General features: G+C 44.2%; 1 protein-coding gene across 5 annotated transcripts; it reads right to left on the bottom strand.

The window, feature by feature from the left end:
* Nucleotides 1-8543: 8543 nt before the first annotated feature.
* VRK2 (VRK serine/threonine kinase 2) lies at nt 8544-90461 on the bottom strand. 5 transcript variants are annotated; one of them, XM_044291821.1, is made up of 11 exons: nt 90288-90461; nt 83964-84117; nt 81708-81763; nt 80340-80409; nt 77523-77607; nt 72641-72749; nt 71849-71941; nt 60799-60931; nt 25061-25181; nt 16674-16732; nt 8544-9031 (listed from the first exon to the last, which is right to left on the bottom strand). In XM_044291821.1, exons 2-11 carry the CDS (start codon nt 84088-84090, stop codon nt 8844-8846), a joined length of 1041 nt encoding a protein of 346 aa, XP_044147756.1. In that variant the 5' UTR covers nt 84091-84117; nt 90288-90461; the 3' UTR covers nt 8544-8843. The 5 variants fall into 5 exon arrangements, with proteins under 5 accessions (XP_044147756.1, XP_044147754.1, XP_044147755.1 ...); XM_044291819.1 differs by having other exon boundaries at nt 8545-9031; nt 72641-72752; nt 83964-84107; nt 90288-90460; XM_044291820.1 differs by having other exon boundaries at nt 8545-9031; nt 72641-72752; nt 83964-84107; nt 90293-90460.
* Nucleotides 90462-128269: the final 37808 nt, after the last annotated feature.

The following is a 128269-nucleotide window of genomic DNA, read 5'->3' as shown; positions in this document are numbered from 1 at the left end:
CCCTAGAATGACTCCAGGCTGTTTTAATGCTACACTATACAATGCATTTATCCATACTGATATACAAAAAAAAAAAAAGACCAAAAACAAAATTGTGCTTCTACATATTGGATATAGTAAAGAAGTACTCCAACAAAAAAAATATTCTCTGACCTGTTAGAAAGGTACATGATGTGAACTGTAGTAAATGTAATTCTCTTACTAGTGACTGCATTAGAGAGTTATAACTTCCCTTCTGATCCTCAGCTGTGTCATGTGACTCTCTTCTAGTCACAAAGGACAGAAAGTCAAATACTTCTCTATTCACTCCTAGGAGACTGACATTGAGGCTCCCGTAGGAATACATAGAGAAACTGGCTTCCTGTCCACACACAAGATGCTGTATTATTTGGAGTGCTGGTCAAATGACACAGCTGAGGATCAGAAGTTATAACTCACAAATACAGTCACTGGTAAGAAAATTACCTTCACTACAGTTTACATCATATACCTTGTTAACAGGTCACAGAAAAAAACTTTTTGTGGAAGTGCTTCTTTAACCCTTTAAGGACTCAGCCCTATTTCACCTTAAGGACTTGGCCATTTTTTACAAATCTGACCAGTGTCACTTTAAGTGCTGATAACTTTAAACGCTTTGACTTATCCAGGCCATTCAGAGATTGTTTTTTCGTCACATATTGTACTTCATGACACTGGTAAAAAAAAAAAAACATTTTTATTTATAAAAAAAATGTTTTTACCAAAAATGTGTAAAAAAATTTAAATTTCCAAGTTTCAATTTCTCAACTTCTATAATACATAGTAATACCTCCAAAAATAGTTATTACTTTACATTCCCCATACAGTTGCAAGAAAAAGTATGTGAACCCTTTGGATTTATATGGATTTCTGCACAAATTGGTCGAAAAATGTGATCTGATCTTCATCTAAGTCGCAACAATAGACAATAACAGTCTGCTTAAACTAATAACACACAAATAATTAAATGTTACCATGTTTTTATTGAACACACCATGTAATCATTCACAGTGCAGGTGGAAAAAGTATGTGAACCCTAAGATTTAATAACTGGTTGAACCTCCTTTGGCAGCAATAACTTCAACCAAACGTTTCCTGTAGTTGCAGATTAGACTTGCACAACGGTCAGGAGTAATTCTTGACCATTCCTCTTTACAGAACTGTTTCAGTTCAGCAATATTCTTGGGATGTCTGGTGTGAATGGCTTTCATGAGGTCATGCCACAGCATCCAGAAGTCGTATTTTCTTCTGTTTAAGCCATTCTGTTGTTGATTTACTTCTATGCTTTGGGTCGTTGTCCTGTTTCAACACCCATCTTCTGTCGAGCTTCAGCTGGTGGACAGATGGCCTTAAGTTCTCCTGCAAAATGTCTTGATAAACTTGGGAATTTATTTTTCCTTCGATGATAGCAATCCATCCAGGCCCTGACACAGCAAAGCAGCCCCAAACCATGATGCCACCACCATCATACATCACAGTTGGGATGAGGTTTTGATGTTGGTGTGCTGTGCCTCTTTCTCCACACATAGTGTTGTGTGTTTCTTCCAAAAACTCAACTTTGGTTTCATCTGTCCACAGAATATTTTGCCAGTACTGCTGTGGAACATCCAGGTGCTCTTGTGCAAACTGTAAACGTGCAGCAATGTTTTTTTGGGACAGCAGTGGCTTCCTCTGTTGTATCCTCCCATGAAACCCATTCTTGTTTAGTGTTTTACGTATCATAGATTCACTAACAGGGATGTTAGCATATGCCAAAGACTTTTGTAAGTCTTTAGCTGACACTCTAGCATTCTTCTTCACCTCATTGAGCAGTCTGCGCTGTGCTCTTGCAGTCATCTTTACAGGACGGCCACTCCTAGGGAGAGTAGCAGCAGTGCTGAACTTTCTCCATTTATAGACAATTTGTCTTACCGTGGACTGATGAACAGCAAGGCTTTTGGAGATACTTTTATAACCCTTTCCATCTTTCTGCAAGTCAACAATTCTTAATTGTAGGTTTTCTGAGAGCTCTTTTGTGCGAGGCATCATTCACATCAGGCAATGCTTCTTGTGAAAAGCAAATCCAGAACTTGTGTCTGTTTTTTATAGGGCAGGCCAGCTGTAACCAACACCTCCAATCTCATCTCATTAAATAGACTGCAGTTGGCTGACACCTCACTCCAATTAGCTCTTGGAGATGTCATTAGTCTAGGGGTTCACATACTTTTTTCACCTGCACTGTGAATGTTTACATGGTGTGTTCGATAAAAATATGGTAACATTTAATACTTTGTGTGTTATTACCGTATTTTTCGCCCTATTGGACGCACCGGCCCATAAGACGCACCTAGGTTTTTGGGGAGGAAAATAAGAAAAAAATTATTTTTAACCAAAAGGTGTGCTTTTGGTGGGTTTGGAACTAATGGTGGTCTGTGGGGGACACTGTTATGGGGGGATCTGTGGCTGACGGACACTGTTATGGGGGGATCTGTGGATGACGGACACTGTTATGGGGGGATCTGTGGATGACGGACACTGTTATGGGGGGATCTGTGGATGACGGACACTGTTATGGGGGGATCTGTGGATGACGGACACTGTTATGGGGGGATCTGTGGATGACGGACACTGTTATGGGGGGATCTGTGGATGACGGACACTGTTATGGGGGGGATCTGTGGATGACGGACACTGTTATGGGGGGATCTGTGGATGACGGACACTGTTATGGGGGGATCTGTGGATGACGGACACTGTTATGGGGGGATCTGTGGATGACGGACACTGTTATGGGGGGATCTGTGGATGACGGACACTGTTATGGGGGGATCTGTGGATGACGGACACTGTTATGGGGGGGATCTGTGGATGACGGACACTGTTACAGGGGGGGATCTGTGGATGGCACTGTTACAGGGGGGGGGGGATCTGTGGATAGCACTGTTACAGGGGGGATCTGTGGATGGCACTGTTACAGGGGGGGATCTGTGGATGGCACTGTTACAGGGGGGATCTGTGGATGGCACTGTTACAGGGGGGATCTGTGGGTGGCACTGTTACATATGTGCCATCCACAGACCCCCCCACCCCATAACAGTGCCATCCACAGCCCCCCAGCCCATAACAGTGGCGACCCCCCCCCCCTTAACTGTGCCATCAGCTCGATCATCCAATAGATCCCACCACCCCCCCCCCCCGCCGCCGCCGCCGCATGTATACTTATATTAATTGTCTTATTCAATTAAATTGCATTATATATGCCCCCTCACTCCTATATTGCTAATCGAACCTTAAATCCTCATCCTAGGTGCTGTAATGCAGGCCGGGCGGCCGGCGCGTCACTCGCTGACGTCACTTGCCTGCGCCGCCTGCTTCATTCATAAAGTAGGCGGCGCAGGCACGTGACATCAGAGTTACGCTGCCGCCCGCCCAGCCTGCATTACAGCACCTAGGATGAGGATTTAAGGTTCGATTATCAATATAGGAGTGAGGGGGCATATCTAATATATTTTAATCGACTAAGACATTTAATATTAGTATACTGGAGCGGCGGGGCGGTGCTATACTACACTGATTGCACCGCCCCGCCGCTATTCCCGGCCCCCAGCTCCTCCTCCCAGTCCCTCCCCCGGCCCCAGCTCACGCTACATCGCATCCAGCGATGTTAAATTGTCAGCATTCGCCCCATAAGACGCAGGGCCATTTCCCCCCGATTTTTTTGGGGGGAAAAGTGCGTCTTATGGGGCGAAAAATACGGTAGGTTAAGCAGGCTGTGATTGTCTATTGTTGTGACTTAGGTGAAGATCAGATCACATTTTATGACCAATTTATGCAGAAATCCATATAATTCCAAAGGGTTCACATACTTTTCATTGCAACTGTATGTCTACTTCATGTTTGGATCATTTTGGAAATTATATTTTAGTTTTTGGGGATGTTACAAGGCTTAGAAGTTTTTCTGAAATTTTCAAAAACCCAATTTTTAGGGACCAGTTCAGGTCTGAAGTCACTTTGCAAAGCTTACATAATAGAAACCACCCACAAATAACCCCATTCTATAAACTACACCCCTCAACGTATTCAAAACTTATTTTACAAACTTTGTTAACCCTTTAGGTGTTACACAAGAATTAATGTCTGTGAAACGTTTTCAAGAAACGAAATGAAATGACCTGCGCTTTGCGCAGGGGGGGGGGGGGGGAGAGAAAATCACATGACAGGCGTTGTGACAGGATGCCCACTGAATGATTTAACTCCCGCCGCAATGTATTTTTAAAGTTAGTCCTTAAGGACTCTGCAAACATGGCGTACAGGTACATCCTAAGTCCTTAAGGGGTTAAGCACCATATACCTCATATGTGTCCACAGGTCTCTATTTACCCAGTGTATGCAAAAAGAGTGTCTTTTTAACACACAATGGGTGGGTATGTCAGCATATCCTTTATTTTTTATTTTTTTATGTATAGGAAAGCATAGCCTACTACGCTTTCCTGCGCTGAGGGACACATTACAAAATCCATACCACACTGTGTACTGTATGTATGCTTTTCATAATGCATGCCTGTGGGCAACCTATACCACCCTGTAAGTCCATACAGTGGGATCAGGAAATTGTCCCCAAATAAACTGCCGATGTGAACAGAGCCTAAAAGTGACTAAACACATTAAAGAGGGTTGATGGTTGAACAGCAGTTAGGGTGCTTTCACGCGAACATGTGACGGCCATGCCCTTTTTGTGGACGGCAAGCTGTGGATACGCAAAACACGGGCAGCAGCCGCCTGCCTTCCACATCGCAGTATGGACTTATTGATTTCAAAGGGTCCACAATCCGCTCTTTCATCGGTCGGCTAAAACGATGGCTCATTGTTAAATTTCAACCCATTTTGATTGACATCGTCCAGTTTAAATCAACTTTAAAGTGTATGGCCAACTTTCATAATGACTTACACTACCAACTTCCGTGTAACCTGGCTGGCTTACAAAAATACCCTTGCTTTGACATGCTTGTTCTAATTGAGGTGCACTTTTACAACCCACTGTAAAAACACAATATGCTATAATACCATGGACAATGGAGAAAAAAAAATTGATCAGATCCCAAAATAAAAAAAATTGGCAAACAAAAAATGTTTAATGATACTGGCTGGGTTCAATTTTCTACTGTCCAAGTATTGGACTTGAAGTCCTTCGCTACAGTAAGATGTAATTGTATCATAAGAGAAAGGTGACAATCGGGAGATCATGCAAAAATTACATATTCTCAATAGTAGCTAATTAGCCATGCAAAACCTCCTCAAACAGATATTCATTTCTATTAGGAATGATTACTATGCAAGCCTACAGATGTCAATACCACAGTCATTGAAATTCTTCTTCCCCTACTAATTGAAGGTTGTAAAGCTCCAGTGCCAAGGTTTCCTTCCAAAGAGCTAATTTATGACTAGAAGGATATTTTATGTCTTCAGTCGAAGCAGCTTAAAACACAGCAAATCAGAACCATCTGTGTACTGATGCTTGAATCACCGTTTATCTATCAGACCATCATTCTTGTTCGTTTGCACCCTGCATTCTTGGCTGCTGTGCACGTCCCCGTGGCCAAATTTCATAAGATATATTAAAAATTTAAAGCATCTTGACCCTTCCACATTGCAAGTGCACTGGATGGAAATCGTCTTCTTTCCACACATGATATGTCTGAAAAAGGTCACTGGCTGATGCTTTTAATTATGCTAAGCAGGAAGGACGAAAAAGACAAGACTTTGCCGTCTTCACTTGAGATGCTGAATGTAATCGCGTAGTAATTTACATTAAATAGCAAATGTTTGCATTCACTTATCACTCGGGTATATTGTTTCATGATTTTGTATAAAATGTATTTACAAGTATAATTTGTGGACAAGAAAATTGTGAACGTATTGAAGCTTATAGTGAGTCCACTTTACATAACAGATCTATTATCACATATATAATATTCCATCATTAGTTTTAGACTCTTGTCTGGTAAGAGTTTGTAATAATCAGCTGGTTGCAGCAGGGGGGTCCAAGAGTCTGTAGCACCCCCATAACATCACTGATCCACCTTTCGCTTGTAGGATGCACTGACTTATTTAGTGATTGTTTTATGATTCTTGTACAGCATATATCCAGTGTGGCGACTTCCTTGTTGAATGATGTTATTAACCTTTCCCCTTCACAGCCTTCTTTAATTCGGTGACGTGCATAGCTGACCAAGCGCCTCCTGCTCATGAATGGTTTGCTGGCACAGATTGACACAACAGGTCATTGCCTGCTAATCCTAAGGCTACATTCACACGACCGTAAAAATGGGTCCACATCCGTTCCGCAATTCATTCCAATGGGGCCGCAACAGATGCAGACCGCACAACGTGTGCTATCCACACCCGTAGTTCCATTTTTAAGCCCTGCCAAAAATATAGAACATGTCCGATTGTGGACAAGAATAGGCATTTTCTACATAGCGCCGGCCCTGTGCGTTCTGCACGGTCGTGTGAATATACCTTAGGAGGTAATAATGGTAGCAGTCAGTTTTTGATCGGTTAGGCTCTCCTTGAAAGTAGATGCCCGTGAATGGCATAGAAATAGGTTTAGAGTTAGGTACCCATCCATATTGCGGTCACTTTGCCGCTGATGGATGGGCCCGGATACTTTTTGATCTAACCACCTCTTTTTTATTTCTATCATGTCCACCATTTTAACTGGTAGACAGTGCTAGTAATAGTGGCCTATAGAGCTCTATGTATCTTGTCTCACAACTGTACTCCTGGTATACTATTCATACTCCACCCCTTGTAGCCTGTGAGCCAAGAAATCCTGTTCATGATTACTCTACACTTTAGACCCCATGCACACGACTGTATCCGTATAATGGATCTGCAAAATACAGATGTGGTCTGTGTGCCATCTGCATTTTATTTGTGGACCCAGTGTTTTGTGGAACCGACACACGGATGCAGAAAGCACATGGATGATCCGTGCTCTTTCCACATCTGTATGTCCGTTCTAAAAAAAGATGGAACATGTCCTATACTTGTCAGCAAAACGCAGACCCATAGAAAATGAAGATGCAACACAGACTGCATCTGTGTTTTGCGGATCCGCGATTTACGGACCATAAAAACAGACACCGTTAGGTGCATGGGGCCTTACACAGTGGTAGAACAAGCAGGTAAGACCGCTGACCCCCCCCCCCCCCCCCTTCCCCACTCTGAAGAAAGCATCTGCAGTTAGAGAACACAGACCCCAAATGAAGCATACACTGCTCTAATCAGATCTGTACATGATTACAGGAATCAAGAAAGATGAGGCCTTAATATGAGTGCTCCAGTTGAATTTACAACTATGGATACCTTTTAAATTGATTTAGATACAGTTAAAGTTAGAGTATTAAAAATGTTAAACTGTTTGGTTCCTCCAGCTTCTGTGTTTCATAGTACATAGCTTCTGAAGAATGCCATTCTGTGATAAATCCATCAGACTGGCCGTGTGGTGGCTCTCCCTAAAGCACTTCTCTCTCCTCCATAATCTTCTAGGATGGTTAATGACGGAATTAAAGTTCTGGAATGAAAGGGCCACTGTGCTTGAATTTTTGCTAAAACACAGTTCTGTTTCAATGATGTGTGTATGTTCACTGGAACGGAGCTGTGCTGTGGTGCTCTGTACAGTACCTGGTTGCAAGTGGCGATTTGCAGATAAAATGCCAAAGGGTCTGCTCAACTGCTCTGTTCTGATAATCAGTGGGATCCCCAAGGGTTAGACTTCCACCAATTGCAAGTGATGATATATACTAGTGATATACCATTTCTTGCAGAGATGGAGGGAAAAAAAAAAATGTGGTAAACTCATCAATACAAAAGGCAGTGCCATGAAGTATACTTTCAGTATATACAGTAATTGACAAATGCCATATTACACAAAGAGTGGTACAGAAAGGCCCATAAACGTCTATAGGCTTTGTACAACTCCATACAGTCATGCGCATGAAACCATAGAGGGACCCAGATTAATACACTATGGGGGAGATTTATGAAACCTGGTGTAAAGGAAAACTGGCTTAGTCGCCTACAGCATCAGATTCCATCTTTCATTTTCCAAAGGAAAATTCAGTTTTTCTTTACACCAGTTTTGACAAATCCCCCTTGATATCTATTCATTCACTGGAGTAAGCAATAAGATGTAAGGTCGGTCAACAGTTTTGACCACCCTCAACTGCTGACAGCGTTAGGCTATTTTCATACTTGCGCTAACGGGGTCCGGCAGGGGAACAGCCTGCCAGATCCGTACTAACGCTAGCTCATGTGTGCCGCCGGATGTCCACTCCAGCCCCATTCACTATAATGGGGACGGGCCGGCGGTCCAGCCACAGCATGGCAAACATGCCGAGAGGCAGCCGGACAAAGACTGCAGTATGCCTCTCTGCATGCCTCATTATAGTGAATGGGGCCGGAGCGGACTTCCGGCGGAACATATGGTCTAGTGTTAGTACGGATCTGGCAGGCTGTTCCTCTGGCGGAACAGCCTGCCGGACCCTGTTAGCGCAAGTGTGAATGTAGCTTTAGGTAGGACTGGGGGGCAGGATAAACATACCTGCTCTTGAGCAGGAGTAGTGTGAATATGAATTTTTATTCTCCTAGATTCTGAAAGTGACTAGAGATGGAGCTGCACTGTTACGTACTCTCACAAACCCTCCCCGCATTTAGAGCGACAGCTATAGCATCCAACCAGGAGACCACTACAGCTGTCACTCAGAGCAGTGAGGGCTGTAAAGCAGCTTGTATTAAAGTTGCCCCTTTCATCATGCAGTAATACAGCAAACATGAGGATATTACTATACCTTTTTTGTATTTCCTGTGGACACTTTCCGAAAGGTTCCTGCATCTGAAATAATCAGTGGAGAACTAAGACTTGTCCCCATAGAATCAAGAGCCTTCAGCAAGATTCTCTTCAGGGCTGGATAATTTGGCTTTTCACTGTACTTCAATAACGAGACATCATCCATGAACTTGGCCAGTTCTTCTGCAGATGAATAAAACAGATTTGAGATTTAGTAGGTGTACCGAAATATAGGCCATGAAAAGAAACAGTTGTAAATTATAAACTGGGTCACTGCCCTTTAGCCTTTCCAAAGAAGAGAATAGCTTAAGAAAAATAGCAAAACAATTTTTTTGACTGAAAAATTGGTTTCTTTAATATAGCTTAAGAATTTTATAACTTAGAGCTATGAACAGCAATTTTGAAATAAAACACAACCAGTTGTCTACTGCCGCACAACTATATACGTTACATTACGGTCTGCCACCGCCCAGTAGCGCTGAAAATCACCTTGACCGCATTGTCACTAGACAGCTGCAGTCATAGTCAAGAGACCAGCCCAAGTGGTCATGCTGAAACAACAGTCCTCTGTGAAGAAAAGTATATAAGGTCAGCCGGGACGCTTTCAGCTATGTGAGAGTGACCCCGGCTGGCTGTAAAGTGAACTGTGATCCTGCTGCCTGTGAATGAACCCCTTCCTACCCTGACTGTGGCAGGAAGGAGTTAATTCAGTTTTTTCCATTCAAATTTTTTTGCAAAAAATACATTTAGAAAATAAATAAAAATGAAGTAAAATAAAGTTATAGCTAATAAAAAAGATAGTTATTAGTTTTAGCAATAGTGTATATAGCCAACTTTGTCTGTGTAAAATATACAAATGTACACTTTTTTCCTTTTTGTTTCATAAAAATGTTTATGATAAAAGAGTTTTTATTAATTTTTACCATTAATACATACAGCTACATTTAGTATAAGGTTTTTAGGGGTAGGGGGCGTAAAATATATAAAAATTACACAAAGCCAAAATGTTAAAATTTCCCTAAGATGAATACCGTACCTTAGTGGGTCAACATAAAAAAATAGCCACTTTGTAGGAGGTTCTAACATTTTGGCACTGTACAATATGTTGTAATATACGGTGCCATAGAACCAGCAATAAGAAAATAGGCCTCCACAATCCTAAATCGTTTTCAAAAAAGGGGGAGGGGACCTAACCTGGGTAAAGGTATTTGTATACACATATATATATTAATGCCAAGAATGGCCTATCTTGACCCAGGTATAAAGTGTGTATTAAAACTTCACTTTTAATTTGACATAGTGATAAAACGGCTGTGAGCCATAACAAGCAATTACAACACTTTGTTGCCACCCCAAAGAGTTGACGACATAGTGCACATCTCCCTCACCTTGGCAGCAACTATCTCCTATTCACCACAACTATATCCGCAGAGCTTGAACATAGGGGGGCAATGTGTAGATAGCCTGATGTAAGAGAACTACCTGTAGTTGCCTGCAAAAACGGATTAAATTGAATAGGTGACTGTGCTCCTACACACAGACGTTCCCAGCACTGCACACTTGTCTGACACTACGTCAGTAGCTGTCAGGACGCATTCACACACTGCACACATGCTGCTAAGCCCTGGACCTAGCTTAAAAACCTTGCTATATTGAATGAAATGTCCTACACAAGGACTTCTAAGCTAATAAGCAACATTGGAGTGGACAACAATTGTTTAAAACAATCAACTGCCCCCCAGCATGTTTCACCAGATCACTGGCTTCTTCAGGGGTTTGGGCAGAAATCCTAAATGCGCTCCAGTCCTCTGAGGTCTTGTGCTGAGCTCAGCCAGTAATAAATTACACAAGTAGCATCCATTTTCACAGTACAAACATAAGGTAATGTTTTTTTTTAAATATATATTTTTTACTTATTTTTTTTCCTGCTACAAAAGGTTTTCAAATATATATATATATATATATATATATATATATTATAATTTTCAGTTTTTTCTTGGCCTGTCACCCTGGTAATGAAGTGGTTAAATACATTTTTTCAGATTGGTGTTTGATTTCCGTATTAAAAAAAATCTGTAATTGGAACAGCCTAAAAAAGTGCCACTGTCTATATGTGACTGAGGCATCATGTGATCTACAGGTTCCCGCCGATATGGCAGACTCAACTCAGCATCGGATATATATATAATGTGTGTGTAAAGAAACACCCCCACCAACCCATCCATCACAATAGCTGATCACCAAAGATTATACCTATTTGGGGGAATTAATGAATTAACCTCATGTGTGCTTTCAAAAAGTTAACTTTTTTTTTTTGCAATGCAAGTTTTAAGGTTTTACACCGCACTCACTTTTCTGAAAAGTGGACATGACAACAGATGGGGTGTAACCTCCCCCATGCCTGACATATTTACCTTATTTACCACACTATAAGGCTACATGCACACGACCGTTGTGTGTTTTGCGGTCCGCAAATTGGGGATCCGCAAAACACGGATGGCGTCCGTTTGCGCTCCGCAATTTGTGGAACGGCACGGACAGCCATTGATGTAACTGCCTATTCTTGTCTGCCTATTCTGTGGGGCCACCGAACGGAGCAACGGATGCGGACAGCACACAGAGTGATATCCACATCTTTTGCGGCGCTGATGAAGTGAATGGGTCCGCATCCGAACCGCAAAAAACTGCGGCTCGGATGCGGACCAAAACAACGGCCGTGTGCATGAGGCCTAAGATGCACTTTTTCCCCCGAAAAATGGGAGCAAAATGGAAGTGCGTATTATAAAGTGAATGCAAAGGAGCGCTTTCATAATCGTATAGTACAGTGATGGGCAAACTCTGGCTCTCCAGCTGTTGTAAAACTACAAATCCCATCATGCCCTGCTGTAGGCTGATCGCTGTAGGCATACTGGGAGTTGTAGTTTTACAACAGCTGGAGAGCCGCAGTTTGCCCATCACTGGTATAGTAGGACGGAAGAATGTAGCAGGTGCTGGTCCCTGGTCTTCTCTGGGCATCGCACTGTGCCGTGTCCTGACAGCGTACAGCATCAGGACATAATGTGCATAAGAGCGCACTATGACTTGACACTGGTGACGTCAGATCACAGTGCAGTGCTGCTGAAAAAGAGTGCTGGATCTCCTAAGTGGTGGCATTCAGAGCAGGAGAGAAAAGTTTATTTATTTATTTTTTTGTCTGACCTGAGATTTGATAAAGATTGTGGGTCTGATCTGAGGTTTGACGAAGATTGAGGGTCTGATGAAGATTGGGGTTGTGATCTGAGGTCTGATGAAGATTGAGGATATTCCCCCCATTGTGTATTGACGAAACAGAAGAAAAAATGGAAAAAAACATAGAACCCATTCTAACACGTTATTTAGTGAGAATTTGCAAAAGTTAAAATAAAAAATAGATTTAAAACATTTTTTGCACTTTTTGTACAAAAAATGTAAAACAGATTATTTTGGTAGCCAGAAAATGTAGGGTCAGGCCTGGTTAATAGGAGCAAAGTCAAGTAAGGCTACATTTACACTGCTGTTTGCCTTATGCAGCAGGAAAGTTCACAGCACATATGTTAAAACTTATCCATAGGCTTCCATTTTCCTGACGGAGGCCACAAGGGGTCCTTTTGACTAGGATATGTTAGTATACCTTTATTTCTGCTGTATGTAATAGCTCCGTCTGTTGCGCTATTTCATACAAGGGAATTCTTGCCCAAGTAGGGTGCAGGGGGTAACCGAAGTTCCATTTCCGGTGCCGAGCTCACTTCTCCATTTTCACGTCAATTAATGGCCTCAAATGTGTTAGGCCCCTTTCACATGGGCGAGTATTCCGCGCGGGTGCAATGCACGAGTTAAAAGCATTGCACCCGCACTGAATCCTGACCCATTCTTTCTATGGGGCTGTGCACACGAGCGGTGATTTTCACGCATCACTTATGCGTTGCATGAAAATTGCAGCATGCTCCTCTTTGTGCATTTTTCAAGTAACGCAGGCCCCATAGAAATGAATGGGGTTGCGTGAAAATCGCAAGCATCCGCAAGCAAGTGCGGATTCGGTGCGATTTTCACGCACGGTTGCTAGGTGACGATCGGGATGGGGACCCAATCATTATTATTTTTCCTTATAACATGGTTATAAGGGATAATAATAGCATTCTGAATACAGAATGCATATTACAATAGCGCTGGAGGTGTTAAAAAATAAAAAAAAATTTACTCACCTTAATCCACTTGCTCGAGCAGCCCGACTTCTCTTCTGTCTTCTTTTTTGCTGTGTGCAGGAAAAGGACCTGTGGTGACGTCACTCTGGTCATCACATGCAGATTTTTCTCACACGCGTGCAAAACACATTACAATGTTTTGCACTCGTGCAGAAAAATTGCGCATGTTCCCGCAACACACCCGCACCTTTTCCCGCAACGCCCGTGTGAAAGAGGCCAGGTTACTGTGGCTTCTATAGATATTGGGGCATTGTTGCTGCTGCTTTATGGATCCGTCTTTTTCGCACGGCTATGGAGGTACTAGCTGGAAGTGTGACTGGCCTTAGACCGAATATGAAAAATCTGAATATGGCTCTAGTGCATAATATGTACTCTGTCGATTTTTTTCTTGCGTCTAAACCTGAAAGCATGGTTATGTCACATTCTTGTAGAGACAGGGAGGGTTGTATTGTTCTCATTATAGAATTCAGCTCTGTCCTCTGAGAACTACAATATCTTGGATCGTAGGGAGTCAACTAAAAGCAGTCAAGTAATAGAAAAATGATTGCATACATATATATGATTTTGCATAAATTATTCCTCTAACGCTTATCCTTCATCACATACCACGGATGTAAGTTATGTGCACCTAAAACACAAAGGTGATGTGTGATGCTGCAAATGTGTATTCCTATACTATCAAAAACACAAAGGATATATTAGATGCCGGTCTTAATAAGCCCTTTAGCTAGCGGTGGATACGCCGACCTCTACATAACTTCGGCATATCCACCGCCGGTCTAAATATAAGCCAGCTTTCCTATGCCTGTTTTCTTCTTAGTGTGAGTGGGGAACAGTCGCAGATTGCGGCGCAAATAACCTTTGCACTGCAATCTGCGCCAGAAATCGCCTAATATGGCATCTGTGTTGGTCTTATGTTCACACGTGTCTGCATTGCTGAGAATAATGATGTTCAAATATTTGAAAATAAGCCTTTAGGAGCAATGAGGGCGTTGCCATTACTCCTAGAGGCTCTGCTCTCTTTGCAACTTTGATTGAAAGAGCCAGGGAAAGTAACTATGAACGTTTAGCATGTATATTGGCAGCTTTCTCGATCCTAATTGGCCCCATTTCCTTTTGCAATAGGTATAACACTGTGTATCCATTTTGCCACACTGTTCCTGGAGTTACACTGCAATCTTGGTCATGACACCCGTCGCATGACCAAAGATGTCTGTAGCACTGCAACACTTCACAGCAAACCTTGGTAATGCAACGGGCATCATGACCAAGATCCCCATGTAACCCCAAGCTTAAAAGCTGGACATGGATGCACAGATTTAGTCATATTGTTTCTTGAAATTATTATTTAGAACAATATATGGACAGATTCTTTTTCCATGACTTTAACCCTTGAATATGGGGTCATAGGCTCTATCACTACATAACTAAATAGATGTGTCATTAAAGGAGTTGTCCGGGCTTTTAATATTGATGAAAGGTCATCAATATCAGATCGGCGGGGGTCTGACGTCCGGCACATACAGCTGTAAGAGAAGACAGCGCGCGCAGTGCCCACGTGCCGTCTCCCTTCTCTCTTCCTGTTTGCTGCTGATTTTCCATAGACATAGCAGAAGTGAGCAGGAAGAGAGAAGAGAGACGGCACGTGGGCACTGCGCGCACCGTCAACTCATACAGCGGATCGGCAGGAGCTCTGCGTGTTGGACCCCCACCTATCTGATATTGATGACCTATCCTGAGGATATTATATTCAGTCCTCTTAAACAGCTTTTTCTGAGATTGCTTCTGGTTAAAACTTTATAAAAACATTTCGCTAACATTGCACACTAGAAGCCAGAATTTTTATGATTAAGGTTCAGGGGATAACGTCTTTAAGAGACCCGTATAGACCGGATGACAGGCACTTACTGGTCTCTCACCCAGCTCTCCCAGTGAGAGACAGCTAAATCACTAAATTGAGGATTACTATGAGGAGAAAAACAAAAAAAGAGACCCATATTCACTATTTTAAAAAGAAATTTGTCAGCATGATCTTGGACTATTATCTGCTGTAATACATGAGTAGTACTGCAGATAAGGAGTCCAGATCACTATTTTTTTTTAAAGTTTTCCTAATGCCCTCCATTCTCCCCACTGTCCGCATTTAAAGCTCCTCTAAAACAAAATTGTCAGGACTGCTGTGCATGCGCACAATAGTCCTCTCCATTCTGTTAGCACAGCAGTATTTCAGTACAGCTTTCAGTGTGTGTGTAGGGGGGCATCTGGAATCCTTGCTGTACTACTCGTGTATTACCAGAGATAACAGTCCAGGATCATGGTGACAGATTCCCTTTAAAACAGTGGTCTCATTAAGATGAGCCAAAGCAGTTGAAGCCGGCCCACCGATCAACTGATTAGTGTTGTTCCGGGCTTCAAAAGCTGCTGCTGGCCATACATGTAGCATTACAGGCCAGCCTGACCATGTAGTACATGAATGTACCAGGTCCTGCCAGGTGGCACTGTAATGACTGATTGTTGGTGACCAGCCCTCCATCCCACTTTTGCAGAAAAATAAATAAAATGAGTAAAACTGAATGACCTATATACAATATGCTCAACATTTTCTAGAAAACAAATTCTCTTGGTAGTGATATTATAGTGAATCAGCTTCTACATGTTATTTAAGTATCTTACGAATCTGCACTCACTTACCATTAATGTCCATTCACACATCCGTGGATCCGCAAAACACGTACACCGGCAATGTGCGTTCAGCATTTTGGAGACCGCACATCGCCGGCACTTAATAGAAAATGCCTATTCTTGTCCGGGATCAGAATTGAAGACCCGGAAGTGCGGGTCTGCATTTCTGGATCCAGGCTGCACATCGTGCGGCCCCATAGAAATGAATGGGTCCGCAATTCAGTTCCACAAAATGCGGAACGGAATTGAGGACGTGTGAATGGAGCCTTAGAAGGAGACTTTTACAACTGTGTATAATATCCATATATACAGTATTCTACAATAACTAAATCTTTTTTACTTGTCCTTAATTGTTCAGGATGATAGGCTTGTTTTACTCTTGGTTATACAAGAGATTTTTTAAGGTATCCCTATGTGACAAACGAGCAGCCCCTTTGGCAACAAAGATGTTAAATGACTTTGGCCCCAGAGGGCACTGTAATGTTTATTACATTACCATATGGCGGTACAATTTTCTATTTGCATATGAGTTTTTGGCACTCTCTGAGATTGGAAAACACAAATTAATTTAATACCGCATGTTTATTGTGCGTATACACATTAGAATTGAAGAGATGAGCAATGGGATGTGGTTCGTTTTTAACATTTCGACACTGTGAGACTTGTTTTGTAGCAGAAACTCCTTAGTGTTTTCTTTCCCACTGAACAAACCTACCATGCTTCATGTATCACCTCTGACCATTGCTGTTAGACTGCGGCAGTATTAATAGGCCATTGTTACAGTTCATTACGTATACTCCTTAGAGCACAGGCAGATTCTTTGCATTTATGCGGCTTTCTATTGAGGTGAAACATTGGGGCTTAAACAATCTGCATCACATCTTGGAAAAAAAAAAAATGATTAGCATTTACTCTATACTTACGGCATCCGTCTTCTCGGCCAGACCATTCGATGACAGAATGTGGAAGATCATCCCATAGCCTATAAAATGACAATGACGCACATTAATATTGTTATCATATTTCAATCATGTAAGGTCTAAATCAGGGATCAGCAACCTCCGGCACTTCAGCTGTTCTGAAGCTACAACTCCCAGAATCCTCCCTTCATTTCTGTGGGAGCTACAAGAACAGGCAACTACGTGTGCATGCTGGGAGTTGTAGTTTCACAAAGGTTGCTGACCCCTGGTCTAAATATTCCCCATCCCTAAATGACTGGAAGGATTTCATGTTATAAAGGTTAGAAGAGATAATACATTCTACAAACACTGGGAAAGGATTGCTATGTACTAATTTGTGGAAATCAAGGTTGCATTCCTCAAAGCGGTATTCTCATCACGACATTTATGGCATAGCTACAGGATTTCAATTAAATGTGTGATACGCGTTTCACCTCTGGGACACATATCTGTCTCTAGAATGGGACCGCCTTGACACCCCCGCCCCCCACCATCCCACTACACCCACTGCAATTGGCTGCCAGACGTGGTCGAATTTACGGAAATAGCCAAGCTCACTACACTACGCTGTTTCCGCAACTTCTATAGCAAATGATGTAGCATCGTGGGATACACTGTTTTCAAAAACCTGCCCACATCCGGCAGTTGGATGTGGTGGCCAGTCACAAAGGGCAAGGCTGGACTAGGGACTCCCATTCTAGAGATGGCCTATGTCAGTAATGGCAAACCTTTTAGGGACCGAGTGCCCAAACTGTAACCCAAAACCCACTTATTTATTGCAAAGTGCCAACACAGCAATGAATACTACAGTCCAATATAGTATATCTTCCATGTACTTTATCATTTCTCTATATAAGCCTGCCTACATTCAGTGCACTGCCCTGCGCTGGTGAATGGCAGAGAAAGTCTAAGGCATAGTGGTACACCTTAGACTTTTTCCAGGGTGCAGGTGCTCACAGAGAGAGGTGTGAGTGGCACCTCTGGCACCCGTGCCATAGGTTCGCCACCACTGGATTAGGTGATTTAAAATAATCAGTCTCTAATAACTATAACTTTGTGAATATACTGATGAGAAAATAAAAGTAAAAAAAAAAAGGAAATTAAAAGGGGTTGTCCAACATAAAAGTGATGGCCTATCCTCTGGGGATAGGCCATTAGTAGCTGATGAGTGGGGGGTCCAGCAACTCACACCCCTGCCAATCAGCTGTTCTGTATAGCTAAGTCACCAGAGGTAGGTGCCGTAAATACACCTATGGGAGCAGTGCTGCAGTGACGAGCGTTGTCCACTACAATGTTGACGGTGCAGAGTAGTTCTGGCACCAACTTCTAGTGAGCGAGCAACACAGACCAGCTGATGGGAGAAGGTGGGGTGTGCTGGACACCATTGATCAGCTATCGATGGCCTATCTAGAGTACAGGCCACCACTTTAAAAAGGCTGGTCAACCACTTTAACACAAACTATAATAGACAGCAGTTGTTTTTTTTTTTTTTGGGGGGGGGGGGGGGGTGTCTCTGCACATTGAGTGTGACTGTGACAGAACACAACACTAACACTTTAACAAAATACCAAATACCCCACTAAAGTGCGCACATGGGGTAAATACAAAGGGGATTTTGCCGTAACAGGAGAAAGATTGCAGCTTGTTTTAAAAGGTACTTAGGCCAATTTATCGAAAGCCCGAATGTTCACAAACTTTCAGTGAATTATTTATATCGGCTCCATTGCTATACAAACAAGTGGTATTTAAAAGGACATGTATATACGGTTCCTGTTATGGACATAGACCTACAGAGGCTTGATATTAGTGTGGAAGCATTGTTGCAATAATCGCATGTTGTAAGAGATACAAGATTACGACTATAACAATTCGAATATATTAGGATTTGCTTATTGTTGCGAATATTTTATTCTTCTGTTTTATCTAGGTGTGTAAACAATTTTACCAACTACTTGTTTATTAGGTATTTACTGTTATAGTGGGATTGACTCCATTTCAAGTACAAAAGTTTTTGTTGTGAATCCAGAGAGAGTGCCAATCATCATTTGTACTATTTTTTAACTGTGTGAGCGGGTGAACCATACTGATTTGAGCACCTGCATCCTGCTGGTGAACAGGTGAGCCACCCTTTTCATTCCATTACACATCAAAGCGGATTGCACCCGCAATCGCAGACAAAACTGACTGACCTTGCTTGCGAAATGGTGCAAATTTCACTGAACGCACCCGGAGCCAATCCGTCACGCTCGTGTGAAAGAGGCCCAAGATAAAAAAATAAAATAAATGACATTTGCATTAGTGGCACCATATTCCGAAAAAACTACGATCTTATTTCAGCAACAGAGCTGTGTGGCACCTTGCTGATATTTTCATTGGTAACATTTTGGGGTTACATATGACTTTTTAATCATTTTATTTTTAATTTCTTGGCTACAGACTCTCTATAAGCATTCATAAGCTTAATCACTTAGTCTAGACAGTAACACTTCTGTAATGCAGTGCATTATGCCTTTCAGCATAACAACCTATTAGTCCTACCTCTAGAACGATGGGGGGACAGAAGTTGGATTCGACGAAGTCCCTCCGTCTGACCATTTTGATGCCGCAGTCACTATTGACCATGGCATCCAAGTGGTGAATTGGCCAGAATCAGTTAGCTCCAATTCTGGTTGTTGCAGCAGGAGCCTAACTGTAAATCACAAAACGTACATGAATGAAAGGTGTGGAATATCGTTCATTCATCACACGCCTCTCGGGCACTTGAATAGGACAGAATTGCAGTACAAAACACAGGAAGTTTGTTATTTTGGCAAAGTTGCTTAATTTTTTAGAATTTTACATCAGGTGAGACAAAAGTGCTCAAGGTTAAAATGTTGTATATACTATACATTCTCTTTAGATTCCCCAAATTAAACTATTTCGGTATTGACTGAATTCTATAAAAGTCCACCCAATAACTTTGCTGAAAATTGGGAAAGTAAAACTGTCACAGGCTCCTACTTTCCATGCACTGTGAAAGAAACAAGTCCACGGCCATGTGACACAGCGCAATATGACAGCAATTAAAAAGTAAGAAATACAGAAAATACTACAACTATGCTTGAGAATTTCAAAATATTGGCATCTTGTGACGGTTAGTCAGAGCCTATTAGCTGCCTGCAGTCACACCCATGTTAAAGTCATTTGTAACTGATATAAGAACAGCATTTTTGTCGATTACTCTGTATTAGAAAATTGCTGAATCCCTCCATACATAGATTTGCACTGGCGTTATAAAAAAAAAAAAAAAAAGCATCCGTTGCTCCGTTCCGTGGCCCCGCAAAAAAAAAAAAATATAGCATATCCTATTCTTGTCAGTTTTGCGGACAAGAATAGGCATTTCTACAATGGGCCGCCCATTCTGCAAATTGCGGAAGGCACACAGACGGCTTGCGTTTTTTGCGGACCGCAAAAAAAACGGAACGGTCGTGTGCATGAGGCCCAAGTGTGATGTCTCCTTCTTTATCAGCTTTCTGAGCTCCCTAGAAAAAAAAATAAAAAATAGTGGGAAGTAAGGTCACTAAGGTACAGTGCACATTACAGAGACACCCCTGCTTCTGAGAGAAATGAATATGGCTGTGCCATTCTGATAGCCCCATATTTCTGCTCTCTCCCTCCATCTCAAATAATGCTGCAGCTACATCCCCCTTCTCCATGTCTTCAACTCACTGCTTAGACAGCCTGAAAATAGATACTCTTATGTTTTGTCTCCTAACATCATTGTGACCCACCTCCGCTAAAGTTGTGATTTTACAAAAAGGGGAACACCTGGAAGTAAAAGAGATGGGCCCTGCAACACATACAGTAGCTCTGATGGGTTTTTTTTTATGTTGTAGCCCGTGATTGTGACTTCTGCTTATATTCTGCCTCTTGTGATTATAATTGAACAGGAATAGTTCCCTCATTTGTACCCCCCCCCCCCCCAGGACCAGATGTCAGCCATTTTTGTGAACTGTACAGTATCCACTGTATATATATATATATATATATATATATATTTTTTTTTTTTTACAGAGGTGTAATCAAAAAATGCAACAATGCATTGTACAAAGAGCAGATAAATGGGATGAGCCGAACAGAAACGGTAGCTTATGTGAGGATGTAACAATTGTGAGGATATATATATATATATATATTTCCTTCATAAATAGATTTGGCAGTGGAATGCGGTCAAGAGGTCTCCTATTAGTCTTTGCCAATATTCTTCCATCTTCCACAGTTCTAGTATCTTCCTTGTACAAGAGATTACGGTAATATTGTGATTACAAAGCAAATGGAGGGTTTCTAAAACTGTCAGCCTTGGCACTGAACTGGGATATAAAATGGTGCGCTGTTTAAAGGGAATTGTTCAGTGTGTTCCGTTTTTGTGCGTTCTTTATCCTTTTCCAATGATATTCACTTTTATATTCATATATGTATTATTCATGGTAAGAGGCTTAAATTCATAAATAATAAGAGCAAAGAAGAAGGAGTCATTCTGATTCTTCTAACTCAGTGCATTTAATGTTGAGATTACCATTTTTTAAAGTCATATAAACAACAAAAGGGGGGGAAAAAAGGTTAACCTTTCGATTTTGGTTCCGTATATTAATTTTAGACATTTTCTGGATGAAGTCTGTCCAAAATTTAAACTTCAAATTAACAGCGAGAATATGATCAATATTTAAACAGCATATCCGTCCTTACCCCAACGTACTATATGAGGGGCCGATTTCACCATGAGTTAACCACTTAGAGGACAGCAACTACATAGATGTGGATGCCAACCATAAGAAATTAATCTACACTATAAATGTTATCTGTCTTTCACTCCTATCTCTCCATCTACTATCCATCTCTTCATCTACTATCTATTATTATTATTATTAAAGTACTAAGCATGAACAAGACGGGTTACAAACTGATAGAGAAGGAGAGAGGGCCCTGCCCGTGAGGGCTTACAATCTACAAGATCTACCTCTCCATCTATCTCTCATAGCTATCCATCTACTGTTTATCTTTCTCTCCAATCTCTATCTAGCTCTCCTACCTCTCCATCTACCCAACTCTTCATCTACTATCAACGTACTATCTATCACTTCATCTATCTCTGTCTCTCCTTCTACTATCCATCAATCAAGCTTTACTGGCATGTCTAAAATTATACATTAGTATTGCCAAAGCATGTGGGAAATAGGGGGTTGAGACATGGGGACACACCCGGGGTCGATGTACAGGAGTCCTTGGCATATCAACATGGGGGGGGGGGGGACACACCCCGGGTCAGGGTATCGGAGTCCATGGCATATCACATTCCTCTCAGTCTGTGGCAGTATTGTGCTGCTATGTCCACAGTGTTCTCTTCCTCTCCCCATAGGATGGGCAGTTTCTCTAATTCCTCCATGGAGCTGAAGTCTGGGAGTAGATCAGAGAGTCTCCTGGATTATTTGGGACAGTATTTGGGACAGTATATCAGAAAGTGGGCCCCACCGTGCGGGGAAAGTGGCATGACCGTTTTATAGATCAGGTCGTTACGGACGCGGCGATACCAAACACGTGTAGGGAATTTTTTTTTTTTTCATTTTTAATCAGTGATAAATGTGTTTTTTGATTTTTTTTTTTACCCAGACCCACTTGGTTCTTGAAGATCCAGTGGGTCTGATGTCTGTATAATACAGTACAGTACAATATATATTGTACTGTACTTTATTTACACTTTGAACAGATCTATGCCTTTAGCATAGATCTGTTCAGCACCATGGACAGCAGGACGCCTGTGAAGGCGTCCTGTTGCCATGGGAACCTTCCCCGTCTGCGAAGTTGTGGCCACAACTTCGCAGACGGGGAAGGGTAAGGACTGGGGCTCCCTCCCTCTGTCACCCCATCCTGTCGGGGGGCTGCAAAGGCACAGCAGCCCCCTGATGGGAGAGGGAGGGAGCCGCATCTTACTGTTAACTCTATCCATACAGCGGTCTGTATGGACCGCTGTATGGAAAGGGTTAAACGGCTGACATCCATTCACAGATGTCAGCCGTTTATACCAGGGAGTCAGCAATGTGCTGACACTCTGGTATAACCACTGTACACCAATGCGATCACCAGTGTTGTGACAGGATGCCGGCTGAATGATTTCAGCCGGCATCCTGTGCGGATTAACCCCTGGGACGCCACAATCTCACTTTAAACTCATGACGTACCGGTACGTCATGGGTCCTTAAGGACTCAGGATCCATGCCGTACCGGTACGTCATGGATCCCTACGGGGTTAAAGTTCTTCCTTGAATTGAATGAAGTCTCTTTCTAATTGAGATAAAAAAGTATCTGAGAATGCCGTGTGTTGGGTGGGAAGCATTTTCACCTAAAGCCTCAGGGGGGGTCTTTGGGGGGTTGTCTCTGGTTTTTCTTCTGACTTGTATTTTTGGGCCAGGTTTTTGATAGGAGGAAAGGTTCTTTCAAACTGTGTTAAGTTGTCCTCATTGCCTTCTATCATGATGGTGCCAGTGTTGTATAGATTTATGGTGAAAAAAAGAAGTGGACTCTTTATTCACCCTTACTGCGATCTATATCTCCATCCATCTATCTCTTCATCTCTCTCTTTCTATGTCTCTATCATATATTGTACACACACAGGATGTAGGCACAGGACCTGCATGTATATAGGGCGGTTTTGCAAGGCTATAATCTGGTATTGCCATTAGGAATAAACAATTGATAATAAAAGCTCATTTATATGATGTATTTATGTAATATATATATATATATATATATATATATATATAAAAAATTGAGCACATGGTAAAGACTATCTGATTTTTTTACATGTATGTGTTTATCTTTAATCCATCATCACCATCAGAATTTGGCAAACAAAAATCATGTTGCTTGGATATCCTGTAATTCAGGCGACAAGTTAGTTTTTGTCAGTACTGCCAATAAGGCAACATTCACACAGTGCGTATTTGTAAGCAAATACCAGGAGTAGGTCCGGGACACTGAAGAGACACAAATCCTTCCTTTCTCTCTGCAGGTTCCACTCCCAGTTGTGGCTTGCAAACACTGAGGCAGAACACTGACCAAAACTGTACAGTGTGAAAGTGGACTTAGATTGCTTTGGTCTTAAAATGCAGTAATCACAGCCGCTGATTAAGCTTTGATAATAATGTACCACCCTGTGACATGAAGACCTGTGACTAGTTTAATGAGATGAAATATGCTAGGACAGGCCAGTGTAGGGTTAATTTAAAAAGCATGATGTAAGAAATCTCTGCCTGTGAAAACCGAATGACCAAACAATCACGTTAATCTACATTATCCCATACTCGTACCTCCTAATGAGCCTTCCACTGCCTAGAATATTCTCGGAATGAAGAATGAATAGAATGCAAGGAAAAGTTATAGAAATAATACTGCTTTAGACAGCAATGCACAACGGTATATCTTAAGGGGGCTTATCAGTATATGATACCTTAAGGACTTTACAACTGGTGCAGTAACCGATTCCAATGAGTGTTCTTAAAGAACAGTCATTTCCATTAAATTCCAATCATCTGAACCTTTTTGCTTTTTTATTGTATAAAATCACATATTAAGCTTACTTTTTTTCTAGCCATTCATGTGCAAATATTTTGGTCTGATGAAATCTGCCGTTATACAAACCAATATTTGAGGATTATACTGTAGAACAGTGATGGCGAACCTATGGCACGGGAGCCCTCTCTGTGGGCACCCACACTGTGAAAAAAGTTTATGATGTATCAATATGCCTTAGACTTTTCCTGCCATTCATCAGCGCAGGGCGCACTATGAACAGCACAAGCAGCGTATGGAATGTAGGCAGGCTTTAATAGCTAAATGATAAAGTACTTGGAATATATACTATATTGAACTATAGTATTCAGGTTAAATTGCCGTGTTGGCACTTTACAATAAATAAGTGGGTTTTGGGTTGCAGTTTGGGCACTCGGCCTCTAAAAGGTTCGACATCACTGCTGTAGAAGCCCACCCTAACGACGTACCTGAATAAAGCATTAGTGCAGTGTAAGGCTATGTTCACACATAGTTTTTTCTCAGTATTTTTTTTTTTTTGCTATTGTACAAAGTACACAAAATTATTTCCTGCCAAAAAAACTATGAAAAAGAGAGGCAAAATCTGCCAAAAACAATAAAAGGCAAAATCTGCAGTGAAAACACCACATCTGAACATACCGTGAAGAAGGGGGAAAACCAAATTTAACAGAAGTTTTTTAACAAATTATGTTATTCTCATGGCTACACTATTGCGATAATATTTACACCCAACACTATATTTTGGCATTTTATTTTTTAAACCATACTTTGTTTTGGAAGCCTGGACAGTAGAAGGATCTCGTAAGCTCTGCTCCCAGGGTAGTTTCCCACATATCCAGTGGAGCATACAGTATGCGAGGATCTCCAGGTCCCCTCGTCTGGATGGGGCTAGAAGAGAGAGGAAAAAAATAATAATAATAAGAGGGGATGTTAGAAACTGATGGAGTATCAGAATACATTTTTGGAGGAATGTACGATTAGTGATGAAATATGAAAAAGTAAAATGGGCAAAGTGTTTTGTTTGTTCAGCTGTATTAAAAGTAAAAACGCCCAGTCGTTCTGGCTTTACACCACAGACGACCGAGTGACTTGTTGCTGCAGAAAGGCAGGGTCAGTTTTCTTACCTCCTCTAACTTCATCCTTCCTCAGTCTAGCCTGTCACATGAACTTGATCCCCATGGCCTCTGACATGATCCAGACAGCCCATAACCCAGCACCAACACTTTCTCAAAGAGCCAGGCAGTAAAAACAAAGAAAGAAATGTCTGCAGCTAAATTGCTAACACATGTTCCAGGAAGTCCATGGGGTCTACACTGGTCATACAGAGACCATTTGAGTGCAGACTAAACATTGATGGCCTTTCCTGTTCCATCATGTTCAAAATGTTCAACCTGAAAGATAAGACAAAACTGCCATCTAGTGTAGAAGAGCTGAAGTCCTCGAGCTCCGTCTCCGGCGTACTGTGCACTGCAGCCAAACAATACACTTACTTTTCCTGCCTTAATATTACCTGGCAGACATCAGAAAATAAACGGCGCCGGCTGACCCAAATTTTTCACCCTTAATAGAACCGTAAGAAATTATTTGTTTAAGGTTGCATTTTTCACTTACGTAAAAGACAATAATTGCTTAAAACAAAGAGAACATGGGTAGGAAATAGTTAAACCCCTGAAAAAGGTAAATAAAAAAACAAAATAAAAAAATTGGCAGTGTGCAGATCTTCATTATTCCATGTTTAGGAAGTTCTGCTTTATATGCGAGATACAAACTGGCTGATATACGCACCTATGAAAGTTACTCACAAAATATTTCCAGCCGTAATTTAAAATTTGTTTTATTGTGTTATGAATATTTGGAGTGCGGCTTCTCGGGAGAAGGAGGCGAGCTATGTATCAATCACTAAGGCGAGATGTATATTTTATCTGCCGTTGCGATCGGAGAGAAAGATGTAATCTCTTCCTCTGCTGCTTGTGGTTGTTAAACTTGCAGCATAGTTTATGGGCTTTCGTTAAGTGAATTCGAGAAAAGTCACTCAGCAAACTTATCTTTTCATTTAAAAAGTCACCTATTAAAAGCGGTAGTGCCGACACATCATAACTGCTCTGTGTTACTGTGCATACGTTATTATGGAATCAGGGGACGAGATTAGCTTTTACACACACACACACATACTCCATCTAAACTCCTATTAGGCTATGCGATTATTAAAGGCCCTTCAGCCTAACAGAATGCTCCTCGGTCCCATGGGTGCCGTTTATTTTCTGCACTGGCTTCAACAACGTCCTAATGCAAGACTTGGCTCTCATATTAAAATAAAAACACAATCTCCACCACTTGCTGTTCTGTAGCGATTTTATCAGTCGTAAATCTCCCATTAACTGTGGAATAACTCCATTCATACACATGTGTTCACAAGTTCTTTTTCCATCACGGCAATACCAGATTACAGCCTTGTAAAACCGGCCATTTGCTCGCAGATCCTGTGCATACATCCTGTGAGTGTGTGTGTGTCTGGGTGTATATGTATGCTAATAGGATAGATATATATGAGATAGATAGATAGATAGATATATATAAGATAGATAGATATGAGATATATATAAGATAGATAGATATGAGATATATATAAGATAGATAGATATGAGATAGATAGATATATATAAGATAGACAGATATAAGATAGATAGATAGATAGATAGATAGATAGATATGAGATAGATAGATAGATAGATATGAGATAGATAGATATATATAAGATAGATAGATATGAGATATATATAAGATAGATAGAGAGATAGATATAAGATAGATAGATTGATATGAGATAGATAGATTGATATGAGATAGATAGATTGATAGATTAGATTGATATGAGATAGATAGATAGATAGATAGATAGATATCAGATAGATAGATAGATAGATATATGAGATGGATAGATAGATAGATAGATAGGAGATAGATAGATAGATAGATATGAGATAGATAGCTAGATAGATTGATATGAGATAGATAGATTGATATGAGATAGATAGATAGATAGATAGATATCAGATAGATGATATAGATAGATATCAGATAGATGATAGATAGATAGATAGATAGATAGATAGATAGATAGATAGATGCAAATCCTCAAGAGGTCTTTAGCCCCAATGCCATTATATTAAAATCACAAAAAATGAGGCAATACTCAAAAGTAAGTGAAAAAATGAAGCTTGTTAAATACCTCATTATCCTGGGTTGAAACATCGCAGTAGGGATGAATAAAGAGAGTCCACTTCTTTTTTCACTTACTTTTGAGTGCTGCCTCACAGATTAGATAGGTAGATAGATAATCAAAAAAAGGAACATCACCTCCAGGAGATACTTGATTTAAAAGCAGGTGCAAGCTACCATAGCAACTATGTAGAAAAACAAATAAGTAGCAGCACACCACTAAATGCACTAAGGGTGGATAAACAGGTGAATGTGTGAACAGGGTCAAATACAGGACTACCATACTTACTATTAAGTGGAGTAGAAGCTCTTAGTGCATATAATTGATCAAAAATATGTCGGGCCCATCTACCAAACGTCAAGGTGGCTTCTCATCAGATGGGACCTACTCTAACACGGAGTGTCCAGCTCCATTGTAACTCTGATTAAAAGCACCAGGCAGGTGGGCGGGAGTGCTAAGTTCCACAGAGGATGCCTACTCCTCTACTATATATACATAATAAAAAAAAAAGGAACAAGTCCTCCAGAGATAATTGATTTAAAAGCAGGTGCAAGCTACCATAGCAACTATGTAAAAAAAAATGTAGATAGGCCCGACATATTTTTGATCAATTATTATGCGCTAAGAGCTTCTACTCCACTTAATAGTAAGTATGGTAGTCATGTATTTGACCCTGTTCACACATTCACCTGTTTATCCACCCTTAGTGCATTTAGTGGTGTGCTGCTACTCATTTGTTTTTCTAGATAGATAGGAAATTGATGATAGTAAAATATATATGAAAATATAGAAATACATAGCACCATATGTACATAAATAAGTACTATAAATTATCTGTAATTATCGTTGCTTATGGTTTTGTACCACATTCCAATACTTTTACAATACCATGGAAAGGAACAATTGTGGTTATAGCAACCATATGAATAAATAAAAGCTAGTATGACATACTGTACCAGCCATTCAGATCATAAAATAAAACTAAAGGGTATATAGAGTAAGATTATAGGCAAAGTATAAACATACATCTATCACCGCAAGGCCTCATTCACACTTATCTCTTCAGAACCCATATTGTTTACATATGTAAGATACCCTAATTATGAAACCAAGTTATTCTATGTAGATGTCCACACTTCCATGTTTCTATATGACTGTTCCTTTGATTGAGCCAACCTGTCATCTCGAGAAGCTCTTGCCTCCAACCTTAAGTTTAGTCCTCATTTCTTCCACCTGCTGCTTGAGAGCACACAGACTTCTCCGGCTCATAGACGTTCTTCCCGACGTCATCCTTTGAGCTTATGAGATCTTCCATCTCTGCTCTGAGTTGCCTGTTCAGCCTCTCAAATTCATATCGCTCCTCAAGCGTTTCTTCAAGGGCTGTAGCAAAGGAGAGGGCCTTGGGCTCCTTCTCCCGAGCATCAGTCTCCGCTCGGTCACATTCCTCGGCATACCGGGTCGAGGAGTTTTCTCTTCAGCTAGGAGCTGGTCAAACTTCTTCTGTTTCTTCTCCAATTAGACACAATTGGTCTCTGGTGGTCCAGGTCCACCATTCGATCACACAACTCTTGATCAAGTTGAGCAATCCTGGCTTCTAACTGTCTTTTCTCCTCCAAGAGAGCAGATTTTCCTAAGATGCTGTTTGAGACCTCATCAGCCAGCTCATCTCTTTCATAGTCCACATGACGTCTGGATCGCTCAGAAGCTGCAAGTTCTTGAAGTTGGAGAATTTCCGCTTCTATTTGTGACTCTAGATCTTTTAGTTAATTCACCTCTTTCTGAGTCTCCTCCTTTGACTCTTCTGGAGCTTTTTCCAGTTGCTCTGCGAGAACAGCTAGTCCATTTCTTTAGTGTATCTAGGGACTGTGAGGAGCAGGCAAAAACATCTTCAAATTTGCATCCGTACTGACCTGTCAGGTCATCTATCACTGCCTGGGCATGGGTCTCAGACTCTAGACTGACGTCTTCCCACTTAACTCTCATCAGGTATATCTGTCGTCTGGTCGCTACTAGTTACCACCTTAGTTTCGCAGTACCTTGACATGGCAGCCTCACTCTCTGAGTTGCTATTAGTCACAGCACATATCTCACATATACTACTAATGTCATTATCAATTCTGACCTCTGGGTCCACACATGAGCTAATCCCCACCTTGGACATTTCTTTATTAACCATAGAACACCGTGGAGACTGCATATCCACCTCTGGTACATGCGGTATACCCTCTGGCCCTGCCACATTTTCCTGCACATTTTTCACAGTGGGTTCCCCCAGCTGTGTTCTCTCCACATTTATCAGCACTTCTGCATCATTTACATTTTACCCCCAGTGGGCTCTTCTCCCCTGACTACAACCTGCAAGGGAAGAGGCATGTCATCATAATCACATATTTCACATGACATCACATTTTCATTATGCATTTTCACAAACTTGGCACAACCGCTTTGCACCTTATCAACACCATTGTTTTCAATGCTTTTTTCCCTTACACTCACATTTAAAGGGATACGTACAGGTTCTGCAGGAGTTACGTCACTTTCTGCAGAAGTGTTTCCATTTCGTAACAAGTCCCAAAACAAGGGGAGATCCCGGCCAAACATTCCCTCATGCATGAGCCCTTTTCCAATATCAAGTTCACAAGTCTCAGTTCTTACTTGAGTCTCTCAGTGAACACTTGAACTCTGGAGAGCCGCACTGCCCTTCATCTCACTCTCTTCCCGTCGGTTGCCTTTGACAACAGCATTCCCCACCTTCTCTGGAACTCCAGGTACATCACCGACACCTTGAACTTTTACAAAGTGTCCCCTCAGTGTTGAAGACTTAGTCTCCAGGGCCAACTGCAGTTGCACCCTCAAAGCTTCCCTCTCTGCCTCCAAGCGCATCCTGAGAACCTGCAGTTCTTGGTTCCTGGTCACGAGGTCACTGGCCAGTTCCTCAGCACAGTGGTTACCATGGGAAACGCCTTGGGTTAGAACGTCTCTTTGTCTTTCTAACCCGCCCATGAGCTTTTCCTGCTCCTGTTACCACATTACTTGCCTTTGGCTAGCCTTCAGATTGGCCCGCATCAGCTGCTTGGTGAACTCCTCCATCCACCCCATAGCAACAGACAGTACTCTAGCAACACAGGAAAAAAATAAAATAAAATTTCCACAGGTCAGTCTCTTACTTGGGCTTCCGGCCCTTTAATCCCTTCCCGCATTATCACGTATATGTATGTGAGCGAATGCGACTCCTTGCCGCATCCTCACGTGCATGTACGTGAAGTGATCTGCACTAGCCTGATCCGCAGCATGAGCCCGAATGTTACCGATAGCCGGGCCCCTGCTGCATACACACGTGCTGTATTCACTGTGTGAGACGCTGACAGTTCAATTCAGTACAATACAGAATGTATTGTACTCCTCAGAGACTACTCAGGTGAACGCTGTTAAAGAAGTAAAATAAAAACTGTGACAAACATTTTTTGTCACCTTACATCACTAAAAGTGCCACACCAAGCGATCTAAAAGGCGTATGCCCCCCAAAATAGTACCAATCTAACAGTCACCTCATCCCGCAAAAAATGAGCCTCTACCTAAAACAATCGCCAAAAAAAAAAAAAAAAAAAACAATGGAGACACTAAAACATGATTTTTTTTTTTGTTTAAAAAATTGTGTATAAAACTTTGTTTAAAAAATATATTTAAAAAATTCAAACATATTAGGATTTGCCACGTCCATAGCGACCTGCTCTATAAAAATATCACATGATTTAACCCCTCCGGTGAACACCGTAAAAAAATAATAATAATAATTTCATTTTTTCGTCACCTTACATCACAAAAAGTGTAATACCAAGCGATCAAAAAGTCATACACACAATAAAATCATACCAATCAGTCATCTCATCCCGCAAAAAATTAGACCCTACCTAAGACAATCGCCCAAAAAATAAATAAATATGGCTCTCAGAATATAGAAACACTAAAACATGATTTGTTTTTGTTTAAAAAATGCTGTTATTGTGTAAAACTTTAATTTAAATAAAGTACATATTAGTTATCGCCGCGCCCGTTATAACCTGCTGTATAAAAATGTCACATCAGCTAACCCCTCAGGTGAACTCCGTAAAAAACTAAAAATTAAAACGGCGTCAAAAGCCATTTTTTGTCACCTTAAATCACAAAAAGTGTAATACCAAACGATCAAAAAGTCATACACACTCCAAAATTGTACCAATAAGTATCCCGCAAAAAATTAGACCCTACATAAGTCGACCAAAAATAAAAAATAAACTATGGCTTTCCGAATATGGATACACTAAAAACTATTTTTTTTCAAAAATGTTTTATTATGTAAAACTGAAACAACCAAAAAAAGTAATATTTGGTATTGTCGTGTCCGTAACAACCTGCTCTATAAAAATACCACATGATCTAACCAGTCAGATGAACACTGTAAATAACAAAAAAAATGGTGCCAAAACAGCTATTTTTGTTACCTTGCCTCACAAAAAGTGTAATATAGAGCAACCAAAATCATATGTACCCTAAAATAGCCCAGTAGTCCAGCAGACTCCAGGCTGTAGCAAATAAGAGTCCCCCAAATTCCAGCCTATTGCCCAGCCTAATGGCCCCTCAGCCTAACCCAGCTGAGACCACACTAACATAGCTTCTGCAGGTCTCTGTTTCAAATCACTCTCACTCTCTCTCTTCCCAGACTGACACACTAGGAGGTGCTTTATCCCAGCCTGTTTAGAGCAGGCCTCATCTGGGGATCCCTTCCTGCTAGGGAAAACCTGCCCCGGACTGGGGGGGGGGATTGGGAGGTCCCACTGCCAAAATCTACCATCCCAATCCAAGTAAAATCCGGCCCTGATAAAATAAAGAAAATAGCTTCAGCAACTAAATTTACTGAAGGCAGCGTCATTCTGGATTTCACCCACCTCAGCCAGTTGAGGAACCTGGGAGAGATATACCCCCCCCCCCCCCCTTCCGGGACTTTCCCATGCATTTTACAGTTCACATCGCCACACTGTTTATACAATAATTCCATATGTTGTCAGTGCGGTTTGCGGTATTCTGCCTATAAAAGGTAATGGCGCCAGAAAAATGCAGCTGTGATATAGATCCATATTTCACATTATAACATCCATGTTATGAATCAGTATTAGTAATGTATCTGTCATGGAAGACCATAACACAGTACAAAATATAAATAAAAAATCCAGACAAGGACTGCACCTGGTGTCCATATTTATCTCTGTATTTCAATACAGGGGTTGTCTCACTTCAGTAAATGGCATTTATCATGTAGAAAAAGTTAATACAAGGCAGTTACTATGTATTGTAATTGTCCATATTGTTTCCTTTGCTGGCTGGATTCATTTTTCCGTAACATTATACACTGCTCCTATCCATGGTAGTGCCCACCCTGCAATCCAGCAGCGGTGGTCGTGCTTGCGCACTATAGGAAAAGGTGTCAGTCTTTCTCAGCACTTTTTTCTATAGTGTGCAAGCACGGCCACCAGCAAGTGTTGTCCATGCTGAAGGCTGCGGAATTGCTTGCACACTATAGAAAAAAAAGTGCAGAGAAAGATCGACACCTTTTCCTATAGTGTGCAAGCACGACCACCGCTGCTGGATTGCAGGGTGGGCACTACCATGGAAACGAGCAGTGTATATTGTGATGGAAAAATGAATCCAGCCAGCAAAGGAAGCAATATGGACAATCACAATACATTAGTACCTGCATTGAATTCACTTTCTCTACTAGATAAATACCACTTGATGAAGTGAGACAACCCCTTTAAATCTAAATGAGACCAAAAGCTGACTTCAAATGTCATATCGCACAGTTTAGATTTTCAGGTATGTCTATAACCTACAACATTACCCTGCAGTATATTTACAGAACAACACAGTCTGATCCAGTCATTGTAATTGTTGATCTATACAGAGTGCAGTTACTACTTCTATAAATGACCATCTAAGGGTGGGTTCACATCACGTTTTATGCCTCAGTTTGATGTATACGTTACAAAAAAACAGAAAAAGAAGATACAAAAACGCAGCACACCACGTTCTTGTATCCTGCACAGTCTGGTAAAATAACGTGAAACTTTTTTTTTAACAATGGTAAAAAACATACTTTTTTTTTTTTCTTTCACAATGGAAATCTATGGTGAACAGATGCCACTGTATAGCATCAGTCTGAGGCACCCGTTTAACATATACATTTTTTGTATACATTAAAAAGATGGAAAAAAAACGGAATGTGAACCCACCTATAACCCATATCTCTAATCTCATATCTATCCATCTACCAATCTCATATTTGACATCTATCCCTCTCTATATCTATCTCACATCTATTATATCTACAGTATCTCTCTATATACATCTATCAGTCTTTTATCTATCTAATCTACAGTATCTATCATATCTGCAGTAGCACTCTCTCTATATACATCTATCGGATCTATCTCATATCTCCAATATCTCTCTCTCTATATCTGTCTATATTGCTCTCTCTCTATATCTATCTATCTATAATTAGGTGTGTGTGTGTATGTATGTATATATATATATATATATATATATATATATATATATATATATACACACATACATATATACACACACACACACATCTATCAGTACATATTAATATCCCAAAGTCACTTGTAGATATCTTCAGCTATTTTTGGCAGTGTTGAGGTCTATGACATCCATCACAATTACAGATAGGAAGAAATGCTTATTTGGCTATGTTTAAGCCGTACATCCATTCTCATCTCTAGTTAAACCATGAGTATATGATAAAAGGGTTATACTACCAAAGAATCCTTCTACAGATCCTTCTCCAAATTTCTTCTGCGTGGCAAGCTAAATTAACATTTTAAACAGTACCGAAGGGACAGATATGCTGCTGCATTAATTTAGATCTGGGAGATGAGATGACTCTCTAGCTACTGTATCTGTGCAGCGCATTATCAATGGACCAGCAGCAGCTAAATGCATCAATAGGAACTTGACAATTTAAAGTGATTTTTTTTTCTCTTTTTGCTGAAGGATGCAGAGAGCATCCCCAGTGCTGTGACTGCCACCGCTGCTAATAAATAACATGAAAAACATAACAAGCACAGAGTTGGAAAATACTAAAAAGGTCTACCCAGTGCATTCTGCATATCAACACCCCGACGTGTATGCAAAGAGGAGACGCCAGACTGCACTTCTCAGACACAAAACATTCTGCCGGCTTTTATTTTTTATTCAACATATTACGTGTGGTATGCCTACAAAGAAATTAGGTATCGACTGCTAGGCTTGCAAGGGAAAAATTTCTGCAAAAATCTATAGTATGTATTGATCCGAATCTTACTTTTAGTAAAAATGTATCAAATTAAAATGGGTCTTGTGACGCAGAAATTATTCTCTTTAATTATCAAGCACGCTGACACATTAAATGCATTTGACGTAGAGGAAGCTGTGATAAGGGGTTGTCCATGTGCTATATCACTATAATTATATATTATATTCAGAATGAAAGACTGTCTTTCATTCTGAAGAAAGCCATTTCACGTTTGGACTGGACCGGCTCATATAGGCCTTTTGAAGTTTTCCAGACGCCGGGTAAGAGAACTAGCAATATTATTTTTTCAGCAGTTTTTGATCCTGGTTGTGGATTTGACACAGAATCCGCACCGAGAATGAAGATATCATTTCTTTTTTCCATTGGGCAGCTTTAAAAACAAAACACTGGTATGTAAATTAACAAGCGGATTTCTCATTGAAGTCAGTGGAGGTGATTTGTCAGCGTTTTCAATATCTGCACTGTAAAAACGCAGTGTGAACATACCCTCAAACCAGAGTAAGCTCAGCTAAACGCATTAATACTTTTCTTTTTGTCAATCCATGTGCAAGTGTGCAGTTACGTGCACTGAGGGCAGGGCCAAGGCACTCTGGGAACGGGTGCTCCTCCGGCTTCCTCTGCCAGCCCTCCCTCTACTCCCACCTTTCTGCATTGTGATCTCCTCTGAGGGAGGAGCTGACAGAGGAAACCGCAGCAAGAGTGCACTTGGGCCCACCTTCAGTGCACTTAATGGCTCATTTAAATATTAATTAAAAGTATTTTTATTCCAGAACAAAGCAACAGAATGCTAAGGTATCTTTACATTCTGCTGATATGCCCCACAAGGCATTGTGCCTGGTTTAACAGTGAATTTCTTTTAAAGAGGTTATGTCATGATTTATGTAAAAAATAACACTGAGCTGCAATGAAGGCTTGCCGCTCCGCCGCTACCTTTATGAAAATAATATTCACAAAAAACGGCAGGAGAAGAGGGGAGCCGGGATCTGACCCGCTCTGTCACAGCACTATGTACAGATGTAGCAGAGCTGAATTCACTGCAGCGGGATAAATCCAAAAGCTTTGACAAAAAGCACCAAATGACAAACTCCACTTTACTGCATGGATAAACCCTGGTACATGTCTATGTTCTGCCCATACTGTACGTTAGGTCTGATGTCTGAAACATTCTTTGACGCAGATTTCTTCCGCCCATTGAATGTAATTGCTGCCGAAACATCCCCAATCGCAGATATTTCTGCAACAAATCTGCCATGTGTGAATTCAGCCTTAGAGGGGTTATCCCATGAAAAGGGTTACCATGCAATGAATAGGGCATTTCAAATAAAGTATCATTGCAGTATACGTGCAATAAAATGACTAAGGTTTCTATGTACATGACATTGTCGTCTCTGGTAGCGCCCCCTGCTGTTTATCTTTCTGATCCAAGTTCTTGAACCTTCAGTGGTGGACTAACATGCTCAGCAGTCTCCTCGCTCCCTTGTCCTCCCCTCAGTGCCAGTGTAGTGATCTCAGAGAAGAGGTCCAGACATGTTTCATTCAAACAAATACATAATTACATCACATTCTATAGACGGCGAAGAAGGAAATTGTGGCGGCGTTACATGCCGTATGTATCTCTGGGACTACATGTGAGGTACTTTTTTCTATGCACGGTAGGAAGGAGTTAAAAGGGGTTATCCCATGATTAATGTAAAAAATCATATAGTATAATAATAACCTCTTTCTAACAAAGCTAGAACCAGCCCTGTTCCTCCCATGGGTCCAGAGATCTCCCCATTCATTGCTTGGTCAGATTTTTTCTCAAGCTGACAGCTCAGGGGTGTGTCCTTCCTGCTGCATCTCAGAGGGCGTGGCCTGCAGCTCAGGGACGTGTCCTTCCTGCTGCAGCTCAGGGGGCATGTCCTTCCTGCTGCAGCTCTCTCCTTTTAAAAAATGAACTAGTTTTTCATGCTGAATTACATTAAAATAACATTTAATGGTGGCACGATCCCTTTAAATATTAGGGGACTGCATCAATAGAGCACATTGCTCTCATCAGTACAGGGAGCAGTCATATCTCACACTGCGCAGGCCCATAATACTCCCTGTCCATCTATTGCCAAAGCTAAAGTGTATTCAAAGGGGCTGTGCCAAGTTTTTAGCCTGACCGCTGGGACCCTCACTGAGCACGAGAACTGGGTTCTAGTTCCCCCGGCGCGTGCTTGCTCACTGCTACTCCGGAGGTAGCCGAGTATAGCGCTCAGCCATCTCCGGCGCAAGTGGCAGGGCATGTGCACAATCTACAGCTCCATCAGAACAGGGAATGAAACACCCGTTCTCATGATCATGGGGGATAAATTAAACACTTGGCACAACCCCATTATAAATAGCACCTACTCCAGAGCTGACAAAATATCACTATATTAAAGGGGCTTTCCACTTAGGGCACTGCCTGTCCATATTTACATATCAGATAGCGGTTCACTTGCTAATCCCCTATATTGGCTGGAGCAGACAGTCACTCCAAGAAACAGAAAACTTTCAGAAATCAGCTCATCGTGGGGGCAGCTACCTTAAGGGTGAGGGTTGTCCTAGGTGGAAACCCCTTTAAGGGGGTTCCATAAAAAATTTGCTAAATGGCCCAAAAACACGTAGTATCCTAAATTCCTAATCAGCTCAATTTGGACTATAGCTGAGGCAGTTGTTCACATATGTCCGGCCACTTACCGCGGGCTGACGTTCATTTACATTACTAGCATCCACGTGAACGGTGTCTCACCCACAGTCACTGGGGAATTTCGGAATATGGTAGCCTGCGTGTGCTCCATTCTTTTCCATACCTGTATAAACCCGTAGAAGCCCTTTCATTATTATGTGCTCTGTGAACATTTCCAGATTCCAGGACACAAAGCAGCGCCCATGCCTGTAACATCTGAGATACATATATTCCGACCTACAGCTGAAATCTATTCACTACAATCACATCACAGGACACCAAATACCGGGGCCTGGAAAATGTTTCTGCGGTGCCATCGTCACCTGTGAATTTATAGTTGTACCTGGATAAATGGAAGTCGCTCCAGAGCCGCTCTAAAATGATTCACTAGTACTTAAAAGACATGAGGCAGCAGATAATGTGTCATTTATGTCTCCATTCTTCCCCAGCCTCCGGAGTGACAATGTTCCCCTGTGGATAGAGATCCTCAACGTACCCATACTCTGCTTTTATCACTGCAGACAACATGGCATACTGGGCAGTCGGGTTACAAAGCCTGGAACATGGAAATCCTGTGTATTATGCCACTGACTGGTATACTGTACATTTTCATTTGTAACCCGACAGTGTAAAAAAAAAGTGAAAGTGCATTCACTAGAATTCCCTTAGGCTGGTTTCACACAGGTTTTTCCTTGAGTGTTTGCAGTTTTGTTTGGTGCATTTTTCCTTTTTTTTTTTTTTTTTTTTTTAGTACGCCAGTCCCAGATGTCAAATGGAAGTCTATGGGAAATACTTGACAAATGCATGACAAAGACAAGAAAACACTACGTGAATTAAAAAAAAAAAAAAAAAAAACACAACTAAAAGACAAAAAAAAAAAAAAAAATAATGTTCTGGTGTTTTTTACAAGTAAAAAATAATAATTTGTGGTAGCACCCTGAAGGTGTATTCCATCCAAAAGAATATACTGTCACCCATCCATTGGATAGGTGGGGGTCATACCGCTACAACACAAGACCCCAGTTCCCCCAGCTGCAGGGCTCATGCTTGACTGCCACTCCATACAAAGTCACGGACAGAACCAGTTGGACACTGCTCCTTGCTGGGTCCTGAACTAGCATTTATCCCATATACAGTGGATAGCGGATAAATGGTTATGGCCTACAGTATATACCCTTTTAAAGAGAACACTGTAGGGAGACAGACGGGGAGTCACCCTGATGACTCTTCTCCCCGTTTCTGACAAGTTTTAGAGTAAAACACAGCATCTGTAGTCAGGGAGCCTATCGTCCAGGGCCTCATGCACATTACAGATTTGCAGGACACGGTGCCCACAGTATGCTACAGTCTAAATTGTACCTAACATATTATAGAGGTATTTTCCACCTGCATACCTTAAGCTAAATATTTAAAAATATCCATATACTGATACACCTGTATCTACACAGGAGGATGTGTGATGTAGGTATAGATGGACATGCACCTGGACTTATCCAAGGGAGACCACGTGATTTAACCATACAAGCACATATAGCCAAAAGTGAAGGATCCCTTTAATAAGAATCTACTGAATGCTATGGTAGTGCTGCTCTCTGCCTGTACAGATGGTATCCCCTAGTGGTGAAACGCTCTTTTTTTTTTTTTTTATGGGAGATGCAGAATAAATACAGGCATCAAAGCCCATCCTCTGTCTTTTAATTATTATGGAAAAATAATACTAATATAGAATAATAGTAGTAATAATAATAATAATATTATTATTATTAATATGGGGAAAATTATCAATGCATTTACACCACAAAATTGTGACAGAAAAAAGTAAAAAAGGGCTTATGGGGTTAGGTCATTTCAGCAAATAGCATTTATCATGTAGAGAAAGTTAATACAAGGCACTTACTAATGTAATGTGATTGCCCATATTGCCTCCTTTGCTGGCTGGATTCATTTTTCCATCACATTATACACTGCTCGTTTCCATGGTTACAACCGCCCTACAATCCATCAGCGTAGCCGTGCTTGCGCACTACATAAAAAAAGCACCAGCCTACGTGTACTCCCATGGTCCCGGCCACTAGAGAGACAGGCACTTTTTCTTGATGGATTGCAGGGTGGTCGTAACAAAGGAAACAAGCAGTGTATTATGTGATGGAAAAATTTGCTAGGGGAAAAAATGATTATATATATATATATATATATATATATATATATATATATATATATATATGTAAATGAGCCTGGTAAGGAGCCCAAGGGGCTGCACCAACCGTTCTGGAGCCCAGCACTGCCTCCTTGCTCACAAAGTCAGATCGCCGCGAGCTTGCGCATGCGCAGTGACGGCATAGTGTTCCTTCCCTGTGCTGGCATCAGACTCAGGGAAGGAACTGCGCATCGTGTGATTATGGCGATCTGATTTTCTGAGCAAGGAGGAGATTGCTGGTTACAGGCTGAGTGTGAGTGTGAGTGTGTGTGTGTGTGTGTGTGTGTCTGCTAAAGGAATCCGTACCGTCGCATTTACAATCACAAAATTTGGCACACAGGTACATCAGGTGGCTGGAGAGGTTTTAGACCAGGTCTCAGATCTCTAGGATGTACCGTTCCTGAAATAATCCCCAAAAATACATTAGCCAATAGAAGCTCACAGGTCCTCCAGCCTCCACTTACACAGTTGCACTCCAGGTTTCCATAACAACCCAGCTATTTATCTTCATTGCTGTAGGTGAGCTTTAAAGGAAATCTGTCACAAAGATAATCGCTATTGAAATAAAGCCATGGCCTAATAGCACTTAGTACCTTATTTCAAGATGTGCCTTTGTTCCATCAATAGATGTTTTTATCCTCTGAAAATCCAGTTTATTTGGTATGCAAATGAGCCAGTAAGGTGCCCAGAGGGGCGTCACTCTTGCAGGAAGGAGCCCAGACACGCCCCCTGCCACAATCTGCCCACCCTCAAAAGACTTAAAACCGTGCTCCAGGTCCCGCTAAGCCACGCACCTGCTTTGGTTAGGCCACGCCCTCCCACTCCTGAGCCGTCAGCTGCAGGGTGACTTTCTCCCTGCAGCTCACACTCAGACAGCACAGTGCTGCTGTCTTAGAGAGTGAGCTGTTCAAAAGGACACGCCCCCTGTCCAGTTAGGCCATGCCCCCTCCCACTCCTCAGCCGACAGATTGAAAACATTAAGTTAAAAATCAACTTCTAGGTCCTGATAAGCCACGCCTAGATCTGTTAGGCCACGCCCCATCTCACTTCTGAGCCGACAGGGATTGAAAAATGAAGGTAAAAATCTACTTTTGTCAGCTGCAGGGGTGGGAGGGCTGGTGACCTCACACTCAGACAGCACAGTGCTGCTGTTTTAGAGTTAGCTGTTCAAAAGGACACGCCCCCGATCTGGTTAGGCCATGCTCGCTTCCATTCGTCAGCCAACAGGGATTGAAAAAAATCAAGTTAAAAATCAACTTCTAGGTCCCGCTGAGCCATGCCCCTGATTGGGTAGGCCACACCCTCTCCCACTCCTCAGCCGACAGGGATGTTAAAAAATCTACTTCTGTCAGCTTCAGAGGTGGGAGGGAGGGTGACTTTCTCCCTGCAGCTCACACTCAGACAGTAGAGTGCTGCTGTCTTAAGCTGGGTTCACACCTGAGCGTACTTGTATGCGCTCTGTATGCGCGATTTTATTGAGCGTTTACATACGCGGCTCCGGAAACAAGCAAGCGCCCATTGTCACGCATTCCCGGAAGTGTATGTGCGGGAACACGCGACAATACGCCCCCAAAGAAACTCCTGTACTTCTTGGGGCGTTGGGCATTTTACAGCGCAGATCTATGTACGTAGATGAGAACCATGCCGATAGGGAAGCATTAGTTTTTGCTTGTTGAGCGTTTTACAGCGCGTAGGAACGCGCTGCAAAATGCTCAGGTGTGGACCCAGCCTTAGAGTGAGCTGCTCAAAAGGACACGCCCCCCCATCCAGTAAAGGCCACTGTTAAGGGGGCGGGCCCCTGTGGAGGTCACTGTCAAGGGGGTGGTATGCTGTGAAAGTAACTGTTAAAGGGGAAGGCTGCTGTAAAGGTCAAAGTTAAAGGGGTGGGCTGCTGTGGAGGTCCAATTTTAAGGGACGGGGCACTGTGGAGGTCACTGTTTTAGGGGCGAGGTGCTGTAGATGTCACTGTTATAGTGGACACACACAAACATTAAATGAAATAGATTAAATATACCCGAGCCAAGCCGGGTCCTTCAGCTAGTAAATATAAATGTATGTATATATATATTAATTTAAATCACTCCCCTTTCCCTTGAGTAAAAAAAAATGAATATATAAACAATGAAAATTATAAACATCACGGGCATTCACAAACGCCCATACTATTAAAATCTAAACATATTTATTGCATACGGAGAATGGCATAATGGGAAAAAAATATATCAAAATGACCGATTTGCAATTTTTTCATCTAACTGAATAAAATGCGATCAAAAAGTCATGCACACGCCAAACAGCTCAGTAGACATAACTATACAAAAGTTATGGGGGTCAGAACATGGCAATGTAAAAAAAAATATATATATATATTTTTTTTCAAAGTTATTTTTTTTTTTCAGTATTAAAAACGCAAGAAAAATTATACATATGTGATTTCACCGAATTCGCACTGGAGAATAAGGAGCACAACTTACCGATTAGTGAATGCTTTAAGAAAAGAAAAAAAATTAAAAAGAAATTTAACTCAAAACTGTGTCGGAATTGCATTTTTTTTTCCAATTCCATCCCATTTGGATTTTTTTCCTGCTTCCCACTACATCCTATGCAATATTAAATGGTGCCATTAGAAAGTATAACTTGTCCTCCAAAAAACAAGCCCTTACACAACTATGTGAACAGAAAAATAAAAAAGTTATGACTCCAGGAAGACGGGAAAGAAAAATGAAGATGCAAAAACAAAAAAAACTCTGGTATCCAAGGGGTTGACTTTGTGAATAACTTAAGACTAGCAAAGCTATTGTAACTGATTAGATATTACCTATCATTAGAATCAAGCGTGTATATAACCTATGGGGATTTATTTTGGAGCTTGTGGTGCTGCAATATACGGTTTAAAAATGTACTAAATCGTTATAAAGTTATAAAACCAATTCAGTCTAAATATTACACTTTATTAAATACAAGAGTCGGTGAAGCTGTGCAATTATCCCACATGGTAAAGCAGAGTAGTATTTTTTTCTTCTTAATATGTGATATTAAAACTACTCCAGATTTCTACACCGCTGGCAAATTACTGGGACCTTGTTCATTACATGGTCAATGGCCCTTTTAATAGAAAAAGCAATAATATGTAGCCGTTTAGACCCACTAGGACACGAAGGAACAAAGCAACAGGCTATAAAGCTATTGAGACGGCCAAGGTGAAAAGCCTGCAGTGCCAAATTCCTATATACTTCATATAAAATATGATTCTTGAGGCTTAAAACATGCCTGCAGTCAGGACAAAAATACAGTTTTGCAAGTCCAGTCATTAAAAAAAAAAAAAACACTTATTTTTCTTCACGTATAATATTTCCATTGACTTTTTGTCTTGCTGACAGAGCAACTGAGAAAGCGTTGCTGCATTGACCACATTGATCCTCAGCCATTCTGTCAACAGTAAAACTTTCTACAATATATTCCGAGCAGTGACCTTCCGTGCCATCAGCAGTCCACAGACTCTTCTTCCTCGGTTCCTGTGGCAGTCTCTTGGATTGAGACCGCAATGTAATAAACAACTAAGGTTTAATTAATGGTAAATGAATACAAGACATAGGTTATGACTTGAACTAATTAGGGAATTGTTGAATTAAGTCTGCCTGGGGATGCAAGGCAGTGCAATCAATATCCAATAAAAAGGACTATGTATGTAATTTAGCTGGAAATGTGTTTCCAATACCGTCAAACTGAGTTTAAGGAAGTAGAATATATGAAAGGCTAGAGGAGCGGTTTAAAAATGCAATACTTTAAAGATTTAGAGCGTGTCTCGCAGGAGGGGGATTCGGAAAATACAAGTTTAATCCCTTTTTGTGGTCACATTTTACTTTTGGACATAAGCAGATTCTTCTTGGGGCTCATGCGCAGTCCGCAAAACACGGATCTGCAAAAAAAAAAGGGATGACATCCGTATTGCATCCGTTTCTTTTTTTGGAGATCCATTGTAACAATGCCTGTCGGACAAAACGGACAAGAATAGGACATGTTCGATTTGACAGACAGAAACGGAATGCGCACTGAGTCATTTCGTTATTTATTTTTTAAGTGAATAGTTCCACATACGGACCTGTAAAAAAAAACGAAACGTAAATGGAAAAAAAATAAGTTTGTGTGCATGAGCCCTATAGGGAGTTTGTTGGCTGTTCTGACTGCTCCAACCTGCTGCCAGGGGTAGATAGGTGAGGGGTAAGGGCTCACGACCGTATGCATTTTGTGGTCTGCAAAACACTGATCAACAAAAAAAATAAAAATAAAAGTATGACAATTTTTTTTTTTTTGCGGATGCCTGTACTTGTCCGCAAAACGGACATGTTCTATTTTTTGGGGCCAAACAAACATGCGGGCATAAGGAAACAGAATGCACACGCAGTCATTTCAAACTGCTGACCTATTGAAATGAATGGTTCCGCATACGGACCTGTAAAAAAACTGCTTGTGTGTATGAGCCCTAAAACTTTAAAATAGTTTGATATACCTGTATGGGTACCAGTGCTTCTTTCGTGGCCAAGGAAAAGCTTTAACGCCCCCGACACTGCGACTGCAAGTGCCATGTGGGCGGTCCCTTCATATGCTTTGTAATCTCCCCTACCCCTCCTCTATGTTGAGTGACAACTTTTAGCAGACTCCTGATTGGACACAAGGGCCATCAATCAGATCAGAGGGGAGGTGTTGAGAAGTCTTCAATACATAGAGCCCAGGACACTGCACATGAAGGGACTGCGTCCATGGCGTTTGCAATCACGGCACAAGAGGCGTTCAGATTTCTCCTAATTGGTCACACAAGAGGCAAATGCGCCCTTCCAGGGACGTTTAAACAGCTTTACCAGATTGCAGCACAAGGCCTTAATCACTTGACTATGTAAAATTTTCAGTAACCAAAAAACGGATCCATGAGAAACAGCACACAGATAGCTTCCCTGTGCATTCCCTTATCTTCTGCAGAAACGGACTACAATAGGACCTGCACCACCGAGTTCAGGTACATGGATCTTTAAAAATAAAAACAGATGTGTAAATGGCCTGGCACCTTTCACCAGTGCTCCGGGTCTAGGGCCAAGCATCCTTCTCCAAACATGTCACCACTGATGCAGCAGGGACATGCATATAGATGGCACATCGCACTTTTGGTCCACTTTTGGAGGAGAAGGGAGCTCAGGGGTAGACCTAGGGCACCTGTGACAGGCAAGACTTTTTTTTTTTTTTTTTTTTTTTTTACTGTTGTACTATGCCTGACCATCTCAACAGGGGTTTCCGGTCTCAGAACGATTTTAACCTATTCTCCAGGAAAAGATTCCGACATATACCTCCAATGAAGGTTGTGACTTATCCCACTGCACTGTATAGGCATACAGTGCAATAGGTCACCCATAAGGTTCCACTGTAAAAAAATAAATAATAATAAGTACATCGTCCAGTATACTAAAAAAAAAAAAATATATATATTGCAGATGTTTCTATGGCATAACGTAGTTACGACAGTATTTTCAACTTTTTGTGCTATACTGACAACATGGTGGAGGCTACGTATAGATGCTGGAACACCCATGAATTTATTGAGATCTCTGGGGGGTATTAAATGGCACCTGTCCGCAGATTTTTTACCTATGAAACTGGCAAACCTGTTGCATGCGCACTTGGCAGCTAAAGGCATCTGTGTTGGCCCCATGTTCACATGTGCCCGCATAAATGAGAAAAAAGAAGTTTTAATATATGCAAATAAGCCTCTAGGAACAATGGGGGTGTTGTCATTACACCTATAGGCTGTAACTGCCATGCCCTCTCCACTTTGACACGGCCAGGCAGTGTTAACGTAATCACGCCTACCTGGCCCTGTCAACCAAAGTGCAGAGGGTGCGGCAGGTGCAGAGAAAGCTGAGCCTCTAGGTGTAATGACAACGCCCCCTTTGCTCCTAGAGGCTGATTTGCATATATTAAAACACTTTCTCGGCAATGCGGGCACATATAAACATGGGACCATCTCAGATGGTTTCAGCTGCCAAGCACACATGCAACAGGTCAGTTTCATAGGTACAAATCTTCTGACAGATGCTCTTTGAGCAGCAAGTGTTCAAATGCCCTGGAGAGACACCATCGGAAAAACCAAGCAGTGCACAGATCCAATTACAATACACAGCAGTCAGTATAATACATAGACATGCGGGGTCCTTCAAAGTGGGAGATGCTCTCGGTCCCGGCTAACAGAGGAGGTGAAACTTCATATAAGTGCTGTCGTAAAAGTTTCTCTATGAAAAAATTATAAAGTTCTGTAATTTCACTGTATTCCTTCAGAATTAATATTTCTCAGAAATCTCAAGCTAGGCAATTTAACCGTATACCTTCACCAAACCGAATGAAGAGTATTTAATGCTTCAGGGCCACTTCAGGTGTTTTCATTATTTGAACACTGTGGGAGGACAAAAAAAAAAAAAAAAAAAACGAACAAAGAAAAGATGGAGAAAATACTAAAGTCTACTAAAAGTTAAAATATCAAACAAGCTGCACAGAATATCTGATCCAGACTGAACCAGACTGCTCGGGTCAGTTCATTGTAAGTGGTCAAACAAAAGGCTAAGGTTACACTGAGCCACAATGAAGGCTTGCCGCTCCGCCGCTACCATTATGAAAATAATATTCACAAAAAACGGCAGGAGAAGAGGGGAGCCGGGATCTGACCCGCTCTGTCACAGCACTATGTACAGATGTAGCAGAGCTGAATTCACTGCAGCGGGATAACTCCAAAAGCTTTGACAAAAAGCACCAAATGACAAACTCCACTTTACTGCATGGATAAACCCTGGTACATGTCTATGTTCTGCCCATACTGTACATTAGGTCTGATGTCTGAAACATTCTTTGACGCAGATTTCTTCCGCCCATTGAATGTAATTGCTGCCGAAACATCCCCAATCGCAGATATTTCTGCAACAAATCTGCCATGTGTGAATTCAGCCTTAGAGGGGTTATCCCATGAAAAGGGTTACCATGCAATGAATAGGGCATTTCAAATAAAGTATCATTGCAGTATACGTGCAATAAAATGACTAAGGTTTCTATGTACATGACATTGTCGTCTCTGGTAGCGCCCCCTGCTGTTTATCTTTCTGATCCAAGTTCTTGAACCTTCAGTGGTGGACTAACATGCTCAGCAGTCTCCTCGCTCCCTTGTCCTCCCCTCAGTGCCAGTGTAGTGATCTCATAGAGAAGAGGTCCAGACATGTTTCATTCAAACAAATACATAATTACATCACATTCTATAGACGGCGAAGAAGGAAATTGTGGCGGCGTTACATGCCGTATGTATCTCTGGGACTACATGTGAGGTACTTTTTTCTATACACGGTAGGAAGGAGTTAAAGGGCTTATCCCATGATTAATGTAAAAAATGAAAATCAGAATTCATATAGTACATGATAACCTCTTTCTAGAACCAGCCATGTACCTCACATGGATCCAGAGATCTCCACATTCATTGCTCTGCTAGATTTATATCAAGCTGACAGCTCAGCTCAGCTCTCCCTATCACAGCTCAGGAGGCAGTTAAAGGATGAAACTGAGCATGTGCGACCATCTCAGTGAGCAGGTCCAAGAAATAAGAAAAACAAACAGCAGGTGGCGCTAAACAGATACATTTTTTTGAATAACTCAGTGGCTATGCTAAATTTTTAATGACATGCAATTACAAAAGTATTCAGATCCAGATGCTGGTTTGAAAACTAGAGAATATTTTTCGTGGGACAACCCCTTTAACAAGCGGTATCTGCACTGCATTCTGGGAGTTGCAGGTGCTCCGCTGTCTCATATGAGCTGCTGCACACCCACAGAAGGGGAAGAAAGTCCTCCAGGTTAGTTGGGGGGCGTTAAATTAGTTGGCTAAATCCTTTAAAGGGGTCTAAACCCGGACATATCAGCATTTTCACCCAGGCAGCCCTCTGATATTAGCATCGGAGCATTTCATCCAGCGTAGGGCCAGGGCTTTTTTGTTTATGTTTTACACTGCTAGGCGGAGACTTCCGCCCAGCTGTGTATTCGGCAACGTCACCGGCTCTGATGGGCCGGCTTTAGCTCTGCCCTAGCCTGTAAAATTGTTTTACAGGCTAGGACAGCACTAAAGCCCGCCAATTAATTCCGGTGACTTCACTGGGCTCACTGCTGGGTGGTAGCCTCCGCCTAGAAGTCCCTATAGAGAGCCCGGATCTCCTAAAAAATAACATCTGCCCTATGCAATTCAGCGCAGGGCAAAGGAGAGAATCGGGGCATGAAATGCTCCTATGCTCATATTAGAGAGGCTGTCTGGGTGAATATATGGGTATGTCCGGGTTCAGCTCTGAACACGGACTAGCCCTTTAAGTGGTTGTTAAGGGTACTTTCACACTTGCGGCAGGACGAATCCGACAGGCTGTTCACCATGTCGGATCCGTCCTGCGGCTATTTCGCCATGCCCGCGGACCGCCGCTCCGTCCCCATTGACTATAATGGGGACGGGGGCGGAGCTCCGGCGCAGCACGGCGGTGCACGGAGAAAGCCGCCAGACTAAAATTACTGCATGTCAGGCTTTTTGGTCCGGCGGATTTCTCCGTGCACCGCCGTGCTGCGCCGGAGCTCCGCCCCCGTCCCCATTATAGTCAATGGGGACAGAGCGGCGGTCCGCGGGCACGGCGAAATAGCCGCAGAACGGATCCGACATGGTGAACAGCCTGTCGGATCCGTCCTGCCGCAAGTGTGAAAGTACCCTAAGGCCTCTTTCACACGGGCGTCATGTTTTTTGCCCGGATAAGAGGCGGGTGCGTTGCGGGAAAATACACGATTTTTCCGCGCGAGTGCAAAACATTGTAATGCGTTTTGGACTCGCGTGAGAAAAATCGCGCATGTTTGGTACCCGAACTTCGGGCTTGGGATTGATGTTCTGAAGATTGTATTATTTTCCCTTATAACATGGTTATAAGGGGAAATAATAGCATTCTGAATACAGAATGCTTAGTATAATAGTGCTGGAACGGTTAAAAAAAATAAAAAAAGTTAACTCACCTTATCCTCTTGATCGCGTAGTTCCCGGTCTCTTCTTTACTAGCTGTGGGCTAAATGACCTGTGGTGATGTCAGATCACATGCTCCAATCACATGGTCCATCACCATGGTGATGGAGCATGTGATCTGACATCACCACAGGTCCTTTAGCCCACAGCTAAAGAAGAGACCGACCGGGAACTACGCGATCAAGAGGATAAGGTGAGTTAACTTTTTTTATTTTTTTTAACCCTTCAAGCACTATTATACTAAGCATTCTGTATTCAGAATGCTATTATTTTCCCTTATAACCATGTTATAAGGGAAAATAATACAGTGAATAGACTGTCACCTAGAACCCATGCGTGAAAATCGCACCGCATCCGCACTTGCTTGCGGATGCTTGCGATTTTCACGCAACCCCATTCATTTCTTTAGGGCCTGCGTTACGTGAAAAACGCAGAATATAGAACATGCTGCGATTTTCATGCAACGCATAAGTGATGCGTGAAAATCACTGCTCATGTGAACAGCCCTATAGAAATGAATGGGTCAGGATTCAGTGCGGGTGCAATGCGTTTAACCCGCGCGGAAAACTCGCCCGTATGAAAGGGGCCTAAGAGTAACTGCAGTTGGTAGATTTGGCATTTAGAAAATTTTACTGAAATACCGTTTCATCTGCAAAGTACTACTGCTCTAGAAAATAAAATATGGCACCTACTGTATATCACAGAATTAAAATATATATTTCCCACATACTTATAAATATATATATCCCAAGAGACTGGGTTAAAATATATGCACTTCTAAACTGCAAAAAGTACCAAAGCAGAGGTGTGCGTACCTTGACGCTCTTTACAAAGATCTCTACCAGCACCCTCCACTGTCATATGAAACAACAACTATTCCTAGGTCAGTAAAATATTAATTTCCAAAGTACGATTTCTATATCTATTGTGCTATTACCATACTATGTCACCACACGTTTGCACTGTGATTTATAGTACTGCTATACATGTATATGGCAGAGGGGCCTTTGGCCCCCCTGAGACACCAGGGCGCAGGTGTGACTGCAATCTATGCTCTCCTCATATCTTATTCACTTTAATTAGGATATAGAATACATTCCCAGACCATCCAGTGGCAACAAACATTAAATTGACAAGTAACACTACAAAAGCGAGTGAAAAAAGTAAAGTTAATGTTTGCTGCCACTTTATAGCTACTGTGAATTAAGAGTCAAGCCTCAGGTTAACCCTTTTTTGTGAATTGACGCAACTGTACATTGTTGCTTTAACCAAGTTGGTTAAGTGGCAAAGTGACAGTTATGTCGCCAGGATGGAGCAGGCACAGCAGTTGTGCCCATGCCTAGCTCTGATCCTACCTGTTTAACTGCTTAAATGTCACTGTCAATAGTGACTGCAGCATCCAGGCACCTAGAGAGAAGGAGGGGTAAGGAGTCTTTATTACAGAAAAAAAAAAGCATTGAGTTGTTATTTAACGTACACATTGAAGTGAATGTGGCTGGGCACGATACCAAGCACAATGTACGGCTCTGTGCTTGGTAAGCATGGAGAAGGCCACGACGCTCACAGGAGCGCAGATGCGTTCTGAAACAGCTGATCAGCAGGGGTCCCAGGTGTCGGAGGATAGGTCATCAGTATCAAAATCCCAGAAAACGCTGGTAACAAAAAATTGTCGGCTTTTGTTCATCCCATCTTGTAACAAGCAGAAAAAATTGTGATTAAAAAGTTGCATATACCCCAAAATTGTACTAATAAACACTAAAGTTCATTTCACAAAAAAAAAGCACTGTCAGTTCACAAATGAAAAATGTATAGCTTTTAGAATGTAGCAACAAGCCCCCACACAGCTCCATCAATAGAAAAATTAAAATGCTATTCTCACTCAGAACATCTCGACTCAAAGACAAATGACTTAACAAAAAAAAATAAAAAACACTTGGGGGGAAATGTATAATTTCTCCCTATGCCAGTTTCTGGGCAGAAAAAAAAAAAAAACACTGTTTGCGACTTTTGTCCCACCACTTGAGAAAAATGATGATTAAACTTACCGGTAATCGGATTTTCCAGATCCCACGACAGCACCACAGAGAGGATTTACAGAGAAGAATACCCCTTTCTTACGGGGGGGGGGGCCACCACTTGCAGAACTTCTTACCGACAGAAGAACAGAGGCAGAATTTAGCTGGAGCCAATAGAGATGGTAAGGTAGAAGGAGAAGACCACGTGGCAGCCTTACAGGTTTGCACAATAGAAACATTAGCCCTCTCCTCCCAAGAGGTAGACTGCGCAAGTAGAAATGTTTCCAGAAGAGACGTAAGCCTGAGAAAAAAAAAAGACCTAAGCTATCTGGCTAGTGAACTCTTTGAGGCCGCCTTACCCTCATTATGCCAGAAAAAAGGGAACAAAAAGCGCAGAGGGCTTTCTCCAATCCTTAGTTACCCCTAGGTAACAAATAAGGCATCTCCTAATATCCAGACATTGGCAACTTATTCCTTTTGAAAAGTGCTTGAAAAGTAATCAAAGCTAAGAATACCCAGATGGAAGCATAGAGAATCTAAAAGCTAACTAGAGGTCCGAACTTAAAGAAAAAGGGACCGATCAATAACGTCCTAGGAAATTTTAATACCGGACATTATACTTAAATCTAGCATAATCTTATAAAATAAATCTCATATGGGTTTCTCATCAAGTGTTTATCAAAATAATCATAACAGATTTTAACAAAACATCTTACAGAAGTACCTGTCTTGACAAGGAATGACCAACTGAAGATAATTGGTGCAGAATATTTGGTGCAGAATATATTGCGAGACAGATGCTTTGATCCAAGATCCACTGGAGGTCCTGTGTTACATTTACCAGAGGAACTTTAGACGTCAAATCTCCAATTTTCCTCGCAATCTGGCATCCATGATGGAAAACTACCATGGCATCCATCCCCCAGGGGAGCTCACGGGTCTGCCGCAAGAGGTCCAAAGAGCACACTGGATCCTTCAGCTTTGGAATTCTAGATCGGCGGCAAGTATTTATAAAGTTTGCTGGTGTGCCATACCTCCTGTAGGCCATCCAGACTAAATGTTCCAGTCCATCTTATTACTCCCCACCAGGAGCAATACAGGGCTTTGATGCTACGCCATTCATACTGTAGGCTATTCAAGCAATATGGTCTAGCCTATCTTCTAACTCCTCATCAAGAGCATTATAGGGCTTTGTTGGAGTGCTATGCCTATTGTAGACTATAAACTACAAATTAACAACCAAACATAGCCACAGAACTAGTTCACCCTGCATGCATAGCCACCAAGATAGACCGCCACAAGGACATGGCGGCACCCCAGGTCACATAGACACCCACTCAGAGCCAAGTACATTCATCCAGACACTGCTGCATGAGCGGTCAACTATTTAGGAATGGCAACAGAAGACACCAGCCATGCAGACACGGCCGCCAGGAGCCGCCCCCCCATGCAGACACGGCCGCAGCAGCCATGTGGAGCTGTCCGCGATCAACACAACCGCACTGGATAAACCCAGGAGCAGAAACAGACAGTAAGAGCAGTCATCCCAGCAAGCATAAACACAGAAGCAATCAGCTCCCTAGGTACATGAGGCCAACCAGGCAAATACTAAAATGCAGCCAGCCTGCCAGGCACAGATTCCAAGGCAGTCAGCCAGACAGTCCTGAGTCAGTCAGCCAAACAGGTATAGGCTCAAAGGCAGCCCGCCAGACAGGCACAGGCTCAAAGGCAGCCCGCCAGACAGGTACAGTCTCAAAAGTAGCCAGCTAGCCAGGCACAAACTCAAAGGCAGCCAGCCAAAAGGCACAGCTTCACATGCAACCAGCCAGACAGACAGACACATGCTCAAAGGCAGCCAGACAGACAGGCACAGGCTCAAAAGGCAGCAAGCCAACAGGCACAGCTTCACATGCAGCCAGACAGACATAAACTCAAATCAGTCAGCCAGACAGGCATAGTCTCACAGGCATTCAACCTGGCACAGACTCTACAGGCGTTAGGCGACCAGGCATAAATGCTACAGGTGTTCAACCAACATTCAACCAAGCAGGCATATATGCAAAGACGTTTAGCCATACAGGCATCAGTAATCAGAAAAAAAAACCATAACAGAGACATTCAGATAGGAAGGCCTGAAGACAGTCATCCAGTCTCCCAAAGGTAGTCAACCAGGCCCTGAAGCCATGAGGCAGTCAACCAGGCCCTGAAGCCATGAGGCAGTCAACCAGGCCCTGAAGCCATGAGGCAGTCAACCAGGCCCTGAAGCCATGAGGCAGTCAACCAGGCCCTGAAGCCATGAGGCAGTCAACCAGGCCCTGAAGCCATGAGGCAGTCAACCAGGCCCTGAAGCCATGAGGCAGTCAACCAGGCCCTGAAGCCATGAGGCAGTCAACCAGGCCCTGAAGCCATGAGGCAGTCAACCAGGCCCTGAAGCCATGAGGCAGTCAACCAGGCCCTGAAGCCACGAGGCAGTCAACCAGGCCCTGAATCCACGAGGCAGTCAACCAGGCCCTGAATCCACGAGGCAGTCAACCAGGCCCTGAATCCACGAGGCAGTCAACCAGGCCCTGAATCCACGAGGCAGTCAACCAGGCCCTGAATCCACGAGGCAGACAACCAGCCAACCAGGCCCCAAACAGGCCCCGAGGCATTCACCAGATTCATACCAACCACATAACACAAATATTTGCTATATAACCTAAGTACAATTATAAGTAGTACCTTCTTTCACAGCCGTGGGGCTGCATGATCTAGGCTCCTTCTTCCTCGTCTGAGCCGCACACCGGAGAATGCATCGGAATACATGTTCCCTCCATGAATCCGGGCTGCGTGCGGTGGAAAGCAATACACCCCCGGGGATGCTTCCTATTATCCATGGATCTGGGCTCCAAACGTTGCGTGGCCTTGCTCCACGGGAGGGGCCCACGCACCTGCTGCAAGAACCGGGCGGAGGCTCCTAGGGTCCTGTCAGCCCAACCTATGGGCGATAGACCCCAGCAGGTATTACCACATAGCCCTCCAGAACATTTCTAGGACTTCCAGCCTAGCGGTACCTGAAAAGAAAACTGCAAGTCTCCCGCTCCAGGGACAGGAAACCACTGAGGGCGGATCCTCTCTCTCTGTGGTGCTGTCGTGGGGGAAGGGAAAAAATATATGTGCAGTTTTCTGGTGTAAAGTAAGACTGGAGCAGGGCGCACAGACTGCCTGAGGCAGTAATGGTACTGACAAAATAAAGGTAATATGTTACTTAGTTGAACACCGCAAAATTTATAATGCAAAAACAATGGCGGAAATCCAGTTTTTCTTTTTTTTGGGGGGGGTTCCTTTCCCCCGGCATGAGTTGATAACAGTTGGACAATAAGTATCCCAAAATGAAAAATACTGTACAACCAATACCACAATCATAACTAGCAACAGAAAAATGTTATAGGAAAGCCATGATGGAAAAAGAAAAACCAAAAAAATTGTTTGGTCTTCTAGGCCAAAATAAGCAGATCTTTAACAGGTTCATGAATAACAAAAAATATCAATATATAATATAGATCACTTTGTATATATATTTGTACAAATATATACACACAACACTAATGTTCTGGGGTCACAAGAAGATGGCTACTAACTATATTGCCAAAGCTCCCGTCACTTCATTGACTAGACCTAACCTCTTGCTCAGCCCTGACAATCTTGCGCCTACAATTCATGAACAACTGCTGCTCAATAAGCAGAGTAGGGTTGCACCGGGTATCGACTTATCGATACCGAATCAATACTTTTGTACCCGGATCGATTCGATACCGGGATTTGTCTTTTACAGATACTAGGCTGCACTACTGTGTAAAGTCCTATTCACCCTGATAGAGCTCTATTAGAGTGAATAGGGCAAGGATTAAAAGATCCCAGGTTCTAACCCCTAAGGGGGGAAATAGTTATTAAATAAAAAGTAAAAAAAAATAATAATAAAAAATATTAAGTTTAAATCACCCCCTTTCCCAATTTTACATATAAAATATATATACAATAAATAAATAAACATATTACATATCGCCACGTCCGAAAAGTCCAAACTATTAAAATCTAAAAGAATATCTCCTATGCGGTGAATGCCGTAACAGAAACTGTGCAATTCGCCATTTTTCAGTAACCTTTCCCCCCTTTCCCAATTTTACATATAAAATATATAAACAATAAACATATTACATATCGCCACATCCAAAAAGTCCAAACTATTAAAAAAATATCTCCAATGCAGTGAACGCCGTAAAAAAATTATCTAAACCGCGCAATTCACAATTTTTTTGTCACCTTGTCCACCCGAAAAATAGGATAGGGCTGTTCTTCATTTTATGGAATATCCTATAATAGAATGCACACGGCTTTGTTGGTGTTTTTTTTCTTCTTTTTTTTCGCATGGTATCGAATGGTACTTTTTTATGGTATCGAAATGGAATTCAAATTTTGGTATCGTGACAACCCTAAAGCAGAGCCTCTGCACTTTAAAGGGTTTCTGTCACCAGAATTAACCCTATTAAACTAGCTGACATTAGTGATGTGCTAATGTCAGCTGAACCCAACTAACTTACTATTCCTACTTTTATCTATGCCACCGTTACTCCAGAAATATAACTTTTATAATATGCCAATTAGCCACTAGGTGCAGAGGGGCGTTGCCCCTGCTCCTAGAGGCTCGGTTCTCCCACCTCTGGCCATGCCCTGCTACACTAGATTGACAGGGCCAGCCAGCGTTGGTCTCCTACTGCTAGCCCTGTCTGCCGTGTAAATCCCGAGGCTCCGCCGTCCCGTTCAGTATTCGGCGCAGGCACAGTGAGTGAAGGGCACTCACCGGCTTCCTCACTGCGCCTACGCCGAATACTGAACGACGCAGGATTTCCCCAGTGCACAGGGCCGGCAGTTGGAGGTGCCTGGCCCTGTCAATCTAGTGTAGTAGGGCGTGGCCAGAGTTGGGAGAACGGACCCTCTAGGAGCAGGGGCAACGCCCCCCACCGCACCTAGAGTCATATTATAAAAGTTATATTTCTGGAGTAACGGGGGAAAAAGTAGGAATAGGCTAGTTAGGTTCAGCTGACATTACCACATCGCTAATCTCAGCTAGTTTAATAGGGTTAATTCCGGGGACAGAAACCCTTTAACCGCTATTCAGAGCAGTGGCGCAAGTGTGACTCTGTCAGGGCCGATCGAAAATGTCCCGTCCCGTCGTTCAAGTCAAAGGACGGGGGCTTCATCAGCAGCAGGGACAGCTCTTTGCAGGTGAAGAATGAATCAATATGCTCAACTCCAGTAGGGAACTATCTGAGGTAGGGCTCTTTCACACGAGCAGATGCCGTGCGGGTAATCCGCTGCGTGAAAGAGAGCCAAACCCTGCTCCGGACAGCAGAGACACGGAGCATTAACATGATTGATAATGCTCTTTGCCTCTCTGTGATCTTTTTACTACAAAATCATGGTGACAATTTTATCTCACTGTGATTTTGTAGTAAAAAGGTCACAGAGAGGTACAGAGAATTATCAGTCATGTTAAGGCTCCGTGTCTCTGCTGTCCGGAGCAGGGCTTGGCATGCTTTCACGCAGCGGATTACCCACACCGCATCCGCTCGTGTGATAGAGCCCTAAGGGTTGCCTTATCGTGGCACAATGGTTTGCAAAATTTGTTAAACACTTCCAGACCAGGCCATTTACCCCCTTCCTGACCAAGCCTAATTTTGCGAATCTGATGTCTCACTGTATGTGGTAATCATTTTGGAATGCTTTTACCTATCCAAGGCAATCTGTCTTTTTGTGACACATTGTGTTAATGGTAAATTTGAGTCAAGGAATTTTTATGGGGTGTTTCATAGAATTTATAAAACTTTGATGTGCAAATTAAAAATTACATTTTATTTTTACTAGAAATTGGTGCTTTAGGCCCAAACTTTCTTTTTTACATACAGTAACTGCTGTTTGAGGATACGCCAGCGCTCAGAATTAGCTAAAAAGGTTTTTAAGAACAATAACGTTTTTTTATTTTTTTTGCTGTGTGAGGGCTTATTTTTTAAGGGACAAGCTGTCGATTTTATTGCCACCATTTGGGATTACATTTTGTTTTCTGATCGCTTTTTATGTCTTTTCTTGGGAGGTGTGGTGGGCACAAATTGAAATTCTATCAGTTTTTTATTTTTTATGAGGTTCACGATGTGGTATATACGATATAACTTTATTCTGCAGTTTGATATGATTATGGCGATACAAATTTTATTTGATTTTTTCCATGTTTTATTACTGTTGCATGTTTTATTACTGTTGCATAATAAAATCACTTTTTATAAAAAATTTGTTACACTTTGCATCTCCATACACTAACATCCATAACACTTATTTTTATGCCAACGTAGATGTCTGAGGGCTTGCCTTTTGCAGGATAGACTGTACTTTGTTTCGGTACCATTTTTGTCACAGGATGCCGGCAAGGCGCTCGCTCTCCTCAGCGCTGTCGGCGTCCTCAGTTCCCCCGGCAACCAGGGGAGGTCTGAGCACCGAGCTGGGCACTCGGTGCTCAGCTGTATTCAGCAGCGTGGGTCATGTGGCGCTGGCCACGTCACATGACCCCAGCTAGTCAGTATTTAAGAGGCAGCCTGCTGGCCACAGGTTGCCTGTTAATTAGGTTCATTTGCGATTCTGTTACCTGGCATACTTACCTTTTCCTGTGTTCCCCAACGATCCTCTGCCTGCTCCTCCAGTACTGCGCTGCTCTCCTGGTATTCCGACCCCGGCTTCCACATGACTATTCTCTGCTTACTCCATTTGTACTTCGTTGCTCTCTTGGTATTGACTCGGTCCGTTCACTATCTGTTGTTTGTCTTGTCTGTCCTCCCAGCACGTATTCTAAGCTAGGGACTGCCGTCCAGTTGTCCCGTCATCAGGACTTGCGAGGAAAGTAGGCAAGGCCAGGGGTGAGGGTGGAGCGCAGTGGTCACTATCCTCCCCCCCTGTGTGTGTGTGTGTGTGTGTGTGTGTACGTGACTGTTACAATTTTGGAGTACATAAGACTTTTTTTTTTTACTTGATATTATGTTTTCTGGAGTAGATATTATGTTTTCAGCGTTCACCTGATAGGGTAGATGTGATATTTTTATAGAGCCAGTCGTTACGGATGCAGTGATGCCAAATATGTCTTTTTTTTTTTTTTTTGTTTCACAAGAACATTTTTTAAATAAAAACATTTTTGTGTTGCCATTTTCTTAAAGCCATATATTATTATTTTTTTCTTGACAATGGTCTTGTGTGAGGGTTTGTTTTTTGCGGGATGAGGCGACGTTTTTATTGCTAATATTTTGGGGTACATACAACTTTTTGATCGCTTAATATCATGCTTTTAGGGAGGTTTTGGCATTTTTTTTACAGTCGATACAGACGCGATGATACCAGATATGTCTTTTTTTCTAGCTTTAACAATTTTTACATTGCCTAATTGGGGAAAAGTGCTATTTTTTACATCTGAAACTTTTTTTAACTTTATTTTACACTTTGTGTCCCCCATAAGATCATACAAGACCTCTGGGTGACATTTAACACCAATTTTCTTTTTTTACACTATTAATTTCTCCTATAACTGGTGCTGACATAGTAGACCTAGTTACAGGGGGAACACAACCCTCAGAGAGGCTGTAAAACAGTATACTATGCTGTAAAGCCTCCTTGCAGGGCATATTTAGGTCTAAGGAAGACCCAACAGCTGCTGCAGTCTCCCGGGCCGGAACAGGAAACAGCATAGCGCTTCCTTAGCTGTATACATGGCGCTCGTTCAGCGCTGTTTACACAGCGATCTAGAAGGCAGGGACACTGAGGAACAGTCCCTGCTTTCTCTATGGGGTGACCCCCACTCAGCAGCTGCTCGATTAGCGTGCAGCTGCAATCTCTGAATGGATGTTCTAAAACGTCCATTCACAGATAAATCCTGAACCCCAGGACTTTTATAGTCAATGGGCAGTCAGGAAGAGATAAAAATATAGTGCTATAAAACTACTTAAAGAGGACCTTTCACCTAAAAAAAAAAATTAAACTAAGACCATAGCTTAACTTACATGCCCCCATGAAGTCTTGATCGTTTTTTTCCTTTTTCAAACTGTGCCCCCGTTTGTCCGCTATGCCCCCCGGAATAATTCCCGCCGTCTATGCTAATGAGCCAGCCTCAAATGGGCTGGCTTTAAAAGTTCTCCCGGTCGTGCCTTCCATCTTCTCCCTGGCACGGAGCGCATCCAATCAGCGGGCTCCGCTCTTAGCCGGATAGACGAAATCGCTCCAGTTCTCTGAAGTCTCGCGAGAACTGGAGCGTCTTCTCCCTGGCTAAGAGCGGAGCGCGCTGATTGGATGCGCTCCGTGCCAGGGAGAAGATAGAAGGCACGCCGAGGAGAACTTTTAAAGCCAGCCCATTTGAATTTTTTTTTTTAGGTGAAAGGTCCTCTTTAAAATAATGCATATAGATTTGGGTATATTTACTTGTATTGCACTTAAATACAAATCTGTACTTCCTACCCATTTGTTTTATTTCACTCACAGGGTTTGTGCAATGCATTGGCATACCTATCAAAGTGGACAACCATGCGCCTCCTATGATGCTGAACTTCTTATGTTCCTGAAATAAAGCCGTGGCATTTTCTAGCAGCTATCACTAGGGAGGCTCGGCACATAGCAATTTTTACAGATTCTATTCCAGGCGTTATTCATCCCTGGGGGCCTCTCAAGCAGACCCCCCCCAGCGTGGCCGGACCTGTAAAGGGAATCCTATTTACCTAATCCCCAATGCTCTGGCTCCTTTTCTCCTATGTCTCCCCGAGTAGCGCCATGTCTCCCAAGAGTCATGTCATCTCTGCAGCCAATGACTGATATTGACGCAATAAGACATGAGAGCTGCAGCGGCCCAGGGGGAGCGAAGGAGCTGGAACCCAGAAGCAGGGACCAGGTAAGTATGATTCCCTCTGCAGGTGGGGCCACTGTAAGTTCATGGGCAACTATATAAATGCCTATGCACTGAACTCCCCCTAGTGGTGGCTGCAGGAAGACAGTTTTATCATGTGCAATGTGAAGGGAAGGACACATACAGCTGTATAGACAATTTTTAAAGGGTTTATCCAAGACTATAAAATGTCCCCCCATATGCCGGGAACCCCCTGACATCGGATGTTTTCATCCGTGTACGGGGAGAAGCAGCAGCGGCGGTGCAGGGACCAGGAGCGGCACAGGGAGCGGGGTAAGTATATTCATTGTTAGGGGCATGGCATATGGGGGGGGGGGGGGGGGCATTTTATAGTCTTGGAAAACCCCTTGTAAATACATTGAGAATATGATTTTTAAAATGATCTTCATATTTAGGAAGCACCTGTACCCCTTTTTCCAACACAAAAGTCAAGGCGCAAAAAAAATTAAAAAAATAAAATCTTAAATTTGTCATGCAACTCATTGGTGCGAGGCATATAAAGTTTTGGTATGGAACCTTATGAGATCAGTTTATGCCCCTAGTGCCCAATAAAAGTCAGTATTTCCGCCACTCTTCAGTTTACAGTGCCACAGCTCCACGTGTGGCTTATAGCCACGCAAGTGGGGTAGACGCACTTAAGTTTCTGCATGTAATCTGCATCAAGAAGTGCCATGTTCATCATTCTTGATGCTGGTTTCAAATCCACTGCTGTGAAAGGCAATGCAGATTCTCACTGAACACCATGCCAAGATCCACATGCTGCGTGCATATAACTTAATCGGGTGCTAGCTAAAGTTAATATAACCGTATAGGTGTGTGTAATATATAGAGTTAAATCATAGAAGACAATACAGTAGATAAATATAGTATACACCACAGAATAAGTTATGTGGCAGAACGCCACTATAAAAGATCCCTGCTCACTTTACACATTATATATTCTTTTAATTAAACTACTCATACAGTAATAATAATAAAAAGGAACATACCAACCCCCTTGTGAGCATCTCTGCTGGTAAACTCAATTGTCCCATTGTGGCATTTTCTTGGGTCTTCTTTATATTCTTTGTGTTTCCCATCGGGGCAGTATCTGTAAGAAAGTCCATAATCTGCAAGATAAACCTGGAAGACGAGAACAGATAAATGAATAATGCTTTTGTCCTTTGAAAGTATAACCTTTATAATTAAGCCTTAAGAAACTTACAGGTTAAGGACAAGCTTTGATCTACATTTTATTAAACCAAATGGTGCCTCAAGATAAAATATGCACATCTGGGGGCTATAACCGTTACCCTTCCACTTTAAATCCTTCCCATCGTAGTCATATCTTGTTTCTGAATTTAGCCATTTTTCAGGGGGGGTTTCCCTCTTTATCTCCCAAGTTTTCATCTCTCCAGGTGGGTATCTACACATCATAAACTGCAATGTGTCTTTTATGTGTCCTCTCGGTTTAGATCTCAGAAGCTCTCGCATTTCACGAAGATACTTTCTCCGATTAGAGCATTTCGATTTAATTGTGTAAAGGTTTGTAAAGTTTGTCATTTTCGATACACAAAGCAGCATAGTTATATAGAGTGTGTGAGGTAATAAAGTAATAGTATAAAGGCAGACAATACAGAATAAATGAGAACTTGAGAGATTCATTTCCATCCAAACTTTCTTATTTAATCTTTTCAACTTCCTTTTCATCAGCAGATAGGAAGGAAATAAAAAACGTGCAACTTCCATGGAACGTGAAGTTCACCTTTTGAGTGACAAGTTAAAGAGTAACTGATCAGTGGGATACCATGTGCTAAGACCCCCACCAATTGCTGAAATGAAGGGGCAGAGGTGCTCAGCCTAGTAGTAGTGTCCTTTCAGCTGCTATCAGCTCTGCTCTTTTCAGGTAGATGGGGTTAGCAGTTTAGAGGTGGGTGAGTGTAAAAAAAAAAAAATGCCCATGCCAGGGGGAAATCGCACACAATACTCTGTGCATCAGTATCTGTCAGCAAACAGAGCCCTTACTTGCTGTACATGGAGCAATCTGTATGGGGCTAAAGCTGCACTGATAAATGAGAACTAGTGTAGGCAGCAGTATGCTGGACACACAAATCTCACATCTAGCATGCATTACCATGAGGAATATTTCCCCTTGAGAAAGGTATGTGACTAGAGGTTGTAAACTGAATATAAATGGGACTTAAAATGAATAAGGCATCATGTAAAACAACCGTAGCAGGTCCATGCCCGTATTGCGGCGCAATATACGGGCACTGTCCGTATGCACACCGCATCACAGATGAGACCCATTCTCTTGAATGGTTCCACAATCAGGAAGATACGGTGCGGTGTGGAACGGAGGCATGGATCGAAATCCCACAGAAACACTACGGAGTGCTTCTGTGGGTTTTCTGTCGCCACTGCACCGCAAAATAATAGTGGATGACCCCATTTAAGTGAATGGGTCCACATCCGCAGATGGCAGGCCCACAGTGAGTGCCCGTGCACTGCAGCACAGGCACGGTGGGCACACGGTCATGTCCATGAGGCCAAAAGGAATGAAGATTTTTTTTTATTTTTTTTTACTACTAATGTACATAACCACTTTCCTATATGGTGTTCATACCCTTTAAAGGGATTGTCCAGTTTAGAAAATTAATAGAGGAAGTTGTGTGTTCAGGAGAGCGGTTACAAACAGCACCTGTCCTGTCCTGTATTACACAATCCAATGATCTGCATGTGTGCCATGCAGTAATGCTTAATTTAACCTGTGGTGGCGCTGAAGGAAAATTCAATACTTACTGTGTGATCAGCTTAGTGTCAAGGGATCCTTCTAACAAGCAGGAATTGAATGTCACAGAGAAAGCAGCAACACAAGTGCTTATAACAAGCGGCCTTTCATTTTAGTCCCTGACAGCTTAGCAAAGGTATTTGCTTTTCACACTTTTAAAACACTATTGAGGAATTTCTCTTTAGAGCTTATGCACACACTCAGTTTTAGGAGTTTGAAGGGCTTGTCCCATGAAAAATAGTCAACATTTTTCAAACCAGCACCTGGATCTAAATAATTGTAATTGCATGTACCGTAATTAAATGTTTATTATAGCCACTTCAATAAAACTTATCTCTATGGCGCCACCTGCTGATTGCCCTTTTTCTAAATTCTCTGTCCAGCTCACTGAGGTTGACATACATGGTCAGTTCCGTCCTTCAACTGCCACCAATGAAAAAATGCATGCCCTTATAGCCACAAGCTTGAAATACATCTAGCAGAGTAAATGCGGCAATTAATGAGGAGATCTCTGGATCCATGAGAGGTACATGGCTGGTTCTACGCGTGTTAGAAAGAGACTGCCATGTACTATGTGATATCTGATTTTCCATGTTTTACCCTACTAATGGGATAACCCTTTTAAACCAAACCGCATCTCCAGTTTCAAGGCAAGATTTCTATACACATCTGTGTACGATGCCACAGTCTACATTGGATTTTTTTTTTACATTTTACTATGAAAGATAATTTAACATTTCTGGGTCCGGACAACGCATCAATGTTTATGAGGTTAATGAGTGTTTACTGCGTACAATGGCTGCAAATGATTCTGCAGAAAAAGCCTACCTGTTCCTAAATAAAACCCTATTTACTGCTGGGAGTGCTGCTGGCTGCACAATAGAAAAAAATGTGAAAAGGAGTCAAAAACGATAACGCCAATAAAAAAGGCAATGTTTTCATTCCAAATCCAATCTCCATAGCAGCTGCATATTCAAAGCAGCTCATTTTATTTGCTAAAATATGTTAAAACATGTTAAAATAGCAATGTGTGGTTTTCCTGCTTGAAAATAAATCATCCCCCATTGTAAGCAAACCAATGGCATTATACGCTACTGCATGCTTTATGGAGAGTCAGATTGGTTAATCTATGCTAATCTGCATAACACTTCCAACTGCTGAAAGAATCCAGAGAACGAATCTAGCGCCTGGAAACTTAGGAAATAGCACTTTACCTAAAAATAGACTTGTAGATCACACCGAATAAAGCCCAGAAACGGATGGAACACCGAAAATGGAGTCAGCCGAAAAATGTAGGAACTGCAAGAGCACCTAATGACACTTAACTATGTCATTGTAGGGTTTTATTTTTATCCGTCTCATGTGTCATGTAAAGCTGAATGCCAGTCATCAGGCTATTAGCATGATTACTGCACCGATCCTATTAATATATCGGAATCAAAAAGACATACTAAGGAGTAGCTATGAAGGAACCAGCTGCTAACCATGTACAGGTTCAACCGCGCAATACTATAGGACTTTGGGGGACATTTACTAAGCATGTTGCGCCAGAATTATAGTGTAAAACGCGCCAAAAAGAATGGAGTTTTAATTTGCGCAAAATATATCAACTGTTTTCTTCAGAATTTTCACCATAAAGAGTGCATCACGCCAGAGATGAGTTATAAATATCAAAGTGGGCGGGGCTATTAAACTGGTGCATATTACGCCTCATTTATCATCCTCTTATCGGCTGAAATGGCTCAAATTGTTGCGGACAATTAAGGGGGTTATCCAATACTATAAACTGCCCCTCCCCCGGTATGCTGGGCCCCTCACAGGGAAAATACTTACCTGGCTCCCCGCGCCGCTCCTGCTTCTTCCCATGCACCGATGAAAACATTCGGTGTCGGGGGGAAGCTATTGAGGCTAGGGAGGCTCGTCCCAGTCACCGCCTGCCTCTACCACATTGGCGCACGGGGAGCAGCTGCGACGCTGCGGGGACCAGGAGCGGCGCAGGGAGCGGGGAGCCAGGTAAGTATATTCATTGTGAGGACCCGGGGGGGGGGGGCAGTTTATAGTATTGGATAACCCCTTATGTGGTGGTGGTTTGTGTAAAAAGTCACATTTATGGGAGAAAAAAGGAGATTTTTTGTGAAACTCGCCTGTAAAATCTTTTTCTCGTCTTTTCCATTGGGGGACACAGACCATGGGTATAGCTTAGAGGTATTAGTAGGAGGGACACTATGCAAATATAAAAGAGAGCTCCTCCTCCTCGGGCTATACCCCCAGGCTCCACCAGGAGGAACTCAGGCGTTGCAAAAGCAGTAGGAGAAGGAGACAAGAAAAAATAATGGAAGCCATTGGACCAAAGCCCATGAGGTCCAACCACAAACAGAACTGAACTGAAAACCCCTCCTGCAACAGGCAGAATGGGTGGGAGCTGTGTCCCCCAATGGAAAAAACGAGAAAAAGATTTTACAGGCGAGTTTCACAAAAAATCTCCTTTTCTTGTACTTTTTTCCATTGGGGGACACAGACCATGGGATGTCCCAAAGCAGTCCATGGGGTGGGAAAAAATATCATCACCGCCAGGAGGAACGTCCAACGGTCAAACAGGAACCACAGCCTGCAAAACCCTGCGGCAAAAGACAGCATCAGCCGAAGCCAGCGAATGCAACTGATAAACCTTCGTAAAGGTATGTAAGAACGACCAGGTGGCCGCCTTACACAGCTGAGATGCAGAGGCACGATTGCGCCTTGCCCAGGAAGCCCCCACCTCCCTAGTGGAGTGAGCGGTAATCCGAGCCGGGGGAACCCTACCACGAGCACGATAAGCCGCGGAGATAGCCGAGCGGATCCATCGCGCCACAGTGACCTTGGAGGCCGCCAGACCCTTACAAGGTCCTTCGGGAATCACAAAGAGGGAGTCTGAATGGCGGACAGAGGCGGTAGCCGTCAGATACACCTTCAGGGCCCGGACGACATCCAGGGAATGGAGAGTGCATTCCTTGGGGTTTGCCGGAGAAGGACAAAAGGAGGGCAGGACAAGATCCTCGTTAAGGTGGAAGGGAGAGACCACCTTGGGCAAAAAGGAGGGAACCAGACGGAGCACCACCTTATCCTGGTGAAAAACCAGAAAAGGCTCCTGGCAGGAAAGTGCGGCCAGCTCCGATACCCGCCTGATGGAAGTTATGGCCACAAGGAAGACCACCTTCCAGGTGAGAAAGGTCAGGAAGACCCCCCTCAGAGGCTCAAAGGGGGCCGTCTGGAGGGCGTGCAGGACCAAATTGAGATCCCAAGGAGGCAAAGGGGGGACGTACGGAGGGACCGAATGCGCCACCCCCTGAAGAAAGGTCCTCACAGGACCCAGAGGAGCAAGGGACTTCTGAGAAAAGACGGCCAGAGCCGAAACCCGACCCTTCAGGGAGCTCAGCGACAGACCCATCTCGAGTCCAGACTGCAGAAACGATGGAAAAACGAAGGGGAGGGGAACCAGAGTTCTCACAAAAGGTCAGGAAGGCCTTACAGGTGCGATAGTAAATCCGGGAGGAAGCCAGCTTCCTCGCTCTAATCATGGTTCTAACCACCGAGAACCCTCTCTTCTTCAGGATGGCAGTTTCAACAGCCACGCCGTTAAACGAAGAGACTGTAAATTCCGGTGGAAGAGCGGGCCCTGAGACAGTAGATCTTCTCTGTCGGGGAGAGGGAATGGGGCGTCCGACAGCATCTGAGCCACGTCCGAGAACCATCGTAATCCTTCTGCCTCGATCTTGCGTAGAACCTTTGGCAGCAGAGGAAGTGGAGGGAAGACATAGAGGAGGCTGAAGTCCTGCCACGGAGACACCAGCGCGTCCACCCCGTACGCCTTCGGATCCCGGGCGCGAGCCAGGAACACTTGTTGTTGAGTCTGGATGCCATCAAGTCCACATCCGGACGGCCCCACCTGCGGCAGACGTCTTCGAATACATCCGGATGCAGAGACCACTCGCCCGGATCCACCTTGTTGCGGCTTAGAAAGTCCGCTGTCCAGTTGTCTACTCCTGGAATGCATACAGCTGACAACACCGGAACATGCGACTCCGCCCACAGCAGAATTTTCCTCACCTCCTGCATCACCGCCCGGCTGCGGGTCCCGCCTTAATGGTTGATGTAAGCCACAGCCGTGGCATTGTCCGACTGAATTCTTACCGGGCGGCCGGCAAGGAGAGGAGTCCAATGGGAGAGGGAGTGGAAAATCGCTCTCAGCTCCAGGATGTTGATCGGGAGGAGAGATTCCGTCGCTGACCAAACCCCCTGAACCGTGCGGGACAGGAGAACGCAGCCCCAACCCAGGAGGCTGGCATCGGTGGTGACGATCATCCAGGAGAACGGGAGGAAAGATCTTCCTGACGTCAGGTTCATAGGGGACATCCACCAAGGAAGAGTTGCCCGAACCCGCAGAGACAGGCGGATGCGAGCGTCCAGACCCCGAGGGAAAGGATCTCCTGTTGCAGCGAACGAGTGTGAAACTGGGCATATCGTACGGCCTCGCATGCACTCCCGGATGGAGACACACGGGGAGCGCAGCAGGTGCGACACTGCCCCCTGGATCTGGGAGGACTTGGAGACTGGAAGAAACACTTTGGCGGCTGAGGTATCCAAAATCATCCCAAGGAAGGAGAGCTTCTGGGACGGGAGGAGAGAGGATTTTGGGAAGTTGATCAACTAGCCGAACTGTTCCAGAGTTTGAACAGTGATCCGGACACTGTCCTCGGCCTGCGGAAGCGAGGGGGCCTTTATCAGGATGCCGTCCAGGTAGGGCAGCAAAGGAATGCCTCTGGTGCGAAGAAGCGCCATGAGGGACGCTAGGATCTTGGTAAAGACCCGAGGGGCGGTCGCTAACCCGAATGGAAGGGCGACAAACTGATAGTGCCGGCCACCAATGGCAAAACGCAGAAATCGTTGGTGAGATTCTGCAATAGGGACATGCAGATAGGCGTCCTGGATGTCTACGGACACGAGGAACTCCCCTGGAAGAAGAGGAACAATAACGGAGCAGAGGGATTCCATTCGAAACCTCCGCATCCGCAGAAACTTGTTGAGCAGCTTCAGATCCAGGATCGGACTGCACCGACCCCTCCTTCTTTGGGACCACGAACAGGTGTGAATAGAAACCAGTGCCCTGTTCCTCTGGGGGAACTGGGGTAATAACCCCCCAGTCCAGAAGGGAAGAAACTGCCATCAAGAGATCCGAGGCTCGGGCCGGATCCCCCGGAATGCGAGAAGGGAAAAAAACGTTCCGGCGGTCTGGACGCAAATTCGATCTTGTAACCCGACGTTACAACTTTTAGAGCCCAGGCGTCCTGAACATGAGCCCTCCAAACCTGCTGATAGGAGAACAGGCGGCCCCCCACCACGAGGGGTGGGTGTGTCCCTTCATGCGGAAGACTGCTTGGGAGCGGCAGTGCGGGCCGACTGCGCCCTCGGGCGCCAGAAAGGCTGGGGCTTGAAGGAGGGCTTCTTGCGGGAGTCCTGTGACCCCCCTGCGGAGGAAGCAGTTGACGTCCTGCTAGAAGAGATGCGGCGAAAGGACCAGTATCGGGAACCGGAAGACCTGGTCCGAAAAGGGAGCTTGGACCTAGGTTGGGGAAGATGAGTGCTCTTGCCCCCAGTAGCGGCAGAGATAAACTCGTCTAGTTGAGCCCAAAAAAGTCTGGAAACCTCAAAGGGGAGGTTAGCAAGGGAACGCCTGGAAGAAGCGTCGGCATCCCACACCTTCAACCAGACCTATCTGCGCTGAATGACCGAGAGGGCTGAAATGCAGGGCAAAGAGGGAACCAATGTCCATGGAAGCCTCACAGAGGACCTTAGAGGCCTGAGACATCTAGAGAACCAAATCCAGTGTGTCAGCAGATGTATCTTGTTCTGCCAGGTCTTAGTGGTGACACTGCAACCACACCGAAAGAGCTCTGGCCACCCATGCCGAGGCAAAGGCAGGTCGCAGGGACATGCCCGCCAGTGAAAAAATGGATTTGGAAAGAGAATCTAGGCGCCTGTCCACGGCGTCCTGCAGAGAGGAGCCGTCTAGGACAGGGAGGGCCGTGTTTTGGCTAACCTGGCCACCGGGGGATCCACCTTAGGGGAGAAGACCACTTCTCCACACTGTCAGCCGGAAAAGGATAAAGCATATCCATGCGTTTGGTGGCAAAAATTTTTGGATTAGGACGGTACCAGGCCCTGGATATGACCGCGGAAAATTCCTCATGGACAGGAAACGCGGCAGCCTCCATTTTTGGGGGGGGGGGGGGGGGGGGAAGGGCGAACTCTCTACTAGTGGAAGGAGGAGAAACCCCTTGGAGATTAAAAGGTGTCACGGACAGCCGCTACTAAGTCAGCCACCATGGTGGAGAGCTTAGGCAGAGGGTCCTGCTCCATGACCTCGTCCGAGCCAGACAATTCCCCTTCAGACTTGGCTCCCTAAGGGGGGGGGGGGGGGGGGGGGAGAGTCATCCGAACACGCCTCTAGACGAGGGGGGGGGGGAAGCGGAGTCATCCGAGGAAGGATGCTGCCGCTCACGCTGCCTCTTAGTAGTCAGGCGTCCTCTGCGGGAACCACTGCGAGGAGACGGAGTGGTTGGCGCCACAGGATTGGAAACTGCCACACGTTCCATAAAGGACATGGCTGCCTTAGCGACTAAGGCCAAATCAGCGGCCGCACTGGACATGGCGGATGCCGGGGGCTGGTCTGGGCAAGAGAAGGGGGAGAAAGGTGATCCTGTCCAGGGGCAGAGCAGGATGCACAGGTACCAGTGACAAAGTGGTAGCAGACACTCCATACAGGACCCCATTGGGGTCTGAGAAGAGGTCTTAGCAGACTTAGGCTTAGGCATGATGGCAACCACAAAAAAAGAAACTACCAGCTGCAGCTAGAAGCTGAAAAGTCCTACCACCCAGGCAACGGCACAGAAAACAACACCAGAGAGGAGCAGGGGACAGCCACACGGCGCGAGGAGCTTCGCAGCAGGCGGAGGAAGGAGCCGGAGCAAAGCGCTAGGCTCCGCCCCCAGGACGCATCATAGAAGTGTGAAAAGAGCGCGCGCTCCACTTCCTGCGGCATATGAAAAAATGTCCCCCGGCGCCAAACGCGGCGTAGCGGGGGTTAATGAATGGTACGGCACCCCCTGCAGTGGTGTCGGAGGCCGCCGAATGAAGCGGGAGACCCGCAGCTGGACCGGCGCCGCTCTGAGAACAGACATGCCGCATAGAAGGGAGCCGAGAGGGCTGCAGAGAAGATCCCCTTAGTAAAGTGCCTCCAGATACCCCAGCACCCCAGACAGGAATACACCCAATTCCCCAGTTCACCCAGGCGGCCCATAGGTATCAGGCAGGGAGAAAGGGGAGGGGAGCAGAGAGGATTGTAGTATACTTATCTGCTCCTGAAGTCTTCTCCCTCTGTTCAGTACCAGCTGGGCTCACCTCTTCAGACATCTGACTCACCTGAGTACAGTGCTCTGGATGGAGGGCGGCAGCAGGTGACCCAGGGGCTGGTGGGATGCCGGAGCTAACAGGTCGAGCCCGGATCCACTTGTCTTCTTGGGGGAAAACTGAGCCAGCCAGGCAGCGTCCAAAAGACGGCAGCAGGCACTCCACGGGGAACCAGGAAAGCGCTATGCCGACCTGTGTCCCCATCTAGAAGAAAATAACAAAAAGGAGAAGAATCAATAAGTGTCATCCTCTTTCACCAGACACTAAGCAAAGACTGAGTTCCTCCTGGTGGAGCCTGGGGGTATAGCCCGAGGAGGAGGAGCTCTCTTTTATATTTGCATAGTGTCCCTCCTACTAATACCTCTAAGCTATACCCATGGTCTGTGTCCCCCAATGGAAAAAAGTACGAGAAATATGACTGTGTCAAAATGTCCCGTTTATGAAAAGAAAAAAACGACTTGTCGGGGGAACAAGTGATAGGTAAGTATTAAAGCAGGATGCACTTATTTTTATCTAATATAAATGAGCTAAACTGCAGGGTTTTGTCAGTAAATTGACATTCAACAAGAACGTTGGGAGTCTGAGACAAAAGTCGCAATTCACCATAGGAAATGTCACAAATATGTTTCAAAAGTCGCAAGTCCGATCCGGCAGGGTTCTCAGAAATGGCGCATTTCAGTATAAAAAAAGTCACATTTTAGTGCTATTGGCGTTAAAATGTCGCAAATATTTTTTTTGTGCAAATTACTCCATTGATAAATGTCCCCCATTGACTATTATAGACTGGAGGGCTTTTCATTTACCGTAAATGTTTAAAATACAAGCCCTCTCTTTCTCCTTTTAGGGGTTGGCCCATCGCTAGAATATGCCACCAATGTCCAACAGAGATTGAACCCGCACCTATCGGTAGAATGCGGCCCCCCCAAAGTGAACGAGGGAGCGCTAAAAATAACAGAGCGTGAGCACGGCTATTTTCGGAACTCCCACAGAGGTGAATGAAGTGGGGGCCGTGCTTGCGGAATGCACTCTGCTCTTTTCGGAACTCTTGTAGAAGTGAAAAGAGAGCATGTCGCGCATGTGAGGTGAACTCTCCTTCGTTTTGGGGGCCCTGCTCTAGAGATAGATGGGGGTGCCAAAGGTGGGACCGGAACCTATCGGATATTGGTGGCATATCTTAGCGATATGCAAATAAAGTACAAGATGGGCCAACCCCTTTATGGTGCTTCCTGAACTGAGCACAGCTGCATATAAACCTGGTAGTGAGGCTCTGACCCATACTTGCCCCGCCACCCCATTTACACAAAGAGGTTGTCTCCTATGCAGGCATGTTAGAAACTCTCAGTGGTCAGTTCACTGGATGCCATAGGGAGGGAGGACATTTGTCAGCATGCCCTAGTGCAACTAAATAGCGTATCTTCGGTGTGGAAATTTCTGCATCCTAGCAGTGTCAATCAGCATGGCACAAAGGTAGATCAAAAGTGGAAAATGTCCCCAAGGATTCCAATAGAGTATAAACTCAGCATGCAGTCTAAGCATTAGGGCCCGTTCACACGTCAATTTATGCTGTAGAAATTTTGGAGTGGCTTCCATTTGCACAGCTGGGTAGGTGTCCGCTTGTGGTTTAGCTCCATTCGGTGTGTCTAAGCCGCATCCAGGTCCGCAGCATCCCAAAAATGCAACGGTTTCTGCCATGGAGTACGCTGTGGAGTCAAAATCTGCTGTGTGAACGTACCCTTAGGCACAATGGGGCAGTTTTACCACAGTATCGGTGCATCTTATATAAACATGCCCAATATTCATTAGTGCAAACTAAACACTGTTACCTTGTTGGCATCCGAAGTGTGAAGCAGAACATTTCCTGCTTTAATATCACCATGTACATACTCGTGTTCATGAATGTATTCTAATACATCCAGCTGTAAAACAAATAACAAATGGAAATTGTGAAATTGTGAAAAATAATGCATGTCTCATTGGCTTTGTGTATGACTCAAACTGTTCACATGTACAAATTTCTCTGCTGAATTCAATAGATCAAATCGTAATTTCCACCAGTTTTGGGTCTATTTTTTTCCAAATCTCCTAAAGGGGCTATCCAGTCTCCAATTTTGATGATCTATCCTCAGGATACGTTGTCAATATCAGATCAGCGGGGACCTGACACCCGGCACCAGAACACTGCTCGCCGTTGGCACTGCAGCGCCAGTGTAATTACAGTGTAACTACTCTTTCTCGCCGGAGTGCTGCATTTTCTCCCCCCCGATGATCTGAGATTGATGACCTATTTTAAGAATAGGTCCATCAGTATCGGAAACTGGGTATTTCAATAGGTCATCAGTATCGGAAACTGGGTATTTCAATCTAGACATCCGTTGCATATCGATAGGGTATGCCTTTGAGGTCCGATAGGTGCAGGTCCCATCTCTGGGACCTGCACCTATCTCAAGAACGGGGCCCCGATGTGAATAGAGAGAAAGCCATGCATGTGCAGGCTCTGCAATTTTCTAGTTAATCAACCCTCCCTGGTGTTATCTTTCGATATGTCCCTTTGACATGCAAGATGATAACTACATGGTGCAATTCCCCATTAAGGCCCTAATGCATTATTTACTTACCATACGTATGCCAATTTGCATTACTGTTTTTGCAGGCAATCTGCCACTGTTGTTATGCTGCAACTTGTGCAGATCTGTACCGAGCCGATCCACCACCATGAATCTGTAACTGCTAATAGGGATAAAAAGAACAAATCTAGACTCTGACTTACATTTAACCCCTTATCAAGACAAATACAATGGCAGATGGCCATGACGTGACTATAGAAGGAAATATATGTATAATAACTGGAGTCTCCAGGGGACGTTCACAGTTTTATGCTGGGCCTGTACAGCATCATCACCAGCTGCATACAGTATACAATGATTTTTATACAGAGATAATGATCAGAATATACCTAGGTGATCAAGAAGATATGGGAACGAGTTCAATAAGTATGAGGAAAAAAGTGATCCATGCTGGACCACTATGCTGTATCACAAAGTTATAGGTAAACTGAAAAATTTATATTTTGAAGACACAGGTAAGGCTGTTAGGTTGAGTTTAACCTGTTGATACTGTTTATGAGAATACCTACGTATCACCAATGAAAGGGATTGTCCGGGTTCAGCCCATATTTTTACCCAGGCAGCCCCCCTGACAATAGCATCGAAGCATTTCATGCTCTGATGCTCTCCCTTGCCCTGCGCAGGATCGCGCAGGGCAAGGGCTTTTTTATTTACAATAACACTGCCTGGCGGAGGCTTCCACCGGAGCAGTGTGTTTGTGACGTCACCGGTTCTGATAGGCCCGCCCATCAGTGCCGGTGACGTCTCGAACACACTGCTGGGCAGAAGCCTCCGCCTGGCAGCCCTAAGGAGAGCCCAGTATGTTACCGGATCTCCTGAAAATGCATTTGTCTTGAGTGATTCAGCTCCGATGCTCTTGTCAGGCGGGTTGCCTGGGTGAAAATCTGGGTTCAACGTTTCTCTGTTGGGCTATGGACCCTGGACAGGTGTAAAAACTAGATTTTTGTACTTACCGTAAAATCTGTTTCTCTTCCGTTCATTGGGGGACACAGGCTTGACCTTGGATATAGCTGTTGCCACTAGGAGGCGGCACTTAGCACAAAAGTGTGAGCTCCTCCCTCTAGCTATACCCTTCCTACAGGGACTAAGCTAAAACAGTTTGTGCAAAAGCAGTAGGAGAAGCAAAAGGAAAAATAGGAAAACCAAACAATGTACAAACCCAGAATCCCGCAGGCCACAACGAGGCCCATGACCAGAGAGAATGGGTCGGAGCTATGTCCCCCAATGAACGGAAAAGAAACGGATTTCACGGCAAGTACAAAACTCTAGTTTTCTCATCCGTATCATTGGGGGACACAGGCTTGACCGTGGTACGTTACAGAGCAGTCCCAGGGGTGGGTCATAAACGAAGAAACACTCCGGCCAATCAAAGAACCGCCGTCTGCAAGACTCTATGCCCCAGAGAAGGTCAGAAGATGCAAAGGTGTGCACTCTGTAAAATTTGGAAAAGGTGTGCAAAGACGACCAAGTAGCCGCCCTGCACACCTGAAGGGCCTAAGCCCCATGATGTACTGCCCAAGAGGCCCCCACTGCCCGAGCAGAATAAGCAGTAACCCGGAAGGGTGGAGCCCGGTCACTGATGCGGTACGCTTCCACAATGGCCAAACAAATCCATCAGGAAATGAAAACTTTGGACGCAGCCACCCCTCGTCTCGGTCCCTCTGAAATGACGAATAATGAATCCATCTGTCGGAAAGAGCACGTCTGAGACAGATAGATGCAAATGGCCGGAACCACATCCAGAGTGTGGAGCGACTGCTCATGAGGATGAGACGGGGCAGGACAAAAGGAAGGGAGAATTATCTCTTCATTTGAGATGGAATGCAGACACAACCTTCGGAAGGACTGGACCGGAAAAAGGACTACCTTGTCCTGATGGAGGATAAGGAAGGGCGACCGACAAGAAAGAGCCGCTAGTTCCGACACCCTACGGATGCAAGTGACTGCTACCAAAAAGGCCACCTTGTAGGACAGGAAGCGAAGGGACACCTGCTGCAAAGGCTCAAACGAAAAGGATTGGAGAGAACTGAGCACCAGATTAAAGTCCCAAGTATTCAACGGAGGCTGGTAAGGTCCGAACCGCAGAAAGTGAAGCCAAATTCCGCTGAAAAAGAATGGAAATGGCCGAAACTTGCCCTTTGAGGGAACTGAGAGCCAGCCCCAAGTCCATGCCCGACTGCAGGATAGAGAAGAGTCGCGGCAACAAGAACCGAATGGGAGACAACTGGTGGCGTTCGCACCAACTAAAGTAGGACTTCCAGGTCCGGTGATAGATCTGGGAGGACGATGGCTTCCTAGACTGAATCATGATCTGGACAACAGCATCCAAGAAACCCCGAGCCCTTAGTATGGTGGCTTTCAACAGTCATGCCGTTAAACGTAGCGACCCTCAATTCGGGTGGAGGATCGGTCCCTACGACAAGAGGTCCTCCCAAATGGGAAGACACCAGGGTTCGTCGGCGAGGAGGGAGACAAGGGATGCGTGCCATACTCTGCGTGGCCAGTCCGGGGCTACGAGAATGACGGGCAGACCTTCGGACCCGATTTTCTGGAGAACACGCAGAATGAGCGGAAGAGGAGGGAACACGTAAGGAAATGTAAACTGCGTCCACGGGTTTTGAAGTTCTCTACCTGTTGATGTAGACCCCATTAGCCAGGATCGAGTCTCTTTTGGCTAAGAAAGTTGTCGATCCAGTTGTCGACGCCGGGGATATGACCTGCTGACAGAGCTGAGACATGGCTCTCCGCCCAAGAGAGGATGAGCGCTGCTTCCGACATGGCTGCGGGGCTCTGGGTGCCACCCTGGTGATTTAGATATGAGACTGCCCTGGAGTTGTCGGATTGAACCCGAACTGTACACCACCGGAGACTGTCATAGCCTTGCTGACCCATGTAGAGACAAAAACAGGGGTAGGGCTGTGCCAGCTGCTTTAAAGGCAGATTTGGCAAATAATTCCAATTTCTTCCCTGGCGTCAGAGAAGGAAGCCCCATCCGCCATAGGCAAGGTGGTATTCTTAGCCAGGCGGGATACCGGAGGGTCAACAACAGGAGAGGAGGACCACTTCTTCAAATCCTCTGAAAAGGGATATAAGATGTCTAAGCGTTTTGGCAAAGCAAAACGCCTGTAAGGGAAGTTCCATTCCTTGGAAAGGGATGGAATCAAACTCCGGGTGGATGGGGTAAACTTTTAACGAGCGACGGGATCGCCTGAAGGAAAACCTAGAACCGACAGATGAGGGCGTAGGGTCGCAACCTGTAAGGTTTCTATAACCGCTGGAATGAGATTGTCTACCATAGCGGACAGTTTGGAAGACTGCAAAGTAGAAAAGAACCAGCACTCCAGTAATCTTTTCTTTTAAGGAATTTATTGGTCACTCATGTTTAGGTGACGCGCGTTTCGGCACTCACATGTGCCTTTTTCAAACAGAGAGTGAGCAGCTGGTGGGAGTGGAAGAACAAACAAACAGGTTTAAATAGCCCGCCCCTAGTCGTGTGATGATGACATCACGTTTCCGGGGAGTCACGTAAACAGTGTAGGTGGATGCCTCCTGTTAAATCTTCACAGAGGTCATGCCCTAGATGGTAAGTTTCAATTGCACTGTGGAAAAAAACGATGTTGCGAATGAATTACATATATTATACAAGTGAGTATATCATTGTGACAACATTCACTAATTACTGAATATCGCAACAGTGTGCAGCCAGGAGAGAGAGAGGCAAGATATGAAATAAAGGGTTCTTATAAGAAGCTGTTAGTGGCATAGCCCCGATTCAACCCCTTAGGGGTCAATGTCTGTAGCCGATGGATCCAGAATGCTTCGCGTCTGAGCAACATTTCTGCCCGGTTCCCACCCAGTCTAGGTAAGATAACTTCTTCAATGATCTGGAACCGGAGTTGTAAGGCATTGTGTTGCTGCTGGTGAAAGTGTTGAGGAATGGGGAGTAGTAGATTCTCGTTACGTATGGTGGATTTATGTTTCCCAAAGCGTTCCTTCATGCGCATAGTGGTTTCACCCACGTAGCAAAGACCGCAAGGGCACTTCAACAGGTAGACAACAAACGTGCTGTCACATGTGAAGTGTCCCCGGGGCCTTCATTTACAAGCGGCCATGGGGGAGGAGAGAGAGAAACAGGTGGGGGCGGGCGTGCTGCTACACCGGAAACAGAGGGGATGGCAGTGGTGACCCGAAGGCTGGCGGGATGCAGAGGCTTTAGGAACCTCTGGTCCTCCTCGTCTTCTGGAGACCGGGAAGGAGCAGCAGGCTTAGGGACCCCTGGTCTCCTGGGTGTAATCCCGCTAGAAGAAAAGAAAAAAAGGAAAATAAATAAAATCCACAGACCTGCAAAACAGGGAGGTCTGTCTCCTATGGACACTAAGCTAAAACTGTTTTAGCTTAGTCCCTGTAGGAAGGGTAGAGCTAGAGGGAGGAGCTCACACTTTTGTGCTTAGTGTCGCATCCTAGTGGCAACAGCTATACCCAAGGTCAAGCCTGTGTCCCCCAATGATACGGATGAGAAAAAAAATCCACAAGTTTTCACCACTTTTTTACTTTCTTTCACCAATTTTCGGCCATTTTGTCCCCCGGGCTGGACACAACTGTGAACCAGCACTGGGGGGTTCATATGATACAATGGCTCCAGGTGTGTAGTTATTATCTGCAGCTTAACCCATTAGGTTTTCCTTTAAAAGGACTAAACCCCCATGAAAATGATTAATCACACATAGGGATGAGCGAACCATTATATTCCGTGCTAACGGAATCTATAACGGAATTCCTCCACCGCCCGAACGCCGAACCTGAAAACGTTCGCTCATATCTAATCACAGATCCTTCAAAGAAAAAACTTTTATATTCTTAGCTACAGTCTCACCTTGAATTATAACTTATTTCTCCGGTTCCCCAGTATTTAGGAATCCCTAAGTAGTCCAGCTTGTGACTATGGATCCATTTTTTGACTGTGAATTAAAACATTTCAGAATAAGAAAACACATTATTAAGATAGGAACAGCATTTTATTGGTACTCCTCCCTCCAGATTCTGTAAACTGGTCAGACATGTTGGATGACAGTAATGCAATCTTTACAAGCTGTATTATTACTATTATTATCCAGACATGATTACAATTTAGGTTTCATTATTTGCTTATTTCATTCCCTGTTAGTCTCTATTAGTGTTACCCCTTCCTCTATTATTTCATACTATATTTATTACAATTTCTAGACGTTATTCTCTGTTATTTCCAAAATGAGAAATACATGCAAAAATAAATAAATCACTGTAGAGTTTGGTGCCATGAGTGAGAACATGGAAGCTTTTATGTATGGATTTTCTTGCCTAAATCCTTGATTTCTGCATTGTGAGATGCTGGATTTTTTTCTACCTTAGTTTTCTAGGTTTACAAGTGGAGTCCGTGCAGCATAGATCCTGAAGCACAAGGAAGGGTGAATTGGCTACAAACTTTTTTAACTATAGACTTTGGTGCCATATACTGTACTTTTAGCAGCCATGTAGTAAGAATTTCCATAGACATCAACAGAGAACAATCCACGCTCGTTCACGATAATCTGTCCGTCTAAAGCTGCCACAGACCACCCAATGAACGAGCAAAACATTTCTTCATTGGGTGAAATTACTGTTGGTGTGGACTCCTCAATCATTGTTTCTGAGCAACAGATTGTGCTGTCTAAACAGCACTCTGCTGCCCCAAAACAATGCAGCTATATGCAGTAGCCATTGCTCACCCTTAGGCCTTATGCACACGGAAGTTTTTTTTTGCAGTTCGTAAAAACGGGTTCCGTGATCCGTGTCCGTTTTTTCTTCCATGGGTCTTCCTTTTTTGGAGGATCCATGGACATGAAGGAAAAAGTCGTTTTCGTGTCTGCCTGGCCGTGCGGAGCCAAACGGATCCGTCCTGACTTACAATGCAAGTCAATGGGGACGGATCCGTTTGACATTGACACAATATGGTGCAATTGCATTGACTTTCAATGTAAAGTCAGGAGTCTCTATTATACCATCGGATCGGAGTTTTCTCCAATCCGATGGTATATTTTAACTTGAAGCGTCCCCATCACCATGGGAACGCCTCTATGGTAGAAAAAACCATCGGATTTGATTTAGATCGTGAAAACTCAGATCCGACAGTATATTGTAACACAGAGGCGTTCCCATAGTTCCCGCTTCAAGTTAGAATATACTACGAACTGTGTACATGACTGCCCCCTGCTGCCTGGCAGCACCCGATCTCTTACAGGGGGCTGTGATCCGCACAATTAACCCCTCAGGTGCCGCACCTGAGGGGTTATTTGTGTGTATCATAGCCCCCTGTAAGAGATCAGGGGCTGCCAGGCAGCAGGTGGCAGACCCCCCTCCCTCCCCAGTTTTAATTTCATTGGTGGCCAGTGCGGCCCTCCCCTCCCCTCCCTCCCTCTATTGTATTAATTTCATTGGTGGCAGCGGAAAGTTCCGATCGGAGTCCCAGTTTAATCGCTGGGGCTCTGATCGGTAACCATGGCAACCAGGACGCTACTGCAGTCCTGGTTGCCATGGTTACTTAGCAATATTAGAAGCATCATACTTACCTGCTGCGCTGTCGCACACTGGCCACCAATGAAATATTAATACAATAGAGGGAGGGAGGGGGGGACGGAGGGGGGTGCACACTGGCCACCAATGAAATTAATACAATGGGGTTAATTGTGCTGATCACAGCCCTCTGTAAGAGATTGGGTGCTGCCAGGCAGCAGGGGGCAGTCATGAAAAAGCTTTTATGCAGACGGATCTTCAGATCCGTCTGTATGAAAGTAGCCTACGGCCACGGATCACGGACGCGGATGTCAATCTTGTGTGCATCCGTGTTTTTTCACGGACCCATTTACTTGAATGGGTCTGTGAACCGTTGTCCGTCAAAAAAAATAGGACAGGTCTTATTTTTTTGACGGACGGGAAACACGGATCATGGACGCGGATGAACAACGGTGCATTTTCTGAGTTTTCAACGGACCCATTGAAAGTCAATGGGTCCGCAGAAAATCACGAAAAACGGCACAACGGACACGGATGCACACAACAGTCGTGTGCATGAGGCCTTATACTGTGGAGGGGATCGCTGCATGTATATAGCGGGGTCACCTCCAATAATGAGCAGGCAATTGTTGGGAAGGAACACTTTCTTCCGATCATCTGCTCTTCAGCGCAGTGTAAATGTGCCCTAACAGTGACTGGACTGCCAATTAGCTAAAAGAGAGACCCCTAGTTGCAGGGCTTTTAGGATGTAGAACATAAAAATGCTTAATTAAAGTAATTTGCCCATTAGTTCAGGTGCAGCTAAAGTGACCATTGAGAAAAGGTCTGAAAAGTTAGGTTGAAAGGAAACATCCAATGACACTGCTCACCCACCTAGTGCACTCCTTGTGGTTTTATTAAATACCCAACCTTTTGTCCTCACCAGACAAAAGAGAATGGAGAATATTACTTTGGGGAACTGCTGCTCGTCAGTTACGTTCATGGATGCCAACTACAGTGCTGGCATGAGGGAAGTGCAATGGCTTCTGCCTAATTTTGTGCACCACTTTGCACAATGATACCACCATGGTAATTCTGTACCAGTATATTAGGAGGTTTATTCACACATCGCAACCATAATGGGATTATTGCAAACCCCTAAGGACTTAAATCATCTTCCTACCATCGTCTTGTTTGGCGGCTCTTTGATAAAACTTCAGTTCACAAAATAATGGCCCATTTTCAAAGTTTTCCTAGAATCAGATAAAAAATGGTAAGTTAACAAGTTTAGCACATGATTTTACATGGGATGCGCATAAGAAAACAGGATATCCACCACCTCATCGTTATGTGGCTCCCTTGCCAGTCCCTGTGCAACCGAGCCTATGATCAAGCCTTGTCCCATATGACTGCTGCAGCCAATTACAGTACCAGATGTCACCACTTGAGAACAGGTTGTACAGAGGCCTGACATGGGATCACGCAAGATAGCCAGGGAAGCACCAGGAAAGGTGAGTATATGGTTTTCATCTTAAAAAAGGTATTTTTAAAAAAAATATTTTATTTAAGACTTGCAGATGTTGCTGCAGATCTACAGGTAAGCTGCAGCAAAATGTGCAACAATTGAGGGTAGTTGCGGATTTTGACTTCTCCATTGAACTCAACAGTGAAATTCCACAACAAAGCGGCAAAAATTCCATCAAAACGGGAAGTCATTTTCCGGTAGTCTGTGGAAGACATTTGTACAAATGTCATTCAATCTGTGTACTGTTATCCGCTGTCGAATTTGCATTGGCAAATCTAGGTGGACAATCTGCATCAATTCCTTTACGTGTAGATGCGCCCTCTATAACACATAGCATTAAGGGGTGGTACATGCATTGAAGAATTACTCCTCTGCAGGGAGCTTCCTGTCTATCTAGTATCACCTTGCAGTGCAACCTCCCTACACTCACATCCCAGATTAAAGGGGTTGTCTAACTTCAGTAAAAAGCATTTATCATGTACAGAACGTTAATACAAAACACTTACTAATGTATTGTAATTATCCATATTGCTTCCTTTGCTGGCTGGATTAATTTTTCCATCACATTATACATTGCTTGTTTCCATGGTTATGACCACCCATCAATCCAGCAGCGATAGTCGTGATTGCACACTATAGGAAAAAGCACCAGCCTATGTGCGCTCCCATGGTCCCGGACACCAGAGAGGCCGGTGCTTTTTCCTATAGTGTGCAAGCACGACCACCGCTGCTGGATTGGTCATGGAAACGAGCAGTGTATAATGTGATGGAAAAATGAATCCAGCCAGCAAAGGAAGCAATATGGACAATCACAATGCATTAGTACGTGGCTTGTATTAACATTCTCTACATGACAAATGCCATTTGCTAAAATGAGACAACCCCCTTTTAAGAACCTCAGTATAAAAACAAGGTATAAAAGGTGGACAACCCTATGAAAAGTCCTTTCATTCATGTGGCAAATTAAAGTAACAGTAAATTGAACAAAACAAGAAAAGAAAAGGATGAAAAAATAAGTAAACTTACCACTTTAATGACATAATCAGCGTCATCAGTGACGGTTCTGGCACAATCTGGAGAAGCTGAAAGAACAAGAATTGCTCTTGACAAATATAATAGCATTGTGTTGTAATGCAACTGTAGAAGATAATGTAATAACCAGCAATTTTATGGGAGCAACAGCATGGCACAGGACACATCCTTACAGCGAACCGGGCCCATCTAGGGGCGGCATGTTACAGAGCAGGAAGAGCTGAGCAGATTTCTACATAGTTTTGTGAAAAAAATATTTAGCATAACTTGCACATTACTAATTTAGATCTCTTTCCCACAAGCGATACGGGTTGTGTCAGGATCTGTTCAGGAAAAAACTGATGGCTTTGCATGTCAGTTCAATCAGCTTTTTCTGTGACTGCGTTCAGCGTGTCCGTTTTTTCCCTATCAGGATTCTATCTGGATAGCAATCTACATCTTCTAGCAACCATCAGTAAAATGAGCCCCTGATGTGGGATCCATTGTGTATCAGGGCTGAAATAGGTCTAAAGAGATGGGGCCATATAGCAAGACAGGGAGGTCTGCTGATGTGCAGGTGCCTGTAAATTATGTGCAGGTTGTACTATAACCTCAGGACATACCCCGGCGCTGTCTTACAGGGACCTGCACATCAGCAGACCTCCCTGTCTCTTTAGACCTATTTCAGCCCTGATACACAATGGATCCCACACCAGGGGCTCATTATTTGTAAGTGTCCTCCACTCACTCTGTTATACCTGAATATCTTCAGTGTGAAGGTTAGAATCAACTTGGAATAATATCCCAGGTGATTCATGCCCTGCTCGACTGCACAACAGTTCCCCTGATGATTTGTACATGAAACATGCATGTAGGGCTTAGCTGCACTAGGGCACAAGAGGGCCAAGTAGTGCAAGGCGAATGTTCCGGACGGGGTAGTTCTTTTTAGGACGAGTGCTCCGTGGTTAGGACACCAGGGACAAATTAGTATCCCTATCCTAGGGTGAAATAGGGACTTAGAGCCCTCCATCATCCATGTCTGGTGCCTACCACTAAGAATTTCTTTTCAGTACGACAAACATCTTCTGAACATCCACAACGACTGGATGACACCTGGGTTACGGTAGGACAACCGGTTATACTCTCAGGTGCCGCCGCGTACCAATTTTTTTCATGTGTAATTTTTGCACCCATTTGTTATTTTGTTTATATTTAGGGACTTTTTTATATCTTGATAGCAATTAAAAGTTACGTTTTAATAAGATCACCATTTCAACCTTCGGCTATACTTGTTTTGTCTGGGGAGCAATCAGAGGAAATAAAATGGCCACCATCCTATTAGTACACACAAAACCTGTCCTAATCAAAAGCAGAACAAGTTACTTCACAACACTGAGGTAAAGAGCTGCCTCATCCTCCTCTCTGCTCTGCTTGTCAGGGATTATGATCCTGAATACAGCCGATAAGATCTTAAACTAATTCTATGTAGGAATGGAGTTTGAGAGGAGACATGAAGTACAGAGAGGAGGTGGGATGTGGATGATGGGCAGAAGCACTTGTATGCAGACTCCATTACCACCGCCCCACATTACCACAGTCTGTCCTGTCAGTACATCATGTCTCCTCATGAACTTCAGCTGAAGACCTTATCATCTGTATTCAGGATTATAATCCCTGACAAGGAGAGCAGAGAGGAGGATGAGGCAGCTCTTCTTTTCATTGTTTTGAAATAACTTGTCCTCCTGTGTTATTTGTCCTAATGATTGTTCCCTAGACCAAATGAGCCATTATATCTAATGAAAGGTATTTGGGAATATGTTTAGAATAAAGTAATATTTAAGTATTTTCATTTTCTTAATTCCCAGAGAACCCCTTTAACCTGTCCCTTTTCTGATCCATTCCTTGACGCTGGATTCAGACCTGAGCGTTCTGAAAGGAGCGCTCTGTATGCGAGATTGTACCGGCGTTTGCAATCGCGCATACAGAGACAAGCGAACGCCCATTGTCGCGCGTTCCCGAAAGTCTATGTACGGGAACGGGCGACAAGATGCCCCAAAGAAGCTCATGTACTTCTTGGGGCGTCGGGCGTTTTACAGCGCGATCGTACGCGCTGTTAAACGCCCAGGTGAGAACCATTCCCATAGGGAATCATTGGTTTCTCCTTGTTGAGCGTTTTACAGCGCGTAGGAACGCGCTGTAAAACGCTCAGGTGTGAACCCAGCCTGAAAACTTTTATCATCAGTAACACTGACAACGAAAATACATTATTACCCAGGTATATTAAGCCGAAGCCTCCTTGGCCGAGCTTTTTGCCCAGTCTCCAGGATTTCTTGTTCATGTCCGTCACGATTAAGCCTTCCGGCAGAGGAGCAGGCAGTTTGTTTTTTCTCGGAGGCATTTTTCTATCTTGGAGACCTTAAAGACCCTAATGGAAATGAAACATTAAAAGGTGTCAATACAAATGTTTCCACAAGCTGCAAACTATAGAACGAGATTTTTATTTTATTTTTTCTAATTTCTCTTAACAACCCTAATGCCTTTTACAGAACAATAGGCAGAAAGAATGTCCATGTTCTTCTATTATGTGGGATATTTCAATTAAAGCGCCACACATTTATGAAAAGGCTATGTGCCAAGGTAATTTTCTTTCTCCATCCAATACTGTACATAACTAAGTGCTCATCTCTTAGGCCAGGGCTAAAAAGCGTCCTCAATGCCCTCTGTGAAGGCTGCTGTAAAATGTCACACGTGGTGCCTTCTGTGTCACCATTTAAGTGGTCTGAAGATACACAAAGCATTCCTAGGGTTGGGATGGTCTTATCTTCTGCTGTACTTCTTAGGCTAAGTCCAGGTCGCATTTTTACTCTATGTTTAAGCAGACTCCCAAGCACATACGCTGAACTCCTCTATGGGACCCCATTAACCCAACATAAAACCTATAGCTTTTTTTTTCCAAAGCTTTTCAGGGCAGAGGCATCCAACCAAAAAAACAATGCCACGTGTACAGAGGTATATGTCTGAGCTGTGCATATAACGCATACACCGAAGGCAACGTGAACACAGCGTATAACATTTCATCTTGCCGCAGAAAAGGTGACAATATTATTAGGTTATATTAACACACGTAGGTTTTTTGTATTATTAGGCCCCTTTCAAATGAGCGAGTCTCACGCATTGGAGTCGCAGAGTGAGTATGCAGCAGCACCCGTCCTGACCTCCCAGCACTGGCGGGGTCGCATAGCATTATATTGATTTAAGATGCTATGTATCCATTAGACCTCTTTCACACCAACGATACGGATTGGGTGCTCAGGGTGCGCTCAGTGAAACTCGCACCATTTCGCAAGCAGGTTCAGTCGGTTTTGTCTGCGTTGCGTGCTTCAGTTTTTTCCATGTGGGTGCAATCAGTTTTTTTTCACGTGCGTGAACCTGAAGATTTACAAACAATATCTCCTAGCGACCATCAGTGAAAAACGCATTGCATTCGGGTGCAATGTGTTTTTCACAGAAGCCTAATTCACTGCTATGGGGCTTTGTGAAAAACGCGGAATATAGAACATGCTGCGATTTTTCCTGAACGCAGAACTGATGCGTGAAAAACAACGTTTATGTGCACAGACCTATTGAGATAATTGGGTCAGGATTCAGCGTGGGTGCTATGCGTTCACTTCGCGCATTGCACCAGCACGGAAATCTCTCTCGTGTGAAAGGGTCCTTGGAGGTCTGGAATGTATTGTATAACACTGACATAATGCTGTCAGTGTTATCCAATGCATTTCAGGACTGTGAGGGCTGTTTCACACGAGCGGGTGCCGCGCGTGTCATCCGCAGCGTGAATGACGGCCAAGCCCCGTTCCAGATAGCAGAGACACGGAGCAGTAACATGACTGATAATGCTCTTTGGCTCTCTGTGATCTTTTTACTACAAAATCACAGTGAGATAACGTTGTCACCATGATTTAGTAGTAAAAAGATCACAGAGAGGTAAAGAGCATTATCAATCATGTTAATGCTCCGTGTCTCTGCTGTCCGGAGCAGGGCTTGGCTGTCATTCACGCTGCGGATGACACACACGGCATCCGCTCGTGTGAAACAGCCCTCGGGCTGGGTTCAGACCTGAGCGTTCTGAATGGAGCGCTCTGTATGCGCGATTGTACCGGCGTTTGCAATCGCGCATACAGAGACAAGCGAACGCCCATTGTTGAGCGTTCCCGAAAGTCTATGTACGGGAACGCGCGACAAGACGCCCCAAAGAAGCTCATGTACTTCTTGGGGCGTCGGGCGTTTTTTCAGCGCGATCGTACGCGCTGTAAAACGCCCAGGTGAGAACCATTCCCATAGGGAATCATTGGTTTCTTCTTGTTGAGCGTTTTACAGCGCGTAGGAACGCGCTGTAAAACGCTCAGGTGTGAACCCAGCGTAAGGGTTACATAGCATCATAAAGCAATATAATGCTATGCAACCCCGTCAGTGCTGGGAGGACAGGATGGGAGCTGCCGCATACTTATGCTGCGCTGCGAGTCTGATGCATGGGACTCGCTCATGTGAAACCAGCCTTAGGGTCCATTCACACGTCCGTGAAATGGGTCCGGATCCGTTCCGCAGCGGTCCGGAATCATTCTCCATTCATTCATAGTGTGCTGTCCGCATCCGCACTTCCGGAGCGCGGCATCCGAAAAAAATAGAACATGTTCTATTCTTGTCCGCAATTGCGGACAAGAATAGGCAGTTCTATGGGGGTGCCAGCCGGGTGTATTGCAGATCCACAATACACTACGGACGTGTGAATGGACCCTTAGACCGTGTTTACACCTCTGCTGGAGCCTACGTCACAGATTCCATCGTAGAACCAGACAAAACAGTGCAGCATGCCGCACAAGGGTCCATTCACACGTCCGTTGTTTCTTTCCTGATCTGTTCCGTTTTTTGCTGAACAGATCTGGACCAGATCTGTACCCATTCATTTTCAATGGGTCCTGAAAAAAAAATCTGACATTGTGCTTTCCGATTTTTTTTCAGGACCCATTGAAAATGAATGGGTCCAGATCTGGTCCAGATCTGTTCAGCAAAAAACGGAACAGATCAGGAAAGAAACAACGGACGTGTGAATGGACCCTTAGGCTACTTTCACACTAGCGTTTTAGCTGGATCCGTCAAGGATCAGTGAAAACCCTTCTGTCATAATAATACAACCGTCTGCATCCGTTCAATGGGGGACGGATCAGTTTTCTTTTTTGTCCGAGAAAACAGATCCGTCTCCATTGACTTACATTGTGAGTCATGACAGATCCGTCTTACTCTGCATCCCAAGACGCACTCAAAAACGCTGCTTGCTGCGCTTTCATGTGCGTCATGGGAACGCAATGAAACGGAATGGAGTGCATTCTGGTGCATCCCGTTCCCTTCTGTTCAGTTTTGTCCCCATTGACAATTAAGGGGACGGATCTCCATAGCGGAAGAGTAGCCTTAGGCCTCATGCACACGACCGTTGTGTGCATCCGTGTCCGTTGTTCCATTTTCCGTGATTTTCTGCGGACCCATTGACTTTCAATGGGTCCCTTGAAAACTCGGAAAATGCACCGTTTGTCATCCGCGATCAGTGTTTCCTATCCGTCAAAAAAATATGACCTGTCCTATTTTTTTGACAGACAACGGTTCGCGGACCCATTCAAGTCAATGGGTCCGTGAAAAAACACGGAGGCACACAAGATTGTCATCTGCGTCCGTGATCCATGTCCGTTTTTTTCCTATCATTTTCAAGGCAAACTTGACTTTTTTTTCACTTTTCTGGTCTGGTGATCCTCCAAAAATCAAGGAAGACACACAGAAGAAAAAACGGACACGGATCACGGAACAACGGAAACCCGTTTTGCGGACCGTGAAAAAATACTGTTGTGTGCATGAGGCCTAACTCTGGTAACATGAAAGACAGATGGTGGAGCAAATCATTTAGCAATCACCAGCCTAAGGCCTCATGCACACAGCTGTAGAGGTTTTTACGGATCCGCAATACACGGATACTGCTCCTGTGCATTCCGCATTTTGCAGATCGGTACATCCTGCCCTCTGTTACAAATGCCTATTCTTGTCTGCAACACAGACCAGAATAGGACATGTTCTATTTTTTTTTTTGTGGGGCCTCGGAATGGACATACAGCGCACGGTGTGCTGTCCGCATGTTTTGGGGCCCCATTGAAGTGAATGGGTCCACATCCGATCCGCATGGACAAAAACCACAGTCGTGTACATGATCCCCGAGGCCCAACTCTGCAGTCTCATCATCTTTAGGCCGAGTTCACACCACCGTTTTGTTTTCCGTTATTCTGATTCGTCAGAAGAACAGAAAAAAAAAATAAAAAAAAAAAAAAGATCCTGTATTTTGAGCATCCATCGTGCTCATTTTTGAGCCGTTTGTATCCATTTTTTTCTTTTCCGCCACAGATTCGTTATTATAGAATAAAGACTGCAGGACTTTTTCTCCCGTCTAAAATAAGGGATCTCTGACGGAAATGACAAAGCGGTGATGTGAACGTGGTCTAAAGGAGTTTTGCCATTTAATAAGGGGATGGTATATGGCTAGGATATGCGAGATCGGTGAGAGTCCGACCTCTGGGCCCCCCCATCAATTCTGGGATGATGGAGCCGCATCGCCGATTTAGCAATGTGTCCCCTTCTGAGTTTTCTCTGCACATGGTGCTCTACCCGTCACCAGCTATGCAGGAATAGTACAGACAGACCTCTAATGGGGGATACTCCTTTTTAGGGTCCATTCACACGTCCGTATGTATTTTGTGGTCTGCAAAATGCGGATCCTCAAAACATCCGGTTGACGTCCATGTGACATCCGTGTTGCATCTGCTTTTTTGCGGATCCATTGTAACAATGCATGTCTGCAAAAGGACATGCTCTATCTTTTTTGAAGGGTTACGGAAAGGACATACGGTAATTGAAATGAACTGAAATGGAACTGACACGGAAACTAAATACGGTACATTCGTGTGAATGTAGCCTTAGGGTCCATTCACACGTCCACAACTTGGGTCCGGATACGTTCCGCAATTTAGCGGAACGGGTGCAGACCCATTCATTTTAAATAGTGTGCTGTTATAGTGTGCTGTCCGCATCCACATTTCTGGATCCACAATTCCGTTCCCGGAAAAAATAGAACATGAGCTATTCTTGTCCGCAACTGCGGACAAGAAAAGGAATTTTCTATTGTAGTGTCAGTGATGTGCGGTTCGCAAAATGCACATTGCTGATGTCCGTGTTTTGCAGACCGCAAAACACCTACGGATGTCTGAATGTAGTCTTAAGGAAAGCTTTACCATGAGATGAATGATGAGTGTGAACAGGAGATGAGAACCCCACTATCCGCCTATAACATTTCACTACCCCCAATAGTCAAAGCAGTGGTCACGGCTGCCCCCAATATTAACGGCACACTCTGCCCCCAACAGATGCCTGAGGCACAGCAGCCCCCTCCCTGTAGGATACCCCTTTTTGGGAGTCGTTATTTCCTCCAATACATACTAATTTTCCCCTAAGGGTACTTTCACACTAGCGGTTTTCTTTTCCGGTATTGAGTTCCGTCACAGGGGCCCAATACCGGAAAAGAACTGATCAGTTTTATCCGTATGCATTCTGAATGGCCGCAGCATGCTGCAGTTTTCTCTCCGGCCAAAAATCCTGAACACTTGCCGGAATGCCAGATCTGGCCCCAAGTGTTCCAGAAAAACTGATCTGGTTTTGCAGTCTGCGCATGCGCAGTCTTTTAAAAATGTGAAAAAGATAATTACAGGATGACAACCGGAAACAAGGATCTGGTATTGCAATGCATTTGTCAGATGGATCCACATCCGGATCCGTCTAACCAATGCATCCGTTTCCATCCGTTCTGGCGACGGAACTGCCTGCCGGAATCCTCTGCGGCAAGTGTGAAAGTACCCTAAGCAGTCAAAGCAAGGATTCCCTCTTCCGCTTGGGGCTCATTCCGTAGTTTGTGCGGGTCAGATGTGTACCCATTCACTTTAATGGGGACGCAAAAGATGCGGACACACCGGCTCCGTTCCATGGCACCCACAAAAAAATAGAGCACGTCCTATTCTCGTCTGTTTTACGGACAAGCATAGCACAGTTCTACAGAGGACAGGACGTTCCCTTCCGCAAAACACAGAACACATGTGGCCGGTATCCATGTTTGGCTATGGTCGGGTGCAGGAGCTCTTTGGATGCCTTCACATGCAGCAGATTTTGTTGCAGAAAATCCCTGTGCCTGAGGCTTGCAGAAATCCATGTCCTTGTCGCAAGAAAAGGACCTCATTCAGGTGAATAGAACTGATTTTTATGGCAGACATTTCAGCAACAAAATCTGTCCTGTGTGAACAGGCCCTTACAGATACAGCAGCCAACACAGCCCCTTAGCACAGACGCGCCCTCTGCTGGCCGGGAGCTGCATGGATCTCAGCAAGACCTCCCAGCCGGAGGGAGCCTCCTGTCACTGAGCGGGGTGCAGAGGGTTAAGGCCAGGGACAGTCTCAAATTGGTCCAGGAGTGAGAAGCGCGGGAACGTCCCACCCCCACACAGCGTTCACTCACAGTACCGGGAGTTTCTTCCTGTCGCTTCCTCAGAGCGGCCCCGGGAACCTGACGTAAACTCCGGGAACTTCACTTTGGTCACGTGACCGCCGGCAGGGACCGTCTAGTAGTCACATTGCCAAAGAGAGGGCGTGGGGGTGGGGAGCTTCTGCAGATATCCTCTGGTGGAGAAATGTACCAAGGGGTTTCGTTTCTGAGAAATGAAAGTGATGTGAGGAGAATTGGCGGGAAGGCTGTGTCACTACATGAGCAAAACGCCATATTCTGATTAAAGAAAATGTAATATAAATGCTATGCTATGGGAGCTGCAGAGTACTGACTGTATGCTTAAAGGGGTATTCCCAAAGTTTAAAATGGCCAAAGAGGGGCAATTAACAGTAGAATATTTTTATTCTACTAAGCTACATCCCCTACTCCACTCCGCCTAATGTGTGTGTGTGTATATATATATATATATATATACCCACACCCAGTCCCTTTAGTGCCCCGCATGGTAATTATTAGATGCTTGTGCGCCCCATACAGTAGTTACCACACCACACAGATATGCCCACATTGTGCCACCACACAGTAGTTGTGCCCCTAGTGAATAAATTAAAGAAAAAATGGAAATACTCATCTCGCCCGGTTCCCCAGCACAGGGTGATTCCCCAGCCTATATGATAATTGTAGTGGATGGCACTCCTTGTGTGTCGCTGTCGGTGCTCAGTGGAAAAAATCAATCAAAATATGTAGAAACCACGGCACTCGATATTGGATATTCAAAATTAATTCATTTATTAATTGTCCATCCCAGGTAGGATCATTTATATTGCAAATGGCCAACGTTTCGGTCCAGCAGGACCTTGGTCACGGCCTTAATGCAGGTGATCTGGAGGCATCGGGAGGATTCCCCAGCCTACACGCCCAGCAGGTGCGATGTGTCACAGCATCAGGCTTGCTGGGGACCGCAGGCCAGTGAGCTGCTTCACCATTGCATTCAACTGTATCTGCATCCTCAGGACTCAGATACAGTTGAAAGCAGGATGTGCCTCAGACCGCTGGACAGCCACCGAAATCTGGGACTGCCCTACCATATCCGGGACTGTTGGGAGGTATTGGTATTCCTATCTCATAAAGTGATGGCCAGGGGCCGATTGGCCATAGACCTTACAGAAAAATTACTCGGTGGGCCGATGCCCAGGGGGCCACCTGAGCCCTCTTCAAAGCTGCCAGCCAGGTAAGTAATGATCTGTTGCACTCATAGTTAAATAACGCTGGGGGCGTTCAGGTACCCTCCTGATTCGTTGAAGTAGGAGGACAGAACATCGCAACTGGCGCTGACCACCACAGAAGGGCAGCTTCGGTTGAGGTGTTTTGTGCTGCACTGAGGTTTTGGATGCTGCTGGAACTGTTTATTGTGTTGCACTGAGATATTTGGCTCTGCTGGGGCGGTATTTTGTGCCACAATATGGTATTGCACTGGGAGGAGAAGCTTAGCCCTGAGTGCTGGGGAGAGGAGCACAGCCCTGAGTGCTGTGGAGAGCACTGGGAGGAGGAGCTCAGCCCTGACTGCTGGGGAGAGCACTGGGAGGAGGAGCTTAGTCCTGTACTGGGGAGTGCACTGGGAGGAGGAGCATAGCCCTGAGTGCTGGGGAGAGAATTGGGAGGAGGAGCTCAGCCCTGAGTACCTGGGCTGGGACAGAAAGTGGAGGGTTAGGGCTACTTTAGACCAGAATGACAGCTAAAGTTCAAGCAACAGAGGAGAAATCTGTCTTGGGTAGAGTCACGCGAATCAACAGCGGAGGTGCACCCCCTGAGTTGCCACCCGGTCCCCTGTCCCTGCCTACTTACACCACCTGCCCTAGGTGACGGAGCGCAACTGGGTGACAGTCCCTAACCTACTAAGTGCAAGCAGAGAGAAAGAGACAGCAGGGAAAAGGACAGCCACTGAGAAGTTCCAATAAGCAGACAAGCGGTAGAACAAAAACGGAAGGCGAGGCGGGTCAACTAGCCGAGGTCCGTCCAGGAGGTCATGTCAGAACAAGGGAAGAGGCAAAATCCGAGGTCAAAATCCGAGCGGTAGCGTCAAGGTACAGGTAGCAGGCAGAAGAGGTGTCAAGAGGCGGATCGAGGTTCAATTCCAGAGGTAGCTTAATAACAATAAAGTACACAGCCCATAGGACGAAAATTACAGGCAACCTGTAGCCAGCAGGCCACCTGTATTTATAGTGGGGAGTGAGGGTCATGTGACGTGGCCAGCATCACATGACCGACAGACAGACAAGTCGAGCACCGAGTGATCAGCTTGGCACTCAAAAGCCGCCCTGGGAACGAGGCCAAACACAGATCCTCGCTCCCGAAGCTAAGCAGCAGGTCTGCGGCTGATGGGAGACCGAGTGCGCCTTCGGCACCCCGTTACAAAATCACTGTTAGAAATTGAGTCGGTAATAATTGCTGTTAAAATCTGCTTTTATTTTCACTTTCAGCTTCATTCACAGCATCCTGATTTCTATCAGTTATATCTTCCCCTGTACTGAACAGATTGCTGTCATTCTGGTATTGTCTGAAGGCTTTGAATGTCAACAATATAAACATATCTCTAGCTGGTACCAAACCAGAGATATGAGAAGCTATAGCAGAACCCCCCTCCTCCCTATCAGTGTGGAGGAGAATGAGTGTGCAACTGAAGAGATGACAGGTGACTATGAAGAGGCTAAAACAAATGCTTACTGATTTCATGTAATTGCAGGGCTTGCCTTTGGTTAGCTGTATGTGAGAGGACACACATTTTTGGTAGTAAAGTGGCAGTTACACTTTAAAGGGGTTATCTAAGACTATTAAATGCACCCCTTATGCCCGGCCCCTCACATCACGCGCGATGCTAGGGAGGCTCGTCCCCATCCCCGCCTGCCATTGGTTGCTCCCCCCCCCCCTTCCCCGACACCAGAGGTTTTTATCCGTGCACGTGGAGAAGCGGCAGTGTGGGGACCAAGAGTGGTGCAGGGTGCGGGGACCCAGGTAAGTATATTTATTGTGAGGGGCCTTGCATGTGGGGGACATTTAATAGTCTTGGATAACCCCATTAAAATGACAGGACAACCTTATTCGCCTGGACAGTATGATTAGGCTACTTTCACACTCCGTCATGGATCTGCACAGATGGATCCGTTCAGATAATGCAACCATCTGCATCTGTTCAGAAGGATCCGTTTGTATTATCGTTTTGTATTATCATAGCCAAGACGGATCCATCTTGAACACCATTGAAAGTCAATGCAAGACGGATCCGTTTTCTATTGTGTCATAGAAAACGGATCCGTCCCCATTGACTTACATTGTGTTTCAGAACAGATCTGTTTGGCTCAGCTTCGTCAGACGGACACCAAAACGCTGCAAGCAGTGGTGTCCGCCTCCAGAGCGGAATGGAGACTGAACTGATGGATGCATTCTGAGCGGATCCTTTTCCATTCAGAATGCATTAGGGCAAAACTGATCTGTTTTGGACCGCTTGTAAGAGCCCTGAATGGATCTCAGAAATGGAAAGCCAAAACGCCAGTGTAGCCTTACAAAGATACAAAATAGATATATTCCTTTTACGGCCTTCACTGTGAACAATAAATATTTTTATATTTTAGCATCTCAGACATTTTCAGACGTGGCAATACCAACATTTTTCCCCTCACCCATGACGGCACCCCATGCGACCAGGGACCTCCCATCCGGGACAGGAAACCTGAGAAGATAAAAGGTTCACACCCCCACCAAGCACCAGTTCAGGTTTCCTGTCCTCCGGATAGGAAGTTCCTGGGAAGATTGAAGATGGTTCTTACCTGCAGCTTGGGGGAGGCCCAGGTTTTGATCCGGTGTGGGGCCTTTCCCAGGCGGCTGAAAACGCTCTGAGAGCTGCTGCCTAAAGCCTGCATTCCGGCGCCGATCCCGAGGGCGCCGCTGTGGCCGTGTTCAGGCGGCTTCCCTCATGCTGTACGGCGTTTTGCCCAGTTCCTGTCGGGCGCTGGGAGGCGTCTGCACATGCGCACACCTCCGGCGTGCAGGGCGGGGCTTAACCCGGAAGTCGGGAAAAAGCACCGGACTAGCCTAGGCGCGTCCGTTAAATATAAATGGGGCTGCGGGGGAATCCAGCCAGCTGATGTAGCACACAGTGCTGTGCTAAAGAGGCTCCATTCTTCCAGGATGACAGAGCCAGCAGATAGACGCGCCAAACGCCTGGAACCCTCGAGACCCGCTAGTCCGGTACCGTTCCTGAGGAGTGGGGACAAAGATCGGCTGGTGAGATTGATCTTTTTATTAATAGGGTGTTGTTTGACTTGTTTTAGGTTGCAAAGACCCCCAATAAGGCGGCTTCAAATGCAAAGCATAAAGAGTGCGGGATGCAGAGTGGCCCTAGCATCTTCTTATTCTAAGCCGTTATGCACGCCATGTATTGATAAACTGGTGGCGGAGGAGTCTCAGAGCCTCTCCAGAAATATGAGGTCCTTGATACGATCCGAGGTCAGGGCCTCCTTAAAATCATTTAATAAGGGTCGCCCTAGGTCACCAGACAAGTCCCCGGATGTTAGGGATTCTGATGTAGACCTCTCGGACGTGGAAGAAAGGGAAGCGGGTCAGTTATTTTCTAACGACGCTACATCATCAGAAGATGAGGAAGCAGGGAGTTGCCTATTTACACCTGAGGACACTCAAAACCTACTTAAAGCTGTCAGAGCGACAATGCAACTTGAGGATGTGAAACAGCCTAAGTCAACAGCAGACCTAGCTTTTCAGGGATTAGGCCCCAGGAAGCATAGGGTCTTCACCATTCAAGAAAATCTCCAAGTGTTAATTAAAAAGGAATGGAAAAATCCTGACAGGAAATTTTTGTATCCCAAATTCAGTTAAAAGGAAATATCCCTTTGAAGAAAAAGTAGCAGCTATTTGGGACAAGGCCCCTACAGTAGATGCCCCGGTAGCAAAGATCGCCAAGAAATCTGCATTGCCGTTTGATGATTTGGGTAGCCTGTCAGACCCATTAGACAAAAAAGCAGATATTTATTTTAAAAAAAGGGCATGGGAATCGACCTCTGCCTGCCTGAGACCAGCAGTCGTAGCCTCCTTGGTTCCCAAGATCACAGCTAGAACAGCATCTCAGAGAAAAAAAGCCAAGAGAGGAATTTTTAGCTTCCCTTCCTACCTTTTTTTAAAGCCGCTGACTTTCTAGCAGATGCCTCCACGGATATGATTAGATTTTCGGTCAGATCGTCCGCCATGTCTAATGCGGCTAGGAGAGCTATCTGGCTGAAATCCTGGAAAGCGGATCAGGGCTCGAAGACCAGACTCTGCTCCATCCATTGTGAAGGTTACAGACTTTTGGGGTCTTCTCTTGACGACATACTTGAAGGAGCCTCAGATAAAAAGAAGGGCTTTCCGGTTCCCCAACTGCCCCCCTTTTTTAAATACCAGAGTAAAAAACAGAGGGGTAGACAGTACGATAGAAGGGAAAAGGATAGATTTCCTAAGAAATCCGGAGGTTTCCTTTTTAAGCCCCAGGACCCAAGGTCTAAGGATAAGCAATGACGCTGAGTGCCAGGTGGGGGGAAGATTATCTCTTTTTCTCCCAGCCTGGAGAACAGTAACCAAAAACAGTTGGATCCTGGGGGGATTGGAGAAGGTTTCCGGCTGGAATTTCTGACCCTTCCCCGGGATTCATTTGTTCAAACAGACTGACCCAAAGACCAGATCAAAAGACAGGCCTTGGAGTCAGAGATCTTATTTCTTCTGCGCAAGGGGGTGGTAGTCCCGGTTCCACAGGCAGAGAAGGGCAAGGGATTTTACTCTCCTCTTTTTTTAGTGAGAAAACCCAATGGCCCCTTCCGAGTAATCCTAAACTTAAAGAAACTAAACAAGTTTCTCAAATACAAGAAGTTTCGTATGGAGACCATAAGATCAACCATAGAACTCCTATCAAGAGATTACTGGATGGCGACTCTGGACTTAGAGGACACATATTACCATGTACCAATTCATGCATCCTCCCAAAAGTTTTTAAGAATGACGGTCTAGGTTCAGGTTTCGCAAGCCCCCAGAATCTTTACGAAAGTGATTGCGGAGGTGGCTTCCTTTCTAAGATTGTCAGGGGTGTCGTTACTGCCATATCTAGACGATTTCCTGTTTATTTCCCAAACAAAAGAAAAATTAAACCAAAACATCAGTGTTTCCTGCTCCCTGTTAAAGAACCTGGGCTGGAAAATAAATTGGGAAAAGTCTTGCCTGTCACCATCTCAGACCTGTGTGTTTTTAGGCATCCTCTTAGATTCCCGGGTAGAAAAAACGTTCCTTCCATCTACCAAGATCATTTCCGTCAGGGAACACGTTTGGGATCTCTTCAGGTCTTACCTCTGCTCTTTCAGAAAGGCAATGGCAGTACTGGGCCACCTGACACAACAATTCCGGCGGTCCCATATGCGTAGGCCCATATGAGGAAACTACAGTCCTGCATCCTTCAACAATGGGAAGGTTGCAAACAGTCATTAGATCGGACTTTCCATTTATCCTCGGAAGCAAGGATGTCTCTCCTCCTTTGGTGGACGGTGCCAGAGAATCTTTCAGCAGGGGTACCCTGGTCTTTTCAGGATCCGATACTGATAACTATGGATGTCAGCCCGTGGGGGTGGGGGGCTCACTCCAAGAACAAAAGCCTGGCAGGGGAGGTGGGATTTGAACACTAGGAAAGCCACCTCAAACTTCAAAGAGCTAAAAGCAGTGGAAATGGCGTTAAAATCAGTAGTTCCGGGCATATCCCACAAGAAAATAATCCTATACTCGGACAACTCAACGACAGTCGCATATGTCAATCATCAAGGGGGAACAAGTGTACCCTCTCTGGCAAAACTTTGTCAGCAGGCAGAACAGAAACATCTGTCCCTGTAGTCCACATTAAAGGGAAGGAGAACATAGTGGCCGATTTTCTGAGCCGCGTCCAGCTAAAACAGGGAGATTGGTGTCTAAACCCAGAGGTATTCTCCCAGTTAGCTCAAAAATTTGGCCTCCCCACGGTAGACCTCTTTGCCTCCGGGAAGAACAAAAAAGTAGAGAGATTCTTCTCCCTGAACCGTTCGGACAATCCAACAGCCCTAGACGGATTGGCGCAGGATTGGTCACAGGAGGAAGGTTATGCCTTCCGTCCTTTTTCCCTAATTCCGCAAGTCCTAAAGAAAGTCCAGAGGGAAAAAGCTATAATTACCCTGATTGCCCCAGTATGGCCGAAAAGATCCTGGTACTCCAACCTGCTAGACTTAGCGATAGCCCCGCCCCCCCCCGGATTCTGCCTCCTCGGGAGGATCTATTGTATCAGGGCCCGATTCTACATCCCAAACCAAAAATCTTGCACCTGGCAGCGTGGAGACTGAAAGGGGGATATGGTTAGGTCGAGGTCTTTTGGGTAGTAGGAAATCTACTACGGCTAGTAAATACAATAAGATCTGGGAAGTCTTCTCTTTTTGAATAGGTGATGTGTGTACTGTATATACGCAACGTGGGTACTGTGTGCATACTGTATAGATGCTGAATAGGTGCTTTGTGTACTGGGTATAGTGATGGACGAACATCGGCCGGGATGTTTTACTGTAGGCCAGTGGAGTACAGGCCCCAAAAATTAGGCATTCACCTGACAGAAAAGAAGAAGTGATTATGTGGCTAGAGGTACATTAGGCGGTCACTAAATAACAATTTTACTGTAGGCCAGTGGAGTACAGGCCCCAAAAATTAGGCATTCACCTGACAGAAAAGAACAATTGATTATGTGGCTGGAGGTATATTAGACAGTCAGTGGATAACAATTTTACTGTAGGCCAGTACAGGCCGCAAAAATTAGGCATTCACCTGACAGAAAATGCCTTTTATGCCGGTGTATATTCATAAGCCAAGAGTTCCATGGCAAATTGTGTAGTCCAGGGGTTCCTTGCTTTTCAGAGCGTCCACATCGGCTGTTAACCCAATGTAGTCAGACATCTGTCGGTCTAGGAGTTCCCTGAGGCTGGATCTAGTGGGCGGTTTTCGATGGGTTGGCTGCAAAAATTATCTGATATCCGAAGTGACCAACACATCTTCAAACCGCCCTCTACTTGCTGTTTCGCTCTGGGTGGAAATTACTCTGGTAGCACCCGCAACAGCAGAATACAGCATCTCTCGCAGCAAGGCCTGGAAATGCTGCATTCTGACAGTCCTCTTTGATGCTGGTAACATGTCCGCCATTTTGTGTTTGTACCGGGAATCTAAGTACGTTGCCACCCAGTACTGGTCCTTGCAGTTTAGGCTTTTTATACGGGGGTCCCTCTTCAAACACTGGAGCATGAAGGCCCCTATTTGCACTAAATTGGAAGCTGTGAAGCACCCTGGCTCCTGCTAATCGCCCAGGAGAATGTTGTCCTTGGTCTCCTCCCCCCAGCCACTGACAACACCAGGGATCACCGAAAAGTTTAAAGCCTGTGCTTCTTGCTTCTTCTCCTCCCCCCAGCCACCATCCTCTGACTCCTCTTCAGACTCCTGCTGACTTGTCTCAGATGGAGTAGCCCCTCCTGGGAATTTGTTCAGCATTGTGACTTTCTCATCTTCCAGCTCCTGTTCCTCGACGGCTTGATCAATGACACGATGCAATACACGCTCCAGAAAGAAGGCACTGATGGTGACCTGGCTGCGACTGACCAGTTTGGTGATCTCATCAAATGGCCGCAGAAGTCTGCATGCGTCACGAATGAGCAGCCACTAGCGCGGTGAAAAGAAACCAAGCTCCCCAAAACCTGTCCTGCTGCAGAGTTCGTACAGTTAGTTGTTAACGGCACGTTGCTACTGGAGCAGCTTATCAAGCATATACAAGGTGAAGTTCCAGCACGTCGGGCTGTCACAAATCAGACATCTGACGGGCAGCCATGGCCGTGTAAGATCTTCTAAAATGGCCAGAGATTTTCCTGGCCTGCCGCAAGACAACCTGGACCCCGGGGTATTTGGCAACGAATCGCTGCACAACTAAGTTCAGAAAGTGTGCCATGCACAGCACGTGTGCCATTTTGCCCTTTTTCAGTGCGCTCAGCAGATTGCCACTGTTGTCGCACACCACTTTACCAACTGTCAAATTGAGCGGGTTTAGCAACTGATCGGCCTGTGACCGCAGAGCTGAAAGTAGTGCAGGAACGGTGTGGCTCTTGGTTTCCAGGCACAACAGCCGCAGCATGGCAACGTCTCACCTGGCATGTCGAATAGGTTCTGGGGAGCTTGGGGGGGTGCAGCGGAAGAGGCGGTAGCAGTGGAAATGGAGGAGTCAGCCGAGGAGGAGACGTAGGATGAAGTAGGAGGAGGAGAAGAAGAGGCAGGCCTGCATGCAATCCGTGGTGGTAACCCCAAATCCACACGGGTGCCACGGGTTACATGCTTGACGGCCGTCAGAAGGTTCATTCAGTGGGCAGTAAAAGTTATGTACCTTCCCTGCCTGCGTTTGCTAGACCATGTGTCTTTGGTCAGATATATTTTGGCACCGACACTGTGTGCCAGAGATATATTCAATTGCTGCTGAACGTGGCTATATACGTCTGGGATGCCCTTCTGGGAGAAATATTTCCCTCCGCGGACCTTCCATTGCGGTGTGCCAATAGCCAAAAATTTTCTAAAGGCCTCCAAGTCCACCAGTTTATATGGCAGTAGTTGGTGGGCTAGCAGTTCCGACAAGCTAGCAGTCAGCTATTGGCCAAGAGGGTTATTCTGCATCATCAACTGTTTACGCTCGAACATTTGGTCCACAGTAGCCTGCCTTTTGCCAGATGAACGCGACAATGGCACGGTAGAAGGTGGAGGACAAATGGGAGGAGAGAGGAGAAGAGGCAGGACGTGGAGCACCAGGAGTGTGGCTTTGTGGGTTCTAATGGTATAGCTTCCACTGAGCTCGGTGATGGGAAGTCAGGTGCCTTCTTAAGGCGGTCGTCCCTAGGTAAGTGTTGAGCCTACCACGACTTATGCGTTAACAGCCTAGGCTGCAGATGGCAACACTATTGTCAGCAGCTGTCATGCCCTGCGAGTGTTCTGAGAAGATCTATCAGACTTGCTGCACGTGAATCTATCTGACAGATTGCTTTGTTGTGGCTTTGGGCAGGATCCCACCCCCTCAGAGGTTCTGCTCATTTGTTAGTGATGCTATTTATACCTGCCTCTCACTATAGCCCTTGCGGTGTATAGGTTCTCCTGGAGTTCTCTGCTGGTGTTTGGTGGATCTTTTGCTTCCAGTTTGTCTTCAGTTAAGTCCTCCTTCCTTCCCTTCTGTTGTTTGTATTGGCTAGGCATTAGGTAGATGTGAGATCCTTCGTCTTGTGGAAGGAGCTGGTTGTCTTTTCGCCTGTTCCCTAGCTGAGGGTTTGTGTCAGTTGCAGCAGGGCCTAGGTTTGCGTGCATGAACACCTCTACCATCGAGATTTGTTCATGTTGGTAGCAGTCAGGGAAAGGCTCAGGGATTGTCAGGAGGTGACCTTTCCCTGTTCCCTAGCTGTGGGGCGTAGCCTGCTGTTTTGTTTAATTTTATTGTGTTTGGTTTGCTTCCCTTTCCTCACCTTCCATGACAGTAGCTGACATGTTAAAAATATCCCACACTGTGGAGCCATGTGCCGGCATCCTGGGAGCGCAAGACGTGCATGGTGGATGGCTCGCTCCAGATACATTTGCAGTCTGCTTTTTGCCTCCTGAGTTCTGCCTGCTTTTTCTCCTTCTCCTCCCTATCTGCTGCTCTGTCTCTCCCTCTGAACTCCCCTCCTCTTCCTCTTTTGTGGGCACCCACGTGATATCCATTGACACGTCATCATCGTCACCTTCACCACCACGGACATTAGAGATATCGGAGAAGGCAGCAACAGCGGGGACCACCCTCCTTGGCTGATCTGGGTACTGTCGTCAGACCGCTGGGTGGAGGCTGTTGCTACCTCCTCTTCCTCATCCAATGCCTAGAATGGCTGCGCATCGGTAAGGTCTGGAAATGGATGGGAAAATAATTCCTCTGACTCGAGTGGAGGGGCTATAGTGGTAGTGGTGGTGTCTTTGGGGGTGCACACAGCAGAAAGTGAGGAGGGTGCAGAAGCGGAAATATGAGTGAGCCACTCAACCAATTCCGGTGCATCCTTTGACGTAATCACACGCCCCTTCTCCAATTTCCCATTTAGGCTCCGGCCTGGTGCACCTGCCCGACCCCTGCCACCACTGCGGAATGGCCTGCCTCTTCCTCTGCCTGTCATTTTCAAAATGACCCTGTGCCAAAGTCCCTAGAGAAGAGCAGTATTTGTGGAAGGAGGTATATCAATCAGTATTTTGTGGAAGCCGGTGTATCGCAGGCCTCAATCAATATTTGGTGGAAGCAGGTATATCAAACCCCTTAATCAGTTTTTTGTGGAAGCAGGTATATCACACCCCTCAATCAGTTTTTTGTGGAAGCAGGTATATCGCACCCCTCAATCATTATTTTGTGGAAACAGGTATATAGAACACCTGAATCAATATTTGGTGGAAGCAGTTATATCGCATCCCTCAATCTGTATTTTGTGGAAGCAGGTATATCAAACCCCTAAATCAGTATTTTGTGGAAGCAGGTATATCACACCCCTCAATCAGTATTTTTTGGAGGCAGGTATATAGAACCCCTTAAACAGTATTTTGTAGAAGCAGGTATATCGCACCCCTCAATCAGTATTTTGTGGAAACAGGTATATAGAGCCCCTGAATCAAAATTTGGTGGAAGCAGGTATGTCGCACCCCTCAATCAGTATTCTGTGGAAGCCGGTGTATCGCAGGCTTCAATCAATATTGGGTGGAAGCAACAGGTATATCACAACCGTTGCAAATATCTGTTCCAATAATGTTTGTCCCTCGATATACCTGCGTTATCACAGCAGAACCGCACACAACTGCTGCACAATACAAATGCACTATAATATACTTTCTATGTTAGAAAGTATATTATAGGTATATCAGACCCCTCAGTCAGTTTTTTTCTATGGCGACAGGTACATCACACCAGATCCAATTAGTTATTACAATAGCGTTTGTCCCTCTATATAGCTGCGTTATCGCAGCAGAACCGCACACAACTGCTGCACAATACAAATGCACTATAATATACTTTCTATGTTATAAAGTATATTATAAGTATATCACACCCCTCAGTATATCACACCTATCGATAGCACACCTATACCAGTCATTAAAATAACTTTTGTGGCCCTATTAGCTAGCGTTGTGTGTCCCTAACAGTCTATCCCTGCTCCACAAAGCAACCTCTCCCTACACTGGCAAAACACAGAATGTAAAATGGCTGCCATATCGGGTTCTGTTATAGGGTGGGGGGTGTCCATGTGCTGAAATGTCTCAATTGGCTGTCCTGTCTAACCTGACGGATGTGTCATGGTCAAAGTTCGGCGCAATGCAAAAGAATATGTCACATGCGAACATCGCCATATGTTCGCATGTTCAGCGAATCTCGAACAAGAAAAGTTCGCAGTGAAACAACCGCCGGAAAAAACACAAGGCCATCTCTAACTGAGTAAACGCTACGTGGGTACTGTATGCATACTGTATAGATGCTGAATAGGTGATGTGTGGGTATTTTTATGGGTATTATGTGGATGCTGTATTTATACGTGGGGGACCAAAATAGAACAGGCAACAGCTACAATCTGGGGCAGCCCTATAGGAATGTGTATGGGCCTTCAAGGGGCCTTCCTTCTATTATCCACCTTAGTGTGGATAATGTCCATCCTACTGAGTAAGCGATAGTGATGTTATGACTCCATGATGCAATACCGAAAGTGAGTAAAGGCTATATTACACCAACAGATTATCTGACTGATTTTCAGACCAATCATTGGTCAGAAGGCCGTTTACACACACAGATCTTTTGTTATACACACCAACTTCTGATTTGGCAGAAATTGACCAGATCATCTATTGGTGTAATACAGACGAACACAAACTCATCTCAGTGATACCATTGTGGATTTCATCTTCTTTCCTACTGATCTGCATAGATGAGCCTCCATCACCCAGACAGCATCTATTACACTGCCTGTCCCTAAAAAAAAATCTCCACCTGGATTTAACTAAGCAAATAGCTATGAGCCTCCTATTGGATAATTACTGCATGGGCGATTATCTTTCAGCTGGAAATAAGTTATTTAACCCCAACTGGTGTAACGAGTTGCTTCTCATTTCTTAAACAACCATGTCGAAAGACACATCTCGTGGTCGTGGAAAAGATGTTAGTCTGTTTGAGAAGGGTCTAATCATTGGCATGCATCAAGCAGAGAAAACATCTAAGGAGATTGCAGAAACTACTAACATTGGGTTAAGAACTGTCCAACGCATTATTAAAAACTGGAAGGATAGTGGGGAGCATTCGTATTCGAGGAAGAAATGTGGCGGGAAAAAAATCCTGAATGATCGTGATCGGCGATCACTTAAACGTTTGGCAAAAATAAAATCGAAGAAAAACAACAGTAGAACTCAGGGCTATGTTTAATAGTGAAAGTAAGAGCATTTCCACACATGCACAATGCGAAGGGAACTCAGGGGATTGGGACTGAACAGCTGTGTAGCCGTAAGAAAAGCACTAATCAGTGAGGCAAACCAGAAAAAAGGGCTTCAATTTGCTAGGGAGCATAGAGATTGGACTCTGGAGCAATGGAAGGTCATGTGGTCTGATGAGTCCAGATTTACCCTGTTCCAGAGTGATGGGCGCATCAGGGTAAGAAGAGAGGCAGATGAAGTGATGCACCTATCATGCCTAGTGCCCACTGTACAAGCCTGTGGGGGCAGTGCTATGATCTTGGGTTGCTGCAGTTGGTCAGGTCTAGGTTCAGCAACAGTATGTGCTCCAAGAATGAAGTCAGCTGACTACCTGAACATACTGAATGACCAAGTTATTCCATCATTGTTTTTTTATTTCCCTGATGGCATGGGCATATTCCACGATTCATCGGGCTCAAATTGTGAAAGAGTGGTTCAGGGAGCATGAGACATCATTTTCACACATGGATTGGCCACAGCAGACCTTAACCCCATTGAGAATCTTTGGAATGTGCTGGAGAAGGCTTTACGCAGCAGTCAGACTCTACCATCATCAATGCAAGATCTTGGTGAAAAATGTATGCAACATCGGATGGAAATACATCTTGTGACATTGCAGAAGCTTATCGAAACAATGCTACAGCGAATGTATGCCGTAATCAAAGCGAAAGTATTTGTATTGTTATCAGATGGCATATAACCAGTCCTGCAGATAAAATCCTCAACCTCAGTCTGGCTTCCTAAGGACATTAGTGACCTTTTTGCTAATTAGCAGATGTTGCTGCCTCATTTTATTCTATCAGAGATGGTCAAAATTGAAATCAGATTCTGTAGACACAATGGGCCTTGTTGTCCACAGAGATCAGCTTATTAAACTGCACTTTACTAAACTGTAAAATAAAATGTAGATTCTGATTATTTGTTATGGGCAAAAGATTTTGAATCCATACATGTCTACGTTCCCTTTCAAAATAAGAATACATTTGTAATATGCAGACAGAAGGAAAAAGTTCATTGCAGCTTCCGGATAAATAAGCACTGGATCCTTTATTGAAAAATATTCATAAAATCCAAATGTGACATCACATGGTACACAAATAATGCACCTTCTCTGATGCATTTAATAACTAAAGCCTGTACTTTTTTATGCAGAGGCTGGAATTAACTTTTTTCCTTCTGTTTGCACATGGCCCCTATACATGGGCATCAGCCGTGTGCACCCCGCTTCACGAATGCGGACCCATTCATTTGGAGTGCTTCCATGGGGTTTCTGCCCATGCCTCCGCACAGTAAAAAAGTGATGCATGCACTTCTTTTTTTTTGCGGTGCGGATCGTCTGATTCAGATTGTGGACGTCATTCGAATAAATAGGTCCACTAGCCGCATGCGGCAGACTTACGGTCGGTGCCCGTGCATTGCAGACAACGATTTGCAGTCCGCAGCATGGGCCCGGCGACACACATTCGTTTGCATGATCCCTTAGTTTGAGCTCTACTTTCCTCTGTGACCTGGTCTGCTATGAAGCTGGCTGTGATTTGTTCTTCCTTTTACCTCTGTAATATACAACAATATTTTTCTCACAGATCCTATGAGAAGCAACTTGTGCCATCATAAGAAAGTCTGAAATACACACCGTAGGTGGAGTTGGTCACATTCTCACTTTCTCAGCTGGTGTTTGGATCTAATATCAGAGGTCAGTGAAGTGTATTAGGGGTCAGGACGCTCTCACGGGAGGTCTCCCCTTTTTCAATATGTTCTCAGACAATTCAGAAGACGTTAGCACTAGGTATCATGAGGCCACTTGAGCCCACATATTTCTCACAAGCAGAGCATACAGCTAAAAGGTCCCTTTACCCAGGACTGTTATTGAGCAGATCATTGGGAATGAACATTTGTATGAACACTCGTTCACAATAATTGCCCTTTGTAAAGGTGCCGCTGATCACCCGATAAACAAGCAAACTGTTTATGCGAGCACCCAAATCATCCTTTTTGGGCAGCAGATCTTGCTGTGATCTGTTGTTCAAAAACAATGAATCTATATGGGGAACAAGCTATTGCAGTAGCGATCCCTTCTCCCCATACAGAGGAACTGATTGCTAAATGTAAATGCAGCTCTCACTTCCTCTGACAAGTAGACAAAACAGTTCCTTCCTAATCATTGCCTGCTTAGTTGGAGTCTGTAAATGCGGCATACGTTCAAACTGCACTTTTAGCGACACTAACACCGCATGTGAAATACAAGACAAAATTTCATGAATAAGGAGGCACATGTGGACTGGGTCTACACATGGCGGTTGTTGCACAATGAAAAGCATAATCCATTAAACAGGCTCTGTCTTATAGACCCATTTAAAAAATATTTTTACCTCTAAATGAGTACAAAGCAAAAAAATGTCCCCAAAGGTGTACATAGCCTTTAAATTCCACAGCAAGCAAGCAAATAGGTGCATATTGATTTCTGCAGCATGCAGCATGAAAATAAGGTTTTGTATAATACCATTGGCCATTATGGACATAATATGACGACCATGAATATAAAATATGTTATAACTACAAAGTTAACCCGACATTACATATACATATACCACACGTTATAGATGTAGGAAAATTGGAGAATTAGTTCAGCATGGCTGACAAGGCAACCCTTTCTCCGAACACAGGCAATCAGTTCACCCCCCCGGAGATCAGCGTGCAGCTGCGTCTAGCCATATGATCCCTCTCTAGAGTGGGAGCTAGTGTCTACTCGGACTATGGCCTGCACCCGTAATGCAGCTCCTATAGAGATGCATGGGAGCATTATAAGAATATGACAAAAAAATTGTGACGCCTTCTACATTACAATATACCGTATGTAGTGTATTAATGTAACCTTACCTAGAAGCATTGCTCCTAGAAGTGAATACCTCTGTACATACAGCTCCTGTACAGTAGCACTGTACCAGGGAGCACTACTGTGTGCTTTAGTTTTTTTTTTTTAACAGTGTTTTTTCAAAAAAAAAATTATATGGCCAGATGTTACTTTTCCATCTATATAGAATTATGAAATTCAATACAAAGTTGGGGTCTATTGCCTTTGTGCATTTTTATTGTTTTTGACCTTTTTATCAAAAAGCAGCATGCCCAATACTGTGATGGCTAACCTCCGGCACTCCTGCTGTGGTAAAACTACAACTCCCAAGATGTACACTTGCAATTGCTGTTCTCAGAACTCCATAGAAATGAATATAGCATGCTGGGAGTCGTAGTTTTACCACAGCTGCACCACTAGCCATCACTGCTCTAGTATAATGTTATTTTCTGATGTTTTAACCATAGGAATCTCTATGGGTGTTAAAAAAAGATGTTTGTCCTACGTATTCACTTAAAAATGATTAAAAAAGCTAGAAAAACTTTAAAAATACATGCAAAAGAAAACTATTTGTAAAGGTGATAATATACATAAAAACTTATAACCTTGATCAACAGCGAAGCTCTAATCCAGAAGTGCCTAAACTTTAAATTCCCAAAGTTTGAAGCAGCTTCTGAAATAATTAAAGGATTTTATGATTATGTTACCTCACCCAACAGGGATGTTACATTTTCCGCAGCATATGAGCAACTTGCACTCACCAACACTGTAGCACTGTAGCACTCTCGTGGTATTTAATACTGACATTTTAGCACATCCTCTATTAACATGTTTTCCAGTCTGGCACATATCTTTAAATATCATTGCTAAATTTACACAGCTGACATACCTCCACAGCATAAACAAAATCAACAGCAAGTTGTCACGTTCGAAATCCAAGAAATCTGTTTGCTTTTTTCCCCCCTTCTTCTTATATTTAAGAAAGAACCAGAGAATTCTATCCGCTTCATCAATCCACTAAACTTTTTTGCATAATTACCTTATTACCGATGGCTTCACAACAAACAAGGGGTCATGCCACTCATCTCTGTCATCATCCTGGTGCACCAGGCGCTCTTTTCAAAGGCTGTGACACGGTTTAGTGTGACTGGCCCAATGATTGAGCTCACATCATTGCAATAATTAGCCAGATCACCTTAGCATATTATCAAAGCGACCCACCCAAGCCCAAGTCCATATGGTTTCCCATACCTAATGAGTCAGTTAATGTGCTATGTCCAGGAGTAATGGATACTTGTTATGGATGACATGAGGCATCATTTGCCAAATTTCTGACTGATTAAGGTTTCCGTGCTGACTTTTTCTCCTTTGCGTTTTGTTAATTAAACGTTTCAAAAAATAATTTGATCTCCAGGTTTGAAGTAAGTCTTTATACATAGATGGCAATGATGATACGAAATATCCATATTGCTATATCTGGAATATAAAAAGTGTAAGTTTTATTATCATAACTAGAAATGAGCGAATCAAAGTGGAATTCAATCAGAATTTCAGGCAAAATTCGATTTGCACCGAATCCGAATTTCCTGACGCTTCGTTATAACGAATTGCATTTTTTTCTAAAGTGGCTGCTGCACGTTAGGACATGGAGCAAAGAACTCTGGGAATGAGGGATCACCCTCAATGCCATGCATGCAACCAATGAGCAGCCTGAAAGCCCTGTGATGTCACAGCTTTATAAATAGCCTCAGCCATCTTGGATTAAGCCATTTTCCAGTGTACTTAGTGCAGGGCGAGACATTAGCAGTATCTAGGGAAAGTGGTAGCAAAGACTTGAAAACTTTTATTTTGCTGAATAGAAGTTCAGGGAAAGATCATTAGAAGTGTAGGGAAAGGATAGAGAGAAATTATTCCACACTATAAAAGGAGAACAGGGTCCAATAGGGGAGTGTACAGCCTGGGTAATAGGAGCAATCCCATTACACCTTCCTGTACTGACTGGGGATCCAAATTGCCATTATACTGCTGCTTTTAGGTTTGCAATAGATTATACCTCTGTAATTCCAGCAAACCTTTCTTGTTATTGGGGTGCAAGTGCTGTGTGATAGAAATATTTCTATTGCTTATTAGCAGTTGTGCGGTGCAGTTATATGTTCTAAAGCCTTTTTTGGAATGTATAAGTGAAAAAAAATAAGGGCTTATTTGCAGTTCAGCAGTGCAGTTATATGTTCTAAAGCCTTTTTTGGGGTGTCTTAGTGGAAAAAAGGGCATATTAGCCATTTAGCGGTGCAGTTATATGTTCTAAAGCATTTTTTAGTGTATAAGTTGAAAAAAATAAGGGCTTATTTGCCGTTCAGCGGTGCAGTTATATGTTCTAAAGCCTTTTTTAGAGTGTTTTAGTGGAAAAAAGGGCATATTAGCCTTTTAGCGGTGCAGTTATGTGTTCTAAAGCCTTTTTTTAGAGTGTATTAGTGCAAAAAAAATGGGCTTTGTAGCCGTTGTGTGGTGAAGTCAGAAAATGACTGCCTTTTTTGCCATGTATTAGTGGAAAACAGAAAGTATTATTTGCCGTTCAGCGGTGCAGTTATATGTTCTAAAGCCTTTTTTGACGTGTATAAGTGGAAAAAAATAAGGGCTTATTTGCTGTTCAGCGGTGCAGTTACAGTGGGATGCGAAAGTTTGGGCAACCTTGTTAATCGTCGTGATTTTCCTGCATAAATCGTTGGTTGTGACGATAAAAAATGTCAGTTAAATATATCATATAGGAGACACACACAGTTATATTTGAGAAGTGAAATGAAGTTTATTGGATTAACAGAAAGTGTGATATAATTGTTTAAACAAAATAAGGCAGGTGCATAAATTTGGGCACCACAAAAAAGAAATGAAATCAATATTTAGTAGATCCTCCTTTCGCAGAAATTACAGCCTCTAAACACTTTCTGTAGGTTCCAATGAGAGTCTGGATTCTGGTTGAAGGTATTTTGGACCATTCCGCTTTACAAAACATCTTTAGTTCATTCAGGTTTGATGGCTTCCGAGCAGGAACAGCTCTCTTTAAGTCACACCACAGATTTTCAATTATATTCAGGTCTGGGGACTGAGATGGCCATTCCAGAACGTTGTACTTGTTCCTCTGCATAAATGCCTTTAGTGGATTTTGAGCAGTGTTTAGGGTCGTTGTCTTGTTGAAAGATCCAGCCCCGGCGCAGCTTCAGCTTTGTCACTGATTCCTGGACATTGGTCTCCAGAATCTGCTGATACTGAGTGGAATCCATGCGTCCCTCAACTTTGACAAGATTCCCAGTCCCTGCACTGACCACACAGCCCCACAGCATGATGGAACCACCACCATATTTTACTGTAGGTAGCAGGTGTTTTTCTTGGAATGCTGTGTTCTTTTTCCTCCATGCATAATGCCCCTTGTTATGGCCAAATAACTCAATTTTAGTTTCATCAGTCCACAGCACCTTATTCCAAAATGAAGCTGGCTTGTCCAAATGTGCTTTAGCCCACCTCAAGCGGCACTTTTTGTGCTGTGGGCGGAGAAAAGGCTTCCTCTGCATCACTCTCGCATACAGCATCTCCTTGTGTAAAGTGCGCCGAATGGTTGAATGATGCACAGTGACTCCATCTGCAGCAAGATGATGTTGTAGGTCTTTGATGCTGATCTGTGGGTTGACTCTGACTGTTCTCACCATTCGTCGCTTCTGTCTATCCGAGATTTTTCTTGGTCTGCCACTTCGAGCCTTAACTTGAACTGAGCCTGTGGTCTTCCATTTCCTCAATATGTTCCTAACTGTGGAAACAGACAGCTGAAATCTCTGAGACAGCTTTCTGTATCCTTCCCCTAAACCATGATAGTGAACAATCTTTGTCTTCAGGTCATTTGAGAGTTGTTTTGAGACCCCCATGTTGCTACTCTTCAGAGAAAATTAAAAGGGAGGGAAACTTACAATTGACCCCCTTAAATACTCTTTCTCATAATTGGATTCACCTGTGTATGTAGGTCAGGGGTCACTGAGCTTACCAAGCCAATTTGAGTTCCAATAATTAGTTCTAAATGTTTTGGAATCAATAAAATGACAACAGTGCCCACATTTATGCACCTGACTAATTTTGTTTAAACAATTATAGCACACTTTCTGTAAATCCAATAAACTTCATTTCACTTCTCAAATATCACTGTGTGTGTCTCCTATATGATATATTTAACTGACATTTTTTATCGTAACAACCAACGATTTATACAGGAAAATCATGACGATTAACAAGGTTGCCCAAACTTTCGCATCCCACTGTATATGTTCTAAAGCCTTTTTTGGCGTGTGTAAGTGGAAAAAAAAAGGGGCTTATTTGCCGTTCAGCAATGCAGTTATATGTTTTAAAGCCTTTTTTGGCGTGTGTTAGTGGAAAAAATAAGGGCTTATTTGCCGTTCAGCGGTGCAGTTATATATTCCAAAGCCTTTTTTGGCGTGTATAAGTAGAAAAAAGTAAGGGCTTATTTGCCATTGTGTGGTGAAGTGACAAAATTACAGCTTTTTTTGGGGTGTATTATTTCCTTTTTATTTACTTATTTCATCTAACAGTATGTCAGACAGAGAAGTGACAGGACCTGCACAGGGGAGGGGCAGAGGCCTGAATGTTTCTGGCATAGGTCGCAGCAGAGTAAGGGGGTGTGACAGCAGGGGTCACTTCCAGAGGCCTGAGCTCCCAGTGTCAGCTAGCGGTCGTGTCTTGACCAGCAACCCAGCGGTTCTTGAATGGTTGACTCAGTCATCCACTTGGTCCCAAGTGACATCAGACACCCCCAACCAAGAGTCAGTGGGTTTGTCAGACACAGCCCTTAGTTGGCATGGCCTAGGAGCAGGCCCTGTGCCCTCAACTGTCCTCAACCTGCCTCTGTCCTTTCTCTTCTCTCAGCCAGATAAGTATTATATGCTGTGGGCTCAGCTCCACTATACAGCGAGGACGAGCTACTAGAGAACAGTCAGCAGCTACTGCCCAGCCAAGATCTGGATGAGACATCCGCCGCTTTCTCTGGTAGGCGGGCAAGTAGTGATGAGGAGAGTGGCGTGGGAGCTGGTGTTGCGAGCGGTCAGTCTCCTGGCTCAGAGACCGTTAAGGAGGACATCAGTGATGTGTAGACAGTACTTGATGATGATGTAGCCAAATGCAATTGGTAGCCGGGTGACAAAGGGGCTTCATCATCATTGGGAGAAGACGGTGGCAGCGTGCACGTGAGGCATCGGCGGAGCCAGCAATTCGGTAGTGTGGCTGGGAGTCAGCAAGGTGGCAACAGTGGGAGGTCGGGAGCCAAACGTGCCCAGGGTAGACCACCCGCTTTGCAGGAGCCTACCTGCCTGGAAAGTAGTGGTGCAGGGGTTCACGGCGGCAGTAGCAGTCAGTCAGTGCGGAGTGTTGGGGGTAAAATCACCTACTCGGCAGTGTGGCAATTTTTTGATAAGCTGCCGGAGGTGAACATGGCCATTTGCCGAATCTGTGGGCAGAAGGTGAAGCGTGGCCAGGGTGCCAATGTTGGCACCACGGCCCTGCATCAACATATGCAGCACCACCATTAAGTGGCCTGTGAGAACTGTGGCTCCAATGTGGTGGTCCAGCCTGCTTCAGCAACCGCTGCATCGCCCAGTGGCACTCACCCGATTTCAGGCAGTCAAGGCTCCACCACCTCAGTCGAAGGGAGCTGTCTGTCCTTACCATCATCTGCGGGTCCTGATGCTCCTCGCCCTCCTACTCCTCGTCAGTAATTCCATCAGCAATCGATCACCAAAGCGATTGCCAAGAGACAACAGTATGTGTGCACTCATCCAACGGTGCAGAAGCTGAACGTGCTCCTGGCTAAGTTGCTGGTGCTGTAGTCCCTCCCTTTCCAAGTAGTGGACTCTGCACCTTTCAGCCAAGGTGGAGAGTCGCAAACCGTAATTTCTTTGCCAAAAAGACAGTACCAGCACTGCACAAATATGTAGAACAGAAGGTGGGCCAGTACTTGAGCCTATCGGTGTCTGCGCGGCAGCACCGACGTGTGGAGCTGTAACTATGGTAAAGGACAATATATGTCCTTTACGCCCACTGAGTAAATATGGTTCCTGCCCAGCCAAACCAGCAACTTGGCCAGGCGACGCCACTTCCGCCTCCATGTTCTCACGCCGTTGGTCCTGCCACAATGTCCACCTCTGCCTCCTCATCCACCACCAGGTTCTCAGCCTCTACTGCAGGGACAATTTACAGTGCACAGTGTTTCTCCACGGCAACTGAAAATCGGAACCATGGTGACCAATAACAGGAAGAACATGGTGTCAGCGCTACCTCAAGGAGGGCTGAGTCATGCGCCCTGCATGGCGCACGTGTTCAATCTGGTTGTCAAGCGGTTCCGGAAGTTTTCCACCCATCTGCAAGACATCCTAAAATTGCTCAGGAAATTTAGCATGCACTTAGCCTCTCGTACACCGCCAAGCGAACCCTCCTTGAGCTGCAGCGGCAGAACGGCATCCCCCAACATAGGCTGATACGCGACGTTTTCACCCGTTGGCATTACACGCTCCATATGTTGGACCGACTATAAGAAACAGATAAAGGCCATAAATGATTTCTTGATGATCCAAGCGTACAGGAGTACTCCCCTGTGTAAGTTCGATGTCAGCCATTGGCAGCTCATGCGTGACACATGCCGTTTGCTCAGGCACTATGAGGATACCACGTTATTTGTCAGTCGCCAGGACTACGGGATGAACAACATCAATCCACTGCTTCATATCCTGGAACAGATGCTGGTAAATCTGCCTGGTCAGGGGACTGGAGAAGTGGAGCCTACATCTCACGGCCACATGAGCCCTGTGGGGGCTGAACTGGTGGAGGAGGAGGACATTGGAGCACAAGCAATGTGTAGTGGAATGGGTGGTTTTTCTACACAGGTGACAGGAGAGGAGGAGCAGGAGCAGCCGGAGGAGCAAGAGGGAGATGAGGAAGACAAGGCAGATGACCCAGGCACACCTGGCAGTATGCAGTGGAGATGGAGGCAGGGAGTCCCTCTGAGTCACTTGTGCAAATGGCCCGCTGCATGCTCACTTGCTTGGGTAGTGACAGCCGAATTGTCACCATTCTGCAGAGGGATGACTTCTGGCTCTCCACCTTGTTGAACCTTCACTACCGCTCCAAAATAGGGGCCTTTTTTTACACCCGCTGAGAGGGAGGACAAACTGAACTACTATAGAGATATCCTATGTAGTCAGTTGGCCGCTGCCTATCTGCGCCATTGTTCATCCTCTCGCAGGTCTGACCGGGGAGGCCTTCTGTGCTCTCATTCCACTGCCATGGCTGCTGTGTCAGGGTGTTGGGGGGGGAGCAGTACCAGTTTTATCAGCAGCAGCTTGAGTCTACAGTCGATGATGAGCAGCTTTCTTAACCTGCCTAGTGAAGAAACTACTCACCAGTTGCAGCAGCTAGACCTGGAGCATTACCTGAACCAGCAGGTGGTGGCATACTTGGACAGCACCCTGCCACCCCACATTGAAGATCCACTGGACTACTGGGCAAGTGGGCAGCCAAACTGGATTTGTGGCCGCAGCTGGCAGAGTTTGCCCTGGAAAAGCTGTCCTGCCTGGCCAGTAGTGTGGCATCAGAGCGGGTGTTTAGTGCAGCGGGGGCCATAGTTACCCCAAGAAGAACTCGCCCATTCACCCAAAATGTGGAGAGACTGACCTTTGTCAAGATGAATCAGGCGTGGATTAGCCAGGATTTCCACCCACCAATGTCTGATGCATCAGATTAGATCATCCATGCTGCCTCACCCAAACCTTGACAAAGGAGACTGGCTTCTTCTGGCTACCTGCCTCAGCTACTATTCTGAAGCTGCCACCTGCCTGATGCCACACATCTGATGTCAAGTGCTCCTTCTTACATCCACCATCGTCAGCGGGTACTGTTATTGCAACCCACCTCCCCACTCTGTCACCGGGTCACTCTGTGGTCTCTTGATGCTGCTGCCACCTCACCACTCAGGTCTCCTCATGCTGCTGCTGCCACCTCCACACTATGTCTCCTTGCCAGTCTGTGGCCTCCTCATGCTGCTTCTAACTCAACACTGTCACCTTGCCAGTCTGTGACCTCTTCATCCTGCTGCCACCTCCACACTATGTCACCTTGCCACTCTGTGGTCTCCTCATGCTGCTGTTAATTCAACACTATGTCACTGGACCACTCTGTGGCTTCCTTATGCTGCTGCCACCTCAACACTATGTAAATGGGCCACTCTGTGGCCTCCTCACTCTGCTGCTGCCACCTCCACACTATGTCACCTTGCCAGTCTGTGGCCTCCTAATGCTGCTTCTAACTAAACACTATGCCACCTTGCCAGTCTGTGGTCTACTCATGCTGCTGATAAATCAACACTATGCCACTGGGCCACTCTGTGGCCTCCTCATGCTGCTGCTACCACCTCCACACTATGTCACCTTGCCACTCTGTGGTCTCCTCATGCTGCTGCTAAATCAACACTATGCAACTGGGCCACTCTGTGGCCTCCTCATGCTGCTGCTACCACCTCCACACTATGTCACCTTGCCACTCTGTGGTCTCCTCATGCTGCTGCTAAATCAACACTATGTCACTGGGCCACTCTGTGGCCTCCTCATGCTGCTGCTAACTCAACACTATGTCACTGGGCCACTCTGTGGCCTCCTCATGCTGCTGTTAACTCAACACTATGTCACTGGGCCACTTTGTGGCTTCCTTATGCTGCTGCCTCCTCAACACTATGTAAATGAGCCACTCTGTGTTCTCCTCATGCTGCTGCTGCTGCGACCTTCCCACTGTGTCACTGGGCCACTATTTAGCCTTTTTGGTCTGGTTGAGATCTGTCAGAAGGAAGGAAAAATGAGACGCACAATGGATCCTTTCTGACGGATCAGAGGAAGGGCAAAATAATCAGTGACTTTAACACAAACTTACTGCTGACACCCTCTCCACTCTGTCGGGGGGCTCTACTTGTATAAGCGTTTAATACAACAGGTTCTGTAGACATCTATGTGGAATCAGCTTACGACGGAGTAAAAGGAGTGCGCTCTTACACACTACAGTAGGATCTTGGGGCTCTGCACAGTTCTTTGTACCTGGCGCTAACATCGACCTGTCAGGCTGAGTTCACACTTGAGTTATTTGGTCAGTTTTTGCCCTGTAACTGTCCAAATCAGTGAAGAGCGATGCCTGTCTTGTGCGTGTCATGCTGACTCACAGTATTGTTTTACTACCACAGCAGACTCCCTATGCGTGTTACTGTAAGGCACAGTGTTCTACACCACTATACAGGCTCTGTGTAACCAGGAAATAGCTGTTTTTTAACGCGATTCGCCACAAATAAATTTGGATCTAATCTTTTCGGAAAATTTGGCGAACTGGCCGAATCAAATTTTTGAGAAATTTACTCATCTTTAATTATAACATTTAACGTGTTTTATTAATATGATTATTTCTATTATTATGATTAATACAGTGTTATTTTGCCCACTGTACAATTTTGAATTGGACATTGCAAATTAAATTATCATAAGATTGTTTGAAAAAATAATTTGTAACTGTTTCAAAGTGACCAGTTTTCATTTGTGTTAGGCCTCATTCATATGGCTACTCTAAAAAAAAATCATTAGGGCTCAACTATACCTTCCATTGCCTCACATTTCATATGGATGCAGAGTTTTTTTTTACTCTCATGACATATTAGCATGTTTGTTTCATGCCGTATTATAGAGGTATTGTCTCTTAGGAGCACTGCCTCACAGGAGGAATATGGTGTCATATACAGTGCCTACTGCTCTATAATATGATACCGGAGGTACTCCATGTGGGTATTGCATTATAATATTATGGGGCAAACTCAATAATAAAACAGCATTGCAGTGTATTATATCAGTTACAGTAAAACTGACAGAATTCCTATTAGGCCCTGTTAAAGGCTGGGTCTAATAGGTATCCATACATGGCAACCTTGTAAGTGATTGTTAGGCCCATGGCTGGCAGGGCAACCCCTCATCACCCCACAATGCGTCATGGAGGGTCAATAAAAATAGTATTTTCTGTGTGTTAAGATGGGATCAAGAAGTAAAGACCAGTTGGAACCCTGTGTGGCAAGGTTTATTTTTAGTGGTTCTTTACCTTTGTTTCATTGTAATGTAGTTGGTTAGTGGTATCAATCAACGTTCCTGAGGTCTGAAGTTACTGTACATGCATACTGCACAGTGAAAATCTTTTAATGTGCATATACTCCTCTGAACTTCCTTCAAGACAGGGATGAACATTTGGTAAGTGAGATCTGTTCTTGCTTGGGGGGGTTGAGAGTTGTTGGCGAATAAGAGTCCTACAAATTAACTTTAAAACCTCTCCGCAAACACTCTTTCACCATTGATTTGACTGGATAACTAGTCTGTTAACTGTTGTAATGTAATGCTCTTTCCTGTGACCATAAATGAGTCACAATGTACTAAATGCAGTTAAAGAGAGCACATTACAAGCATTACACCTAAGCAATAATAACATAATTACTTTAGCCCTATACCTTGTTTTTACCAAGTGAACACATGCCCTTTGGATTTTATATACCTCAGCCGCAATAATGTTCATTATTCGCATGTTAGTGCTACATTTCAGTATAAACCTAATTATCATGATGGGATATATTAAATGTGACTCATTTTATGGCACAATCAATATGTCTGACCTCAGAATAAAAATTGATCATGATGATCTTTAAATGTAGTACAAGGGTCATTACATTAATGGCATACTAATGGGAGACAGTCCTGACCATGCACTATTAATAGATTGGTATTGCTTCCCAGATTTACTTTGGTTCGAGGAAGTATCCTGGCCTCCAGTCCATTCTTTCCCCAGGAGAATATACTAGAAGACATCACCTGTAGTCTCTAGTTCTTATCTAATTAAAACACTTTGCCACATAGAATAGAGATAAAGGTTGTCTTCATAATTCCCATCTTATAGAACAGACAAAAGCAAATATTGCATAATACAGTTAGTAAATGTATTGCTTTATAATACTGTATACTCATTGCATCTAACTTTATATAGTTTTTTACTCATTTTCTTGTGAAATATTGGCACTTTTTTTTATTCTTATTGTCATATTTTTACACACATTTTTGCAATTTTTATTAAAAAAATGGTGTCCGAGGGTACAGTATTATACTTAATTTTTTATTTTCTATTCTTTATTTAACGGCACATGACCACTCGAGAAGGGTTAGGAAAAAAAGATGATGACCCAGATATACTATTGGAGGTACAGCACTTTTGTAACATAATTTTGGCGTATCTGTTCTTAGACACATTTATAAAAAAAAATTGCCCAAAAACCTGATGTTTCCCACACACTCAACATTTTTTTAACAGGGTCTAGCCATGTAAAGCGGGTGTGGTTTAAAATGTGCCATGCAGCAAAAAAGCACCAACCTTTTGGTGCACATACAGTATTTGTGATAAGCTAAGTGAACAAATAAGCTGTGTAAATAAGCAAATGTCTTAAGATGTGCCAGATTTGCCATACAGCATGAGCCACTATGATAAATTTGGCATATTTTCAGACTGCTTGTTTTACACTATTTTAATGTTAGGTAGCAGTAGTAAATGTGGGTGTATAAATCACAGAAAAAATACGACAAATATAAGATGTATTGGAGATTTGGACGATGGATCTGTGCACCTACCATGACCATTTATTTTTTTACTAAAAGGTTGGGAAGAAAAGTCAAATGGAGGAAACATCATGAAAGCAGAGAGCAAAAGTAAGAGGAATAGGGAGAGGCAGGATATAGTTTAAATAACAGGGAGAGGTAGATTGCCATATCGGCGCCGTCCAGCACTTCCAGGCGGGCATGGATAGCGCTCCACTTACCCAGCTCCTGCCGCCCAGTGGTCCAGATCTGCTGGCTCTCCTCTTTCATGACAGCAGTGGGCATGGACGCTGGAGTTCTGTGTGCCCCTCTCTTTAGTCTGCTGCAGGCCATGGCCTACACTTCCTGGCAAGCCTCCAAGTCTGTCTATAGGGAGCGAATGAGCTTTCTCTGGCTCTAAAAGGGCCATTCTACACACCTTAATCCCTCCCCAGTATATAGCTGGCTATCTCTGGGAACTTAAGGCACCTTCCCCAATGAATGTACTAGCTTTCAAGATCCTGCAAAGATGTGCTCCCTTTGTTCATCTGCTTGTGTACCAACATCTGCCTGATTCCTTGATTGTGGCCCAGAGTCAAACCTTTTGGTTGACACAGTGGTTCCACACCCACTGTCCATAACATAGAGTAGGACCAAAAAGGTCCCAGGGTAAGATATGGATTAAATGTACTGTTTTTGGTTACAGACTCCCTTTCAGCATCAAATCCAGGTCTGAAATACAGGGGCTTATCCAGATGAATGCTAATACAAGCTAGGTCAGAGTGTCAGAAGCCAAACTAACAGGTACACTAGAATGAAGAGACAATATCTGTCACTAACCAAAAAGCAGAGTAGATTCAAACATACAGTAAAGCCAAGCTCTCAGACTGACCACACTAACCTTCCTCCTGATTGGTTTGCTGATTGAGCCTCCTGAATGGTCGATCTGCTGGAGCTCTGGATGGCGACTGGGACCCCTGAACATTCATCACATGGTATCCAAAGTGTTGGCAGTGGGCAGAGAAATGGGCATTGTATTTGGGTACATGCTCTATAACCATACCAAAGTGCTTTGGGATAGGCATAAGGCCATCCTTTATATAAGATAGGGCCATGGGCTATTCATAGTATTCAGTATATTGGGCAGACTAGATGGGCCAAATGGTTCTTATCTGCCGACACATTCTATGTTTTCTATGTTTTTTCTATGTTTTCTTTCTTTATGTTCTGAATCCTGTAAACAACTTTGCCTTATGCACACAACCAGAATGTGGATTCATACCAGTACCATTTGGCACAGATCCGTAATACAGTTATTCTATGGAGGTACACATTCATCCATGTCATATCTTTAAACAGTGGTTTTCATACCCCAGTCTGTGTACAAAATGTTTTGGCATGCCCCATCAAATGCAGATGATGTTCATTTTCTATAACAGATGTCAATGGAGACTGAAAAATTAGATCTGTGTGTATGAATCCACGAGAAATCTCAGTTTTTTCACAAAACTCCAGGGAGAAACAACTTAAAAAAAAAAAGGGTTTCTCTCTTTTTACATGGAACTTCTACAGTATTCGTATTGAACACCATACAGAAGGCACCAGATCATAGAAAGGATGCCTTGGAACTGGAAGAAGTACGGAGGAAACATTAAAATATTTAAATTTATTTAGTCTTCAGAAGAGGCGTCTGAGGGATATGATTCACCTATATAAATGGCCCATATAAAAAATAAGCTGCTCCTTGTAAAATCCCTTCAAAGACCGAGTATTTGTGTGGAATAGTCTACCTCAGGACATGGCCACACCAAGGACAGTGTAAATGTAGAATTTCCCACTACCCTTCCCTATATTCCCCTCCCATGCCCTGCTTGGAACATGTTTTTTTCAACCATACTATATAACAATTCTGCAGCATCTTTTCTAAGAATAGAGTGTCATCCCTTTCCTCTGTTATTCTTATTCCTATTGGGTGTTACCAGTTGGGGGGGTGTGACTGCACACCCTCACATTCTCCAGTTTGTGCTGCTAGTGTCATACTATATAGGGACACACCACTTTGGCAAGAGAAAGGATAGCATCCGTTGTCAATTTTTTTCATATATAGTTTTAGAAGAAATAACAGAGGAATGGCACAACTTAGAGTTTATGAAAAGATTCTCCAGAAATGCTACATCAGTAAAATATAAATATATATAGAGAGAGAGAGAGAGAAATGGAGGGCATACCTGAATTGTTTGGGGACAGTTGAAACATATCAGTATATTCTATATACAATACATACATGTTCTATAATTTGTTTGTAACATTCAAATATAATTTTTTTTCAAAACTGGAAAATCATCTTAATTTCTGCATCTTGTATAATAAATGTACATAAAAAGTAATTGAGACGGTTTAGAGCGAATTCAAAATTATACAATTTAAATGCTATTTTATACGTATTGAAAAATAATGTTAAACCTACACCCAAAAGATCTCAGAAAGCAGCATCACAGCTTTAGGAGGCAAAAATAAAATAAAATTTGCCTCCTGAAGTCCTGCAGGGGTCAACTAAGAGAAAATTATGATTTTTATTTTATCGAGTCCTGTACTGTCTCTGCTAAGCCTATAGATATTAAAACAATTTATGGAGAAACATATGTATTTCCGAAGCTTGATTTTCTTTTTTCTGCATAAGGTCACTGCTTCTAGAATGTTTTCTACATTTTTTTTTTATTGTGCAATTATAAAAAATACGCAGTAATATTTTAGGCATTTAAATTTGTGCAAAACCAGTTTGAGCAACAACACGCCACATTATTGGGCATGACAGATGTCATGTGGATATGTATAATTGATATACATTTTACATCAGTGAGCATGATTGAGCTTGAGTCTTCCTGCACTAGTTATACATTATAAATTGAGTTGGCAGTGGATAGACTCAAGAAAAAAAATGAGTATTATTATTGATAAATTCACCATACAGTCTTCAAAACATGTTAGGAAATTATAAGGTACGATTCCCATATTGTTTTTTTTTTTCTCTCTCTTCATTTCATTACCAATTTAATGGCAATCAAGGGTAATGAAGTTATTGTAATATAAGATAACATAATTCTGTTTTGTTTCTTTTTTCCAAGGATGAACACGGATCTGTAAATACTACGTTAATTTCCCTGATGTCTTATGAAGGCAATTGTGCCATTGTTAAAACAATTCTTTCTTGATTAAAATGTATATATATATTTTTTTTTCGGCGTGTTTTCTAAAAGTGCATTTCTCACTGCGTTGTAATGAAAAATGAGCACAAACAAACCAAACTGAAAGCATTTTACAACCACGTACCTTGTGCGAGAGTCTGAACTCCTTTTGGTATTATTAACATCTAATGAATACTAAAATATCGCAGGTGTCATATCATATCAGTTATTTTGCAGTGGAGAATGGATACAGGATGTATTGCTACAGCAAATGAATCTAATATGAATCTAATGAGCAATAATGAGCAACTGTTTTGTCGTTATTTGAAACAACCACTGAGATGCTAATAAAGTCTTGTTTCTATGGTTTATACGCTACACTGGCTGGGATTCATAACACGGCCATAATGTGCGGAAAAACATATGCGAGATTGGGAAGTTAAACCCCTGTAATGAGAATAATTTAGTTAGCTTGCAAATTAAAAAGAAAAAAGAAAAATCCATGTCCTCTTATTAAGAAAAAATATTGAATTTGTGCATCTAACCTACAAAGTATTTATTTTACAAATTTAGAACCAAGAAACATGAAGGCTAAATGAGAGATATATTTACTGATCACAGCCGATGCATACAGATAAGGCTACTTTTACACCTTCCATTCCCCTTTCCGGTATTGAGATCCGTCATAGGATCTCAATAGCGGGGGAAAACTCTTCAGTTTTGTCCAAATTCATTGTCAATGAAGGCAAAACTGGACTGAAGGGAACGGAGTGCACCAGAATGCATTCTGTTCAGATTCATAGCATTCCCATAACGCACACAAAAGCGCTGCAGCGTTTTTTTTGTGCGTCCTGGGATGAGGAGCAAGACGGATCCAGCATGACTCACAATTTAAGTCAATGGTCTTCTCAGACAAAAAGAAAACGGATCCGGTGCCCATCAACTTACAATGGTGTTAGTGACGGTTCCGTCATGGCTAATTTAGAGATAATACAACCGTATCCATTCATAACGGATGCTGCCGGTTGTTTTATCATGGCTGAAGCGTTTATGCTGATCCATGACATATCCAGCAAAAACACAGATGTGAAAGTAGCCTAAGACTAGGGCTACATAGCTAATTTGACTACGACATACATCACATGTTCAGCGATCGCAACTAATGTAAGGGAATAGGGTCACGTTGAGACCTGCAAGTTACCGGGACACGCAAGAAACCCTGCTGGGTTTCTGGTGACTGTGGCCGCCATGACACTTTGTGAAATTGTGATGAATCTACATTGTAATCTTTGGATATACAGCCTAAATAAGTATAGCAGCTCTGCACATACAGTATAATAATTACAGGCCTGAAAATCTAGTTATATTGCAAACCTAATAAATCTTAAGAAACCTAGTGCTCAGAGAAATGTGATGACACTAGTAACATTCCCATGTCAAATTTTTATGTGAATGTGTAGGAATTTCAGATTTGAATAGTTGTAAAGTAGTTGATAATTGTAACAAACACTCAAAATAAATTCAACCCGAATCGAAATTGCTCTGATTGTCTGGAAAAGCCTCTTTTTATCCCTTTCCTTGATTCCCCTGAATGAAATAACACAAAATTCTTATTTTGACATATCAAAATTTTTAGAATAAGAGTTTTTTTAATCAGTTTGCTCATCTCTACATTATAAACATTTGTTTTTGTAACCGCCGTCAAACTTCTCCAAAAGAGTCCTATAGGGGAAGGCCACCCCTTTATCCAGCGACAGATTTTGAAAGTGATTGCTGCATGTAAATGCCCTCATCTCTGCTGATTATCAGGCAAATATCTGGAACGCTTGGTTCTTCCTGAAAAACTTTCCGAAAGACAATTTAAAAGGACCTTAATTTTGCACGTCTCACATGGCTCCAATTGTGATACACCAGAACTAGAGAAACTGGTACACTGACAAGGTCGAACTGATCCGCCAAAGTACCACAGGACCTTCTGATAGGGCCCAGGCTTTGACACAACAATGGACCCCAATTGACTGCAGAAGACAATATATTTTTAGAGCTGACTTGAGAACCAATTACTTGCTGCCAGGGTCTATTACTTTTGGTCTGATTCATCAATAACCTGTTAAACATTATTGATGACATGTTCTGTATACAATAAAATGGACATGACATCTTGTGTATAAATTGAGGTAATCTTAAATGAAATAAAAAAAGGTTATTCAGAAATTTCCATTAAAGAGGTTCTTCTGGCTTTGCGGAAAATATTGCTTTATCTGGACCTGAGCATTAGAGACCACATTTAGTCCCAGTGGTCACATGAGCACAGCAGAGATGGCGGACCTGGTGACGTGACGGATAGGTAAGTACAGAGCAGACTATCTTCCCTCCACAGGTCAGCAAGAAAGCTGTAGAACCCCTTTAAATTAGACTAAAGTGCATTAGGACCATATTGCAAAAAGGATCACAAAGTGACCATTTACTGCATTACATACTGTAGATATAAAACATTTCTGTATTTCATTTTCCCATTTGTGTTTTCTAACAGCGTTAATTATGACGTATTTTTACACAGTAGATGTAAAATCCCCATATTTCCATTGGACTTCAAATTGACAAATTTATTCCAACCTAAATGTTTGAAAATAGCTTCAACCTTAGTAATAAATTATTCAGATCTCTGCAGTCAGGTTTTAGTTCTTTCCTCAGTGAGAGCATTTTGTTTATACAACATGATTGAGTCATGACCCTGTGGTCATTTGTGACTTTGTCTTTATATCTGATGTTTCTTTTTTTCCTTTATAGAAGTTTGTTTTCTGTTTTTGACAGCATTTAAGATGTTATACTGCAGTGCCATCTGGCTTAACCGCGAGCACTGACATTTTGTATGGTAATACATAAATCGGACGTCATGACATTCTTCTTTAGCCGGGATATTGATTATTTAGGTAATCTTAAGTATAATTCTAATTTTATTTTCAGATAAAACGCCAAAAATTAAAACATCACTGATATCTACTAACCTAAAACTTCCACTAAGAGATACCTTTCAGTGAAGATGCCCTTTATAGGGATTTTCTCGTATTTAAAAACCTCTACTGTACCTGTGGATGAAAAACTGAAAAATAATAAACTGTGCAATATACTTTGCTTATGTATTCCAGGCCACTCATCTTATGCTGTCCGGATCCCCCTCTGTGCTTGCTGACGTTCTTACATACTGTAGTTAGTAAGATTGAAAACACATATGTCCATCAAGTTCAAACAAGGAAGGGGAGGGGATGGGAATTAAGGTAAGGGGACTGAAAATTCTGAATTATACAAATTTATGTAAGTGTTAATGTTACCAGCATCGGACTAAAGTTCATTGGACCACTGAGGAAGGGGATACCTGTCAAGGAACCATGAACCAGACGTACAACAAGAGATAAGTGGAAATAGAAGGCTTTATTGAAAATCAAGCTGTAAGCAAAAGTCCAAACGGATGGCTAAACCAAAGCAGGGTCTTGCGTAGCCAGAGGTCAGGAACCAGAAGGGTAGTCAGACGAAGCCTGGATCAGGAACCAGCAGGGTAGTCAGACGAAGCCAGGATCAGGAACCAGCGGGGTAGTCAGACGAGGCCAGGATCAGGAACCAGAAGCAGCAGCAGTCTTAGAAGCATGTGAACACAGGAGGACCAAGCAAGGAACTGAAGCCACAGACCTCCTATATATATGAGCTGGGCATCCAGCTCCTCCCAGTGGGAAGGAGAAGCCGCAGGGTGGGAGGCTACAAGAAACCCAGAAACCAAGATGGCCGCCAGCACATGTCAAACGAAGGAGAACAGCAAGAAGGTAAGACCATGACAGTACCTCCCCCTCAAGGGCCCCTCCTCCGCGGAGTAAGGAACGGTTTCTGAGGGAAGCGTGCGTGGAAGGCTCGGAGCAAAGCAGGAGCATGGACATCTGCGGAGGGAACCCAGGAACGCTCCTCTGGACCATAACCACGCCAATTGACCAAAAACTGCAACCGACCGCGGACCAGGCGTGAGTCCAGGATATTGCTCACCTCATATTCCTCACGATTGCCCACTTGGACCGGACGGGGCCGAGGAACCGAGGAAGTGAAACGATTACACACCAATGGCTTCAACAGGGAGACATGAAACACGTTGGAGATCCGCATGCCAGGAGGAAGCGCAAGGGCATAGGCTACCGGGTTTACCCTGCGAAGCACTCGGAAGGGACCAACAAAGCGAGGCGCCAGCTTGGGAGTGGGCACTCGAAGGTTGAGGTTGCGGGTGGACAACCATACACGGTCTCCGACCTGGTAGGAAGGAGCGGGCGCTCGTCTGCGATCAGCCTGGAGTCTCTGGCGCTGCGCAGAGACCTCAAGGGACCTCTGGATCTGTACCCAAGAAGCACGTAGGACGGAAAGGTGATCCTCCACAGCCGGAATATCCTGGGGAGAGAATACCTCCGGTAACACGGCAGGTTGGAACCCATAATTGGCCATGAAGGGAGACGTCCCAGAGGAAGAGTTCACCGCCGTGTTCCTGGCAAACTCAGTCCAAGGCAGGAGGTCAACCCAATTGTCTTGGTGATCGGAGACATAGCAACGAAGGAATTGCTCCAAGGCCTGATTGGATCGTTCTGCGGCCCCATTGGACTGAGGGTGGTAGGCCGAGGAGAAAGAGAGATGAATCCCCAACTGGGAGCAAAAGGCGCACCAGAACCTGGACACAAACTGACTCCCCCGATCCGACACAATCTCCTTGGGCAAACCGTGCAACCGGAAGACCTCCCTGGCGAAAATCGTGGCCAACTCTTGTGCAGAGGGTAACTTCTTGAGAGGAACACAGTGGCACATTTTGGAAAACCGATCCACAATCATGAGAATGACCGTATGGCCTCGGGATGCAGGGAGGTCCACAATAAAATCCATCCCCAGGTGTGACCATGGGCGCTCCCCGGTGGCTATGGGTTGCAAAAGGCCCAACGGAAGGTGCCGAGGGGACTTACTCTGGGCACAAACGGAGCATGCCGCTACATATGCGGCGATGTCGGAACGTAGAGAAGGCCACCAGAACAGACGTGAAACAGCCCAGGACAGCTGATTCTTTCCAGGATGCCCCGCGGCCTTGGAGTTATGGTAGGTTCGCAACAACCGAGTGCGCAACTCCTCAGGCACAAAACATCTGCCGTTGGGTCTCCCAGAGGGAGCACCAGATTGAGCCGCCAAAGTCTGCTCACCCAGGGGAGAGGTCAGGCTGGTGCGAATGGCGGCCAGGATCTGATTCGGAGGTATGACCGAAGTCGGAATCGACTCCTCCCCGGACAGCTCGGAGTACTGCCGTGATAAGGCATCCGCTCTGATGTTCTTGGAACCGGGTAGGTAGGAGACCACGTAATTAAAACGTGACAAGAACAGAGCCCATCTGGCCTGACGTGGTGTCAATCTCTTGGCCTCAGAAAGGTAGGTCAGATTCTTGTGGTCCGTCAGGATGAGAACCGGAACCACCGAACCCTCGAGCAAGTGCCTCCATTCTTTAAGGGCCTGCACGATGGCCAATAACTCCCTGTCACCAATCTGATAGTTGCACTCCGCGGAAGACAGTTTCCGGGAGTAAAACCCACAAGGGAGCAGAGGACCCTCTGGTGTTCTACGCTGAGACAGAAGGGCGCCTACTCCCGTCTCAGACGCGTCCACCTCGAGGACAAAGGGCAACCCAGGGTTGGGATGCGACAGAATCGGAGCCGACACAAAGGCGGACTTTAGAGCCTCAAAAGCTCGGATGGCCTCGAGCGGCCAGACCTGGAAATTACTGCCCTTCCTGGTCAGATCCGTGAGAGGCTTGGCTAGCATAGAAAAGTCCCTGATGAACTTCCGATAATAATTGGCGAAGCCCAAAAAGCGCTGCAGGGCACGGAGACCACTCGGCTGGGGCCACTGTAAGACAGCCGAAACCTTCTCAGGATCCATGGAGAACCCCTCAGCGGAAATGATGTAACCTAAGAAGGTTACCTGGGATCGGTGAAATTCGCATTTCTCAAGCTTACCGAACAGCCTGTTCTCTCGTAACCGTTGCAACACTCGTCTGACATCCATAATGTGGGCCTCCATGGATTCAGAATATACCAAGATGTCATCCAAATAGACCACCACACACTGCTGCAACAGGTCACGGAAAACATCGTTGATGAATTCCTGGAAGACTGCGGGCGCATTGCACAACCCAAAGGGCATAACCAAGGATTCATAATGACCGGTCCTGGTGTTAAACGCGGTCTTCCACTCATCGCCCGCCTTGATCCTTACCAGGTTATATGCCGCCCTCAGGTCGAGTTTGGTAAAGACCGTGGCCCCTTTGAGGCGATCGAACAGCTCGGAAATCAAGGGTATCGGGTAAGCGTTCTTGATCGTGATGCGATTGAGACCCCTGTAATCGATGCAAGGCCTCAACTCACCGCCCTTCTTTTTCACAAAGAAAAATCCAGCCCCTGCCGGGGACGAGGATTTGCGAATGTGTCCGCGTGAAAGCGCCTCCCTCACGTACTCCTCCATGGCCTCATTCTCCGCTACCGACAGTGGATAGACTTTGCCACGAGGAGGAACGGCACCAGATTGTAACTCTATGGCACAATCGTATGGGCGGTGCGGAGGTAGGGCAACCGCGCGCACCTTATCGAATACATCCCGGTACTCTTCGTATTCAGGAGGCAACAGAGAGTCCGAGGA

Source organism: Bufo gargarizans, chromosome 4 (genome assembly GCF_014858855.1).
Source record: "Bufo gargarizans isolate SCDJY-AF-19 chromosome 4, ASM1485885v1, whole genome shotgun sequence".
NCBI lineage: Eukaryota > Metazoa > Chordata > Amphibia > Anura > Bufonidae > Bufo > Bufo gargarizans.
Note: the sequence above shows the minus strand (reverse complement) of the source record. Positions and strands in the feature narration are given on the sequence as shown.

Excerpts from the sequence above, each read along its gene's own strand:
- VRK2 (XM_044291819.1), bottom strand. The coding sequence starts at position 84,090 with ATGCCTCCGAGAAAAAACAAACTGCCTGCTCCTCTGCCGGAAGGCTTA. Across the intron at positions 60,932-71,848 it reads ACACTTCGGATGCCAACAAG|GTTTATCTTGCAGATTATGG; the intron begins GTAACAGTGTTT and ends CTCGTCTTCCAG. Across the intron at positions 25,182-60,798 it reads AGATGCTCACAAGGGGGTTG|CCCCATCCAGACGAGGGGAC; the intron begins GTATGTTCCTTT and ends TCTCTCTTCTAG.